This window comes from Phodopus roborovskii, unplaced genomic scaffold (genome assembly GCF_943737965.1).
Source record: "Phodopus roborovskii unplaced genomic scaffold, PHOROB, whole genome shotgun sequence".
Classification (NCBI taxonomy): Eukaryota; Metazoa; Chordata; class Mammalia; order Rodentia; family Cricetidae; genus Phodopus; species Phodopus roborovskii.
The window spans coordinates 30,997,920-31,133,152 of NW_026126571.1; the positions used below are offsets into that span (position 1 = coordinate 30,997,920).

The window sequence follows — 135,233 nt, forward strand, 5'->3', positions numbered from 1 at the left end:
GAGAAATGGCTCAGTAGTTAAAAATACTGTTAAAAATCCTGGCTGCTCTTCCAGAGGACCTGGGTACAATTCCCAGCACTCACATGGTGGTCCACAACCATCTGAACTCTAGTTCCAGGGAATCTGACACCGTCTGCAGGCACCAGGTGCACATGTTGCACAGCCAGACTTAGGCAAAACACACAAATAAAGATAATAAGAATAAAGAGTTGTCCTTAAAGAAAAGCAATGCCAACAAAACACAACAGAGAACTAAATCTGTCAGTGGCTTGCCCAGGTATCTTCTGCACACCGTTGAAATGACTAAGGGAATGCCAACCTGTCCTATCTATATTTTGTTTGTGTCTGCCTGGTCATTTCTCAGCCCTCTATCCTCAACAGTCATGTCTGCATTGGCAAAACATTTGAGGTTTCCATGGCTTCAACCACAGTCCAGTTATATTAACCAAAATGATTAAACTAAAATAACTAAAGAAAATATAAGTAAAGCTGGGTGTTGGTGGCACACGCCTTTAATCCCAGTACTCAGGAGGCTGAGGCAGAGGCAGGTGGATCTCTGTGAGTTCGAAGCCAGCCTGATCTACAGAGTGAGTTCCAGGACAGTCTCCAAAGCAATACAGAGAAACCCTGTTTCAAGGGAAAAAAAAAAAAAAAAAAGATATATAAGTAAAACCTGTCAGCTGGGCATGGTGGTGCACACATGCCTTTATTTCCAGGATTAGGAGGACAGAAGCAAGGGGATCTAACTGAGTTTAAGGCCAGTCTGATCTACAAAGTAAGTTTCAAGACAGCCAGGGCTACACAGAGAAACTGTCTCAAAAATAAATAAATAAATTGTCATGTTATGTCTGAAATAATTATTATGCTCTGCCAGGAGCATAAATGTTTCAAGGTGACTATAACCCTCATCTAACTTTGATGTAAATTATGGTTGGTCTTTGTGCTTTTTAAAAGTTTGTATCCCTGGGCTTGGATAATAAGAAACTTCAGAAACACGTGCCTCCTGATCTTGGTCTACCATCAATAAACATTTAAAACATTTTTTTTTCTGTTTTTGAGACAGGGTTTCTCTGTGCAGCCCTGGCTGTCCTGGAACTCAAGCCTCACATTCACAGAGATCCTCCTGCCTCCCAAGCACTGGAATTAAAGACATTCATTACCACCTGGCCCAAAAGCTTAAAACTTTAAATTAACTTAACATGATTGTCAATAACTGACTCAAGTGGGTCATTTTACCATTGATCCATGCCCTGCCTACCCTTCTTTTTTTGGTCCTAGGGTTGAACTATAGGACCTTATTAAGCATATTAGATAAATGCTCTACTGTAACATGAATTCTACTTGTTCTTGTCTCCTCTTGCCTTATATTGCTTTCTAGAGTTGTTATTAAAGGCATGGGATCCTTTGTTTGAACTCTGTTTCTCTTTTTGATTAAATCAATTTCATGTAGCTCAAGCCTTGAATCAACAGAGATCTGTCTGCCTCTGTCTCCCAAGTGCTGTTATTAAAAGTGTGTACCACCACTGCCTGGTATAAAGCTAGCCACTCTAATGTTTAGACAAGCTTTATTTGTTAGATCATAAAAAAAATATCACCATACTCTACCACTGAACTCCACATGCACATAGCTACACATGTTGTGTGTCCCCGTCCTCCCCCCCCCACAGGATTTGTCTGTGTAGCTTTGTTGACCAGGCTGGCCTCAAACTCACAGAGATCTGCCTGCTTCTGCTTCCCGAGTGCTGGGATGAAAGGCGTGTGCCACCAATGCCTGGCTGTACATTCATTGTCTTTTAAAATATTATTTCACTTATATGTATGGGTATTACCTGTTTGTATAGATGTGCACTATCTGCAGGCAAGCACCTGATTGATGCCTGTGAAGGTCAGGATTCTCTAGAATTGGAGTTACAGATAGTTTTGAGATGCCATCTGGGCACTGAAAAATGGGCCTAGGTCCTTTAAAAGAGCAGCCATGCCTCTGTGCTTAATGGCTGAGCCATCTTTCCAGCCCACATGTCATTATTATTATTATTATTATTATTAATTTCCACTTCTCAGGCCAACCTGGGCTTTTTCTCAAAATGAAATTACCTATTGTTTGACTTTCTACACATCTCTGCTCCTTCCTACATTTCTCTTCCTTCCCAAAGGACCAAGTACAAAGGTATCAACACCAGGACCTCTCAGACTACTGAATGATGTGGGTTTCTATCTGGATGCCTGTAGAAATGTCTTGTAAACTTTACAGTCTTAATAAGAAAAAAAATAAAGTGATTAAACAGAAAATGTAGCTTTTCTTACAAAACATCTAGTTCTTATGCTTTATAGTTCTAAAAGCAATACTAGCATCGCTGACCAGAGGGTAGAGGTGCATACCTTTAATCCCAGAACTCATGAGGCAGAGGCAGGCAATCTCTGTGAGTTTGAGGCAAGCCTGGACTACAAAGTAAGCCTAGCCTACACAAAGAAACCCTATATCAAAAAACAAAACAAAACAAACAAACAAACAAACAAAAGGACTGGCTTGTGTGGGGCTGGAGAGATGGTTCAGGAGATAAGAGTACTTGCTGTATTTGTTAAACTTGCTATTCTTGCAGCTGTAGCAGAGGGCCCTGGTTAGGTTCCCAGCACCCACATGGCCCCTAAAAACAGTCTATAACCCTAGTCTCTGCTTATAACTCCAGTATCAGATGATCCAATGTCCCCTTCTGGCCTCCAGAGGCACCAGGCATGCACATGGTGCACTTATAAATATTCAGGCAAATATCCATAAAATATATAAATATTTTGTAATAATTAGGGACTTGCTCTGCAACATGAGGACCTCATTTTGACTCCATAGAATCCTTGTCAAAAGCCAATCATAGCTTTCAGTGCTTGTAATAGGGGAGCAGAGACAAATAAATCTTGTATGTGTTGTCAACTCACATGCATGCATCACACATATATACACACATACATGTGCAAACTCCCCAGCAAAACCTGATCTATAAAATTCACAATCAAGATGTCTGTGGCTGTTGCAGTCAGAGGAGTAAGGAAAACTCTACAGAGATTAGCTGTCATAGAGCTATCTGGACATCCTCTATGCAGAAAACTTTTTTTTGGGGGGTGAGACAGGGTCTCTGTAGGTGGCCAAAGGTAGTTTCAAACTCTAATTCTTCCCACCTCAGCCTTCTAGTGCTGGGATAATAGGGATATGCCACCATACTCAGTCAATTTCTCAGTTTAGGTCTGGGTGAAGAAAATGCACTAATGCTAGGCATGCGAAATACAGTGACATGTATTTTACATAGTTGTCATACTTATTTAACAAAATATCAAATGTCTTCCTTACAATTGACCTATAAGAATTATACTTGTTCAGAGATTTAATAAGCCACCAGAGAATATGTAGCTGATGAACCTACGTGAGACCTTAGTTAGGATGTGTGCTCTCTTCCAAAGCCTATGCCAACTTTATAATCCTGAAGGGGCAAGGTGGAGGAGCAAAGGAAATGCCTGGTAATGGGGCCGCTGGGGTCAGGTCCTCTCCCTAGCAAGTGATGCAGACAACCTACGCCTTCTTGGATACTCAGTCAATTTAGAAGACCAAGCTGCTTTCTGACGTCTGCTGTGACAGAAGGAGAGGTCCGGGTAGTGGCCACCTGAGCTCCCTAGAGCCTTCATCACTGCATCACCAACGAGGGTGCTCTGACGTGCTGCAAGCTGACGTTGGTGTCGGGAGTGACAGATGCCCCAGCAGCTAGCGGAGGAGCCAGAGGTCCTTATTGCTGACCAAACCCTCTGAGTCGTCCTCGTGGGCCATCAACAACCTGCGGGTACTAGGAACAGCCGGTCCAGCCCAGGACTTGAGTTCCCAGGGCGGAGGGCGGGAACTTAACAGGCCGAACTACAATTCCCACAATGCTCCCGGGCCGCGGCAGCGGGGAAGGAGAGGGACCTCAGGTGTCTGCGACCCTGGTGCCTCCGGCCCGGAAGTGCCTGAGGGGCCGAGATGGAGCTTGAGGAGCTGGGCGGTGAGTCGCCTCACGTGGCCGCGCCCACCTGGTCGCCCTAGGCCACAGCTGGGGCTTGCATGCCCCGCCCCGAGATCTCTGGTGCCCTCTGCAGCTCGGGGTGGGGTGGGGGTGGGGGAGGCGGGCAGATGGGAGGAGTGATGGAGCGGTGGGGGTGGGGAGAGCTAAGTCTAGGTTCTCCCGGAAGGATCTAGGGTCTGGAGGCCTCTGGGTTTGGCGAGGCTGCCCCAGAAGGCGCTGACTCGGGCTGCTTCTGGGTGGGGCTTAGGTGGACTCAAGAAGGGGCCGAGCTGGGTAGGCAACTGAGCTCGCTAAGCTCCAGATTGGCCCAGGGCGGAGTTTGACGTTTGACGTTGTCTGAGAAGCTTTGGGAAGCTGTCTGTGTTGGGGGTGGAGTTTGGTTAGATGGTAAAGAGGAGGGTATAGAGTCTTCTGTAGAGAAACTGAAGTGACAGGACATCAGATTAGCTTTGCTGGGAATAGGTGAATGAGTGAACTTTGAGATGAAGTGGACAGAAGTATAGGTAAGCTTTTGGGTAAAGTTTGATGGAGGCTAAATTTAGGAGAGGGTTGCTTAGAAAAGCAAGACCCTTACTTGGATACAGTGTTTGGGTCAGTTGGGGAACTAAATGAAGTCTTAGAATTCAGACAGCAAAGTTAGGACTTGAAATCTGGTGATGGAAATGGATATAACAAGAAGGCAAATTTGGGACTACAGGATGCTGGACCAGTCTGTATCTTGGGGTAGGTAAGAAGACAGAGTATCTGGGACCGTGGGAGGGCTGTAGTGTAGTGGATTCAAGAACTTGTTAAACGTGGGTGACTCCTTGTCAGGAAGCAGCCTCTTACCAATTCTTTGTGCCTCTCTAGCTCGGTAGCACCGCTGGTCACTCAGGTGCCATGGCCTTGATTGAAGGGGTAGGTGATGAGGTGACTGTCCTTTTTTCGGTGCTTGCCTGTCTTCTGGTGCTGGCCCTTGCCTGGATCTCAACACATACCACCGAGAATACAGACCCCCTGCCACAGCCATCAGGGACCACAGCACCAGCACAGCGCAGTGAAGCCATGGCCACCACAGACAGCATCAGAGAGGAGGCCCCAGAGGCAGAGAGCCCCAGCCTGAGACACAGAGGTCCATCTGCACAGCCAGAGCCTGACACAGGGGTCACAGCAACAACACCACCTCCCGACTCCCTGCAGGAACCCCTAGTGCTTCGATTGAAATTTCTCAATGACTCTGAGCAGGTGGCCAGGGCCTGGCCTCAGGATACCATTGGCTCCTTGAAAAGGTAAGCTGGGAAGAGGGTAAATTACAAAATGCTAAAAATGGGGTGGGTGACTATAAAGGGGCCACTAGAGATATCTGAAGCTCTCGGTTATTTTCTGTCTGAGAAAACTATCTCCTCTACACACTTATGCCCTATACCTGTTAACCTGTTCGAACATGTCGGGGTAGTCTGTAGAGGGCAGGGGTGAAAGTTGGCATCCCTCATCTGAGTGAAGGACCAGGACTTCCTGAGGCCTACTCTCTTACCCAGGTCCCTCTCTCCTCAGGACCCAGTTTCCCGGCCGGGAACAGCAGGTTCGACTTATCTACCAAGGCCAACTTCTAGGAGACGACACCCAGACTCTGGGCAGCCTCCACCTCCCCCCCAACTGCGTTCTCCACTGCCATGTGTCCACGAGAGTCGGTCCGCCACATTCCCCCTGCCCACCGGGGTCAGAGCCCGGCCCCTCAGGGCTGGAAATCGGCAGCCTTCTGTTGCCCCTGCTGCTTCTGCTGCTGCTCCTGCTCTGGTACTGCCAGATCCAGTACCGACCCTTCTTTCCCCTGACAGCCACCCTGGGCCTGGCAGGCTTCACCCTGCTCCTCAGTCTTCTGGCCTTTGCCATGTATCGCCCGTAGTGCCTCCACGGGCTTTTGGCAGTGTAGCCAGCACCTCTGGACCTCACTCCCCAAGGCGCAAAGGGAGCTGCTGTCTGCCCAGGCCCACCTCACCCGCTGCCTGCCTTTTTCCACTACCCTGGAGCCCAGCCTTGCGTTGCGAAGGACTCCAGGGATTAGCGGAGGCTTCTGCCTGTGATCTTCATAGCTCTGGGCCATCTCCTGGGGCTGCTGGCCCTCAGCCTTCCCAAACAGTGGGTTCTTCTGGATCAGGCACTTGCTGTCGCTGCCTTGGCCCGGCGCAAAACCGGGCCACCCCACTGGGCCCATCTTAGTGTGCTGCCAGAGAACCTAGGTACGTCTAGTTCCAAAGAGCTGCCATGGCTGACTTGGGGACAGGTGAACTGGGAGACTGGTAAAGGGGAGTTGAATGGGGCGGAGTTGTTTTCTGGAATTTGTGCAGATTAAAGAAACTGTGAAGTTTTCACTCCCAGTGTGACTGTGTGGGATTTGAGGGTGGGGAGCCCTTGTTGTCGGAGAACGGGGTCTGCCCTAGGTCTTGTGTGCACAAACCACCCGGACAGAACAGCCGACCGTCGCTCGCTCTCGGCTTCTTTCTGGCGGGCTTCGCATAGGCTCTGTGGCACCGCCCCCACGAAGCGCGCGCACTTCCCGGAAGCAGGGGGCGGGGCCTATGCTCCCCCCACCCCCGCTCGCATCGCCTGCCGGGAGCCACGTCTCCGCTGCCTGGCGCTGTCCTGTGATTGGCGTCTGGGGGCGATCCCGGGGCTGCTGGGAAGATGGCGGACTCGGTGGCCCGCTGATGAGGAGGCCACGGGGGGAGCCCGACTCCCGGGCCCCGAGACCAACTGAGAGAGTGACCTACGCGGGGCCCGGGGAGTCATGTAGGGTGGCGTCTGCGGGGCGGGCCGCGAGAGGGTGGCGGGAGCTGGTGTTAGCGGCAGTAGCCACGGGCTGCTGGCCTCCCGGGGCCGGGACAGGGTGTGGGGGCCTCTCCCGCGGACAGCATCGACTCCGCTCCTTGGCAGACGGCGTATTGGGGCTCAGCGCGCGCCCTGCGAGGTTGCGCTGTGTTCTCATTTCACTGGTGAGGAGACTTAGGCAGAGAGGCGAAGACACTAGTCCAAGGTCACGCAGCTGGTAAGTGGGAGCGCCCAGCATGGGGCCCAGCCCTACAGCTGCTTAGCTCGCCTCCCGCCACCCTGCCGCCGCCTCCTGCGTGAGGGGGAGGTGGTCGGCAGGGCGCGTCGCCCAGACCACCGGGGCTCTAGGCTGGGTGCAACCACTAACCCTGTGAATGACCTCGGGCTTCTTCGTCGCTCTGGGCCTTGTTTCTCCACCTGTGAAATGAGGTAATGCCAACCCTGCGACTCCTCATCAGCGTGCACGGAGCATCGAAGGAGATATGTATGTGAAATGTGAATAGAGCTGCACCGAGCACACTTTTTAAAAAAAATTAGCATTTCTTTCGCAAGGAATGGGGGAAGAGGAGCAGGGTGGGGAAGAGTACCAGAGCAGTCAAACTGGTTTGTTTTTACTCCAGGACCTTTTGGATGGGGAATGAGGTAAGGACTAGGTAGCATATTTCCCCTCGGAGGAAACCTCACCCGGTTTTCTGGGCCACCCCTCAGGGTCTCCATCACCCACTTCCATGCTTCGAATCCTGCTCTCTGCCCAGACTTCCCCTGCTCGGCTGTCTGGTCTGCTGCTCATCCCACCAGTACAGCCCTGTTGTTTGGGGCCCAGCAAGTTGGGGGACCGGCCTTTTGGAGGAGGCCCTGTGCAAGGCCTTCAGCGGCTTCTGGAACAGGCACGGAGCCCTGGGGAGCTGCTGCGATGGCTGAGTCAGAACCCCACCAAGGTGCGAGCTCATCACTACCCTGTGGCACTTCGTCGCCTGGGACAGCTCTTGGTGTCTCAACCTAGGCCCTCTCCTGTGGAGCAGTCCACACTGCAGGACTTGAGCCAGCTCATCATCCGCAACTGCCCCTCCTTTGATGTTCACACCATCCATGTGTGTCTACACCTTGCAATCTTACTTGGTGAGGAGGGTGTCGGAAGGTGTGGGTGTTTAGGGAAAAGTAGAGGAAGAAAGAACAGTAGAGGACTCAAGATGTTGATAACTCTCATATTCCCACCTAGTAATGGCACCTCCCCAAGCACACTTGCTGATTCCTCTCCTATCCAAGGTGGATGTCCAAGGCAAACAGCATTATTCTACTTCTGCACGATACTAGGTTCCTTCTAATTCAGTGCTCTAGGAAGCCACAGCAGTTTGTTATACTTGGCACAAGATGACTTTTGTATAAGGTTTTCCCCACATACTGTTGATATATCATGTTCCATGATGCCATATCTCTTCACTGAAGTAAGTATACCTTCCCACTCAAGAAACGAAGAGGAAGTTGGGGACTCAATTCATTCCACTTTGCAAGATAGCACACCCCAGCTTTCTTACCAGGATGGTCTTTGTCCCTCTCCCTCCCAGGCTTTCCATCAGATGGACCACTCCTGTGTGCCCTGGAGCAGGAGCGAAGGTCCCGCCTCCCTCCAAAACCACCCACCCCACATCAGCCTGCCACCCATGGTGGGCAAAGGTTGGAAATGGCCCTGAGCTGCCCCCATTTCCTGCGGTACCCTCGTCAGCATCTGATCAGAAGCTTGGCAGGTGCCGAGGGTTAAAAGCAAAAGGGAGGCAAGGGATGAGATGGAGCCATGGGGTAAACCACCTGGGCTGGAGTGCAGTTCAGCCCACAGGAGTCTTCCTTGAAGGCACAGTATGACAGGTTGTTCTTCACAGAGGCAAGGGCAGAAGATCTGACTCCCCATGTAATGGTGCTTCTGGCTCAGCACTTGGCCCGGCACCGGTTGCGGGAACCCCAGCTTCTGGAAGCCATTGCTCACTTCCTGGTGGTTGAGGAAGCCCAGCTCAACAGCAAGGTGGGCTGGCCTCCCACCCTCTCATTTCCCTGAGTCATCTTCAGTGCCTTAGTCAGGTCCAGGCCCCTATGTAGTTAGTTTGGTTTCTCCTATAGCAAGCATTGCAGCTCAGCTTTGTTCGGTGTCCCTGGATGTCTGTCTGTCTGGAACCCTGAAACTTTCCAAAGCTGCTGCATAGTCACCTAGCTCCATTGGATTCACTTCTACCGACCTTCAGGCCATACCATCCCCCACCCACCCCCAGTTATGCCCCTTCTGTGATGTGGAGCCATGTAGCCAAGAGCCTGCTTATGTTGCAGAACTTGAAGTGTGTGCCGGTATGGAGGACATTCTGCCTTGAAAAGCTAATGACAGAACTAGGCCTCCTTGAGGTTGTGTCTATCAAGCTTGCCATGGTGACATATGCCTTTAATCCTGGCAGAGGCAGGTGGATCTCTGAGTCTGAGGTCAGCTTGGTCTGCATAGGGAGTTCAAGTTAGCCTGAGAGACCCTGTCTTGAGAGAACAAAAGATACCTTAGCAGTGTTTCCTGCTGGATGATGCTGCCTTTTTCTGCAGGTGGTACAGAAGTTGGTCCTGCCCTTTGGGAGGTTGAACTACCTGCCCCAGGAGCAGCAGTTTTTGCCCTGTCTTGAGAGGATCCTGGCTCGGGAAGCAGGGGTGGCACCCTTGGCCACAGTCAACATTTTGATGTCACTATGCCAGCTACAGTGCTTGCCCTTAAGAGCCCTGCAGTTTGTCTTCTCACCCAGTTTCATCAACCACATCAGTGGTATGCAGACAGGACGGCTAGTGGGGCTGAGGGCTGCAGGGCAGGAGCATGCCCAGGTGTCAGCCGCCCAGTGCCCCCCAGTCCCTGCTTCCCCACAGGCACCCCTCCTTCTCTGATTGTGCGACGCTACCTCTCTCTGCTCGACACGGCTGTGGAGCTTGAACTCCCGGGGTACCGAGGCCCTCGCCTTCCCCAAAGACAGCGAGTACCTGTCTTCCCACAGCCCCTCATCACTGACCGTGCCCGCTGCAAATACAGGTGGGCCAGGGGGAAGGCAGCCACAGGAGCACAAAGTAGGAAAGCCAGAACCCATGTCTCCTAACGGAAAATAGCCTTGAGGCAGCAAAGGGACTTTGCAGGGTGGCAGTGCTCAGCAGGAACAGCAGCCTTCCCTCTACCAATGTCCTTTCTCCTCAGTCACAAGGACATAGTAGCTGAGGGGCTGCGCCAGCTGCTAGGGGAAGAAAAATACCGCAGGGACCTGACTGTACCTCCAGGCTATTGCACAGGTGAGGTGTTCATGGGTGTGAGTGGTCAACAGTCTAAAGCTGGAGCAAGGCTAAGTAAGGCTTGTCTGCCCTGCAGACTTCCTGCTCTGTGTTGGTAGCTCTGGTGCTGTGCTACCTGTGAGGACACAAGACCCTTTCCTGCCCTACCCTCCACGGTCCTGCCAACAGGGCCATGCTGACTCTAAGCCCACGACCCAAGATTCTACCCAAAGGTAAGAAAGATGAAACGGCTGGGGAGTCTTGGCTACTGGGCCAACAGCGACCTGAGCCAAGTGCACTCCTCCTCAGGGTGGTGCTGATGCTACGAGAAAGATGGCATTTCTGCCGTGACGGCAGGGTGTTGCTGGGCTCTAGGGCCCTGAGGGAGCGCCACCTGGGCTTGATGGGCTACCAACTGCTGCCGGTGAGAAGTCCTGTCCCACACCACCCATATGTGTACTTAGAGCCAACCCACTGTAACCTTCTACCTTCTCTCTGCAGCTGCCATTTGAAGAACTGGAGTCTCAGAGAGGCCTGCCCCAGCTCAAGAGCTACCTGAGGCAGAAACTCCAGGCCTTAGGCCTCCGCTGGGGACCTGAGGGTGGGTGAGGGAGTACACAGAGGGCTCAGGATGAATCCCCTATTGGGGGCAGGGGGACAATTTGCACTTTCGCTCTCTGGTTTTTTGGTTTTTTTTTTGTTTTTTTGTTTTTTTTTTCATTAAAATCCCTTTCCTTCCCAAGGCGAGTCTCATTTCTGGGACAAGGAAGAGGGCTGGACCCTATTTCTTTCCATTCATGACCCCCACCAACAAAGGAGAGCAGGCCTAGGTTGGGGTTGAAGCACTTTACTGCAGTGTGGGGAGAAGGGGGCTTTAAATTATTCACTTAAATAAAAATGAGGAGGGACAGGAGGAGGGGAGCCCCATACCCCATCCCCGGTCCCCTACCCATTAGTCTCTGCTATGCCTCTGGACAGCAGCTACACTGGCATGGGCATCTCATTGTACTCATCCACACCTTCACGTTCATCAAACACTGGCTCTGCCTCGTTAGCATCCAGCTGTGAGAGGAATGGAAGGGTTGGTCTTTATAGAATCACAGAAGACAGGAGTGGAGGGAGAGAGGAGCAGGGGTACTTACACATTTCATTTCTCGCTCAGTGAAGATGCGGGTAAGTACCACCATGCGCAGTGGCACTGTGAGGATGAGGATGAAGGGGAAGGCCAGGGAGGCAGCTGTGGACATGACTGCCCAGAGCAGGGCCAGGCAGAGCAATTGCAAGGCGGTGAACAGGTGCATCCGCATGGTCCGAACCTGGGACAGAGATGAGGTGAGCCTAGACATACATCCCAGCCAGCCAGAAGGACAAGGCCCTACTTCCTCTCCTGGGAAATGAACTACTATGGGGATTTCTAGAGCCCCTCTATACAGGGAGGAGGCAAATAGTCTGGCCAAGGTGGGGTCCTGTACCCCTTCAGTGCAGGAACTTTATTTCTTTTGTTTTTTGTTTTCCAAGACAGGGTTTCTCTTGTGTAGCTTTGGAGCCTGCCCTGGAACTTGCCCTATAGGCAAGGCTGACCTCAAAATCACAGAGCTCCTTCTGTCCTGTCTCTGCCTCCCGAGTGCTGGGATTAAAGACTTACAGCACATCACCCGGCTAGGAACTTACTTTCTTGACATAAGTAACATCTGGATGGTGTTTGGGCGGCATGAGTAGCAGGTGCAACCGCTCATAGAACTGGATTCCATTAAGGGAAGTAACTCCCATGTACAAGAAAATGCCAAAGAGCACAGCCAGGGGAATCTGACGCAGTAGGTCTCCAATGACCATGGAGAGGCCTGGGAAAGGAGAAACAGTTGGTTCCCTCCAATGAACCTGGGTATCTACAGGGAAGGTAAGGTTCAGAGTAAGGGCAGCATACCCACAAGCAGGGCCACCAACAGCCCTGTCACCCGCTGTTCCTTGACCTCTTGAATCTTGGGTTTGTCCCCAGGTGCCACAGCCTTGCTCATGACAGTGAGTGCATTGGCATGAGTGACAGAGCGGACAGTGGCAGCAGCCAACCAAGGAAGGCCAAAGAGGGCACAGATGCCACCCATGGCTACAATGAGCAGCAGGTCTAGGTGGAAACCAGAGCCTTTCTGCAGCATCCGCTCTTTCTTGGAGATGATCAGCCTGGGAGAGGAGAGGCACTATGAACCCTAGGGCACCCACAACATGGGAGATCATATCATTCCAGCATGCCCCAACTGGTTCTGGTGATCTCTGTCTATACCACTGGGACTGGGCCTCTATCATAGACCTGAACATGTGTCCTTAGCCTGTATCTTGCAGGATTCTTCCTGGCAAGCCCTGCTAGGCTAGCTTTCAATGCCTGTGCCCTGTCCCACCCCAGCTAACATCAGTGACATTTCTGTTGCCTGCAGAAGAAGCTGGCTAATCTGGCATTCAGGGTCCCCTGAGGCCATTGTCCCATGGTGACAGATCCTGTATCCTGAGCTGGCAGGGGGCTCTGGCTCCTTAGCTAGAATGGCTCACGTGGTGATCTGTGTCTCCATGAAGATGAGGATGAACACCAGGACAGCAGGCAGCAGGCTGGCCACCATCATCCACACAGGGAAGGGGCTCTTTTCTCCAAGGGGGTTGATGACCCAGCCCCGCTTGTCTGGGGCTGTCACAGAGAATCCACTGGGCACACTCAGCTTCTACAAGGCAGAGGCACTGTGTTGTTACACAGAGGGGACTAGGTGGAACGCCAGAACCCAAAGTGGTGGAAACAGCCCAGGGCCAGCAGCACCTTTCTGTCACTTGTGCAATGCCTTACCTGGGTATAGGTGTCCTCAATACTATAATCCACAAGCACCATGATGAGGATTGCGATAGGCACTCCAAAGTCCCCAATTACCCGCCGGATCTAAGAGGGCAAGCACCATACTCAGAGGCCTCCTATCCAAATACAACACTCCCATACTTCCAAGTTATCCCCTTCGTGTCCTCAGCTACTCTAGGCTTCAAGCCTACATACCCGGCCAGGGAAGAACCGGCTGTTCTTGAATTTGCGTAGAAAGAAGGCGATGAAGAAGGTGCCAGCCATCAGCACCAGTGACAGCAATGCTGTGTTGGGCTGGCCCCGGAGCCTCTCCTGCCCAGACTGCAGGATTGTGCTGCTGTTGTCTGGCACCAGCAGGGTTGCTGCCCAAGTCATATTGCCACTGCTGCTGTCTGCCTCTGAGTCGTTGGAGACTGAGCAGCCATGGAGGGGATGTTCCTGGAAGATCTGGGGAGAAACCACAGAGGACCATGGGATGAACTGGGGGCCAGCTGGATGTTGGCGAGCTAGAGTGGGAGTTTGGCAAAGGCAAGCCTGCCTTCTAGAAGCTTACCTTACCAGGTTAAGAAAATTAGTTTTAGTATCTTATGCTACTGAAGCAAGCACTAGGTACAGAGAAGATCAGAGTGGCCCAGTGCAAGGATATGTAACATTGCAATATTCCATATTTAAAAAAACTTAACACAGTTTAAGTTAGCACTAAATCATTCAGTGTCTCAAAAAAAAAAAAAAAAAAAAAAAAAAAAAAAAGGCTAGTCACAAATTCACATGCACAGGGTCTGACCACAGAAATACAAAGTGTATGGAAACTTTTACTTAACTTAGTTCTTTGGTTTTTGCACCATATTACATTTGTTTGTTTGTTTGTTTGAGACAGGGTTTCTCTGTGTAGCCCTGGCTGCCCTGGGACTGGCCTCAAACTCAGAGATCTACCTGTCTTTGCCTCCCAGTGCTGAGATTAAAGGCATGCGCCACCGCCACCTGGCCCCAATATTACTTTTTTTCTTTAACTTTACTACATTTATTTAATGTGTGTATTTATGTATGTGTGTGTGAGCGTATATGTACATGTGTGGGCATGAATGCCACTCACAACACCCATGTGCAGGTCAGTATGACTTTAGGGACTCAGTTCTCTTCTACCATTAGGTAGGTCCAAAGAATCAAACTCAAGTTATCAGGCTTAGTGGCAGGTAACTTCACCTATTGGGTCATCTTGTTGGCCCTACCAATATTTCTGTTTTCCTTTTTGAGACTGTCTCACTATGTAATCCTGGCTAGCCTGGAACTCACTATATAGACCAGACTGGTCTCCAACTCACAGAGATCCACCAGCCTCTGCCTCTGCAGCCAGAGTGCTGGGATCAAAAGTGTATGCCATTGTACCCAACCCCAATATTTCTTAATATGCCTCAGCATAGGTTTTGTCAGTTAACTTTTGAGTCCCCACCACCACCACCAAGAATAACCGAAATTACATTTCTTTAAACTCATTTTACTATTACGGCATTTAGACTCTAGCTTATGAATTTTATTTATTTTTGGAGCTGAGGACCAAACAGGGCCTTGCAATGTGCTAAGTAAGCACTTCACTCTTGAGTTAAAACCTCAGCCCTTGTTATGGCATTCTGAGGGAATGATCAGAAACCCACTTCTTCACTAGCCAAAGGTTGCATGGTCATGTTCTAGAGCAACTTTTTAAATGTAGTATCTATGGGTGGCAACGTTCCTGTCATGTAAGTGCCTGTTCAGGGTTTCAGGTTTTTACAAATGCCAAATATTTTCATAGTCATTTGCAGGTATAACTCTAAAGAATATTCAGACTTTGCAAACCAACTGTTCAGTTCACACTGAGCAAGCATGATATATAATAAAGCATTTGAGACTGAAAATGAAGTCAAAGAGAAAGAGACTGGAGAGTCAAGTTAAATATGAGGCCACATGGGGTGGAGAGGGGGCAGGGAGTCACTGGGAGTGGGAGAGCCAGAGCCAAAGCTGGGCTCCAGGGGCTGAGGGAAGAGGAGGAGCCATGGACACAGAGGCTCAAGGATAGTAACTCCCGAGACTTGTGTGTTGGATGTGCAGACTGTGTGTCACCTCTGGGCCCTCATTTTTACATTCCTGGATTCCAATGCAAGTGCATGTTATCCTTACTATTAAAAAGATGTGATTTTGAAAGACTGGTCTGATGTGTGCTGATGACAAGAGGCGATGGAAAGGATAAGGGTGGAGTGGGGAGCACTCAGACTACAGCACTGTATCTCACTCTGCCACACTCCCAGTGGCCTTCCTGCTTACCAAGCTCCTCGAACCCTCTCTTGGTGATCATGAATAGACTCCCAGGGGATGCCAGAATTAGTCTGGCCTGTAGTCCAGAAGAAAGAACCAAGATACAAGACAGAAAAACACGATAAAATGAAGAAAGCCAAGCCTGACAGTCTGAGCTTCATCGAAAGGTGAAAGAAGTGAACCAGCTCCCTGGGTGTCCTCTAACCTCCATGTGGGCACTCTAACTACATGCATGCACATACAAGGAATACATAAAAATGAATTAAAACATTTTTCTAATGACAAGACAGGTCGCTCCAGGCTCCTCTGTACCCCACACATGCCCACCTTAATCAGCTTGTAGAAGGTCTCATAGATGAAGATGAGGGATATGAGGAAGGCAAAGATCTCCTGGGTGAATCGGGAGACAAAGCGGACCAGGAAACTCCCCTCCAGAGCCACCATGAGCAGAGCCAGGAATACCAGCCAGAAGCCAATCCACACTCGGCCCACCAGGTACTCCAACTGGTTGCTGCTGCAGAACTGAGCAGGAAAGGTGGGGAGCCTTTAGGGGTGACAGGAGCCATGCCCAGAAAGGGCAGTAAAGTGGGACAGAAAGCTCTTACCGAGAAGAAGGCCTCCTCAAAGACCAACAGAGGCCCAGAGAAGCCAATCACCAGCAATGGCTGAGCCCCCAGCAGGCAGAAGATCACACCCTGGAGTGCTGTGGACATGATCAACTCTGACACTCCTATCAGATCCTGTGTCTTCTCTCCTGGAGAGGGAAAGGAGCAAGCTCAGTACCTGGTGGCCAGGCCCTGTGCACACCTGCCACCCCCACTAAAGCTCTCCTTACCCAGTAGCCCCCCAAAAGTGATGGCAGGAGACAGTGCAGCAAAGTAGATGAAGATAACCGCTGCCAGGCACTGGGGGTCAAGTGCATCACGGAAGTCACTCAAGTAGTGGGGGTATCGGCGCCGCACATCACGAATCAGCCCCCCAAAGGGGCGGCCCGTCCTCCGAAGGGGATCATCTTCAGCTGCATCTGCCACCTCTACCATCTGCAGGAGCGCTGCAACCCAGGCCTCCGTCAGGGTGCCTGTGGTACCGTCCCTCCCATCCACCCCATCAGGCCCTCTTCCATGAACACAGGCCATGTTAACTATAGGAGCAATGCAGTTGGCCTCCTCTATCAGGTCCCTACAAGCCCTCTACTGCCCTTGGACTTCGTCCTTAAGGTAGCATCGCCTACCCCAGGCCTACGTGGGCGTACCCTTATCTTGGGCAGACTTGGGCTCTAACCCAGCCCCAGGGGGCAGCAGGCGGCCCTGCTCCTCTCTCTTCTTTAGCATCTGGCGTTGGAAATGGGCAACAGAACGCAGTAGCTCCTCGCCCTGCACTTCTGAAGGTGGTAGCACCACACTGCAGTCCAGGAAGGCATTGATAGCAGTCAGCAAGTCGTCCCGTTCATCTGCCAGGTAAGCTGCCTCATGGAATTGCTGCCCAAGCAAACAGGAATCAGGCGGCATACTAGGAGGGCCATGGGCTGGGAAATGGGGCTACACAAGGTTAGTGGCTGAGGCAGGACTGCATAGGGTCAGATACATAAGCTGACCTTGTCAGACATGAGGGTGGAGATGGAGCGGCCAATCTCATGGTAGTCCATGTTGGCACTGCTGGGACCCAGTAACAGGAAGAGGAAACGCACAGGCACAGGCACCTCCAGTACTGCATCCAGCTCCACTGCCTCCCGCAGACGCACGAAGGCCATGGTGGGGCGAGAAAGGAACTCCACACAGCCTAGGGATATGGAGCTTCTATGGGCAAGAGCAGGTGGCAGAACCCCTCTAGTTTCTAAGTCCACGATGGCCCAGCCGCTAATATCTCCTAGCTTTCCCCCACATACCCACAAGGACCACTGTAGCCTCAGCATTCTCAGGGATCTTCTCCAGCAGCTTCAGCTCATGCTTGGACTTGGAGCGGGTAATGCCTGCGGGTGGGGCTGGGGGTGGTAGCTCACGCTGGGGTTGGGATGGGAGGAATAGGACAGAACTCAGTCCAGGCAGCACCCCACGTGCCCTAGCTGCATTTCCACATTAGGCTTGCTCATATCCTCCTGCCAGCCCCTAGGCAGGGTCCATCCCCTTCACCTCTCTATCCACTTCCAGTCGGGTCTCAGGAACACCACCAATGAGAGGTTCAGTGACATGAGGATCACTCTCTGTCCCCTGGGCATGGTGATGCCCCAGCAGAGAGCCTAGAGAACCCGCTGAGATGTTTCGGGGGAAGGAGAACTCTTTCTCATCGCTTGGGTGGCTGGTGGGACAGAGAACAGTAAAGATCAGGAAAGGCAACAGTAAGGAAGACCAGGGAGGCAGGATGTGACTGGGTCTCCCTGCCCTGAAGGGTCATACCTGTGTTTCAGCAGAAGTGCTCGTAGCACATTGGCTCTATCCTCCGCCTTGATCTGGTCAGAGATGACCATCTGCTCTACCACCTGGTGTGCTACCCCAGGCAGGGTCTGCTGATCGAGGTCCAAGAGCACAGCCCCTGCAATAAGGTGGTAGGGAGAACAAGTAGCAATAGTGGGGGCAGATGGGAGGGAGAGGGCACAGGTTGGGGCAGCCAGGTAATGTGGAGCCCGTTCTGCTCCTGAAGTCTCTATCACTCTGCCCTTCTCACCTATTTGTCCCCTTCCTTCTCCCCTCCCAGGAATACTGTAGAAGGCTGATAGAAACTACTAAGATTTAGCTGTCTGATGCCTTATCCAAGGAGCACGCAGCTTATGCCACCCAGGGCACCCACTGTAGCTATGTCCTCTTTGCTGTTAGAAACTCACAGTGCTGCCTCCTCATGGTGCTCCTGGGGTCCTAGCTCTCCCTCAAGTTACAGCTGGTCTATGGCCTTGTCCACATGGCAACCCTGAGGTCAACTGAAAGTTCCCAGACTTCCCCCTTCACTTCTGCAAGCCCAATGGGTGCTTGCTAATAGTTGAAAAACATATAGAAATGAAACTCCCTTCAAAAGCTACCAGGACACTTATCTGGCAAGGTCAACTTTCTAGAACAAAGAACTAAGGAATAAACAGACTCAAATGCTCCCAAGCAGCCAAAACAGCCTAAGAGATAAAGCTCTCCCTCTGGCGTTTTACCCAATGCCCAGAAACCTCACTTGCAGCCTGTTTGCTCTTTGTTAACAATTCCAACAGCAGAGTTCTCTGTCCACAACTGCTTAGAAACAGCCTTTCAAAGAACAACTGGGGGTGATTAAACAACAGGAAGGAGGAAACAAGTCACTGAGTCCTGTCCTGTGGCTATTCAGTGAAGTTTAGACAGCCTGGCAGGTTAGGTAATATTCCCAGATCCTCTAAGACGTTATGAAGGAAGCTGGGTGTGGTGGCACATGCTAGTAATTCCAGCACTCAGGAGGTAGAGGCCAGAGGATAAGGAGTTCAAGGCTAGTATCAGCTACATAGTGAGTTCAAGGCTAGCCTGGGTTACTTGAGACATCTAAAACAAAACATGCTAATAAGGCATGTGAGGAATTTCAGACATTTTTTATCAAAATGTTTTCAAGTCATTTTTAGCTTCAGTTATGGAGGCAGAAGCAAAGGGTTCCTGCAGCAGAAAAATGGAGTTATACCATGGGCCAGTGTTCTGCGAAGCTCCAGGAGGCTCCGGAAGGACAGGGAGGCCACGTGAGGCTTCCCCCAGCGCTCAGTCTCCTCCTCCACATCCTCCTCAAATTTTATCCATCGGGCTGTCTCCCGCCACTGAGGCTCCTGGTTTTTGTCCAACAGCAACTCATTCAGCTCCACAAACACCTTGGGATGAGATGAGAAAATGCTGCAGGGGACAGAGCCAGAGGATGCTGGGATTCACCTCTGGAACAGCAGCTCCAGAAGGGTACATGACCATGGTGGGTGGTGCACAGGCATGTGTGACTGACTAATCAGACGAGTTTCCCTCATCTGTAAAATGTCTATGATGCCCACCTCCATGGCAGGACTGAGTCAAGTCTGTGAACAGGATTCAGAGCCAAGTAGAGTCACCATGCAAGGAAGCCATGGGCTTCTGGAGACCGACACGGGACTGACAAAACTAACGGCAACTGTTATTTCTGTAATCTCAGTCCTCAGGATGCTGAGGCAGAACTGCCTTGAGTTGGAGGACAGCCTGGGCTCTGCAGAGAATTCCAAGCCAGGCTAGACTACAAAATGAGACCCCATCTCTCAAAAAAACAAAACAAACAACAACAACAACAAAAACAGGACATGGTCACCTCTATAGGACACTGCCAGGGCAGTAGCAGGAAAGGATTTGCTGAGGGTGGGAACCGTCTCTAGCTGGGCAGTGGCCATCTGAGTGCTGTGGGTGCAATGTGTCTCTGGAGTGGACACATGGCACAAGTGCAATTTCCTATAGTGCTATTATATCTCAATAAAAACATTAAAAAAAAAAAAAAACCTCATACTATGTCAAAGTTCAGAGCCCTGCAGTCTAAGATGGGCAGTGTCTCTAAATAACTAAGTAACCTTGCCCAAGGAACAGACCTGGTTTATGGCTGATACCACCTGTGCTATCACCTTCACCAGCTGCTGGGAGGGTCACCTGAGCAGGAAGGTTGGGCTTTGAAAATGAACTACTATATGCGGGTAGTCTGAGGGTTCTTCTGTATTGCCTCCTGCAGACCACTTACTACAGCCTGCCAGCAGATGGCCATGACGCATACCTCACTGAAGGCTTTCCTTTCAAAGTACCACACATGACACCATACTGCCTGCCCTAAGGACGCAGTGGGCAGCCTGGGGCGCCATGTCACTACCGGTCTGCCTGATGGGAGGGGAGGCGATATTAGACATGAAGTAGACAGATGTACCTCATGGGGCTTATGGGGGGCCCGTGGCCGTGCTCGAGGAGTGGGGCCAGGCTCTCGACCTTCCCGGGCAGCTTGTGTAGACCCTTTGGCATTCTTCCTCACCAGGTGTCGCCGTACCCCAGGAACATCCTCAAACCGGTGACCTTGGGGCACGCAGAGGGCCAGGATCAGTTTGCTCCTTTTTTTACCCTTTGTCGCACCAACAATGAGATGGGTTATAGGCCCAGCAGCACTCACTTTTCATGAGGTCAAGGTCAGCTGTGGCCAGTGTCTGGGCCTCACTCTCATCAGTAGGGACTCTGGGCAAGAGTGCCTGCTCCACCCCTGTCATACTGCCAATCCGACGTCTCTCCTGAAGGTTGTAACTTCGATGTCCAGGCTGGGCTTTGGTCAGGGGACGCCCTGCAGCACCTCCATCGTCACCTCCAGCTGTGCCGCTGGCCACTGCTACCATCTCCTCCACCAGAGTTCTGCCGAAAGAGCAGCCATGAGCCCCAAAAGCCAGCCTCCTTCCTTAGGCACGAAACTACATGTACCTCACTCCCACTCTTCAAGGTAGGCGTGTGAGAGGACAGAGGATTCTGAAAGCCAACAGCTAGCATCTGAGCCCCTGTGCTAGCCTTTCATGGCTGTGCAATCCCAGCAGTCACCCCAAGGCTCATCTGGACATAAGCCTTCCTCACAGCATGAGCAAAGGCCAGCATTCCTCGCTGTTTTAGAAGGTGAGGTTTTGGGAAAACGGCATTCAGAACCTAGCATTTATCAGTATTAAGTCCCTTGCCCTTCCAACATGGAAATGGGCTTTGAAATTGTAGCCGGATACTTATGTTTATGAAGGACTGAGCCTTGCCCTTCAGACACCAGTTCCTGCCCCTACTCCTAACTCCCCCGATGCCAGCCCCCACCCAGCCCATGCCCTCTCTATGCCACAGCCTTGCCTGTTTCTCCTTTCCTTCCTTAGTGCTACCCTGGCACCCAGTGCACCTATCTATGCACTCACTCTCTAGAGGGGCATCGTGCCCTTTATTCACATAGCACGTCACGCCGCCTGGTACCCAGGAAACAACAGGTCTGTGATAGTCGTAACCTTGAGATTTTGTTCAAAGTCATTTCCTCCTAGAAGCCTTCTCTGGCTAGTGCCCCACACTCCTACCAACTACCTGTACTGACTCTGCCCAAGCCAGGTCACTGGATGTAGTGATGTTCTGCGGCCACATTTGCTTTCTTTCCATCTGGCAGCTCCCAGGAACAAGATGGGGCTCCTGTAAGTGCTCCATCATTGGTCCAGTGCTCAAGTCAGTGCTGGGGATGCGGGCAGCTTAGATTGGTGAACTAACCACTCTGTAATCCTTATCAAGGCCAGTGAGCCCATTCTGTCAGGCTGTCACCTCCCAAGTAGCTGGTGAGAGGCAGGCCTGGCAAGTGCAGGACCCCTGCTTTCTTTCATACCTCCTCCCTGTCTAGTAAGGGGAGTACCTACTTGGGACACTGCTGAGGACTTACCCTGTCTGTGCCCCTTTGGTGGCCCGGGGAGCTACCTCCTGGTGGGGCATCTGTGTAGGGGGAGATGGGCTGGTTCTCTCTGCCTTCCGTTCTGTACCTTCATCTTCTTGGAGAAAGAACTGCAAAGGAATCCACATGGAATGGTAAGGCCAGGCTAGGACCCTGCAGACAGTTCCCAAGGGCGGGGATACCACTTACCTGCACTGAAGAAGGTGTAGAAGCAGGGGATGGCTGCTGTGCAGGAGCCCTGGACCCTTCAGCTTCACTGGCTTCATCCTCATCTTCCTCCCCTTCCTCGATTGTAGGGGTCTCCCCAGTGGGAGAGGCTCCAGGGCGCCTCCGAGGTTTCCGTCCTGGGCCCTGGGGAGTCTTTCGTCGGCGGGCGTCAGGAGGCAGGTGGGTGGACAGTGGGTGGTGGATATGGTGGGAGGACTGGCGGTGGTCTGTAGGGAGGACAGGCTTGGCAGCGGGCAGGCACAGCATCCCTCTTCCCTGTCTTGGCCTCTCCCACTAAAACCCAGCCCATTCTCTGGTGGACAGTCCGACCTGAGCCCTCAGCCTCCCTTCCCTGCTTGCTTCCTCACATTCAAAGTCTTCCTCCCCATAGCTGCGGCCTGGCTCCTCTCCTCCTCGGGACCCAGCCTCCTGGAGGATCTCCTCAAACCGTTCTACACCTAGGGTGCGGAGCTCGTCTTCCTCCTGCTCAGGGAACCCAGGCGTTCCAGGGCCCAGGCTCTCTGGCTCTGGCTGTGAGAAAGATGAGCGGAGAGAACATGGGGTTAGGCCTCACCTGCCCAGGGCTAGAGATCTAGTGACTTCAGCAACCTGTCATCTCCAGTGTGCAGCAACCTAACCCTTCAAACGCAGGGACCTAATCCACATCCCCAACAACTATGGTCTCCAATGCCAGGAACCTAGCTCCCCAGCAGCTTATCCCCCTAAAAAGAGCACAATAAATCCAGGGCAAGCCCACACTAGAGGACTCCACAGCCCTTCTGCAACCAGGCAGAATGTGAACTTCCCTGTTACTGTGGCAGAAGAAATTCCTTTGGCTAGAGAACAATTGCTGAGCTTTAAAAGTAACTTCTGAAGGCATCTAAGCTAACTGCCTCAGAGTAGTTCTGAGTCAAACCTATCCCTGCCTGGGCAGGAATGTGTGCTCCTATGTGGATAGAAAGCCCCCTTGCCCTTCATAGCAGCACACATGCCCACCGAGGCAGCAATACCCTCCCTTTGCAGCCAGTCAGCCAGCCCCGCCCCTCACCCCACCCCCACTCCCCCCCACCTGAGTCATCCTGCGGGGAGTGCAGCAGCTGACAGCAGGGCCAGTGCAGGCCAGACTGCAGGAAAGCTCAGCCTGGCTAAAGGACCAGCAACCTGGCCCAGCAGGCCCAGCAGCATGGTCCAGCCCCTACCCACACCACCCCCAGCAGGTCTCAGCTCCAGGCGCCACCACCAAATATTTGCTCAAGAGCTTCAGGACTTGAAGGGCATCAGGACCTCCAAAGGCCAGGGTATGCCACCCCTTCCATGGCAGTACCAGCTGCTACATAGAGCAAGAGCCGGGGAGGAGGATCAGTCTCTCGGGGAGACTCGCAGAGGTAGAGGTGGGGGATACAGAAAAACATCCAGGGTGGCATGGACAAGGGCCTGGAGAAGGGAGGTCCTGCCCAGCCCCTCTCTCTGCAGCTCCAGCAGACCATCCCAAGCACTCTCCCCATCCCCATCAGAAGCAGCTGGGCAGGAGGAAGCTGGGTCAAGAGAGGAAGCAGCTAGGGAGCAAGCAAGGCATCAGCTCCAGAGCAGCTCGTGGGGAGGGGAATGGGCCATCTCCTCGAACCTGAGGCCGTAGGAGGAAGTCCATGGCGGCAAGGGTAAACCTAGAAGAAGGGGAGGGCACCAGCCAGTGTCCCTTCCCAGTCACGTGCCCCAATGGGCTAAAGTGACCAATATAATGCGGCTGATTGTGCCACCGGAGTTAATCATTAGACTTCTTAGGAAAATCAGAAGAGGGCTATGTGGGGTAGTGGCCACATTGGGGAGGGGGGAGGGCGGGCCTGGATGGCACGTGGGCCAGGGGCGGGGCCAGTCGCTGCCGGCAAGCTCTGACTAGAACTTTGGTGTATAGACCTTCTTGGGGGAGCCTATGCAGTTAAGACCCAGTCAGAGAAGGTAATAGGGCTTAAGAACCAGGGCTCTCAAACTCCTGTCCAACTGCAGCTACACTGGCCCCAACTCCTCAAACAAATGGAGGCCACCTGTCCCGCCCCCCCTTCCCCATTTCAGCATCCTCACACACTCAACAAAGTCTGCATATGGATGGCAGTGCCGGTCAATCCAACACAGCCTCTTTTTTTGTAGTTTCTGCACCCCCCACCCCCACTGGAGCTGGGGCCAGCTCACCTGCAGGTAGTGCTTACCGTGTGCAAAGAATCTGCGCCCAAGGCGGGGCGCCTGGGGGCACTGCTCATGGCCAAACCTTAGCCCTTTTCGCTGTCGCTTCGGCTTTCAGGGCAACAAGGCGGAGGCATAACCTGATTGGGGAAAAGGGCTAGTCACCATCCGTGAAGAGCAGGCCAGCCCCCACTCCAGCTCAGTAAAGGACAGGAGCCTCAGCTGTCATCTGCAACTTAGGATCCTTCTAGGCTATAAAGAACCTCTAAGTGGCCCTTAGAGGTGGCAAGAACAAAGAGTGATGTGTAGAAAGAGAAGACCGAAGACTTGGACTGCAGAAAAGGGTTGGCACTGAAGCAGACGAGGGGACAGGCAGAGAGGGGAGAAGGGAGAAAAAGGAGAGTGAGGGCCCAGCTCTGGAGAGAAAGCAGAAGAGACAGGGAGGGGGCGACAGAGAGCAGGGGCAGGAGTGAAGGGCACAAGAGCAGGGACCAGGGGCCCTGGAGGTGAGCCTGAGACCTGAAAGGGGTGTGGTAGGGAGCGAGACACCCCACCGAGCAGGAGGGGTGTGGAGACCAGGGTGGCCGGCTTCCCAAACAGAAAAGACCAGAAAGGAGTTTGGAGAAAACCCAGAAGGGAAAGCAGAGGGCCTGCAGGTAGGTAGCAGGGTGTGCTCCACAAGGCAGGCAGAGCAGCAGCACCACCAGCCCTTGACAGAGAGCAGGAGCGGGCTTCCCAGTGCAGAAAAGGAACCCAGCTCCACTCACTCAGTAGGAGGAACGAAGGAACTGGACACTGAGACTTATACTGGGGGAGGGGCACGTGACATCGTCAAGGGGGTGGGCACAGAAATCCTGAGGGGCAGTCTCTATCCCTCCCCTCCCTAGCCTTGGGCCAGGAAAATCTGAGTGACAGGGCAGCCCTCCTGACAGTGACTATAGGGTGTGATTGGGGGTGGAGGGAACCCAACCAGTGCAAACGGTGGTGGTGGTGGTGGTGGGGCGCTGTCAATCCCTTCCTAGAGAGGGCAACACCCAAGGCTCCCCAGAGGTAACAGTACTAAACGGCTGCGGAGGTGGGGTTGTCTGATTTATGGTTACCTTGGCTGTGAGACAGGTTAGTATAGGGTCAAAAAATAGAGGTGTTGGGGGGAATCAGCCCAGGGTGGGGAGTCTCAACTACACATTCCTGGCAAGAACTCCAACTCAGCTGACTGATCTTTCCACCTCCCCCCTTAGCCGGCCTTCAGCCAGGGCTGGCTAGTGTGGGGGAGAGTTGTCAGGGAGAGGACCTGGTCTAGAAGGGGTATAGGGAGTCTGTTCTCAGCACCTGAAGGTGCTCACTCCCACCTCCAGGCTTTGCACTCAAAAATGCTCCTCCACCAAGCCCTCCTCCCTTTACCCCTGTGCCCCCACCCCTCCCCCGCTGTCGTAGAATACAAAGCAGCCTCTGTCCAGAGCATCGCTGCCGATAATCCTAGTGGGGGCACATTCCCCGGACCAGCCCCGACGGGCCCGAAGGATTAGCATCTCTCCCCCAGCCCAAGGGGATTAGCACTCCGGACCCCCACTTGGGCATTAACCATTCCCCAAGTGAATTCGTACATTCCACAGCTCTTGGCTTGTGGAGCTGGTGGAGGTGGAGAGTTTAATAAAATGGACCCAGATTTGAGGCAGCACTGCCTCCACACCCAGCTAGGAGCTCCCTACCCAGGGGAGGCAGCCCCCCCACCAAAAAAAAAAAAAGAAAAGAAAAAAAGAAAATCAAACTTCAGGCTCTTCTTTCTCTTCCCCACCCACTTGCTCCCTCTTCTGTCTGACCTCTTGTCCTGACCCGACCCGCCAACCCCCTTTCAGTGCTCCGCCTTCCAATCCTGAGATGGGGGGGTTTGAGGTGTCGGGCAACCCCAAACTGGCAAGTTTCGGTGGCAGGGGGTCGTCTGGAACCCACCCTGGAGTGGGAGAGCAGGCTGAAGGTAGTAGCTCCCTGAGACTACCCCCTCCTGGTGGCAGGGGGCGCGGCACCCTGGCTTTAGGCAACTCTTAAGAGGCGGACCCCGGAATCTCGCTCCGGAGCGGTACTCCCACTCACCTCCCCATCCTTCTCCCTAAGACCTCGCTCCCTGCGCCCCAGTCCCCGCCCTTTCCTCCACTTCCACTCCCTCGGCGCTCAAGTCTCAAGCTCCCCCCCTCTTGCGGCCCTCCCCCTCCCCCACCTATCTGCTTACCCGCTAGCTCTGGATTTCGTGTCCCGGGGGTCTCCGGGTCTCCCCTGATCCTTCGGAACCCTCGCGCGCTCCCGACGACTTCCCGGTGCCCACCCCGGGGCGCGTCCCCGCCGCTCCCAACTTCTCCCAACTCAACTTTCCCCCGCGCCGCGGGCAGGCCAGCCTCCAGCGTGCGCGCCCCCCGCAGAGCGCCGTGCGCGGCCCCGGCGCGGCTAGCTGAGAGGCGGAGAGCGGGCGCTGAGACTCCGCGGCGGGAGCGCGCTCCCAGGCACTGCCCGACACCGCCGGCGCGGCACCCAGCCCGTCTCCTCCACACACACGCCCGGCAAGACTCCGGGGACGTCCTCTTTTGGCTCTAGTGAGCCATCTCTGGGAGAAAAGGAGTCAGCTTCACGTTGGGAATCGAGGGAGTGGAGTATGGCCAGGAAATGGATGTTCAGGGAGTTGAACTACAGATTCTCCGCCGTTAAGGCTCTGCAGGGTTCCCGTTCAAATAACCCCACTGCCTCCAAGAAAGCCCTGGTGTCTGCCTGAGAGAAAGCATGGCACGAGAATGTGAGGGGTAATGACGCTTGGGTGACCGTGACCCTGAACCGATGGAAAACAGGACAACTTGTTGAGGACTCCTGCCTTTCGCTAGAACTACATCCCCGCTGAATGGCAGGCACCCTTACTCGTAGTCGACACTACGAATTTTAAAGACCTTTGCGTGTCATCCTGTTTTCTCAACTAAATCACCAATTATTTCAGATAAAGAATGCACTTTATGCGTCTTTCAGTCTGCCACGTGGGCGAATCACAATGTCGTTTATGCAAAAGCACTCAGATTTAAGTAAGTTAATTAACAAATAGTTAGCGCTACTCTGGTTCCGGCGCGGAGGAATGCTGTTTGGAGCCGTTTTCATCCCTCAAGAATGCAATCATGAGACAATTAGAGAGCAGTGCAAGAAAATCTATAATCAACTCCTTTGCGGGGTGAGGTAAAGGCTGCTTGCTCCAAGTGTAGCATCTGTCTGTGGTCTTGTCTGCTGAGAGGGGTTAACTGACCTGCCAGTCCTCGTGGGCCACACCCTGGCTGACTCCAGTGGGCCTGCTCTGAAGCCTGGGATCTGGGGGGCACCCAGGCTCCAGTCAGCTGGCCTCGGCATGTCAAAGTGGAGCCGCTGGAGTCCGGTGGCTTTCGAGACGATAAAATGGGCCCAGCAGAAAGAGGCTCTGGCGTGTGTCCCTCCACTCAAATCCAGCCTCTAATGGGGGCACACCTGTCTCGATGCCCTGTGGTCAGCTGGTCCCTGTGAGGTCATCAGCAGTAAAGCATCGCTCAGAATCATTCCCCAATCAGTCTTGGGGTCACCAGGTGGCCTAGGGAGAGGTGGAAACTAGTGCTGAAGCTGTCAGGAGGTCGCTGGTGACTCAATACACCCAACCAGGTCAGAGCCGGGACAACAGCGCCAAGGATCTAGGCCGTGAAACGCAAACTTCAAGCATAGAGTACCCCACCCCCACCCTCACTGTATTCTGGAACGCGTAGTCCCGGAGCGGCCTTTTTCTGGAAGGCTGTGAGCACAGAAAAGGAATAATAACAAGAGCGGGGCACACTGGGAGCCTCCGCGCCTTGGCGGAGACGCCCGAAAAGCGGACACGCGATGCTTCCTGGGAGTTGAAGTTTAAGGTTTGCCTCCGCGGTGGAAACGAGTCCCGGGAGTTGATCACTGCATAGAGTCCGAGAGTGGCCTGTTGGACTTTGTAGTCCTCGTGCCCTCCGTTACGGGCATTCTTGGGAAACATGGCCACCCCGGAACTACAAGTCCCAGAAGTCTGTGCGCGGGGGAGTGGGTGGGCGGGGCTGGAGCTGTGGGTGCCACCTCCTCTGCAACGCCGGGGCCGGGAGTCTTAGAACCGAGGGCCCGCAGGGGTCCCCGCGGCCGCTGCGATGCAGAAATACGAGAAACTGGAGAAGATTGGGGAAGGTAATGGAACCACAAGATGTTCCTGAAAGGTCCTTTTCTGAAGACCCTGCTTGCAGTCCCAGCTCCCTTACCGTCAACTATACCTGCAGGCTCCGACCTCAGCACTGGGCAAAAGCCCTGGCCGCTGAGTCCAACACTCGGTGCAGACACCAGCCCTTCTCCCTGTGTTAGCATCTGCGGCAAACTCTTGCTCCTAGCTTTAGTCTCTGTGGACCGGTCTTCCTAGCCGCGGCACTTCCTGCATTTCTCACCCCCTAGCCCAGCATCACTTGCAAATCTCACCTGGAACACCTGCTTCAATTCACTGCAGAATCTCCAACCTTAACATTTTTGCAGGCCTTCACTGCTCTCCTATATGACTCCTTGCTACTTCCCGACCCCACCCCCACCCCCGGGCATGTGGCAGATTCTCCCTGCTGGAGCCTTGAGCTTTTTTAGTCACCTCCACCTCAGCATCCTCGCTCACAAAACTACTCCATACCTAGCCTTCACCTGAAAACTTGCCTTTATACACTAAGATGTTGAGAAGGATCCTCTCCCTCACCCCCGACCTTCCCCTAGGCACCTATGGAACTGTGTTCAAGGCCAAAAACCGGGAAACCCATGAGATTGTGGCTCTGAAGCGTGTCAGGCTGGATGATGACGATGAGGTAGGACTGAGGCATGGGGTGAAAGGGCTATTTTGGGTGGGCCGTGACTATTGTCCCCTTGCATACTATAGGGTGTGCCAAGTTCAGCCCTCCGGGAGATCTGTCTGCTCAAGGAACTGAAGCACAAAAACATTGTCAGGTGAGGTCTGTTGGAGGAGACAGAACCCCATTAGACTGGGCTGGTATTGGGAAGCTGGAGGCCAACTTGGGTATCTGGCTGAGCTTTTCATTCTCTCTAGGCTTCATGATGTCCTGCATAGTGATAAGAAGCTGACTTTGGTTTTTGAGTTCTGTGATCAGGTGAAAGAAGGGCTGGGGTGGGGGAAGTTAGTAATCATGGGAGATTAATGGAGTCCAGACTAAAGTTGAACTCTGTCCTTTTCTCTACACCCCCATCTCTGTTTAGGACCTGAAGAAATATTTCGACAGCTGCAATGGTGACCTGGACCCTGAGATTGTGAAGGTGAGGGAAGAAGTGACTAGGGATTCGTGGAGCTTGGGTGCGCCTACAGTAGCAGCACTCCTTGAGGAACAGGTTGAGCTCCTGGAGTACCAGAGATAATATGTTTCTGCCTTCCAAGGGCTACTAGTTTTAGTGAACATTTTTATGTGGTCTCCTTTGACTTGCACAGTATCTAATTTCAATGATGTTATGTGCACTCGAGAGATGAGACACATGAGAAATATCTCATGGATTCAACAAATACTAGTGTTTTATACATCTAACTTTAGCACTCAGAAATCTGAGGCAGGAGGGTCTCAAGTTCAAAACCAGCCTGAGTGACATAGCAGGGCCTTGCCTCATACACTAGGGCAAAAACAAAACAAAAGGATTAGAGTGATGGCTCAGCAGTTAACACATATTACTCTTGCAGATATGAGTTCAGTTCCCAACACCTACATGAGGTGGCTCACAAACACTTGTAACTCCAGACCCAGGGGACCCAGTACCAACTTTTGACCTCCAAGGACACCTGCACTCTCATGCACACATTCCCCCTGCTCACACACGTACAAAATTTAAAAGTTAAGTAAACCGAGAGAGAGAGAGAGAGAGAAAGAGAGAGAGAGAGAGAGCAAAAAAGAGAGAAAGGCCAACAAAACAAATATTTGCTGTAGGTTTTGCTTTGCATCAGCCATTGTTCTAGGCCCAAGACCAAGTAAGTACCTTGGCCCAGTTGGAATCAGGTCCTGAGTAATACTGTAGCTTTGTATTTGTGTTGATGGTCATGGGGTGTGTGCTAAATTGCAGACAGGTAAGGGAGACCAGCATGGAGATGCAGGAAGGCCCAGCAACCTATCAGTCCAGAAAGGTGTGAGGAGTAAGGAAAACTTGGTTACTGTTGTACCTCTACTACCCAGTACATGCAAAGCAGGTTCTCAAAAGTAACTAGATGAGAGGCTGAAAAGATGCTTCAGTTGTTAAGAGCACTTGCTGCTCTCACAGAGGACTCTGTTCCCAGTATTCGTATTGAGTGGCTCACAACTACCTATAACTTAGTTCCAGGAGACTCTACCCCTTCTTTTGGCTTCCACGGGCACACACGTGTACACACACACTTTTACAGAGTAGTTGGATAGACCTCTTGACTTGCTGCAAGTCATATGGGCTATAGAACACAGTGGGTCTGATTCCCTCTTCCCTGCCTCTCCCCAGTCCTTCCTCTTCCAGCTGCTGAAAGGCCTGGGATTCTGTCACAGCCGAAACGTGCTGCACAGGGATCTGAAGCCCCAGAACCTGCTCATAAACAGGGTATTTTGCTGGGAGTGAGAATGCAGAAGCTGGAGCCAGGGATGGGGAGCATTGAGGGAGCAGGATGGGGAGACGGAAGCTGGAGCCTGTCTTAAATCATTTAAAAGTCTTCTCCATGTCCTCTTTGTGTTATCCCCCCTCAGAATGGGGAGTTGAAATTGGCTGATTTTGGCCTGGCTCGAGCCTTTGGTATCCCAGTCCGCTGTTACTCTGCTGAGGTGAGCCTGGGAGGTGGTATATGAGATTGATGGGAGGGAGGTCCCCAGTGGCTCTCTATACCACATTGTTGCTTCTGCTATCTGAGCCGCCTCCTGGACCTCCTTTGAGCTCTCTAAGTGGGAGGGGGGTCCCTGTGGGTGGGGTCTTCTCCAGGTGGTCACGCTGTGGTACCGCCCACCGGATGTCCTCTTTGGGGCCAAGCTGTACTCCACGTCCATCGACATGTGGTCAGCCGGCTGCATCTTTGCAGGTGACACATTGGGGTTCTGCTGAGATACTTTCTTTCCCAGTTGGGCTAATAAATAGGGTCTGGAGGATTTTTTGTGAGGGGAGGGAGAGGGGCTTCTGGGGCTGGGACTGGAAGGCACAGGGGCACCTTAGAATGACAGGTCCTTTATGTGCTCTATTGTATCCCTGTTTTCTTCTCAGAACTGGCTAATGCTGGGCGGCCTCTCTTCCCTGGCAATGATGTGGATGACCAGCTGAAGAGGATTTTTCGATATCCTTCCAGTGCCCCAAGCCTACTGTCCTTCACTTCTTTGTAGAAAGGGAGTGGGCATAGAGCTTAGAGCAGGGGTGAGAATTAGCCATTGCTTGCCCTCCACATTGTCCTTGCATAGGATCATCACACTGTGGAGAGATGTAGCCTGATGGTAAGGAGGCACACCTGATGAGGTAGTTGGCCTTAGGGTAAACGAGTAGTGGTTCTTGGAGAAAATGGCTGGTCTGTTTGGACTGTAAGCATCAGAGATTGGATTTTCCTAGTCCATTGTAAACACCTAAAAATGGGGTTCATCTCAGGCTGTTCTGGGGGGATAGAGCAAGATAGTGTAAGAGAAGGGTAGGAGGGAGTGAGGAATCCTCCCCCTTGTCCCTAAGGTGTAGGTGCAATCCTCCCCACAAGTGACCCTTGACCACATGGATACACTGCTAGGGACACCGACTGAGGAACAATGGCCCGCCATGACCAAGCTGCCAGACTATAAGGTGTGACTATCTATGGGAGGTCTTGGTTCATTAGAAGCCCCTTTTGTTTTCCAACTCTGCTCCATACCTCTGGCCTGACTCTACCTGGCCCTCCTCTGCAGCCCTACCCAATGTACCCAGCTACGACATCCTTGGTGAACGTCGTACCCAAGCTCAATGCCACAGGGAGAGACCTGTTGCAGGTAGGTGCCTAAGAGTAGAAGCAGATGGGGATATTTGCCTGCCCAGGATTAAAAACTGGGGATTGTGGTGCTTGCCCAGAGGGACAAAATGATGGTGGGCTGTCCTGGTCTGAGTTTGTCTCTGCCTTTCTTCCCACCCGCAGAACCTATTGAAGTGTAACCCTGTGCAGCGCATCTCAGCAGAGGAGGCCTTGCAGCACCCATACTTCTCTGACTTCTGTCCCCCATAGGCTCTCTGACCCCTGGTGGCCAGGCTGGGGCCTGACCTATTTAAGCTTCCCTCACAGAAGGGTGGAAAAGTGGGGTGTGGGATGCTGAGCACCAGCTGTGCTGGGCCCAGCCAGGGTAGAGTTACTCTGGCCCACGGTTTTCACTCCCTCCATGGACTTTATTTAATTTCATAAATTGGCTCCTTTCCCACAGTCTGCTGATGTGGTGGTGGGGTGGCTCTGAGGGTGGCTGGGGACCCCTCTTCTGACTTACCACCCTCTGTGACCCTGCCTACAGTTTGTACAATGAGCTGCTCCCTGTCTGCTCTGCCTCTTTACATGTCCTGAGACTAGGGACAGGAGGGCATGATCTCTAACCTTTTGACTGTATCATGGCAGCCCTGTCTCCACACGCAGGCTTGTATACTCCTGAACACTTTTCTTCTGCTTAGCAGAGCCAAATATAGTTCTGAGGTAGGATGCCACTGGCTTGAGTGCATCTACCAGAATGGGGAGAATGGACCAGGCCTCTCTGTGGGTATCTCCACATTCAGTATAGAGCCTTCCATCTCCATTTTCACACTCAGAATTCTAGGCTGGGGCAGAAGACCCAGAGCTGCGTGGGTCTCTTTCATAAGAACAGCACTTCCCAGTCCCTGTTTGCCAGTTTTCCCGTGGTTGGGGTACAGTAAACGAAGGAAGCTGGAGCTGAGGCAGAGGTCTGCTGGTACCCTCTTGGCAGGAAGGGAAAGGCATCCCACTGTCTCAAGTAGGCTGCCAGCTCCTGTGGAGAGGTTGGAAAGGCAAGAACCTTCCCATAGCATGACTTTTGGAGGCAGGACACCAACTTGTGTTCTTGCACATGGACTAGGTCCTTTAGTTAACCTCCCAGTTCCACCTCTTACTGAGCTAGTTAGAACCTCGTTCTGGCTTACACTGTTGGTGCAGTGAATACCTACTGACCATGCCCACTGTGGGTCATCACATCTGAGCTCTGGGCATGGAGAGACTGCCTTCTTAGATGTTGATAGGTAGGACTGGTGGTACAAGCCTGTATTCCAAGCTACCAGCAAGCCTGAGGCAGAAGAGCTGTAAGGCCAGTGTGGGTAGCGGAGTGTGAGGTCAATCTGGGTAATTTAGTGAGACTCTGTTTCTAAATAAACAAGATACAAAAAGTGCTGGGAAGCCAAATGTGGTGTATGCCTATAATGTCAACATTTGGTAGGTGTGGGCAGAAAGATTAGGTCAAGATCATCCTTGGCTGTTCAGTTCACCCCAACTTGAGTATATGAGACCCTGCCTCAGAAGAACAAAAGTGATGGGGATATATTTCTGTGGGACAACACTTGCATAGCAGGAGTCCTGCAGCCCCTGGACTCAGTCCCCATTACTCCAAAAAAAAAAAAAAAAAAAATTTAAAATGGGTTTGATAAGCTCATCAATACTAAGGTGCAATGATTGATCTTCTAAGATTACCCCCCCCCCAGAGAGTTGTAAAGCCTAACTGGGACCCAGGTCCCAACTGGACAATGGATGGAGACGGGGAGGCTGTCATTGACTGTGCTAGTGTCTGATCTGTAAGGCAAACACCCGAGATACATGCGCTAGAGCTTTATTAGGGTGAAGACAGCAAAGACATGTCCAGGAGGTCACGGTGCAGCCAAGTGGTCACAGCTGCTCTAGAGCCTTGTGACGAGGTAACAGGAACGGTGGGAGGCAGAGGGTGTGTTGGTAACAGCACAGGGAGGGGTAGGAGGCCTGGTGGGAGAAGCCACAGCATTGGGGCAGGGCCCTCCACCTATTCTGCTGTAGACCTGAATGTCCTCCTCGACCTGTCCTGTCCCTTGACCTTATGGGGCGTATCTCATATTACCTGGAGCCCAGGCTGAGGTGAGGAACGTGTGTTCGATGGCCATTCAACCCTTCCTGAAGCTGTGGGCAAAGGGAACGTCAGATGGACACCAGCCAAGGTGGCTGCACATAGGTCCTAGACCAAATGTTTAAGATTTGGGGTGAGGCCTACAATGCTGCTGTGGGGGAAGGCAAGGGGACAGTTACCAGAGTACTGCCAGAGCGTCGTTGAGAGCTCCTTCTGTTCCAGAAATACCCCAGGACTCTGTCTTGGAAAACCTGGGGGCGAGTGGCAGGAGTGGGTGGCCAACATCCACCTCCCTGGGAACTTGTGGCCTGTTCCCTCCCCATTGTGCCTGGGTTTCTATCCCACCTCACAAAGGTAGTCAAGGATCTCGAGGATGGTAAGTAGGCTGGCTCCAATAAACAGTCCCATCTGTCCCCCAATGTCTCCTGTGGAGGCAGAGTGCTGCCATCAACTCACAGTGCCCTGCCCCATCTACACCTCTGCGGACCCAGGCACTCCATACACACCCAACAGCTCCGACACTTCGTAGGCTGCCTTCTGCTCTACTGCCTCATAGTTGAGGGCCTCAAAGAAGATGTCCAAAACCAGGACGTTCTCCCTGGAGGAAAAGAAAGCCAAATTGTTGACTGGACACCACCTGGTATTCTGGCCCCTTTCGAGAACCTTGGGTTATTTCCATCCCCCGAGTCAGAAAGTTTAAGCAGTTTGCCCAGAGTCCCAAAACCAGTTATAATGTGTAGATGAATGCAGCCTGGGCTGTGTGCAGAAGGGCTCTGGTTCAGTTCCCTGCTAGGAGCCCTTTGACTCAGGCGCAGTGCCTCCAGCCTTGCTACCATCCCTCGCTCACGCGATGTAGGTCTCGCTGCGGTTGTATTTCTGGGCCAAGTAGCGAGCTGAAGCTCGGCTAGGAATCCGCACCATGGAGAGCTCCTTGGCGTAGCGCGTGGTGGTGCATGGATTGGGACAGACACACGTGTCCTTTCTCAGCATGGCGTCTGCAGGCAGGCCGCAAAGCAGGGATCAGGGCCACTGTGCCTGAGGATTGGGATCAACGGCCTAGTGGATGGGGTCAGGGACTCCGAAGAGACGTGCCCTTACCCAGAGCTGGGCTGGCACAGTCCTTGTACTGCTGGGGGCTGCACACTGGCGAGTTTCCTAGGATATAAAATGAGAGCGGTCCGGGAGCCCGGGAGCGCCCCCTAGGGTACGCCCATTCCCTGCTCCCAACAGACCCCAGCCACTTACCAGGCATATGCATCATCCTGCATCCACATTTCCGAGCCACATAGCGGGTCTCACAGGCCAGGCGACACCCTATTAAACTATAAGAAGGGCTGGGGCTGAGGCTAGGGGAACCCAGGGGATCAGAGGGTTCGGGATCAAAGTCAGGATCTACAGATGCAGTATTGCAGTCACCCCAGGGTGGTGGCAGGAAGCTCAGCTGTGGAGGGACAAAGTTAAAGTTAAGGAGACTGGATTAATAGAGGTTGCTGGAGTGACAGCCCCAGGGACAAGCTGAGGCCTGTGGTTTGGGGTCTGAGGGTTTTCAGAGAAGAGTAGGAGTTTGGGAAGAGTGGGAGACACAGGCATTTGAACCAACATACTTGCTGCTGCTGGCAGGACACAAAAGTCTGATGGCCTGGCGCTGCCCCAAACCCCAGCTGGTCAATGGCAGGGGGCTCCTCCTGGCTGTGGATCTGCACTCGAATCCCCACTTCGAACGGGGTCTCTTCTGCAAGGAGGGGCCTTTAAGGCCTTAGACACTCGGCTCCCTTGGCAGTCCCTCTTCTCAGGATTTAGAAGAGCCAGCCTTGCCTCCTCTCTCAAGACCTGCTTTGGAACTCCTCCCTACACACCTGTCTCTTCTCCTTCCTTCCCATGGTCCCTGTGATTTCCCAGCCTCATGCATGCCTCCACCCTCATCCCTCCTCACAAGCAAATGACCCTGTGCCCCTCACCCATGTCCTTCCAGATGGGTAGATACTCCTCCTGCTGTACATCCAACATAATCTCCAACCCATTGCCAGCACCCCCCTTCGGCGTGGTGAGCAGCTCTGCCCCATGGGCACCGGAGTTGAAGGTGTAGCACTGCCCCATTCGAGTGAAGATCTGGGGTCAGAAAAGGATAGCCCCTTGCTTACACAAGCCTCGGCCATGGGGACACTCCCCTCCTTGAGTCCCTTCTCTTTGTCTTTGTTGTTTGGGGATTTTTCTTTGTGGGGCAGCATTAGCCTGAGCTCTTCTGGTGCTTGCTATGTAGCTGAGATGACCTCAAATTCCTGGTTATTCTGCCTCCAAATATCAAATGTTGGGATCACAGGCATGAACCACCATACCCAGTGACAAATCCTTGGATGGATTTCCTCCTCTCAATGTGTTATCTAAGTACCTGGTGTGGGGGGTGGGGACTGGACCTAGGTTACTAAATCTAGGTGACCTAGCTGAATTTTTACCCTGCCCTAACCTTCTTGAGTCTTTTTTCTCTTTATGTCTTCTTTTCTTTTCTTCCTTCCTTTCTTTATTTTTTGAGACACATTCTCTCTATGTAGTCCTGAGACTTGCTATGTTGTGTGGACGAGGCTGTCCTGGAACTCAGGGCTCCTCCTGACTCTGCTTCCCAAGTTCTGGGATTAAAAGTTTGCACTACTGTACTTGTCTTTTGTTTTGGACTTTTTGATCCCGGGTCTCATGCAGTTCTCCCACTCTCCCAGAAAGAACCCTGAAGCCCACATCTCAATGCCCTTAGCCTCACATACAGACATGTGGAGTGGGAAACCTCCCTACTCACTCCAACTCCCCTGCCTCTCACCAAAGCCCTGGCTGCAGCCTACAGGGATAATTGGAACAAAAAGAAATGGATCTATTATTGTCCTCCTTTGGGGTGGCAAGATTCACATTAGACAGAGGAAAGTCCTAGCAGATAGGGGTCTTCTGCCCCAGAATATTCCCAGGCTATTTAATTTTACCCTAGGAGCAGTGTATCCACCAGCTAGCCCTGGCCCTGCAGCCTGAGTGGGTCAGTGTCCTTACAGAGAGGCATGGCCAGGTGCACAGATGTCTAATTATGAAATGGAGAGAATCTCCAGAGGTTACTTCCTGGACTAGGCAGAAGGGCTTGGTGGATCGAAAGCCTGTGGCTGGCAGAAAGGAAAGAATACCCAGGCAAGGGGTGTTAAGGTTCCCTGTTTTGGGGGACAAGGCTGAAGATTGTAGATGCCAAGTCTTAGGGCAGCTGGCTCACCACTGTGAAGTTCTCAGGCCCACAGGGCTGGCCACGATAGCGGCAGTCCAGCAACATGTCCTCAAGGGAGTGGCCGGCTCTGGCGTAGAGTTGTGCCATGTCGAAGGTGGGACTGGGCATGAAGCCAGGTGGTGTGGGGGGCTGGCCCAGGGCACGAAGGTAGGCAGCATGTTCAGCAGGGTCCAGGCCTAACAGCGCTGTCCCAGCCCAATGCAAGTCATTGGGTGTGAGGCGTGAGCGGCGCAATGGATTGATATTACACAGAGTGACAGCTGGGAAGGTGAGCTGGCGGCTCTCACGCTCATCTAGGGTGGTCTTATGGTGGAACTCCCCATAGTAGCGCACTCGCTCAGCCACCTGGTAGAGGAAGGCAGCCAGCGACAGGAGCACAGCTGCGGCCCAAAGCCCACGGCGCAGGGTCAGGCCCCCAGGACCAAAGACGTGGCCCAGACCATGCATTGTGCAGCTGCTGGCGAACACTCGGATGTCCGAGGCATGTCGCTGCCGGGCCTCCTCCAGTCCTGATGGGGGTTTCATGGCTAGAGCCAGGGAAGGGCTGCTGACCTGGTACAGGGCTTCCGAGGAGTGGCAGAGGCTGTTTTGTAGGGCTAACGGGGGATTCAGGTGGCTCAGCAAGGAATAGGGTGGAGAGAAAAGGAAAAGGTAGAAAAGGAGAAGGTAGAGAAGGGAGGAACCAAGACTGAGAGGTGAAAGTACTGGCCTGTAGGACTGGATGAGATGAACTTCGGTCTTCGGTCCAACTCTGCCTTCCCCGGCACAGGCGTTGGCTCCGTGGGGCTGGGACTCTGTAGGAAAGACCAGGTAGGGTGCAGGAGGTAGTGGCAGGCAGGGGCTACAGAGCAGGACTGAGCCGAAGCTGCTGCAGAGGATTAGGTTTCAGCATGAGGGGGGCTGGGGGGCCAGCAGAGCAGTCTAGGGGGCAGGGAAGGTCCCTGGGGCCCCAGGCTGAGCCATTAGTGCAGCACGGGGGGAGTCACTGCTGTCAGAGACCAGAGGCGCCAGGAGGAAACCGCGGCGATGCTGGTGCCTAGGGCTTGAAGGAAACCCAGGCATACATTAGGGTTGGGGATGCCTTTGGGGCCCTTTAGGCTCCCAGTCACAGCCCCTGAATGCCAGACCTAAGGGTTAGCTGCTGCTGGTTCTTGGTCCAGCTCCTCTCTCCTTTTGCCTCTCCTTCCCTTCCATGAACTCACCTGGCATCATTTGCTCCTTTGCAGAGTGGATATGGCTCTTGACCAAGCTAGAGAGTGGTGGGAGGTTTGGCACAGGCAGATCTTCTCTTCCTATACCCCCAGCATCCTTGCAACACTGCATGATCAGGGCCCTCTTCAGGCTCCTTATCCAATGGCCTTCTGTGCTCAGTGTCCCTCTCTATGTGGTGACCCAGCCCCACCTCCTCATTCCCAGGCCCTCCTGTTGGTGAGGCTATTTTCCACACAATGACTTTGGACTCTCCTGCTACCCCCAAGGTATCCAGGGTACTCTGTGACTTTACATCTTCCCTTCTCCTTTCACATATTCTAGGGATCATGACCTCCATCACCTGGAAAACTTCCTCATTTCTGAAAGTGGTCCTAGGTCATCATGTGGAGGTGATGTCTTTTAACTGTTTTCTCTTATGACCACCAAGGATTCCAGCTTTTCAATACCAGCTTTGCTGTCAATGTCATAAACTCCCTGTAACCAAGTTTCTGGGTTGAGGGCACTGCCTTGCTAATTTGATAGATGTGACCAGATTCCCCACCCCCCAAAGCAGTTATACCATTTTGTATCCCATTAGTCTTGACCAGGGAGTATGCCTGGAGGGTATTCCAGACCTCTGAGTCATCTCCCTGCACCCAGCCGTAAGGCAAAGGTAGCATGTGATCCAAGGCATAGAGCTACTTCCAGGAATTCAGAAGAGAAAGGGAGGGTAGAGCTGCAGGGGTGCACAGGGGTGCAGTGTGTGCTCCCAGAGCTGGAGGAGTCATGCACAAGCTCAGTGCTTGCTGGCTTGGAGGAGTACAGGGAACTCAGATGAGAGGGGCCAGTAGCCTAAGGGCATCTGAACAGGGGACTGCAAGGCCTGGTTCTTGTCACTATTATGTTCTTTGCTGGGTAAACTCTAATCTATACCCTCATGTATCTGGGAATTGGGTAAAACCTTTGTATGCTCAAGAACAATCAGACCCACTGTTTACAATTTCTCCTAACGTTTTATTGTTTATTTTTTGGGTGTGTAGAGGATAACTTGTGGGAGTTGCTCATCCACCACTTATCTTGGGAAAGCTTAGGTTTGGCAGCAGGCGTTTCTCATTGGCCCCAGAATTATATTTATATTGTGTTTTTCAAAAACACAGCAGAGCAGGTTCATTCTGGTGGCTTCTGGCCTTGACTGGTGGGGACACAGTGAGCTGTGACTCTGTGTACAATGGTCCTCCTAGCAAACACTCAGGGCTGTCTCAGAAACTGTCCCAAGCTTAGTGGCATAGGCTAGGCAAGTAACATCTTAGGAAGGATGGGTGACTTAAAATGGCTTTGTGGCACAGATGTGACCACTTTTTTTCTGGATTACTACACTGTGGTTTTTACCGAAGTCATTACAAAATGTTTCACTTAACCCTTGGAAAAGGCTTTGGAGAGCAAGCCCAGCTAAGCTGTTCTCTACTGTGGGGCTGGCAGAGCCAGGCCAGGGTGAGAAGGTAGGGTAGCCAGCCATTGCCCACAGCCATAGGACTAGGGTCACCAGCCATAGGCCATAGGATCTCATTCCTTGGAAGCAGCCATCCTGTGGCTGCCAGGGGGCTGATAATCACATTGAGTGATGTGCACACTGCCAGCCAGGTGGCTGTGTGCACAATGTTCAGACACTTGGCTGGCTGGCTGCTCTGGGAGGGAGATTTTATGCCCCACCTGGACCAAGGGTAGGGCCAGACAGGGGCATTGGTATGGAAAGCAGAGGCCTTGCCCTGAGCTGCTCTTGGCAGGGGTGGGAGACACTGGGGTCAAGCAACTGAAGCCACCTGGAATTCAGCTTCCAGGGCTGTCACCACAGACACCAAACCAGGGCACTATGGACTAGGGTTCTTGGGTTCCTTGTCCTCACAGCAGTATATGGTCCTAACCACAAGTCCCACCTCAGCTTCTGCACTCACCTGAGCCACTGTGTTTCCTGGCCTCCAACAGCAGCTGTTTCTGCATTCTGCACCCATCACTCCAGAAAGATCATTATCCTTTACCACATGCAAAGTATAGAATGCTTGTCTGGCCATGAAGTTACAGAACCTCTCCCTTGCCCTGGTTTGCTGGTTTACAGAGTCCTACAACCTGGATGTGGTTGGCCAGGGATGGATTCTCAGTGGGAAGTGACCTACAGTACCAAGGCTAGGAGCTATCACCCTTTAGAAGTAAGTGGAGTGGATTGATGCATGTGCAGCAGCATAAGGCAGCCCTGACTGCTCCGGGAGCATCAGTACAGTCTAAGGGTCCTTCCCACATATCCCTTGACACCTGAGAAGCCAATGGAGGCTCCAGTTTGCCTCAATTACACAGGAGAATGTCATCAGGCTGTCTGCTTACACCCTTTCAAAGATGAGACCACCATCATACCACTTCCATGATCCTATGGTTACTCATATGAACCTCATTTTGTATTGTGTATTAACCATGCCTTCCACCTTTGGGGCAGGCTCTCATAAAGGTCATGCTAGCTTCAAACTTACTATGTAGCCAAGGATGATCTCAAACTGATCACCCCACCTCTACCTCCCATCTGCTGGGATTACAGGTGTGCAGCACTATGCCTGCACTAAGCCTGCACTAAGGGCACTATAACTCTATCTGAATGTTCTGGGTACACACAGTCTTAAGTCTCCTCAGTGTGTCTTCGTCAGTTTTACAGTCTTACCAGGTCAGATTTGAAGCAGACAGGGAACAGCCAGGTAGGCTGGGTGCTTCTTATACAATGGACTGCTACCACTTTATCCTGCCAGAGACCAGGACTGTGGTTGTGTGTGGGATGGGCAAAGAGACATGGTGGGGATGCAAAGAAAAGGCTAGCGATGTACAGTCTTACTTAGGGCAAGGTGGAGCCTGTATCTGAGGTCCTGGGTTACTCCCCAGCCCCAGGTTTTATTATTTTATTTACAGTACTAAGGATCAAATCTAGGCCCCTCACATATCCTATGCACTCTGCTACTTAGTTACAGCCTCAGCCTCTTTTAAGATTTTATTTTATTTATTTACTTAGGGTTTTTTGAGATAGTGTCTCACCATGTAGCTCAGGATGGCCTTGAACTCTTTGATCCTCTTACTTCAGTCTCCCAAGTGCCTGGATTACATGCCACTCTACCAGGCCTGGTCAGACCATAAATTTTCAGTCCCTTGGAGTGAGGGCCTGAATAACCTTAGTGTTGGGTAGAACTGGGTCAGAGGGAAAGGGTCCAGCAGAGGTGCCTCAGAGACTCTGCCTCACTGTGTACATCCCAGTAACCACAGAGCTGAGCCAGGACAGTAAAAGCAGGGGAGAGGAAAGCCACCTTTCCACCCCAGCTGCTAGGCCCAGTTCCTTTAAGGGAGCAAGAGTGCAGGCTACATCCCAGCACACTGGCCCTTCAAGGGCTCTGTCCCCAGGAGAGCTCCAGCCCCAGGCTGAGTCTTTGCAGTGACTGGACCCCAGAGGAGTCTCTCAGGCTTTCCACTGGTGGCTCCCGGGGTCTTCAGGCTTCTCTGCAGGTGAGGCCGAGGTCAGTGGGGTGTCCAGGGCTTGTCTCCGGATAAGCTCTGCATACAGCCCACCTTTTTTAAGTAGTTCTTCGTGGGTCCCAGTCTAGAAACAGAAGGAGGGTCATTTCAACAGAGCTAAACTCAAGAGCCCCAGCCTCCATCACCTGTTAGGCTCACCTCCATCACCAGTTAAGCTGATGCCCCTTTTAGAGACACTTGACAACTCTGGGATCATTTTAAACAAAACACCTTAGGTTGACATTGAGAGGTCTGATCCCTCTTGTCTCTCCTTTAGCTTGGGGCTATGAGATTCATATGCATAAGCTCTGAGGTTCTTCCCCTCACTGTTTCCATAAAACTCTCTGACATGAAGCCTGTGGTGGTAGCATACACCTTCAGTTTCAGAAATAGGAGGCAGAGGCAGGCAGATCTCTCTGAGTTTGAGGCTAGTGTGGTCTACACAGGGAATTCCAGGACAGCCAAGGCTATACAGAGAAACCTGTATAGGTTTCTTGAAAAACAAAACACAACAAAAAAAAAAAAAAAAAAAAAAAAAAAAACAAGTCTCTTATGGGGTATCTGAGGCCCTGGGTGGCTAGCTCTGCCTCAGTCTCTTCATGAACACCATATACATCCTCTGGTCCTGGGAGCCTGCAGTTCACCTCTCCCTGAGGTCAGAGCTTATCTGAGGACAGGAAGACCTTGGTCTGTTGGGATGTTGTTCCCAGAACATGACCTCAAGCACCTGGAGCCAAGCCAGGTACTCATATAGCTTAGCTATGCCACCTGAGCCACTGCCCATTCCCAGCCCAACTGACCTCACAGACTTGGCCATTGGCCATGACGACAATGCAGTGGGCTGCTCGGACAGTACTGAGCCGGTGGGCAATGACTAACACGGTGCGACCAGTGCTGGCCCGGTCCAGTGCCTCCTGTACTACCCTTTCAGACTCTGCATCTAGTGCACTGGTGGCCTCATCCAGGATCAACACAGTGGGCTGCTTGATGAGGGCACGTGCAATGGCTAGGCGTTGCTTCTGGCCACCAGACAAGGTTGTGCCCCGTTCACCTAAGGAAAGAGGGGACAGGATCTGATGTGACCCTTAGCTCCACACTTGAAGGTGTTAGGCAATGGGCACTGGATACTTATAAATTTCCACTGAACTCATCTAAGGACCCCATGCCTACCCCATGTGCATACTGGTCAGTCTGAGTGCTTTAGCATGATAATACACACAAATGTCTTGCATTAGTGTCCCTTCCTAGCTGGGTCTCTGAGCTGAGTGGGTAGTTCCCACCAGGTGCCTATAGCAACAATCTTCCTGGATCCTGGTCTCAGCTGTAGTAAGACCATTTGGTAACCAAGCATACATATGCAGTGTAACAAAGATGCTAGTTGCAGAAGCACTTGAAGTCATAGAAGACAGAAGTAGCATCCTTGAAGCCACAAGGGACTACAGAGTGATGGCAGGTTCACAGGTTAGTAAGGGAAGCAGTCCTGAGAAGCCCAATAGTAAAGGACACTGGAGTTAAAAGTACAAGGAAGTATCAACCAGGAGAGATGACAAGGGCCTCCCATCAGAATAGCACAGCCTTGAGCAGGTAGGCACAGCTATGTTAGGACCTGAAGGGACAGCTAGAGATGGGCACAGCCTGAAAGGTCCAGGTCAGTTAGCTGAGAAGCCTCAAGAAGTACTGGAACATTCTGTAGCACAGCCAAGCTGCCCGATAGTACAAACTATTCTCTATATGACACATACAGTCCTGGAGATGGACAGAAGAGCTATGGGGATGAACATCTAAGGCTTAGGCTGTCACAGGCATGAGTTAGTATACCATTACATGGTCAAGTACCCTAATCAGGAAAGGCCTGCACAAGATGCCAGCCTGTTGTACTGAGGGTTGCCACTCAAGTGGAAGAGAACTGGGGTGTTCCAGAAGCCAGAAGAACAGGGACAGCTTTGAGAGGAGCCCTATTTCCTGTCTTGGGCTGTGATAGGCTCTAAAGTGCATGAGTCCCTTGTGTCTGTGGCCAGGGTTCTCACATTTACTGTTGTTATATCCTGTCTCTTCTCAGAGCCCTGTCTAGTCTGTTATGTCTGAGCCACATAGGCTAGAGCTCTTTTGTTGCTACAGAGCAGCCAACTTTGTCCTCTTAGCTACAGTCTGGTCTTTCATGGTCTGACTATCGTTGAGCTGTCCCTCTCAAGAGTCACACTGAGTTGTTCATTGCCCATAAAACACTGGTTCCTAAGTCTCACCGCTGCCCTGCTGACCCAGCAGCTTCCCACTAAGGACCCACCAACCACAGTACAGTAGCCATCAGGGAAGCTGCTGATGAACTCATGGGCATTGGCTTCTCGTGCAGCTTTATACACCTCTTCATCAGAAGCTTCTAGCTTCCCAAATCGGATATTCTCCATGATGGTTGTTCCAAATAGGACTGGCTCCTGCAAGGTTGTGGGGCATGAGAACACAGAGATGACATTTACAGACTAAACTCTGAATTCAGTCTCAGAATTTGGGGACTGCCATGTACGCTAGGGACCAGTTTCAGAGGACCCCAACTGCAGGGAGGGTCCAAAGTTCAAAGCCAGATGCCAATCATGTGAGGACAGGGTGGCTCTAGAGGTCCCCTCCCACAGAGGACACAGATTCCCTCACTAATGGTGATGGCGGACAGGCCCTATAAAGTGATAGGAGGCCATTAGAGTTTTGGTCTCTGCATGTGGGTAGCTGTCCTTCCTACAGTGGTATGCTGGCTTTATCTCTAGCCCACAAAGAAAAGTGGTCCCTTATGGGCTTGGTAGGTGGTGGCCACTAGCAGTCTTAGTACCCTGGAATATGAGGACAGAGCTGTAGCTGTTGGGAGAGGGACATCCTGGACCTAGAAAATGGCTAGGAACCATTTAGACCACAGACATCCTCAGTGGATCAGGGAGATAAGTAGTGGAGAGGAAAGACAGGGCCCAGGCTTGCTGCTCAGACCCTGCCAGCCTCTGCCTTTTACCTGGCTGATGAAACCTATGACCTGGCCCCGGAGCCAGGAGGGGTTGAGAGTACGCAGGTCATGCCCATCCAGTGTCACCATGCCAGTTGTGGGGTCATAGAAGCGCTCCAGCAGAGAAGCCACCGTGGTCTTTCCTGGAGGACGAGGAAGTTGGAGATATGGGGAGAGAACAGAGGGTTTTGGAGCTTCTCCCAGCAAAAGGGATGGACCCTTGTACAATGGAGGACACCCCTTCCCAGGCAGGGGCAAGAACCAATGAGGGCTCGCTACCAACCTTGCTCCAAGTGGCTACAAAGAAATGGAGCTGAGGATGAGAGATGGTGAGGCTCCCCTTACCTCCCCCAGACTGGCCCACAAGGGCTACAATCTTGCCAGGTGGCAGTGTTAGGTTGAAGTCCTTGAGCACCTCGAAGCCAGGGCGGCAGGGGTAGCTGGGGGTGGCCAAGAGAGCCCCAGTCAGACCATGTTCCTGGACCTTATTGCCCTCCTAAGTCCCCCAACGGGCTTGTTTACAGGGAGTATTCAGTCAGAATGCCTCCTGACTTCCCCCTCACCCTCAGTTCAAGTCACCCAATGCTGACCTGAAGCTGACATTCTGGAAGGTGATGGAGCCATGAAGGTCCTTGCTGGGGATGCAGCAGCCTCCTGTCAATGGGATGCAGGGGCTCAGGGCCATGTACTCAAAGACACGGGCACCTGCACTCAGTCCACGTACCACCTGCAAAGGAATCCAGTTTGTGGTAGAGATTAGAAACTGGAGCTTCCATGGAAGGGGACTTCTAGTACTAGATCAGGCTATAGCATGTCCAGAGCTACCACAGTGACACACACACAGACAGACAGACAGACAGACAGACACAGACACAGACACACACACACACACACACGGGACAATTTCACTTACCTGACCAAACAGGACAGAGAGGCTGGCCATAGACCTGCCAGGAAAGAAGGGAAAGGTTGTGGTAGGAGAGACAAGGACATTGGGCTAATACGGAGAAGGCCCCTAATATCTTATGGCTATAGGAGCCCTGTGACCCTGTGATCGCAGATCACTAAGATTCTGTTCCCTCTCCAGTTATAGGATAACAGCTGTCTGCTGCCTAAGCCAGGATCTGGAGGGCTCTCCAGGAGGCAGTGGATGTGGGGTAAATGCCTGGGACTCAAGGGTATGCCTACATGCTTCCCAGGCCTTCAGTATGCAGGATGAAGACCGCCTACAGCATTGGGGAGGACATCAGCCCACTAGAAGGGGTATAACATGACCTCTACCTGACCTGATTATGCAGATGCCTTGACAGAGGTCACAGGGATAGCAATTAGGTCCACAGTGGGAGGACCGATCTAATACTAGACTTCTGGGTAAGCAAGGACTAATTTACAAATTGAGGTGAAAAAAAAGTCAAGCCTTTTCTGAAAAAGAAGAAAAGTAGAGACTGAGGGCTACAAGGGGAAGAGATAGGGGAAGAAATCCTGGAGAGCCCCCAGAGCAAAATGCCCTGATGAAAATTCTCCTGTGGGCTTGCCCTAAAGGTGGGTTTGTGTAGGAGATGGCATGTGTTTATCTGTCTAGACAGTGGGTCACCTGGGGCTGGAGCTGGCCACTTACTATGAGCTAAGGAGGCAGATGAGTCAACGGCCTCAGTCATGGTCCCCAGTGGGCTGGCCAAGCCATGCCTGTATATGCCACTGTTTGCAATGGGTCCTTTCTGAGAAAAGGAAAGACGGCCATTCCAGCAAGCTATGGGCCAAACCCACTTCTTCAGTACTGGGGTAAGCACCCGAAAGCCCTCAAGAAAACAGTGAAGGAAGGCATAGGGCAGTGGACACTTGCCAGGAGTAGAAGGCTGTGGAGGGTGGGGCTAGGTGGGTGAGTTATCTGTGGATATGGATGTGACCAGCTCACAGGAGACCTGGAAGCCACTGGAGCCTGGCATAGGGGCCAACCACAACTGAAACCCAAAACACACATGACTCATGGAAGTGCCCTGACCTTGCCCTGAGAGCTAGCATAGTGGGGCCAGCCATAGACTGATGAGTGAACTGGCCTGGACAAGTCCCCTATCTGGGGACCATCCATTCTCTGCCAAAGGGAACACTTGGCTGGAACTGTGCTGCCCTGCTTATCCCTCCCTTTGGACCTCAGCCCCAACACATGGACCCTTAGATACACACAGCAAGCGCAAGAAAAAAAAAAAAAAAAAAAAAAAAAAAAAACCAAAAAAACCCAAAAACCAAAAAACACAACAGCTTCCTTAAGGAGGCCAATTCCTCCAGGTGGCTGGTGATGGCAACCTGACCTAGGGCCTGAGAAAGTGCAGGGTGCTCCATGGGCTGCCCTGCAGTTGTAAGCACAGTACAGTAAGTACAGCTTAGGGCTGAGTAGTACAGTAGGCAGGTAAGAACATGAAATGGGAGGTATGTGCCTAGGGAGTACAGCAAGTTGTTAAACTGAGTCCACAGGACTAGAAGAATCATGGGGGCTGGAGTCCAGGCTGATCAGGGAATTAGGTCAGCATGAGGAATGCAGAGTTGCAGAGGGGACACGGTAATCTCCACCTTTTCTGCAATCAGAGCACCTAGATCCCAAAGACAGGAAGGAACAGCTGCTGGGCCAGAGGACAGATACGGCTTCTGGGACTAGATAGAGGCTCTGAAGGTCCTTGGTGTGGAGCAGATGTGGAAGCAGGGGCAATGCTCATGCAGCTGGGAACCAGGTGCACTCGGGTCTGCAGCACTCTGGCTACAGTGGGGATGAGACTGTCTTACCATTCTCAGGGTTGGCCTTAACTTCACACTGGGGCTATCAACCAGACACTAAGCCATTCTCTAAGTAACTGTGGAGTTATAGCCATAGCAAGATAGGATTCTGGGCAGGGACAGGGCACCACTGGGATCAAGAGTGTCATCTCTAGCAGGTGGTGGTGATACATACTAATCCCAGCACTTGGGAGGCAGAGGCAAGCAGATCTTTGTGAGTTTGAGGCCAGCCTGGTCTACAAAGTTAGTTCTAGGACAGCCAAGGCTACACAGAGAAATCCTGTCTCAAAAAAACAAAAACAAAACAAAACCCAACCCCCTCAAAAGTGTCATTTCTGTAGGGAAGGACCAGTTTGGGGGGGGCACTTCTTGGTATGGTTGGTGCTAATATGTCTTTAATTATTTATTATAGCATACTCACCCTATATTTATCATAACATATATTTATATTTTTATATTTGCTATGTATGGGGAAAGCAGGTAGAAAACAACAGGAAGTGCTTGAGTTTCATTGAGAAAGAGAAGGGGATTAGATTAGAGGTCTGTGAGGGCAGCCCACTGGGGCCGCCTTATGCCCAGAGTGACGGATGAGCTCCAGGTTGCAGTATAGGGTAAATGGGGCTCAGCTAAGCAAGGAAACAATAGCCACACAAGTGGCATTTGTGGGGCAGGGAGTCTGCATCTCATCCTAAGAAATGGTCTGAAGCCAAGTCAGCCCTTAAAAAAGCCTGCCCAAGGATGGTCTACCTATAGGATACTCAGTCCTGACACAGGACCCAACATGAAGGGAACCCCTCCCCCGCCCCAAGAAAAAAGGGACTGTGCTAGGCGAAGGCAGCCAGGCACATAGGGAAGGATGATGTTTGTCTACACTTTTAGTGTGGTCAGGGTCACAGAAGGAAGAAAGTAGGGTTCCAGAGCTGGGAGAAATGGGGAGTAAAGTCTCACTTTTTTTTTTTTTTTTTTGGTTTTCTGAGAAGGCATATCCCTGTGTAGCTTTGGAGCCTGTCCTGGAACTTGCTCTTGTAGACCAGCCTGGCCTTGAACTCACAGAGATTCACCTGCCTCTGCCTCCTGAGTGCTGGGACTAAAGGTGTGCGCCACCAACGCCCGGCTGAAGTCTCACTTTTGTAGGAAGATAAAGTCAGGTGATGGGTGTCAGTGTGGCTGAAAACCATGGAACAGGCATAACACTACTGAAGTGTACACTTAAAAATGGTTAGGGTGGTACATTTTCCAGTGTCTATTTCACCACAATTTCTTTTGGAAGCTTCTCAAGAATACTCGAGGGTTGCCTGGAAGGCTAATGACACTGACAGCATTACTGAATGCAGGCTCAGTGAAGCTGTACAAGACTCTTGTGGAAGTTTTGGGCATCTTTCCTGTTCACTGTTTCTCTGGGGGACCAGATAGGGTTAGTACGATGCAGTCCTCCCTCCCCCAAGCTTGCTGACACCCCTGTTCTCCTAGTAACAGGGTGATGAAAGGAAGCGGATGGGCGAGCATGATGGGATGGATGATGACAGGACTCCTGAGGGATGAGAATGGTCCCCACTCACCTCTGTACAGTCTGGGAAGCCACCAGGAAGGACATGAGGTCTCCCCCTTTCAGCTGCTGTCCAGCCACAAGGGAGCCCCCGATGAACAGGGTGCCTAAGACCATACCTACAAGGAAAGGGGCCAGGCAGTGAGGCAGCAATTGGCAAGAGATGAGGGCTTGTCCTGAGTCTTATCCCTGCTCTGCCATCAGCTGGTTTTCAGGTCTGAACCCCTCATTTGCAGGCCAGGTTTAGTTATATAGGCCTCTAACACTCGTGAGGGCTGAGGTAGGAGGATCACAAGTTCAAGGCAGCCTGGGGTACAGAAAAAGTCTGAAGTCAGCCTGGGTAACTTAGTGAGGCTCTATGTAAAATTAAAGAGCTGGGGAGATGGCTCAGTAGTTAAGAAAGCATATCACTCATGCTAAGGACCTGAGTTCAGTACCCAACAGCCCCATCAGGCAGCTCACACTACCTCTGTGGATGCCTGCACTCATACACATATCCACATGAACATGTAATTTAAAGACAAAATGAAAACTATAAAAGGCTAGACAGAGACAGCTCACTAGTAGAATGTTTTTCTAACATGCTTGAGGTCCCCAGCAGCACAAAAAAAAAAAAAAAAAAAAAAATTAGGAATGGGGAGGGGCCCTCCTTAAGGGCACCCTGTGGCATTCTCTATAAGCTAAGGGACACCACCCTCTTGTTTCCTACAGTTGTTAGTAGCTGGGGCATCTCATAAATGTACTCAATATGTTAGGAACATCTGGGTAGGTGAAGACTGTCTGTTGCTTACCTTTGCTCTCACCTAGCCAATGCCCACATCCCCTCCCAGGTCAGGCCTCATTAACTCACAGTTGAAAGCAATGTTGGAGAGCCCCTGGAACAAGGCAATGCCCCTGCCCAGCTCTTCTGCCTTACAGCGGCATGACTCCAGCTCTGCTTGATAGCGTCTGGGAAGAAAGGCCAGGTTGGGCACTCAGGAAGCAGCTGGGCAGAGGGTCAAGGCAGGGGAAGGTATATGAGAGAGATGAACCCACTTTGTACTCTGCCTTCCCAGGACTTACTCCTCTTCCCTCTGCTCCATAGCAAAGGCCCGCACGGTCCGAACGTTGCCTAGGGCCTCATCTGCTACTCCTGTTGCCCTGGCAATCTGCACGGAGATAGAAATAGGGAGAAGGTTGTAGACAGGAAGAGGAGAATGAGCCACAGATGCTAGAAGAAACAGGAGGACATGTCCAGTACCTGCTCCTGACACTGGCGAGACAACTTTCGGAGACCTGAACCCATCAGAGTGCCCACTCCCATGAGGGCAGGTGTGGCGACAGCCAGCAGCAGCGTAAGGCGTGGGGACAGCATAGACAGGGACACCAGGCTACCAATCACTTGTGTGCAGCTGCGTAGTCCCTGAGTAGTGAGAGGAAGGCAGGAGGCTTTGGAGCATCAGCACCAGGTGGTGGGTGTTCTACTAAGGGTGGGATGGGTACAGCCATGGAGGTCCTGGGGCAGTCACTGGTTACCAAATGAAACCTTCTTGGCCATCCAAGACCTGATCACCAGTTGTGAAAGGGATAGGTGAGAATATCCACAGGCCATACTCGTTTTACTCTAGACAAATCCATTGCTTATTACTGTTCTGCACACTGAACTGCACAGGGATGCACTGACTGCCAAACCTGGGGCCAGGAGATGGAGGGTACGCATGGTGGGCTGTCAGTATGCAGCAGAGTCACACATGAGTTCAATGTTGACTAGCAATGGGCACAAAGGGGTCAGGCTGGGTCAAGTAAGTTTGGTCCTACCAGAGTGGCTCATAATTGCCAATGAAAGGCTTTCTGGGGGAGTCAAGGTTTTAGAGCGTGGAGCAGCAGCTTGTTCTGACCTTGACACTGTCCTAGTGCCTCCCTTCAGATTCGCTGTTCCCCTCTCTCACACCGTCCTCAGGCAGTAGTAAGCCTTATTTCCTAAGAGCTGGGTAGGGGCACTGCCTTGTTCCAACGCAATTTCAGGATGTCAGAACTGACCTGATTGAATCTGCATAGGGGCCTGACTTACTGACCTGAGAAATGACAAGCTTGAAGGATGACTTGAATTCTTGGACATCGGTAGTCAAGCGGCTCACTAGCTGCCCTGTCTTTTTGGCATCAAAAAAAGCAATGTCTTGCCTGGTAGTAAGACATGATGGTGGCAGGTGGAGGAAGAGAGGGAGATGTTACTTCAGGATTTGGCCTTCCTAGATTTTCTGGGGGCCGTCAGTCACCCTGGTCCCACCCACTACAGCTGGCAGTACCGGAGCAGGGAGCTGAAAAGGGATTTCCGCATGTCCATGGCCATGTGCTCACCAATGCGGGACAGCAGCACTAGGTATCCAAAGGTCATCAGCCCCTGTAGGAGAGGTCTGGTGTTGAGAGGCCCCAGGAAGGCTGCTGTGAGCCCCAGACCCTCTCTCACCTTCATACCTGAACACCGTAGAGTAGAAGCAGCTGTGTACTGAGCCTACGGGACTCAGACATGAAACTCCCCACGCGGTCCCTCATGTACTTGGCCACAATCTCTACCAGCTGGCCCAGGAGCAGGGGGATCTGCACGTTCACTAGTGCTGCACCCAAGGCCAGCTGGAATGGGAACAGAGGGAACAGATACTTGGAGAAGAGGCCACATTCATCCCCTCCCCAGCTCTGACTCTGGCTTTTCCTCTCCCCTTACTAAGCCTTGTCTTGTCCACACTATGGCTGCTCATGTGGTCACAGAAGTGTCTCTCTGAGAGTTAAAGTCTGGGCTTCCAGCCTCTGGGTTCTCATGTTCTGCAAACTCAGTTCCCTTGCATAGGTCATCCTGATACCCCAGCGTTCAGGCAGCCCTTGCTGTTTCCACAAGGCAGGAATGCTGTTCCTGTGCAACTCAGTTTGGAGCTGCCTAGCCCCTTCCTGGCCTGAGCATGGAGGAGAAGGGAAAGAAAGCCTCACCACAATGGCTACCCCCAGGGCCAGCAGGTGGGGGTGAAGGAAATGCCAGAACAGCTTCCAGTTAAACCGCAGCTCCAGGGCACCGTGTGTGGGGTGAGCAGGCGGGGACCCTTCAGCTTCACAGAGTGCGACAAGGCAGAGGCGGGGGTGCTGCCACAGCACTGCAGGAACCACTAAGGTCCCCCCAACCCAGCACCAGGCGGAGGGGTTCCGGCAGGAAGCTGGTGGGGCTTGAGGGAGGTGAGCCCGGAGGTGCGATCGCAGCTGGGCCACCGCCCGGAGGAAGCGTGAGCAGAACCGGTCATCTGAAGACCTGTAGATAGAAAAAGGCATGGACAGCTGTGGTCCTGGCTGTCTTTCAAATGACTAACCACCCCCCTGGGCTCTGGCTGAGCCTTCTGGAACAGCATTTTATCTGCTGCCTCTCCCAGGGACGTTTTTATTTTATTTTATTTTATTTTCTATTGAGATAAGATCTTCCAATATTCCCCAGCCTGGTCTTGAACTTCTGCTCTCCTGGCTCAGCTTCCTGAGTAGCTATGACTATAGGTATGTGCTATCTCACCTAGAATGAATGTCTTAGGTACTTTCTTAAGCAACTTTGGTTTGTAAACACCCGCACACATGTGGAATAGCTGTGGAATGCAATGCTATCAGAGCACAATCTTAAGAGCCTTTCCCCTAGCACTGTCTTCCAGCCAGCATCAGCCAGCAAGGCCCCCAGTTAGCCTCCAGCACCCTGGTCAGTGCAGGCCTCCAGCCTGTCAGATCAAAAGAGACTTGGAGTGGCAGCCTGCCCAAGGCTTCCTTTACAGAAACAGACCAAGACCAAGGCTTCCTAGAATGCTCAGAGAGAATCCTGGGGGTGAGCTTCTCTGTGCTGGGCCATACACATGTGCAAGGTAATCAACACGGCAGACATGACCTAGCAATAGTAAGGTGATGGTCCATAGACCCTGACCCTGGCAGATGTCCTTACTCTCACTTGGTAAGAACAACTGAGAGGTGGTATAATTTGTCCCTAGGGCAAGAAGGAACTTTGTTGCCTGGTTCTAGAATCCAGGCTCACTGTACTGTTCTAATTTGATATAGTCAAGGCTATGTGTGGTAGTCAGGGACCGATGAGGCACTAAGTGCCTGATGCATGAAGACAAAGCGCTGTGTGTTCCTCTCCCACTGGTGACAGAGGAAACAGAAAGAAAAAATGTAAATGACTGATCTCATCATCCTCTTGGATGGCCAAGCCCCTTTCTTTCCTTCAGGTCCTATATGTATACAATGGAAATGTAGATTCAACTGTGAACCTACTGTGTCACAGAGTATGGAGCTGACCAAGCTGGGTGAAGTAAGTTCTTTCTCTCCAGATCATGCTGGTTGGGGCGAGGGTGGGGTGGAGAGGCCTAGAGGTCAGAGCAGGTGCTGCCATGTTTGAGAAAAGCATCACAAAAGGCATTGGTGAAAGGGTGCTGGTCAAATTCAGGCTGGGCAGAGTGGGGAGGGGAGGCAAAGGAAAGCTCTCAGGAGCCTCTGCAGCAAGGTCAGAGTTCCAGCAACAATGTAGCTTTGATAGCGCACAAGGAGAGGGAGCAGAAACAGGTGCCTTAGAAGGGCAGTCATCACAGGCTCTGCAAAGCACCTGGACAAGAGAACCACCACACAGGCTGTTCAGGGCCATCTGTGGTTTTTAGGATAAGGTGTAATAAAATCAGATTTGCACTTTAGAGGTCATAGCAGAGAAGAGCCAGAGGGGAATGACAGGGCAGAGGGAGCCTGTTTGGAGTAGGAGTTATCTGGCCAAAAGTACTCAGACGCATGCTCAAAATAGATTAATGATGAGGAATATACAAGCCAGGTGTGCATTTTTGAAATACCAGCACTTGGGACACTGAGGCTGGAAGATTTCAAGTTCAAAGTCAGCCTGTGTTACAAAGTGAGACCCTATTAACAGTGAAGAACATGCACTGTGCTTATAGAGGACTTGAGGTTGATTCCAGCATGCCTATCAGGAAGCTTATAATTGCTCAAGGGGATTCAATCCCTCTGGCCTCCTCTGAAACCCGCCCCCTCACATAAACATAAAAACAAATAAGAATCCAGACTGAGGCTTTGCATGGTCTTTAGAATAATGGCTTTTCATATTTCCAGACCCTCCTTATTATAGATTTCACTCTCCTTTGCTCTCAGGGAAGTCTGTGCTTAACCCTGTTCCACCTGCCTGGTTCTCCCCCTCCCCCCATTATGCTAAGGCTAAGATAGACTTAAGAGTCAGTCTATCTTCAGTTTTAGACAAAACTCACTTTCTTTTCTTCTTGTACCACTGACCTAATTTTCCATTAGACAGTTTCTTACTGAGGGGGCAGAAGCCATATTTTACACACCAGAGCTTGGGAATTTCTGGGCTATGAGATGCCTACTGAGCAGGTGTTTGTGGAGTTGTGCATGTCCTCATTAGAGATGCAGTACAGGCTGACCTGACTACTGCAATGTTTTGCAAACAAACAGATTCACTATGACTGGAACTGCACATCACATCTTAGTACAATACAATCCAGTTCCAATACAATCCAGTATTGTGTGTATATATGCCAAAGTTGAAAGGTTTCACAAAATACTCCCTCCCCCCTTTTTTTGAAACAGTTTCTCTGCATAGCCCTTGCTGCCTCTGTAGTGATGAGTTCTAGCCTGGCCTTGAACTCACAGAGATTCATCTGCCTCTGCCTCCCAAGTGCTGGGATCAAAGGTGTGCATCACCACCACCCAACTACAAAGTACTTTTTCTGAAACAAGTATTCTCAAACAAGTATTTATATTCCTTTAAAAATGACTGACTGCTAAATTCCTTTCATGAACTGAAATGAAGACATTCATTGTTTTGGTTTTACCTTGTGTCTCTCATGGTTTAAATATTACCAACACCCTCATTCTTTCCTAAAGACTGTTTTCAAACCATTAATAATTTACCATGGCTACTCTCTAGCTACTCTCATGTCCTCCAAACCAAGACTCTAAGAAGGGATGACAATTGCCAACAACTGGTGGACAGCTTCCTGGCACTAGTACTTCTAGCTCAGTCCTTGCTCCCCCTCCATCGAACAGAAGGGCTTTCCATACAGTCACCTACCCTTGGCAATCTTCTCTGGACTCCCTCAGGGAATATTTACAATTAAATTCTAGATTCTGGGTAGCAGGGCATCTCTGCAATCCTAGCACTCAGGAAACAAAGACAGGGATATTGCTGTGAGTTTAAGGTCAAAATGGTCTACATAAAGAGCCACAGCCCAGCCAGAGTTGCATAGTGAAACCTTGTCTTTAAAAACAAACAAATAAATGAAAAAGAAAAGAAATTAAGACTACGGATTCTTGCTTTCAATCTATTTATGTCTCTGGACATAATGTGGGTTGGAATGTTTATTTTCTCTAATCCTACCAAGAACGGGTCAGATTTATTTTTCCACCTAGGGTACTAGGAATCGAGCCTACGGTTCATGAATGACAAGAATATGTTCTACTACTGAGCTATGTCCCTAGCCCTCTTTTTACTCTATTTTTAAAATTTATTACATATTTATTTGTATTTGTAGGTGTGCGCGTATGTGCGTGCCCGAGTGAGTAGAGATCAAAGGACAACTTGCAGGAGTCTGTTCTTGACTCCCACATGTGGGTCCCAGCGATTGACAAACTCAGGGGGTCATGCTGGTAGCACATGTTCACCCACTGAGCCATCTGAATGGCCCTTTTGCTCTTTATTTTGACACAGGGTCTTACAAAGTTGTTCAGTCAGGCCTGGAATTTAGAATGTATATACATCCTATTGTACATTAACTTTAGACTCAATTCCTGACAAAGGAATCTAGTGCTAATAATCACTTCTTGATTTGTTTTGTTCACTCTGTAGCCTAGAGTGACTCAACTCACTCTGTAGCCCATGTTGGCTTCAAATTCCCAGGACTCTTCCGGCTTCAGCCTGAATGCTGATATTTCACTATGTAACGCTGGCTGGCCTGGAGCTCTCTATAGACTAGGCTGCCCTTGAGTTCACAGGGATGCACTAAGCCTAGAGAGAAACTACTTAAAATTTTTTTTTAAAAAATGTATGTGTTTATTTATTTAGTGGGTTTGGGGTTGTGGAAATCAAAGGATAATTTGCCAGACGTGCTCTCTCCGTATATATTATATACATACATACATATTGCATGTACATGTACACACACACCACACACACACACACACACACACACACACACACACACACACACGAGTTCTCAAGACGAACTCTGGTCTTCAGGTTTGGTTAAAGTGCCTTTACCGGCTGAATCATCTCGCCAGCTAAGGAAACTCCTTTGATTATTTAAAATTATTTCGGTGAATCCTGAAGCACTATCAATAGTAAATGTCTATGAACACCAATTACAGATATGTCTAGATCTACAGGTGGAGTACCAGAGAGCGGACACCGGCTGTGAGTGGCGCCCCTTGGCGGGTAATGGTGACCATCGGCCCAGAATCAGCAGCGTCCTGTTGGCTAGTAAGTGCAGACCTGCGGAGCCTCCTGCTGGCACACACACTGCACCATAAATGAGGCCAATTCCTTGGGGAGTGACATTCTACTCCTTCCGAGATAGCCTACAGGTCCCAGAAAGCCACGCGCGATCCCAGAACTCCACCTCCCGACGGGCCCCGCGCGATGCCGGCCAGTCAATGGCCTGCACTGTAAGTACCCCTCGTTCTTTTACCTGGCGGCCGAGAACGTCTGGAAGCGCAGGGATTGCAGCGACCAGCCTGGAAACGGACTACCCCGAATTCCTACCCGAAATAAGTGCACCAACATGATGAGGCAGTAAGGCAGGAGCAACTAGCAACGGCAATCTCACTCTGTTCCTACCGAGGACTCCATGTTAGCTATGGCCGCCATCCCGACAACCCCTTCGCATCCCGGCGGTGATTGGAGAAAAGACACATCAGTCTTGCTGCAAAACTGTGATTGGATTAAGTGTTGGCGGAGGCGGGACAGGGTAGACGCTGCTCTGGCTACTTTTTGTTCAGTGCTCTTAGGGTCGGGTCAGAGAGTGTGCAACGTTCCTTCTCATATTTGGGGCTGTCCTGATGCTTCTGACTTAAGGCCGTTTTCCCTAGGGATATTTCCTGATAGTCCCTACGTCTCCTGACATCTTTAGAGAGTGCAGAGTCCTGGTTCTGGGGGAGGAATGTGGGAAAATTGACTGGGGAGTTTAAAACAAAACAAACAACCTACATGCACGTGACATGTCACCACTTTAGTCTCCAACTCTTGGAGACTTGAGCCACATGCATTAAAAAACACCCTGACTGGTCTTGATAGTGATCCTCAATTATTTTGTATTATTAGTATGCAAGTCATGAACCTGTGCAACCCACCCATGGGTTCTTTCCTCATTTGGGTCTGAATCACTGGCCTACGGTTCGGACTCAAGAGCGAACGGCGTTTGCACCTGTGGGGCACTTATTCTTGCTATAATTATCCCCCATACTATCCCCAACCGAATCTTGTTACGTAGCTCTGGTTAGCCTGAAACTCCCTTTGTAGCCCAGGCTTGTCTTGATCTTGCCGTCCTTCCTTCCCAGCTCTGGAATTACAAGTTTGAGTCACTAAGCCTTCTATGTAATTATTTCCTTAACTGCCTCCTCCACTGGGCTGTAGCTTCTCGGTGGGAGTGGCTCTGACTCCTTCCTGGTCCCGTCAGGGAAAAGCTCTCTGGTCACCAGGGGGCGCTGCTTCCAGCCAGCATCTGCTCTCCGGGAATCCATTTGGACATTTGAACATTGTTATTAGTGTTAATAGAGTCGTTGTCATCAGTGGTGCTTCCGAGATTCAAAATGGCTTGAGCTGAGGGAGGAAAATAGATGCTGTGGATGTGAGAATTTAGGGTGAAACTGGATGGTACAATGAGCCACAATTTGTTTGAGACTGGGCTGAGGAGATCAGGGTATGTGTAGAGGTAATCTTAAGGATGCTGTGTGAGTGATGTCATAGGGAGGTACCAGTTAAAACCTCACTTAACCTCTCTCTCTAGAGATCTCAGAAAGATCATAGGACTCCCCACCTCCGATTCTATTTTGTCACTTGTAAAAAGGTTTTCATAGTTCTTCACCTTGCTCAGCCTCAAAGGCATGGAAGTCATGTACTATTGTGACAATTCCTCAGGCAGAAATGAAGCAGAAAAACAAGAAAATTAAGCATCCTGGGACAAATTTGTGGAAAATTCCATGAATGTCCTCCATGTGTGTCAGGAAACATCCTAGGAAGCACCATGTTCCTTTCCATTTCTGGGATACCGGCCTACGCCCCTAAAGCCCTGACACCTGCTAGTCAAGTCAGCGTCTCAGGCATGGGCTTCAGTTAGGGCACTTGGTGACTCAGGACCTTGGGAATGGCGTTGGGTAAGCCATCAGACCAGCCACCTGGGCCTCCTCCTCCCTGGTGAGGCAACAACAAGGAACTCAACTCATCCAGTCTATCCCTGCGTACCCACATCATCCCCCAAACTTCTTTCTGGACCTCTTTATTACCTTCCTTTGCTGATGCTTCTCAGGAGGCCCCTGGCACCAGGTTAGGGCTTGGAGGAGAGTATACCAGGGTTCACAAGGATAAAGAAGACATAATTGAACTCACAAGGAACCAGGTTTTTCTACTTTAAGCCCCGGAAGTGATTTCTCAAATCCAAGATGGCTAGCGTTCCTTCCTTTATCTTCCTTCCTGTTGTTTCCTCCTAGCTGACTGCCAAGTCAAGTCTCCCCTCTTCCACTCAGAGAAACAAAATATGTAACTTTTTTTTTTTTTTTTTTTTTTTTTGTTAAGATAAGGTCAGATGGCTTCAGACTGCTGATCCTGCTGAATCTGTCTCCTCCCAAGTGCTGGGAAATCTGAGTGGGCAGGTGGTCTTAAGTCATTCTGTATTGATCAGTGCCCATAGGTGTGGCAGGAAAGGAATGCAAGTATAGGGAATGAAAGGGTTAACAACCCACTCCCAAGACTATAACCCTCTGATGGAATTTTGCTTTTTGTGCTTGTTATGTTTGTTGTATCTACCTTCTCTTTACCACTTGTGCCCTCAGGGGCTGACAGCACAGATTACAGGTGTCTTTTCTAGTCCCAAGAGCTCTTGAACCCCTGCCTCCCAAACTGGTGTCCCTCCCAGGTGTGGAGCCTGGGCCTGGCCCCAGGTTGCCCTGCGGGAAGTGTGAGTGATCACACAGATGGCTGAGGGCTGGCATGCCTGAGGCCTGCCCAGCCTGAGTCACCTGTGCTGTTGCTGTCACTGTCCCTGTTGTAGTCTCTGCTTAGCTTCACAGACCTCTGTGGACACAGCAGCAGCCCAGTCCCTTGAGCCTCTCAGGAGAAGCTGTCGCCTGATGGTGAGCCGAATGGGGTGGGGGGGGAGCCGGAGGCAGCGGGGGCGGTGGGAAGACTTGGGGCCCAGCTCAGGGCCTCTGCTGCCTATGGCACTGCCACTGTCTACTTCTCCATGTCGGGGACTTGGGGGAGGGAGGATGTCTGTCTTCTCTCTGTCCCCTGCCCCTCGTACAAGAAGCTGCTCCTCTTCACTGTTTCCTCCTGCCTCAGGGTCCCCTTGCCTGTTGACTCAGGAGGCAGGGGCTTCTCAGCTCCCGTACAATGCCTCACCCATCCCAGCCACACCCCCAACACAGACCCACCCCACAGTGACACCCACCTCTGCTTCCCACTCATGGGGGTCCCACTCCACCCCACCCCTGGCCTCGGTCACTCCCCTTCCCTCCTGCCGGTGCTCCCAGGACCATCCTGGGCTTCGGATAGGTCCTCTGATCCCTGAGCAGGATTATGAACGGCTAGAGGACTGTGACCCTGAGGGGTCCCAAGATTCACCCCTCCATGGGGAGGACCATCAACCCTTGCTTCATGTGCCTGAAGGACTCCGTGGTAAGTGTGGGGCTATTTGGGAGGCTTAGTGGGTTGGAGGTCCAGTCAGGTTTGGGTTTGTGTGGTGATGCCAAGTCCCGTCATGGTTTCTCTGTACCCAGGCTCCTGGCATCACATACAGAACCTGGACAACTTCTTCACCAAGATATCCTTTGTGCCCAGCATGTAGGGGCTCATGGGGGGGGCAACCGTGGATCAGGGGAGAGTGGGGGATGTCTCTTAAGGAAGAGTCCATAGACAGGTGTATTTCTTGACAAACTTATCACATCTACAGCTACCACCAGCGGAATGGTTTTGCCTGTACCCTATTGGAGGATGTCTTCCAGCTGGGGTGAGAAGCCAGTCCTGTTCTCTCTCCTTGTTTTCAGGGTTTTGTTTTGTTTTAGCTGGGGTCTCTTGTATTCCAGGCTAAACATGAATTCCTATTCCTCCTGCCTCTAACTCCCAAGTGCTAAAATTACAGGCATATACTACCATACCCAGTTTATGTGGTGCTGGAGATCAAACCCAGGGCCATGCCTCACCACTCCTTCTCCATTCTAGTCTGGGGCTCTGAAGGGTGAGGGGCCATATAGAGCCTCAGCTTGTCTGGGGCTCTGAAGGGTGAGGGGCCATATAGAGCCTCAGCTTGTCTGGGGCTCTGAAGGGTGAGGGGCCATATAGAGCCTCAGTTTGTCTGGCAGCTGGGTTCAGAGTTCACCTTGCCTTTAGGTCTGATCAGTTTCCTACCCCTGTGTCCCCTTCTCAGACAGTTCATTTTCATTGTGACCTTCACAACTTTCCTCCTTCGTTGTGTGGACTACAGTGTTCTCTTCAACAACCAACCAAAGAACCATACAAGACCTGGACCATTCCATAGCAAAGTGACCTTGTCAGACGCTATTCTACCTTCAGCCCAGTGTGCAGAGAAGTAAGTGACAGTCTGGTGGGTGCCTCTAGGTTACATTCACAAAAGGATGGAAGAAACGAGCCTCCCTACACTGCCCCTTGGTCTAGATCAACTCTCAAAGTCCTTGGCATATTTAAAAACATACCCCAAGTTGATTGAGAATTTCAAGGAGTCTTGTGTTATGAGTCATATTTCTGTTTACCTTATTAGAAATTAATGGTGAGGGCAGTTGTTTATTTTTAATGCCAGGGAGCAAACCTAGGGCTTCTGGCTTGCTGGGCAGCATTGTACCACTCAGCCACGTCCCTGGCCCTGAGGACAACTTTAAAACTTAGGAATGCATGAATGCACATTACATAGGATGTCAGTATGATATGACATTTTCACTTGTCTTGTAGTTTCTGGAAAACTCCATTGTACACTCAGGAGAATGAGAATACAAAAAGCAGACAGCATGAGTGTTGTTTGTGAATTAAGTGTTGACTTTGTAGGCACTTTTGACGTGCTCACTGAGGGTCCCCCACTCCAGACCCACTGAGACCTGCAGGTGTTTGCCACCATTTTCTTTCTGTGGGTTTCCCACCTCCTTGTCACCCTTCCTGTCCAACCTCCTGCAGGATTCATGACAGTCCTCTGTTGGTCTTCCTCCTCATCTTGGCTGCTGGCTTCTGGCTGTTCCAGCTGCTTCGTTCAGTCTGCAACTTCTTCAGCTACTGGGACATCCAGGTGTTTTACAGGGAGGCCCTGCACATTCCCCCAGTAAGCCTGCTGTGACAGCATGGACAGAGGACAGGAGAAAGTGGGGCCATACACATGGAAGGACCAACTTAGAGAGTCAGAAAGATGGAGGCTGAATGACACCTACTCTGGGTCTTGAGTAATGTCAGGAGACACTAGCATTGGCGCTTAGCAAACTTGGCTCTGACGCTTGTGGAACTTCCTTTACTCAGATGGGTCATATACTGTGACTTACAGTCACATGCTGATGATAAAAACAATGGAGGGGTTATCACTGGGCTTTCTAAAGCAGGAGGCACCCTGATTGGGTGAGGAAGGTCAGGCCAACCAAGCCTCTGGGCAGGAAGTGAGGAAAACCCTGTAGGCAGTGGAGATGGGCTTGCTTGACTGAAATTGAGCCTTCTAGGGCACCTTAAACGAAAGCCACTCTCTTGCCCTCTTCACTGTCTCCTGGTCATGTCCCTTCTAACTTTGTCCCCAAGTTTATTGTTATGACATCTTCCTTAGTCCACATTTCTTGCTTCCCCTTGGATGTCGTGCTCCTTTGGAGTAGGGAGGCACCGGGCACAGCCGCCACGGGTGCTGTTCACTCCATCCTCCCCTTTCTCTTTCCTCCAGGGGAGGGGAAGATGCTGGGAGGAGCTGTGGGGGCTAGTCCTGAGAAATAACTGGACTGGGAAGACTGGGATAAAGTGAGGCTTGAGGCTCACATGGGTCCCTCTAAATTAAGTGTGGGAGTGCTGTCTTCCCCTAGACACAGCCACAGGCAGGGTTGTGTGATGCATAGCCAAGTGATTGTACAAAGTGGTCTGGAGGGGGGTGAGTGCAACTGTGGTTCTCAAAGCTTGCTCAGATAGAAAGCACCGAGGAGGGAGAAAAGGTTCCATTTTTTTAATCTATGGGATTGAAGGGGGCTCAAAAAAGGAAGCCAGGTCCCAATCCCTGAAGTTTACTAAATAGATGACATCAGGAAGCATATGACTAATGGTTACACGAGTGGCAGTGATGAGCATAACAACTGATGAGTGGCAGAGGTGCTTCTGTGCACAGAAGGGATAGAAGACAAAACATCAAGGTGGGGAGGGGGAGGGACCACCAGGGTCTGCAGCTCAGTGGTTCATAGAGGTTGTGTGTCTCTGTGGAAGGGAATACAGGTACCTAGGCTTTCCTGTCTCCTCAGGAGGAGCTCAGCTCGGTATCCTGGGCAGAGGTGCAGTCCCGCCTCCTGGAGCTGCAGAGGAGCGGTGGTCTGTGTGTACAGCCGAGGCCGCTGACAGAACTGGACGTCCACCACCGCATCTTGCGTTACACCAACTACCAGGTGGCGCTGGCCAACAAGGGCCTGCTGCCCGCCCGCTGTCCTCTACCCTGGGGGGGCAGTGCAGCCTTCCTTAGCCGTGGCCTGGCACTCAATGTGGACTTGTTGCTCTTCCGCGGTCCCTTTTCGCTCTTCCGCGGGGGCTGGGAGCTTCCCGAAGCTTACAAGCGCAGTGACCTCCGGGGCGTCCTAGCTACACGCTGGCGGCGCACTGTGCTGCTGCTGGCCGCCATGAACTTGGCGCTGAGCCCGCTGGTGCTGGCCTGGCAGGTGCTCTACGCCTTCTACAGCCACGTGGAGCTGCTGCGGCGCGAGCCCGGCGCCTTCGGGGCGCGCCGCTGGTCCCGCCTGGCCCGCCTGCAGCTGCGCCACTTCAACGAGCTACCACACGAACTGCGTGCACGCCTGGCCCGCGCCTACCGGCCTGCGGCCGCCTTCCTCCGCGCCGCCGAGCCTCCTGCGCCACTGCGCGCCCTGCTGGCCCGCCAACTGGTCTTCTTCTCTGGAGCGCTCTTTGCTGCGCTGCTGGTGCTCACCATCTATGATGAGGACGTGCTGGCCGTGGAGCACGTGCTCACTACCATGACAGTGCTTGGGGTCACAGCCACAGTGGCCAGGTTCGATGGCACATAACAGGGAGGAGATATTGGTGGTGGTCTTTCTCTGACTTGGGCGCAGGCTTCTTTTCCCTTAGCGAACCCTTCTGTCACCATCAGCGCCCTTCAGCCCTGCATCCTACCTGCAGGTTTTCCTAACCACATCTCTTACCCCATTCTGCCCTCCCCTCCAGGTCCTTCATTCCAGAGGAACAATGCCAGGGGCGTCCTTCGCAGCTCCTGTTGCAGGCGGCCCTGGCACATATGCATTACCTCCCTGAGGAGCCTGGTGCTGTGGGTGCTCGGGCCAATTCTTACTGGCAGATGGCGCAGCTGCTTCAGTACCGAGCAGTGAGTGCCGGGGCCTGCTGGGAACTGCAGAGTAGGCCTGGTCCAAATGAGCAGTCTGGGAGAAGTTGTGGGCCACATGGGTGTGGGGCTAAGGAGGCTTCGGAGTGAGTGGTTGGAAGCCTTCCACCTTAGAGAGTGTTCCTGGAGGCTCTCTACCCTGATCACTTGTGGGATCCTCTAGATGGTCCCTGCTCAGCCTCACCCTGCTTCCTTAGGTCTCCCTCCTGGAAGAACTCCTGTCTCCACTCCTCACACCGTTGTTTCTGCTCTTCTGGTTCCGTCCCCGTGCTCTGGAGATTATTGACTTTTTTCATCACTTCACCGTGGATGTGGCTGGTGTTGGGGACATCTGTTCTTTTGCCCTAATGGATGTGAAGCGCCATGGGCACCCTCAGGTTAGACCTTGCAAAGTTGTGTTGGACAGGCATTTGCTTTTCTTACCAAAGCACACCAGCTCTATAGAGCCCTTTACAGAGTTGCTGGTACATAAAATAGTAAATAAATAAAATTGATAAAGGAAAACAAAGGCTGCCCCCAGCCTATAAAGGGGGCTAGCCAGTGAGGAGTGGAGCACAGGCTTGTCTTGGGAACTAGGGCTGCACAGCGGGACAAAACATCAAACCTGGATGTATCTGAGACTAAGCACCCAAGTCCTGCTCTAATACCTTACTCCTGGATGACCTTGAACAAGTCCCAGTCACAGCCTGAATTTCCTTCATCTGGAACTTAGGGCAGTATTTCCTGTCCTGCCTACCTGAGTCTTGGTGTCCCTAACACCAGAAGGACTCTTCCTTGCAGTGGCTCTCAGAGGGACAGACAGAAGCTTCACTCGCTCAGCGTGCAGAAGATGGGAAGACTGAGCTCTCCTTAATGCGCTTCTCCCTGGCACATCCACAATGGCAGCCACCAGGGCACAGTTCGAAGTTCCTTGGACACCTTCGGGGTCGGGTACAACAAGATGCAGCTGCCTGGGGTGCTACTGCAACCCGAAGCCCCCCAACCCCAGGGGTGCTCAGTGACTGCTCATCCCCTCTGGTGAGTTCTAGGCCTGCCTGCTCTTGCCCTTCCTACCTTCCATCTCTCCCTGGGCATCCCTGACTTTGTGTGTTACCCTGGTAACCAGATCAGCCTATCTTATCCCTTGCCTTCCTTGAGACTCCTGTTATCCCTTCTTCTACTCTGATGCTTCTGGCTCTTTTGTTCAGCCTGAAGCCTTCCTGGCCAATCTCTTGGTGAATCCCCGCCTGCCCCAGAGGGACCTTAGTCCCACGGCTCCCTGCCCTGCTGCCACAGCCAGCCTCCTTGCCTCTATTTCACGAATGATCCAGGACCCCAGGTGAGAGGTGGAGGCCTAAGATACAGGGGAGTCTGGATTGGACTCTCTGAGAGAGGATGCTAGGGTGCTGAGGGGACTTGGAAAGTGGGGTGCAACCTGGCCCACCTTCCTTTGTGTGGGAGATGTCTCTTGACTGGTAATCTTGTTTTAGCTGTCTGTCCCCAGGAGGCACTGGGAGCCAGAAGCTGACTCAGCTCCCAGAGCTTGTCTCTGCTGAGATGAGCCTCCATGCCATTTACCTACATCAGGTATGTAGCGGGAATATGGAAAGAAGGTTAGTGCAATTCATGCTGGGGAAGGGGCTAGAATCTAAAGGGTACTTAACTGTGACTATGAGCTCTCTCTAGTTAGCTGAGGAGATTGACCTTGCTCCCCACCCCCACATATTCTTCTTCTCCCATCTAGCTTCATCAACAGCAGCAGCATGAACCATGGGGAGAAGCTTCAGCCTCCTCCCCATCCAGGCCTTGGTCCAGCCCTTCACAGCCAGGCTCACCAGATGAGGAGAAACCATCTTGGTCAAGTGATGGTGAGGAGGGTAGGGGATATAGAGGCAAGATTATTGTGCTTCTTTTCTTTCTTTCTTTCTTTCTTTCTTTCTTCCTTTCTTCCTTTCTTTGTTTTGTTTGAGACAGGGTTTCTATGTATTGCTTTGGAGGGTGTCCTGGAACTTGTTCTTTAGACCAGGCTGGCCTTGAACTCATAGAAATCTACCTGCCTCTGCCTCCCGAGTGATGGGACTAAAGGCATGCACCACCAACGCCCGGCGATTATGGTGTTTCTTAAGCATCATGACCTGCCCACCCAATGGCATTGTCCCCAGGCTCTAGTCCTGCTTCCAGCCCGAGACAGCAGTGGGGTATCCAGAGGGCCCGGAATCTGTTTCCAAAGCGCTTTCAGGAGACCACAGACACTCAGAAGGAGCCCCTACCAGGCCCCTTGAACTGACTGATGATACCTCAGGTTAGTATTGCCTGAATGTGGGGTCAAGAAAGCAAGGATAAAGAAACTACTTTGGGGTCAGTTTTGGAGGGATGGGGACACTAGTTGAATCTGGGATGGTGGGGCTATCTCTCCAGAACCTGGGTGCCTGAGATGCTTGCTGACAGCCTTTTCTTCCCACAGGTTCTGGCTTTTCCAGCTGCAGGAAATTAGATGGGGTGGTACGGAAAGACACATGGAGCCGTGTTTTGAGCCCCAACCCCACCCCGGATGACAGGCCCAGAACATTTTAGTTGGTCATGATCTGGGAGTCAAAGAGGAGCTTGCCCCAGAGAACAATGAGTAGGAGATGACTGTGAGATGAATATGGGCCTCACAAGTAAAGATAAGAGGACACTAGCCCCAGCTGGCTCTTGTGGAGTAGTTGCATGGGAAGAAGGACCCCAGTGCCCCCAAGGTTGAGGGCAGGGCCCAGACAGTGGCCAAGCTCAATATTAGTGATCAGTGAGGCACAGAGCCTGAAAAGCAGGGAAGTTCTTCCTGTCCGCCTCCCCTTTGAGTTCCTGTGGGACTGGGGTGGGGGACATGGAGACTTGTGAGTGGAAAAACTAGAGAGGGCTGCTGTTTTTGGATGTCTGTACTGCTGTGATGTCTGAGGAAGTGGGTGGGGCTCCTCATCCTGTGTGATATAAGCCCTAAAGATTGTCCATGGCTGTGCTGCACATCTTTGCTGTGGGAATGTCTGGCATGCCCCACTCCTGGAAGCCGAGGGCTGCACCTGTTTGTTCACTCGATCACAGAACTGTGTGTGGCTGGTTGGAAACTTTTTTCAGAGTCACACAGTCTAAGACTCACTGTCAAAGAATTACTGTCCCCACATCTGTACACATTAAATCATGGAACTTGTCTCCTTTTCAATCACCGTAATCCACAAGATTTGGGTTGGGCATCTCATGATATCTGGCATGATCTTTTATGATAAATCTGCAATAAATACCGGAATGACTTAGACTTTAAAGGTAAGATACTCCAGAGAGGGATAAAGGGAGTCTACAGCCCATCAAAAGCATACCAAGAGGGCACCAGGATGTCCTTAATACCACCACAGCCAGAGGAACCTTCAAGATTTAGACGGAACCCCTCCCTGCCAGGTGAACTGGGGAGTCAAGAGAGCTCTTAAATCCGCAGTCTGGAGACTGATGCTGTAGGCATTCTCAAGAGAGGGTGGCAGACAATACTAGTCAGCCAGCGGAATGAACGGAGTGAGACAATCTCTCTCCGAGAACTGGAAGGGGAAGAAGATTGTCAAGAACCCGGGGTTTCTGGGCCAGGTGGGTCGAAGGACCAGGGCACCGCACCCCGCAGCTGTCGCTCCTGCAAGGAAAAGCTCTGGGTGCGTATGCGGCTTGTCACCTCCTGGGTGCGCAACGTGAGCCCGAAAATGTCCTCGTGGTAGCGTTGCTGATCCTGAGGAGAAGAAAAAAGCTCAGCGGACCAGAACCCTAAGAGGAGATGCCGACGCAGACATGCCCGGGCCCGCCCCTTCGCACCCGCAGCACGCCGATGACGTCACCGGCTTCATCCAGCTCCATGTCGCCCTCTGTCGCCAGAATTCGTTGCACCGTCTGCAGGACGCTGGTTGCCATAGTGACATCGCCGCAGACAAACATGTGTCCTTGCTCGAGGCACAACACGCGGTGAATCTCCGCGGCTAACTCTGTCCTCAGGAGGTCCTGGACGTAGGTCTGGGGGCGGGGCGAGTGGCAGACCTTGCTGTGAGTCCAGGCTGGGGCATATCCGAAGGGGCGTTGGGACTGGGGGTGGAGGTGGCTTGGGGATCACTAAACCTAGTCATACCATCTCTACAACCTGCCCCCTGGTACCTTAGGACTGCCAGGATCCCTGGAAAAGGCAGTGAGAATGTGTCCGAACACCCCGCGTTTCTGGGCATCCAGTACCTCGTCCCGGTAGAGATGGTCGAGTTGGGAGCATCGACAGCCAAATACCAAAGTCATGGGGGCGGGCTGCAGCCCTGTGAGCAACAAGACAGTTTGGGAGGTATCCTTCCTCTGGAGCAATCCTGGCAACACCACCTCTGGGCCACTCTTGCCTAGGGTGCCAGCCAGGCTTTTGGGTCGGAGCAACCATTTATCTTGGCTGTTCAGCTTCCAGGGTGCTTCCACCCAGACCCTGGTACACCTCTGATTTATAGAAGGAAACAGGCATTCAGGTAGAATGCCACTAGACCCTGCTCTATGGTCTGTGCCATGACCTTGTGTGACAGTCCAGGTCCCCTTCCTCACTCCAGGCCCAGCACCTTCCAACCATCGTTTCCCACACAACCTTTTTTGTTTTTTTGAGATAGGGTTTCTCTGTGTAGCTTTGGAGCCTGTCCTTTACACAACCTTCTTTTATTGATATCTCTGTGCCTGAACTGAGCACCTCATCAGTTTTTAGTTTGGATCGCCTTAGATGAGCTCTGGCATGGTTCCAAATCTACTTGGAGCTGTCTGCCTTCTGAATTCCTACCCTATCCCTCCATTCTTTACCCTCAGTGCACTTCAAAACCTATCATATGCAGAGGGGCTACCAGGAAGGCAAATAAACAGGACCCAGCCTTTTCCTCCCCTCCCCTGTCCCTTAAATGTGTCTCTTCACCTTTGGGTCCTAGTTTCTCATGTTCATTTCCTCCAGGCTCACTCCTTTCTTCCTTGGCTCCCTTCTGACTTCCAGGTGCCTCAGCCTTACCTTTGATCTCAATGTCATGCAATCGCTCCTGCCAGAATCCCCGGAAGGGTGCAATGCCAGTCCCTGGACCCACAAGGATGCAGGGCAAGTTGGGATCAGGAGGCAGCCGAAAGGAGGGAGCCCTAACCAGAGAGAATCCATTAAGCCCTCTTTTCTTCATCCATGACCTTATACACACCAACTAACTTTTGACTGTATTGACAGGAAAGCCTAAGGCCCAATGTCAAATTAAGGTTTTTTTTTTTTTTTTTTTTTTTTTTTTTTCTTTTTCCTTTCTTTTAGGCAGGATCTAACTATACAGTTCTGGCTTGTCTGGAGCTTGCTTTGTAGACAAGGTTGGCTTCAAACCCACAGAAATCTGCTTGCCTCTTCCTTCCAAGTGCTGGGATTAAAGGTGTGTAGTACCACTGTGCCTGACAGAAATCTAGTTTTTTTTTTTTTTTTTTTTTTTTTGAGATACGGTCTCTCAGTGTAGCGCTGACTGGCCCAGAACTCCCTCTGTAGATCAGGCTGGCCTCGGAACTCACAAAGATTCTCCTGCCTCTGCCTCTGCTGGGATTAAAGCCATGGGCCACTGCCTGGCTTGAAGTCTAGACTTTGTTTTTTCAAGACAGAGTTTCTGTGGCTTTGGAGACTGCCCTGGAACTAGCTCTTGTAGACCAGGCTGGTCTCAAACTCACAGAGACCTGTCTGCCTCTGCCTCTGGAGTGCTGGGACTAAAGCCATGCTTCACCACTGCACGGGGAAGTCTAGAACGGGGAAGTCTAGACTTTTAACATAGGCTGTAGCCAAGGATACAAGGAGGCATGCAGGGGCTATAGTTTCACAAAGCAGCAGGGCCCCTGGCTAATCCATGTTGTTTCTGATAGTTGATGTTTCTGGGGCAGGACTCTGCACCAAGTTATTGAGGCCCAAAGCTCAGCCATGGTTGTGAAGTGATGTTTTAATAGGCCCTCTATGCTTCCGAGCACCTAATTGCCAGCTAATCCTGTGTGACAGCCCTCTCCCCCATATTCCTCCCTGGTTCCTGTCATGAATGTAGCACTTTCTCATCCCTGCCTGGACACAAATGATCTCCTTCAGTTGCCCTTCCCTACCCCAGGGGCATCACTTACCCCCTGATGAAGCAGGGCACCAGGTCTCCTGCCTTGAGTTGGCTCAGCCATGTGGAACACACGCCATAGTGCAGAGGTCCCAGTCCATCTAAGGATTAGGAGAGGCCATTCAGAGGTCTGTCTTAGTCTTGCCAAGACCAGGCTCTTCCAGATCCCAGCCTCACCCTGGGTTCTGTATGCCAGCACAGCTACGGTGAGATGGATCTCTCCGGGGTGGGTGCTGGGTGCTGAGCTGACAGAGTAGTACCGGGGCTGGAGCAGGGGCAGCTGAGTGAGGATCAGAGCGGCAGGCAGTGGTACTGATGGGAACTGTTCCAGAACCTCCAGCAGTGTGGGGCAGCGGAACCACTTCCACTCTTCATAGTGCCGGGGGTCCTGGGGACAGGTATGCTGAGTTGAGGGCCCCACAGTCTTTCCCAGAGTGACTTTTATCCAGCTGAGCCTTCTTAGCATTCACCCATGCTCAGTTCAGGCCAACACACCCCACTTGAAGACCCAGAGCACCAGAGATGAATTGGTCAGCCTGGAGACAGGCCTTAAAGCACCAGTGCATATTGACCAGGAGAAGCAAGTCCGGAGGACCTGGTATGGACCAGGGATATCATCCTCTAGTCTAGCCCCTGTTCCCCACAGCATGGCCTCACCTGGCTGAGGGCCTCTAGCTCCTGCTGTTCACTGGACTCTTCTGCCAGGGTGCTGAGCAGTCGAAGGAGGCGAGGGCTTGGCGGGGAAGTGATGTCCAGGAAGAAGGTGAGGGCCTGGCGCAGTGTACATGGGGGCAGCCGTGGGTCCCTCACCCAGCCAGGGGGGGGTCCACCTGGGGATGATTCACAGGGAGCTCTGAGGGAGGGGACTACTGAGGCTGAGTGGCCTGAGCTGAAGTTCACTTTGTTCACTTTTGGGGGACTTTTACTGTGTCTTATTGGAAAACTTGCCCTTGAATGGTGGCACGTGCTTGCCTGTGCAGCCCTGGTATGTTTGGGAAGACCCTGGCTGAACTGGGTTGGTGTGATCTCCCCTGTCCCTAACCCCATCATGTTATCTTATTTCCAGGCACTGTTTTGGAAGTAGATAGGTTAGCCACAGAGAATTTAGATTGTGGGGAGGTGGTGGTTGTGGGAGGAGGCATTTAGGGTTCGTGGTGGGCTCTGGGAAAGGAACACATGCAACAAGGCCCCCCTGGCTGGAGTGGCAGCTAGGTCCAGGTAGTACCTAGGTATGAAGCTGGGTGGCAACCCTGTGAATGCTAAGCACCGTGGTACCCTGTGCCAGGGGATGCAGCAGGCCCTTACTGTGCACCCCAGCCCACAATCTTACCAGGGCTGCCCTTCTCCAGTTGCTCCACGGCCACAGGGTCTGTGGACGGCGGAGGGTCCTCCACTCTGCTTAGCAGTGCCTCCACTAGGCCAGGTCGGTTGGGTGGACACACACCTATGTGGTCCCCTGGCTGGTACTGCAGTCCCTCTTGGCCACCAGTGTCCAGACGCACCAGGATTGTGGCTCGGCTAGGAGTATGAAGGAGACAGTTATTGAGGTCAGAGAAGAGCAAGGAGGAAAGAAGGGTGTGGGAGGAGTGGTAGGTAGGTCAGGGTGGGGAGCGATAGAGAGGAGAGTGGGGTGAGCTGAATCCCTCACGTGGATTTGCTGCTCTGTAGGTTTTCCACAGAGAGTACTGTAGCCTGGAACATCTTCCGCCTGTGCACGTGGGTCAGCCCTAGGGAGCAAGAGGGCCAAGGAGCCTGAACAGGTGAGTGGGCCCTGGCCTGTGAGCGAGAATCCTAGGAACCCCCACTCTCAAGGTCAGGTTGAGGTTAGGGTTGTACCTGGTAGTAACTGCAGGCTCTCAGCCTGGGTACTCAGCCGGTACCTCTGGCGCTTCCAGCTGCGTTTGGGGCTGAAGATGTCTCGGGCAGCAGCCTTGGCATCTTCTCCCACACAGAAGGTCTCACAGGCAGCCTGAGGGACCAGTAGGTGAGGACCTAAGGCTGCTTGCCACCGGGGAGCCTCAGTGGGGGAGGTAGGGCTGGGCCTGAAAGCTGTCTAGCATTCTCCTTTCATTTCAGTCAGGGCAGCCGCCGCCGAGGCACCTTATTTTTTAGCTCGTTTGGCCACTGTCATGCTGACTTGTCACACCTGCTCGTCTGAGGAGGACTGGTCGCATGCCCCTGGGAGCACACTGTTAGTCATAATATAGTAGCTCCATGAAGGCAGCTATGAACTCAGATCTGAGTTTGGATTCTCTCGGTACCTAACCTCTCCTGTGTCCCAGTTTCTCATTTGACCCCTCATTAGGTTCCAGAAAAGGGTAAATAACATATTTCCATTTTTAGAGGCAGTTTTCTTTTCTTTTTTGAGACAGGGTTTCTCTGTGGCTTTGGAACTTATCCTGGAACTTCCTGTGTAGACCAGGTTGACCTCAAACTCACAGAGATCAGCATACCTCTGCCTCCTGAGTGCTGGGATTAAAGGCATGCACCACCACCACCTGATGAGGCAGGATCTTTTGTAGGCTAGGCTGCCTTCTAACTTGCTATGTAAAAAAGGTGGCCTTGAACTTCTGATCCTCTTGCCTTCACTTCTCAAGTGCTGGGCTTACAGGAGTGTGCTGACACACTTGGTTTTGTAGTGCCAAGGGTTGAACCTAGGGCTTAGTGCATGCTGGGTAAGCACTTTGCCTCTTTAGCAAAGCCCTTAGCAGACGGCCAGCATTGTCTTGTTGTAGGAGGTGTAGGGAGCCTGCTGTCTGCTTCTGGTCAGGGATAGGTGGACTAGCAGCTTGCTGTTCCAGCCTTGAGATCCAGCGCTCCCTGTGATGGTCTGGGTCCTCTCTCTAGGCTGTTACTGTTTCTTTTCTAGTGTGTACAGCCTTATATCTCTTCCTTCCTCCTCTGGTCCTCTCCCTTCCTTCCAATCCCCACTGTTACCATCCCAGTGAGCCCGTCTTTCTGTTCCTCTGAGGATGCTTTCATTTGTCTGCTTCATCACAATTATAAAACTTCATGTGTGGGCTCACTCTGCTTAGAAACTTTCATCATCTTTGTTTGCCTATCTATATTCTCTGGCTCTTATTTTCTATTTCTGTTTCTCAATCTTGACCTTCCAAACAAACCCTCTGGTTCCCCCACCTCCAAAGAAGGCCCTCTTTTTTTTTTTTTTGCTTTGGGTTCAGACTAGCTAAAACTGAGTCCCAAATGGATGGACAGATGTGGGGGCTCCCTCACTGAGTGAGAAGTATCAGTGTGAGAAAGATGCTCTGAGGAAATCCCTGGGGTGCTTCTGTGTCCAGAACCAGCCCTCCAGGCCAGGCACCAGGGTTGGTCTCCAACTCCCTAGAGTTCCTACTGGCCTCAGCTTCAGCCCTGACCTCTGACTGAGCCTCTTGCCCTGTCTTTCTTCGTCCATCTTGCCTGCCTTGAGTAGGGGTCCTGGTACCCTGAACGTATTCCTTTGTGTACCCACTCTTGGGCCCAGCTTCTGGCTGTCTGAGGAGCCCTTCTGTAGGCCCTGCCCATTTGTTTTTGCTGTGTTTCTAGCTTGGTGTGGCATCACTATTGGTAAGACTATTGTCCACTATGTGGGCTGATCCCAGAAGGGCTGGCTATGGAGTGGAAAAATGAAGGCGAAGTTGGAAAGGAACAAGGCAGGGCCTGAGAACCAGGTTATGAAGTCTGTGAACAGGTTTCAACTACAAGAGCCTGGAGAAAGCATTTCAGGTCAGTCTGAGTCAGACACAGGGCTGACCAGGGTCTAATACAGGGCACCGGGGAGCTCACCTGGAAGGCTGCTTGGGCCCAGCCTCGGAAAGCCTCCTCCTGGCCGCAGAGCTCATCACCTTGGCCCAGCTGCAATAGCCGTTCCCCACCCAGCTCCTCCAGCCTTGTGTCCACTGCCCGAGCAAAGGCACAGAAGTGGGGGTATGCTCGGGAGCCCAGCCCAAACACACAGAACCTGTGGTACAGGGAACTGTTGTTGAAGCCGAGTGAAGCCGGGTGCCAGCCCACGTCTACCCAGGTGGCTTCTCTTTCCCATTCACCCTCTTTAGTGAGGACCCCCAACCTGAGGGTGCCCAAGGCCCCTGCGCTGTCGGTGTTACTAGACTCCTTTCTCTTGCGCCGCCAAGAGGATACCAGTGGATCTGAGCAGGAGACGCTGTTGAACCGGATTTTGTAACTCCTGGCAAGAGAGAATAAAGACAGGGTGTCACAAGGAACTGGAAACATAGCTCAGTTTCAGCCAGGGAATAGTTTGGGGATTCCTACTCCTGGAGGGAGAAGGGTTGAAACACAACCTTGAGGTAGTGGTGGAGGGCTCTGCTGTGCCTCTCCTCCTTCTGGAAGATACTTCAGGAATGTAGGGGAGTCATAGGCCTGGAAGTGATCAGGTCCCCAGTGAGGGAGGGCCCTTGGGGCTGCACTGGTGTCCAGGCCTCATGCTATCTGTTCTCCAGCTTGTTGGGAAATACTTGAGAGATCAGGGTAAGCCTCCTGAGACCTGTGCTTTAGTGTCTCCAGTGTCTCTCACTCTGTTTTCCCACTTTCACTCACTTGTGCTGCTCAGGCCGAGGGGAGCTGTTGTAGGGGCCTGACATCTCCATCAATGCTGCTGCGAAGCTCTGCACGGGAAGTGTTTGCATCACAGTTAGTTTTAGTATTACTATATAGGAACTTAAAACCAGGCTGCTGGCCCTTCTTATTCTTTATTAGTAACTTGTCTTGAAAAGTCAAAAGCTTGACTTTTAAAAAAACTGCACTATAGGGGTGTATAAAGTAAAAGAAAAAGCTTAACCTTATTTTCCCTGTGAGTGCGTGTGTGTCTGTGTGTCTCTCTGTGTGTCTCTGTGTGTGTTTCTCTGTGTGTATGTGTGTGTGTGCTACTGATAGGTGGACACTTCTTAGCCCTATGTCATTAAATATGCATACTTTGGCTCACAGTAGGGTTACATCCCAACACATCCACTGTAAGCATGCAGCATGCCCTTCACCCCTCTCTCTCACATCTAAACTCATCAAGAAATCACACTAGAGTGTTGTTGTTTCCCCTGCAATTGATTGGCTAACTGGGATCTGCCCAGCAACCCAAACATAGTATCCCATTCCAAGTCTCTTTTCTGGGCAAAGACCCAAGTTCAGGATTCCCTCCCTCCCTCCCTCTCTCCCTCCCCCTCTCCCTTCCTTCCTTCCTTTTTTCATGACAGGGTTTCTCTATGCAGTCCTGACTGTCTTGGAACTATCTTTGTAGACCAGGGTCTTCTCAAACTCTCAGAGATCCCTCTGCTCTGCCTCCCAAATGCCAGGATTAAAGGTGTGCGCCACCACCAGTACCCAATGAAATACTTTCTAATGAACTCATATTGCTTTCCCATTGTCATAAAGTAAAAAGTCACATTTGAAACACACACTGCATTGGGGACTTATAGTATACATTGGTACTTATATGGGTGCATATAGTTTTTTTTTTTTTATGAAACTATGTAATTCTTGCTTGTTTTTTATCAGTAACCTATTATGGACATCCTTCTAAGCCAATACCTTAAGCTTGGCCTCATTATCTTTTCTGAGATTTATTCTGTTTTATGCATATAAGTGTTTTGCCTGCATGTATGTTTGTCCACCATGTGCATGCCTGGTATCCATGGAGGCAAGAAGAGGGTGTCAAATCCCCTGGAACTGGAGTTACAGATGGATGGGAGCCATCATGTGGGTTCTAGTAATCAAACCCCTGGAAGAGCAGTTGGTGCTCTCAGTGGCTTAGACATCTCTCCAGCCCCTTGACCTCTTCTTTATGGTGGCTACATCCTATTCCCACGTTTCCCTATGACTGAAGGACATTGGGTAGTCTATGAACAGTTCTCCAACATCCTCACACACCATGCATCTTTGTATGGCTCAGTCAGGTGGTCTTTAGAGGTGGGGTGGCTGAATGAAGGGCTTTAAAAACTGAATGGACATGCCAGGTGTAGTGGTGCATGCTTCTAATTCCAGCAGGTAGATCTGTATTAGTTTGGTACCAGTCTGGTCTACATAGTGAGACCCTACTTCAAGGCTCACCAGGTTAAGATGCTTGCTGCTCTCTCCTTCTACCTAAAAGTGGAAGGAGAGAACCAACTCCATAAAGGTCCTCTGACCTCCACATGATGTGACAATGTACGCACACATGTACACACTAATAGTCAATTTTTGGTGGGGTGGTCAAGTCCTACTTGAGTGGCAGAGAGAAGGCAGCTCATTCTTGTTCACAAGTGGTCATGAGTAGCCCGCAGGACTTTAGCCAGTTTGGGAATGGACAGAGCTTTAGGGCCTGATGCAGTGTCCTGTCTCCAGGGGGATTATTTAAGTGGGCCACCTCAGAAAGCTGTTTCACATTTTGGTGCCACCATGGGAACAAGTTAGAAATTACACAAAACACAGCTTCTAAATACTAACTATAGATCAGCTGGGTGATATTTCTGTGGGGTTACTGTAGTCAGCACATGAAACTTGAACTTCAGTTTTCTTTCTTCCTTCCTTCCTTCCTTCCTTCCTTCCCCTCCCTCCCTCCCTCCCTCCCTCTTTCTTTTTTTTTTATTTTTGATACAGGATCTCATGTATCCCAGGTTAGATTCTAATTTGCACTATAGCTATAGATGACTTTGAACTTCTAATCCTCCTGCCTCCAACTCCTGAGTGCTGATATTACATATGTGCCACCATACCTGATGAATGGCGGTGCCAGGGTTCAAACCCATGGCCTTGAATATGCTAGTCAAGTCCCTACCAATTGTCCTACATCCCCAGCCTTGAACTCAGTTTGTGAATGACTTAGAGTTACATACAGCCATGTAGGTTTTTGCAAACAGGACACGTATTTGATCAGCATCCCTTATGGAATATTGCCAGTACCCTGCAGTCACCTTTGTGCCTCATACTATTCTCCTGATCGAACAAACCTCTGGGTTAGACTTGCCTGGTTTTGAACTTCAGACAAAGGATTCTACCATGTGTATTTACTGCCTGTTTAATTTTTCATCTGTATTTTACGTTGTATTTGTTCACACTGCTGTATCGCATGTAAGGTTATCACTGTTTATCCAATCTATTTTTGATTGACACTTGAATGTTTCCAGGGTTGGTGTTATGAGCAAATGCTGCTATAAATATTCTTGTTCATATCTTTGGTGTATATACTCTGTTTTCTGTGAGACATGTTCCTGCATTTCTTCCTTTAAAAAATTTGGGGGTGAAATTGAAATGCTCACATCTCAAAAGTGTGGTGCTCAATCTGGCCACTTGACAGAAAAAAAAAAAAAAACCCAACAAAACAAAATAAAAATGTTAAACTTACATCTTCCCTATGACCCAATAATTCCACTCCTGGGTATTTATCCAAGAGAAACAAAAACACAAGCCCACAAAAGCCTGCTACAAGAATGTTCTTAACAGTTTTATTCATAATAACCCCAAGCTGGAAGCTATCCAAGTGTCTATCAACAGAAGAATGGATAAATAAGCCAGGACTGTTCACACAGGGAACACCACTCAGCAGGGGAAGAAAGTACTGATCTGTGGACAGGGACAAACCTCCAAAACAGACAGAGTGACTTAACACTTGTACTTCTGAAACCCATCTGTCTATCGCGACAGGAGACTAACTTGGAGAAACCACTGAGGCTTTCTAAGCTGATGAAAGCTGTGTCTTAATAGGATTGTGGGTCACACACACCACTTTTTGATAAATCATGATGCCACTCATGGCTTGGTGTTTATCCCTCCAGTCTTGTGTTAATGAGATTTGGAGGTCAGACTTGTGGAGAGGTCAGAGTTGAAAGGGCTCTGCCTTCATGAGAGGTTTCATCCACTCGTGGATTAATGGATGGATGGGCTGTATTGAGAAGCCCTGCTACAAAAGTGGCCTTCTCTGGAGTGTTCCCACTGTCTCATTGTGTGATACATTCTGCATGTCATAATACACAGGGTGGTCCCTCCAGATGCTGAGTAGATGCTGAGACAGGTGTTTGGGTTTGTTTGTTTGTTTTAAAATTTTTATTGCTTTTATTTTAGCCTGTGTGTATGACATGCATGCAATGGGATGCATATAGAGATCAGAGGACAATTTGCAGGAGTTGGTTTTGTCTTATTATTTGGGTCTTAAGGATGAGACTCAGGGCCTCAGGCATGGCAGCCAGTGCCTTTACCTGCTGAGCCATCCATCTCATTTCACCTGGTTCAGTTTTTATTTGTTTGTTTGTTTATTGTTGTTGAGACAGGGCCTCATTATGTAGATAAGGCTAGCCTGAGCTCTACCTGCCTCTGCCTCCCTAGTACTGGGATTAAAGACATTCCTGTTTTGGGTCTCCTGTAGCTCAGACTAACGTTAAATTCACTTTAGCTGTAGATAACCTGGAACTCTGGATCTTGCTGCCTGTGCTATGATTAAGTATGATACCACACCTGACTCATGGTGTTTCGTTTGTTTTAAACAGACAAACATCACAATTAAGGAAAGGGCTTTTGTGAGAATCCAAGCTTTGCTGTGGGGAATTTAACTTTGGATTCTAGAGGAGGAACACAGCACTCCCAAGGGATCTGACATCTGAAACTGGAGCAGATGATCAGGTAGAAATGCATCAAACCTAGAGTACAGAGCACACTACGGGAAGCTAATGGTTATCCATAAGGCATCTGATGACCTCAGATTTTGTTTAAGACAAATTGAGCAAACAAAGCTATTTAATCTTTGCTGGCACCCAGAGAATGTGCATGCTTCTTTTCAGAAAAAGGAAAGGGAAAGTTGGAATACTGAAGTGAGCAGGGGATCCTGTTTTTCTCATTTGTCAAGACCTGGAGACACTGCAGTCAGCCAGGAAGTGCCTTCCCATATGAAAGAGTTGCACTGATGATAGATGGCTGGGGACAGGAGTCAAGGTTCCAGCAGCCAGTTCACATTCCCACCAGGAAGTGGGGCTACTTCAGCGTATTCATTTTCCATTCTGGTGTGTGTGTGTGTGTGTGGGGGGGGGGGTGTGTGTGCGCGTGTGTGCGCGCGCGCGCCTGCCTGTGTGACTGTTCCTGTTTTAAGCCTTTTCTCATTTTCTCCATCCTGAAAGCCTTACCTCTCCATTCTCCGGGGGATCCCCATTCCCAAATGTGCTGGTCACCACCAACACCAGCGCCTCATGCTCAAGGGACACCACGTCATACTCATCCATGCACAGGACCTGTGGTGAGGAGAAGATGGACTTGGGACTTGTCTTTTTGTTGCCCCTGTCCTCACTTAGTTGGCCTTGGGAAAACAAGGCCTAATTGAATCCTGAATCCTTGTAGATTTTAGCTTTCTTTGTGAAGCCAGACTTTTATTTTTTGAGACAAGGTCTCATGTAGCCCAGGTTAGCCTTGAGCTTACTATGTAGTCAAGGATGACCTTGAACCCTTCATCCTCTTGACTGTACTTCCCAAGTGCTAGGGTTGCAGGGATGCATCACCATGCTGTACTTGACATGAACCCTTACTTTTAACCCTCTTGTCTTCTAGGCACCTCTGAAGAGGTAGAGAGACTCTTTCCTCCTTCCATCCCCTACCTCTCAGGCCTCAGTCCTACCCGGGGATCAAACGCCTTCCGGAAGAGTCTCCCCAGCTGCTGTGCATAGCTCTGGGCCCGGCCAGTCTCAGAACCATACAGAATAGTCGCCTTCACACGCTTCGCCATCACAGTGCCCATGAGTGAGGCAGAGATCTTCACTGCACTGTAGGCAAGGGTGGGGTGAGGGCATCCTATGTGCATAGAGGTCAGACCTCCCAGGTAGGGGTCCAGACCTCCTCACAGCAGTGTGAGGTTCCCACTATTGGGCGTGTTCCCCTAAAGTATGGGGAAGGGATGTAGCCCCAGGGTACTCACTTGGCCACTTCCTTAAAGGTCTTCTTCCTGGTGATACCAGTGCCCTTTGCTCCACTTCCCTTCCAGGGGTCAGGCTGCAGACAAGTGATTGGGTGGGGAGGGGAGGGTCATAGAAGACAAAAGTTAGCAGTTCTTGTGGGCTGCCGAGAGCTGTGCTAGGTGGGCAGGAGCCAGTCAGGTTGAGTACCTGGTAGCGGAAGGCAGGGGACAGGAAATAGTTGACCATTTCTTGATGGAAGACAGGAGTGAGGCTGCCTGAGATGGGGGGCACGATCCAGGCCCAATCAGCAGGGCAGCCTCCCCTGGCCTTCTGCTCATTCTCCAAGTGCTTCATGAAGGAGGCTGTGGCAGCATGGTGGTCCACAATGGTCACTTTGGCCAGCTGAGGTAGGGGTAGGAAGAGGCTGGACTCAGAAATGCCCTAAAGATTCCGCCTTTTCTTTCTCTACCACTGTCAACCCAGCCTATTCTGTGCCTCGGGTCACTGCAAATGACATTTTACAAATGTCCCCATGAATCTCCTGCAGATTGCATAGTCATGCTCCGAGTATAAGCAGTGAGAACAGCTCTGATTTCCAGTGTCCTGTGTCTTGCCACCAGTACTGGGGACAGAGACAGACCTGGGCCTCACACTCTACCCCTGTGCCACACCCTCAGGTCCTTTCTTAACCCTTTCAAACTCCACAGAGGTATTCACCAGGCGTTGGTTTCCTTACCCCCTCCACTGTATTATGACATTCATATACCTAGCATGATTTCTATCCTAGTATTAGAGATTCTAGATGCCAATGGGTCCCACAGTGTGCCCTGAGACAAGTTACCAAGCAAGGTTCCTAGCAGGCACTTGGGTGACACACTGTAGTACTCGGGCAGGTGCCTGTGTGTTCAATGCTGCAGGCACAATGTGCTCCATGATATACGGGCGATAGCACATCTCCACCCTGCTCAGTTGCTGTGTCCCCCTAACCTCACTGCTGGGCCTGTGTACCTGGTAGCTGTGCAGTACAGCCACGTTAATTTCCACAGCTGCCTTGTCTTTCCACAGTGACGAGGTTGTCCTGGTGTCTAGATCCATGCACACAGCCACATCCTGGGACAAGTTGAACAGCAGGCATGGATAGGAAGAGGGGGTGAGAGGGACAGTGGACTGAGTCAGGGGTTTGCCCACAAAGGTACTATGGAGCAGAGAAAGCAAGTTTCTTCTCAGTCCTGGCCCTTCATTTCTTATCTATGAAATGGGCATAAACCTTATCTGAGACAAGGTCCCCTTTGAGCCATGCACGGTGGTCAAGTCTATGCGTCCCGCTCTCAGGTTGCTGAGGTAGGAGGAGTACCATGAGATCAGGGCCAGCCTGGAAACACATACACCAGACACGCCCAGGTGCACGCGCACACACATGCACGCACGCGCACACACATGCACACACGCACACACATGCACGCACATACACGCACACACATACACACACGCACACACACACACTCCCTCACTTACAGTGTTCTTTCTTCCCATCCCAGCTTTTCTGGCTTCAGAGCTCATGCACATCCTTGGACCTGACTCAGCTCATATTTCCCCATGGCCAGCACTCATCAGGGTAGGGGTGGGGGTGGCATACAGCTTCATGTCCCTTTTACTCAGCATCCCCTCACCTCAAGAATATTGTAGCGGTGAGGGTCACACAGGTCCCTCATGCCAATCTCTGAGCTCATGTACCAGCCGCTGAAAGGGGCAGCAGGGAACTCCAGGCCCCCAATTTCCAGCAGCATGTTGGACACAGCTGGGAGGGCATACCAACGCAGGCCAAGGGCAGCAAACCACTCTAGCCTATGGGTATTGGGTTCAAATTAGCCTTTGGGTAGAGTTGCCGGGTGCCCCTCACAGTCCCTCCTCAAAGGACTCTGGGTAGCCCCTTCATGCTCACGTGGGGTGCTCCAGAGGCACCTCGAGGACCAGCTCTGGAGGCAGAGTGAAGAGTTCTGGGGGCTCATCAGGGGCCTGGAGTAGCAGAGGTAGCACATCAAAACGGCCATTTCCTGGGGCCCAGCCATGTTGGATACAGAGCTGTGGAAAGCAGGCAGAGGCGAGTTCAAGAGGACCCTTACCACTAACCATTCCCCATTTTTTACCTCAGGGACACCTCAGTAGCCGGGTCTCTATACCCACTGGAGGACCCCGTTCTTCTGTGCCTTGAACTCCTGACCCTCTTGCTTCAACCTCTCAAGTCAAGAATTATAGGTATTCACCACCATGCCTGGCTTCCCATCTTACAGCCCAAGGAAGGTCCCTTCTTCCTGCTCACTGACTTCTTCTCTGCATTCCCATGCTATTCCATGACTTCCCTATCCTTGCAAGCCTTGGTGCCCACTTGTGATGGCTACTCTTGGTTGTCAACTTGACATGCCTGGGAAGAGGAAACTTCAACTGAGGAATTGCCTCTATCACCAGATGGGCCTGTGGCCATGTCTATGTGGGGCTTTTGTTGATTGCTAATTGATGTAGGGGGCCCAACCCACTGTTGCCAGGGCTATCCCTTGGTAACTAGGCCTGAGGTATATATAGAAGTAGCCGAGAAAGCCAGTTAACAGCATTCCTCCATGGCCTTTCCAGGTTCCTGCCCCCAGTTTCCTATCTTGAGTTCCTGCCCTGGCTTCCTTCAGTAATGGAGTATGACCTATGAATTGTAAGACGAAAGAAACCCTTTCCTCTCCAAATTACTTCTGGTCAATGTTTTATCACAGCAATAGAAAGCAAAGTAGTACACCACCTCTGTGATCTCCACGTTGGCAGGGTCCCCTCGCACAGAGCCATCCTGCTGCCTATAGCCTGCATAGCGCACCAGCTGGCTGTTCCAGATCCGGAAGTCTCCCCTGCCAGGGCAGCGCTGAGGGAACACTGTGATGGCTGAACTGACATGGGGATGAAGCTGGTTAGAGCCCCTTTACTGCTTCCCAGGGTGAGCTTGGGCCTGGGGTGGGGTCACTCACCGAAGATTGCCTCGGTTTGTTGCATACTTAATATGGTTGCAGATGTAGGTGAACATTTCCTGTGCGGTCCTGCAGTCCCGGGCATCAAATACCTGGGCCCAGAGGGGATTGGCCAAGGATGTAGGAAACAGGTGAGGTTTTGAGTGGCTGCTCCAGAGGAGTGCTGGCATGGGTCTTGCTGGGAAGGAGGTGGGGCCTGGAGGAGCTATCCACTGCCCTGCTGACCCTCCTCTGCCTGACAGCCCCTCCTGCCCAGCACAGCTTGATTTTCCCAAGGCACATCTCCCCATTCCCCTCAGGACAGACTTGAAAATCAGCACAGAGGGGCACCTGCTCACTGCTGAGTGGGTGCCTGGGGAAAGTTCCTAATTGATAGGGAACCCACGTAGGGAGGGGTATTGGTTGCTCATTGGCCAGAGTGCTCATGCCAAGGAAGGTAACCATCCAGATCCCTTAAGTCAGCAGTAATGGGAAGAGGTGGCTGTATTAGATGGTTCTAGTGACCCTATCAATGGCATCCTGATACTAGGAGAAGGCTGGGAGCACCTACCCTGCCTGAGGGAGGAGGAAACTTGTAACAGGATAGAGGGTGGCAGTAGTTGACCAGTGGTGTAAGGGAGTCCCTGCTGGGACTGGAGCCTTATGGAAGCCTGATGGGTTCAAAGTTGAACCCTTTGAACCACTTAAAGGGTTGGGCAAGTCATAGACAGGTTGTTCTTATTTTATTGGAGATGCCTTTGGCATCACTGAGCATGTGGCTTTCTTCCACATTCTTTAGCAGCCACTTACAGCTTAGGAGGCCAAGGTCATGGATTTAGTTCCCCTGTAGGTCCCTGGCTTCTCTTAGTGCTGAGGCTGTTCCAGTAACCTCGGCTGGTTCTGTGGTGTGTACTGGTGTGAAGGAGGGTGTGGAAATGGTGCTACAGGGGACCTCAGGGGAGGTGGGTACGAGGTGAAGGCCTCCAGGAGAAGCAAGTTAGCTTTCCAGAAACATTCTTATTCCTCTCTAACAGCTGTGCTCATGACTCAGTGATCCTCAATGCTTTGCTTTGCTTTGGCCACGGCCCGTGGGGCTTGAGCACCATGGGTTACTCAGTAGGCTGAGGACTATCCAGTAATATAAAGGCAGGAGCTGGTCCCCTTAGCTTTTGTCTCAAGAGGCAATGGTCAGGGATCCTTCTACTGCCTGGCAGCCACCCCTCAGGGAAACCTCAGGAGCTTCCTGCATCTCTCCTCTCCATTCAGTCCCCTGGTACCCATTCCGGGCCATTGCCAGCTGGTTATACCTGGAGCTTTCCCCACTGGATCCGGCCCACACAGCGGGGAGCGTTGCGCCAGGCCTGCTTGGCCCCAAATACTAGCTCACTCTCCCGGAGCTGGTAGGTGCCTGCAGCTGCCACCTGAGCTTCCACCTCCTGCAGTCGCTGTTCATGAGCCTGGGAGCCACTCCTGGGGGTGGGGGTGGGGCACAAGCGTTGGTGTCAGGGGAGTGGAAGAGATGGGGACTCAGCTGTGAGTGGGGATCCGGTGGTTTCTCAGCTCAGTGGTGGGGTGCTCCAATGCAGGAGAAACCCACCTTTTGATGGAATTGTAGTACTGATTGATGAAGTCCCGGGCCTGACCCAGTAGCTGCTCAGTGGGTGAAGGGCTCTGGGTAGGCCTGCTCTGTAACTTCCTTGGAAATACCAGTGATCCCAAGCATCGTCTTGGAGTACAGGGCCCATCCTGAGCCAGAGGAACAGAGAACACAAAGGCCAGGATCAGGTCAGAGTGCGGGACGAGCTGTGCTTGGCAAGGGCTGAGGTAGATGCCGAGCAGAGGAAGGGAAGTTTGGGAAAGCGTGGATTAGAGCTAAGACTGGAATAGGGCAAGGCCAGATTGGCTTAGGGAAGCACTTGGGGCTCAGGGTCAAAGGGTTGCTGAAACCCTTGCAATGTCCTTTGACACTTCTAGTCCTTTCCAGTTTTTACTACTTATAGACAAGTCCAAGTCTGTACAAAGTGGATCTTCCTCATCTGGGTCCCCACCCGGGACCAGGCCTCCACCAACTCCTATCCCAGCCCTAGAAACATGAGTAGGGCCTGTCCTTACCTGCTGAGCCTGGGCACTGAGGGTGTCATAGGTGATGCTGCCCACTTCCCAGTTCTTTACTCGAGGAAACTTGGGTCCCTCTGGAGGTCGGGTCAGTGGGGGGCTGTTGGGAACCAGGGATGCATAGAGTCATGGGAGAGAAGCTTATGTCTTTTAGGCCTCCCAGTGGAGCATTATACAGTATCAATAACCCCACAGGATTGTTGCCCACCAACTGCTTCCTAATATTTTGTTAGCTCTCACAATAGCCTTGGGAGGTGGGTAGTGCCTCTGTGCCCCTTCTTACAAAGGCAGCGAAGCTTAGATAAATGAACTCTCTACCCTGAGAGTACACAAAAGGAAGCTGTCCTCTGAGCCACTATCTGGTTCCCAGTGCTTAGCCACCCCTGGCCAATCTGGAGGCCTGCAGTGCTGGCCCAGACTGGTCCTCACTCCATGCGTAGTGCCTATTTTGTCGTCTCTACACCTGAACTTGTTTTAGTATGAATGTATTTCCTAGCTTTATGAGTTGGAAGTCTGGATCCCAGTGAATCAGTGTTGAGAAGTTAGTGATTTGGGAGGCGAGTATAGAGGTACAGACTCCTGCACCGACAGATTGACCACTGAATTCCAGTGGGGTGCCCTTGTCATAAACAAATAAATAAATAATTCTTTGTCCTGCTTGCTTGGTTTAGGTGCTCACCATGGGATGCCCTTCCTACCTGAGATGCCACGTGAGGTCCTCAGCGGAGCACGTGCCTGTGTCATGCTCATAGATGTCTAGTTATGTCCACGAGTGACATAACTTCTTGTACGTGCACACGCAGGCGTGTGTGTGTGTGTGTGTGTGGTGGTGGGGTTGTTGAGACAGGTTTGACTGGCCTCAAACTACATAGCTGAGGATGGCCTAGGGTTTCTGATCCTCCTGTTTCCACTTCCCAGCTGCTGTGATTATAGCCATCCTCCACCATGCGGCTCCTAACCCTCCATTCCTATTTTAAGGATTATAGTATTTTGGCAACTGTTGGACTAGGCGCAGGCCCTGCTTGAGGGGCTTGAGTGGAGCGAAGCCCCCACAGGAGTCTATGCTCTGATTTTGCTCCCTCTCACACCCTCTTGACAGCAGCCATCGTGTGAAGGGAAGCCTCAGAAGCCTTATCACTTCCTCCCAGGACGGCCTGCCTGCGCAGGAGGAAGGGAGGGACTTGGGGCCCTGGTGTCCCTGAGCTACAGCACCAGACCCCCAGGCTTGGCCGGAGCTGCTTGGCCTGGCACCCCACTGAGTGTTTTTGGTCTTTCTTCTCATCAAGGATCTCAGGCCCAGGAGATCCTTTGAAGGCTAGGGCTACAGGATTGTTTGTGGTGAAGGGCTGTGAGGACAGACTCCAAGTGTTTGGAGCTCAGGTCTGTGAAACTTCACTCTTAGAAGGCCCCTCCCCTGCTCCTGTCTTCTCCAGTTAAGGGGCCATCACTACTGTTTGTTGAAGGCTTTCTATGGACTAGTAAGTACTGCCAAGCCCACATTTTATTCACACAGAGGCTCAGAGAGGCTAAGTAACTTGTTTGAGATCAAACAGCTTTTGACAGAGGAGCCCTTTTAAACTCTGGCTCAGTTCTGTAGCAGGGCCCCTTATTTCTCACTTGTACCTACTACCTGCTGGCTGTGTCATGCCGCCTCATCCTGTCCTGTTCACACTAGCAGCTTTTTGCTCAGGTAGCCTGGTCCTTCTGGCTCCTCCCAGCCCTAGGCTTCCATCCTCCATACAACCCCTTTACTCACAGACCTTACCTGCTCATAGCCATATGGCTCTCACCTGTGGTTTGGTGCTGGTTGGGCTGGGGTTGGGGATGCTGGTGCCTGGCTAGGCTCTGGTGCTGGAGGGGCTGGGCCCTGCTTGCTGCATAGCCCTAGGTCCAGCCCAAGCCCTAGGCCACAGGGAGGTCCAGGCTCCTGGCCCACACTCTTCAAGTTGCCCATGCCAGCTGCACCTTGACTCTGCTGGCCGTTCAGCAGAGTTCTGGCCTTTTCCTTAGGAAGCAGGGAGGGGGTGGTGGGAGGGGGCTCTCAGATGCTGGCCCTCGCCCCGCCCCTGTCCCACACACAATGGGACAGGAACAAGGCTGGCGGGGAGGCTCTAAAACCTCGGCTTCATGCCCGCTGGCCCAGAGGGTGGGGGGCCGGACGCCTGGGTTCCGCCTTGAGGGCTAGAACTGATAAGTGGGAACCCAGGTGTCCATTAGAAAGGCCTGGGACCGAGTGAGTGTAGGAAGCTGGGAATTGAGTGTAGGAGCTGGTCTTAGGGAAATGGTGGGCTGGAGTTATTAGAGGGTGGGAAAGATGCTTTGGTGGTGTTAGGACACAGGAGAGGACTTCAAGCACTGGGTCAGTATCAGGGATCTCCAGGTTTATCCTGGCCTTCTTGTTCTTTACCCTTTCTAGCCCATTGTCCTTTGGGGGCTTGGGGACACAGTTTCAGCAAGGATGCAGTGACGTTTCTTTTCCTTGTGGCTGGCATTAGGGTATCTTTCCCCCTCCCATTTCAATTTCCTGAAACCCCCACACCCCATGACTCAAATGGGGGACACAAAAGGGCAGGAAGCTGACATCCAGGGACTCCACCCCCAATCTTGTCATCAAGTGACGCATGTTTCCCTGGGGCAGCAGGTTAGTGGAGAGACCTAACCATCAGGGCTGAGGCAGATGGGCCACAGGGAAAAATTGTGTGTGTGTGTGTGGGGGGGTCACTGAGTGTGGGCTAGGTAAACTACAATTCCCAGAATGCAGGGAAAACATGTATCAGCACCTTTTGGGCACCTTAGGCAGAAATGCATGCTGGAGTTTGTAGTTCTTTGACATCTGAGCGCTGACAGAAAACTAGGAGCTAGATATTTGGGTGCATAGGAGTTGGAGCCTTGTGAATTTGAGACTTCAGAGGCCAAAAAAGAAACTATGAGAAAGAAACAAAACAGAAGCTTAGAGACAGGGAGAGGCAGGGACTGGAAAAGGCAGACAGGCAGACAAACAAACATGGGGATTTGTGTTGGCTGGACTCTTGAAAGCAGTGGAGGATAAGATTGGGGTGGGTCTGGGTGGGGGTGGGGGACTGGCAGGATCAGCAGGAAGGAATGGGCTGTGCTGATCTCTGGGGTCCACCAATCTGGGGTGAAGGGGCCTCACAAATAGGGAGAGGCCTGTGCCTGGGTGTTACTGCTCCGGCTTCCCTGGGTGACTGGTAGGGTGGGAGCAGAGGGTCAGCAGGCAGTCCCTGCTCATCCCGGCTTTCTTTCAGGCCTCTGGCCTTGAGGTCCCTGCCTGTCCCTACTGACTTGCATCGTTGGAGAGGGGCAAGAGATGGGATCAAGCCCCTACTCCTGCACATTTCATTTCAGCAGATGTCACATGGTCCTGATCCACCTGGCTCCCATGTCTAGCTTTGACTTTGACTCCTTGACAACCAAGGACCCCTCTTTCTGAGCATGTATTAAGGAAGCTGCAACTGGCCTCAGTGTCCAGGTTATAGCCACCATCACACACTAACACCTTTGGGGCTTCTTGCCCCTACTACTGGCCATAACCCCTGATACAGGACTTCTGACCCCTGGTGTCCCCATCCCATGTTTCCACCAATGCTAGGTTCTTCTCAGGGTCTGCCTCATACTTTATCTTCACTTGAAACCTTCAACTAAAGCTAGGGCCAAGGCTACACTAACATGCTGGCCTATGCCATCTCTCTAGTTAACTGCTCACACCTATTCTTAAAAAATAGGCTTTCTCAAACACTCCAGGCCTCTGTTTATACTATCCCTCATCCTTGCTTTTCCTCCCAGACCAGAGAAAATCTTCCCAACTCCCCCTGGGCCAGCCTTGGACTTGGAGATGTCATCCCATCTGCCTTGTGGAGATCAGGTACCATCTGCAGCAAGAAGGTGGCTGACATCTTCTGGATGTATTGCATGTGGGATCTGCCTGGTGTTCAGTCCAAAGTTCTGCGTTTTCCCAGAAGCTCCAGATGTCCAGGTATTCCTGGGAAGGTATATGGATTCATTCCTGCCCAACTAGCCACCTGGCTTATTGATGCCAGGATTCCCTGACGGGCAGGCGGAGATCCTCAGAACTCACTGTCTGAGGCCCTTCTCAGCTGCGGTGACTTTACTATTCCCATGTGTCACACTCACATCTTGTTCTAGATTCTTTCCTTGTCCTCTGTTGCTTCTTTTTCTGGTCTCTCTGAGACATCACCCCAATAAGTCTCTTAAACTTCCAATGCCCCAAGTCTGCTTCCTAGAGACCACTATGCAGCCCCAAGGGGCTCCTGCCTTCTCTAGCACCTCTCTGGGGGCTTTTAGTTACCCTGACCTAGGTAGGCTCTGGGAACAACTCTTACTTTGGGGTTGTGGGTTTTATTTTATTGATTTTTCATGTGTAAGAACGTTTGCCTGCATGTGTATGTATGCATGAGAGCATTGAATCACCTAGACCTGGTTGTGCGCCACTCTGTGGGTGCCAAGAACTGATCCTGGGTTCCCTGAAAGAGCAGCAAGCTCTTTTAACCACTGGGCCATCTTTCCAGCCCTTGGGATGTGGGTTCTAAGCAGCCTACTCTTAGAGTACCCTCTGCTCCTTGGGCTCCCCTGATGGGCTTGGACTGCCCCCTTACAGAGTAGGTGCTTCCTAAATTATATAGGCTGCAATGTGTGTAGCCACCAGGCACTCAGAGCTGTGTTTTGGAGGCAAGGGGAGAAGCTCTCAGAGTGGGCGTGGCTAAGGTATCATGGCTGGGAGAAGGACAGGTTCAAGAGGAGCATTTTTCAGCCACAAGGGAAGCAGGTAGACATATGGGGCAGAACACACCAGGCTAGAGAAAAGGAAAAAATATGTACTAAAAAACGTCAGGCAGAACCTCTCCCAGTAGGCAAGGAGACACTTCCAGTCTGTCCTGATTTCTCCATAGAGGCACTTTTGGTGAGGTTAGTGCAGTGGCCACAGGCAAGAGAGACAGGGGAAGGTTGGCCAGGATACAGTTTTCTTTACCTATAAAGAATGATAATGACAATATACCCCACATGTCAACAACTCAAGAAAAAAGGATTTTTCCCCATAAATGATGACAAATGTTTGAGAAGCACAGGCTGGTTTCAAACTTGCTATGTAGCCAAGGGCCTTGAACTTCTGGACTTCCTGCTTCTACTTTCCAAGTGGGATTACAGGCATGCTCAACATGGCACAGGGTATATACATTGCAGCATCACATAGCAGTATCTTGCATGTATATGTATAGTTTTGCTTGTCAATTAACAACCAAACCAAGGTTGAGTGCAGTGGTAGGTGTGGTGGTGCATGCCCTTAATTACAGCACTAGGTAGGCAGGTATATTTCTGATTTCTGTGAGTTCAAGGCCAGCCTGGTCTACATGGAAAGTTCCAGAACAGCTAGAGGTACTCATGAGACTGTCCCAAAACCAAAAAAATTCAAATCAAATCAAAGGCCAGTGACCCCCTCTGCCAGCTACCAATTTTTCCATTCCCAGGACGGGGCCTCTGCCATGTCCCAGGAGTCAGAGGATCTGCTTCTGCTATTTGTCTACAGCCTGGTTGCACTTCACTAATGCTCTATACCTCAGTGACTGGTTGCTTATATGGGCAACTCTAGTGTATTTATTTAATAACTGCTTTTTTAAAAGTTATATTTGGAATGTTTTGAAACTTTCAGAGGTGCATCTCCATTGAAAGGAAATTACAGATTTAAATTGTAAAGTATCAAACTGGATGGGGCTTGACTGATGGTCGGCAGTATTGCAGCTAGTGGGAGGGTTCAGCCAGATCTCAATCATCTGGTTCTGGTTGACAGGGTGGCAGGCTTCTGTGGGTGGACAGGGGTCCCTTCCTGGAAGAGATAGCTCCTTGGTACCTCTTGCACATTCTGCACCTTCCTAGACTCCAATCTTACCCTTTAGTGCAGACCAGAGGTCTGTGTGAATCTGAGTGATTGCTCTGATCTTGGGGTGCCTATGTTGGGAAAAGAAGACCCTAGGTCCATGGTGGATGTGGAGTGGCTCTAGGGGCTAGGGAGGATGGCCGGTGGCGGGAGCCAAAGGCTTTGACTCCTTTTAGCTCAATCCTAAGTTGTTCAGTGTGAGCTGGAAGTGCCCCACCCTCCCCACTATGAGCAACTTCCTTCCTGCCTGCTGGCAAGGACTGGGTGGGGAACAGAGGGAAAGGAGGTAAGGGGGGAGAGTCTGCCAGCCTAGAGGCCTCCCTCATACTCAGGATGTAACTCATACTGTGTGTGGGGAGAGGTCTGCTCTGCTTTCAGTTTCCAAGGTGGGGCTGGGTCTTTGGGAGGACTTTGGGGTAAGAGCCAAGGAGGTGCAGGTGCCAGCTGCCTACAAGGAAAGGGTTTTTGCTGCTCTGAAAAGGGCTGCTTTCTTGGCCTTGGGCGCCCTCTAGCTGCCGTTGCGATTCTTGAAATAGCCACATGAGGGAAGCAGAGAGCCAAAGAGAAATGCTCTGTACTAAAAAGTCTTGACGTTGGACCCCAGTCAGTGACAGACAGGGAACCAGCCAACTGTCTTGGGTTTCTGATTTAATGGTGTGTTCACACGTGGCTGTATGGGGGTCCTAAAGTGACTCATTTGCCCAAAGCTCCAGAGTATCTGCAGCCCTGTCCTAGAGGAAGGGAGCCTTCTGAGGGTAAGCCTCTCTCTGCCCTCCTTCTTGCACAAATCCTCAGTGTCTACCCCAGCTAGGAGAGGGAAGCATCAGATGCCATTAGTCCTGTAAGAAGAGGCAGTTTCTGCATCTCAGGAGGCCAGGGAATGACCCTCAGAGCTACTCCCATTCTGCCAGTGGGCTCACTGGGCAGAGTATTGTGTTCTCACTCTAGAACCACAGTTGTCTACCAGCTTTCAGCCTCATGGGCAAGTCTTGGGGCACGGAGGTGCTTGGAATCTTCCGTGCCTGTCCTGGCAGTAACTACCAGCTCTGGGGCGCCTACATACAATAATTATGCTCATGGCCTAATCACTGCCCAAAGAACCCATTTCCTTTATTCCTTTCTGGGAGACAGAGTTTTATTTTGTAGCTATAGGTTTGCTATAGCAAGGCTGGCCTTGAGCTCAAGATCTTTCTACCTCAACTTCCTGAGTGCCATGGTTATAGGTATGTGCCACTAGTCCCAGCTAAAATTCTACCTCTGAGATTCCACAGTAGGAACCAGGATCTCAGAACAGAAATTTGGTTGTAGTGGTGGAAGACAAAAGTATGTGTGTGCACGCATGAGTGTGTGTATTTGTGTGTGTGAGAGAGAGAGAAAGAGAAAGGGAGAGGAGAGGAAGAGAGAAAGAGACAAAGAGAGAGAGTGTGTTGTATGCAAGCACATATATGTGCCTCTGACCAATATGTCCCAGGGCATTTGCACTGACCAATCTCATCATCTGGTCCCTGTGCTTCCAAAACATGGCTGTGGCTCTGAATGTGAATGTTTTAACATCCACAGGGACTGAAAATGCTCTTCATTTCTGGTATCTGGTGTGAGAATGGGTATTTAGGGTCTGTCTGAGATCTCCTGAATGATAACATCAGGGTCTCTGTCTCAGACCTTGGGGACCCTGCATGGAACTCTTATTGTGTACCAGTGCCTCAGACCTCAGACAGACAGCTGTCAGGGATCTGTCCAATAAACAGCCTGTGCCTTATCCCCTCCTCTCTCTACTCCAGTCCCTCAGGCTGGCCCAGTTTCCTGGTGTGGTTGCTGTGGTGCTTGGTCCCTTGGGAACCAGGGTTTTAAGCATCAAGTATGCCAAGCATGGAAATTCCGTAGCAACCAGCCCTGGAGATCAGCTTGGGGGTGTGCTTCCTTGGCCTCTTGGGTGCCCTGGGGAGGGACTAGACCCCCTGTCCACATGAGGAGGGAAGAGGAGCCCTTAGAGGCCCTGAAGATGTGAAGACAAGGGCATTGTGACCACAAATCTGAAGCAATTTGGATCACCGTGAAGTTGCTGTCTTTTAGTTTTTAGGGGAAAAGTCTATTTTGGCACATGATTTTGGAGGTTCCAGCCCACTACTAGTTGGTTTGTCACTTTATGCTGGTGGCCAGGCAGCAGATCACAGATATGATGGAGCAAAGCTGCTCACTTCATGTAGCTGGGGAACAAAGCACTGTCAGTTTCCACCCCCATCCTTCCAAATAGACTCCCAGTTACCAGCCTAGAACCATCAAGTGAGGCAGTCCTGATATATTTGCTGCTGACAGGCTGAGGTCAGATTCCTGGGATTCCCATTTTGAGCTCTGGTTTCCTAAACCCCAGCCCAGGCTGCTTCAGGTAATGCTGGTCCCTGTTCCCAGAGGAATCAGAAATAAATGAGTGGGGTTGTGCCTCAGAGATCCAGAAGGCAGAGTGCCCTCCATGGGCCCTTTTGTTTTCAGTGTATGATGATTTAGTTCCCATATTGGGATGGGTTTCTACTGTCTCCTTCCCATACTCACAGGCTATGCTCACTGGTGATTTCCAAAAGGAAAGGGCTGGACTCCTGACCCAAGTTCTCAGCCCTACAAGGTGGCTATGCCTTCCCTCCCCTATTGCCCTAACATGGGTCCAGGACACTCATGGAATTTATTATTTTTTGGGGGGGCAGAAGGGGATTGAATCAGGACTATGTAACGTCTCTTGTCAGATGATATTTATGTTTTGGCTTCCACAGTATTATCTTCATATATGAACATCTTTTCTTCTTAATTGACTGCAACTCTTCAAGGTCAAGGGAAGGACATTAGACCTCATGTTTCACTAAGTGACCTGCACAGCATGACACACATGGAAAGTGATAGGTAATTGTGAGTATGTCAGGGGATGACAAGGTCAGAGGTTATCAAATTGGATCTTAAATCTCTTCTGTGGTCCTTAGTATTTGCTGCTTAGTAACCCATGGAGAAGGCAAGGTTCCCTTCAGGACATAGAATTAGGAGTGGGTTTACTATTCTCATCCTCATGATCTTGGAACCCCAAACTGACCCTGAACTTGCCTGGTTTCAGCCACCTCTGATATGTCTATCTCTGTAGTTCATATTCATAGTCTCATTTATTCATTCTTACCTTCAGCTCCATCTTTCCTTGAATTCCGTATTTTTCTAGCTCTTCATATATGTGGCATAGCCACAACCTGCCCTCTGTGGTGGTTGAGTCACTTGACTTTGGACCAGGAGACCTGGCTCCAGGAAGTCTTTGCTACTTTGTGTTTACTTCCTGCTTTGACATTTCCTAAAGGGTCAGCCCCCGCCCTCAGTGGCATCCAGAGAATTTCAGGTATAAACTCCAGGGCAGAGTCACAGTGTTCTGTGGTGTTATTGGGGAGGTTGGGAGTGGCAGCAAAGCTCTGGGTACAAACGAGACCTGTGTTTTCAGCTGTCATGTGTGATATGCTGCCAGGTGGAGCCACTGTATAGTTCTGTATAGTTTGGGGAAGCTGTTGAATACAGAATGTCCAGAAGAGGGCCCTCATCTTGGTCACCTGGGTTGCCCTTCAGGCTTTCTGCAGAATCTGTCACGAAGGACTTTCAGCACCTTGGACAGAGGCAGAGTTCCTTTCATGCTGCTAAGAGGGCTTGGAATCTTTGGCAGATTCCCTAGCAGGGCAGTTCGAGCATGGTGCATCCTTTAATATTTTTCAGTTCTTTAAGGTCACACTCCAATATAAACCCAAGTCAAGTAGAACTTGTTTGCCAAACTCTGATAACAAAAGCTGGTGGCTTGATGCAGATCCCAGCACTTGGGAGGCACTAATTTCAAGGCTAGTGTGGGCTACACAGTGAGATCTGACACAACAAGCAAACCTAACCAAACCAAACCAAGCAACAAATATCTCAAACAAATTATCAAACCGAAGCAGTCAACAGAAACCAACCTATTTTCTAAAATAGTGCAAGGTAGGTATTAGATACTCTGTAAACATAGTTTCATAGGAATACATTAAATGCAGTCTTCAGGCATCCCCCTTTATCCTGAGAACTCCCACCCACCAATGGCTCGGTCAGCCATCCTCACATGCTCATTCCAGCTCAGCTCTATAACACATGGAGCTCTAGAGCCCTCTTCGAGCCCCTTCTGTGTGTGGGAAGCCCAGTCCCTAATTCTAAGGGACAGATTCTCAGCTGTCAGGTTCTCAGCCAGAGGAATCACACTAGCAGCTCCACTTCCTTGTTTGGAACAAGAATAAACTGGTGAGAAGAACCACACCTGGGTCACAATGGCATTTGGCTTTAGAACGCTGTCAACCATCTTTCTGTGTGCCTGGGAGAATCCCTACCAACTGGCAGGACCCAGCTCTCCCTCTTGGCTGCCCACCCATCCAGATCACTCCCTGTTTTGAGCTTCTTTTCCTGCAAATGTAGCCACAAGCACCAGATATCTTCATGACATCTATGACCATGTTAGATGATGAGTCATCTCCTGTGTTTACTTGTTGCACCCACAGTGGTATTCCCCAAGCAGGTGTAGGGGCTGATGCATCTCAGGGGCTTCTCACCTATCCTAAAAGATTTCCCTCCACTTACTTATAATCTGAAACAATTGTATAAAATGGCTTATGGTGTTGTCTGTAGAGTAGCCATTGGCTCCAGGGGCACTCAGGACACAAGAGTAGAGGCAAGAGGTGCAGTGAGGTGGTTACTGAAAGAAAGGAAAGGACTATTTGGGAGTGGTGATTGCAGGATGGTTGTAAGTTTAAAGCCATTCAGGTCTATATGTTATGTAGAATTAAGGACACTCATGGCCAGAGTTGGAAGACCAGCTTGTTTAGTTTAATTTTACAGGTAAGGAAAATGAGATTTAGTGTTGTTTTTAAAGGAACACAACAAATGGGTTCCCGGCCATCACTTGTGACATGTCCTAAGTCTCTCTCTCTTGGACTAATACGTAGCTTCACTTGGCAGGTTATGTTTTTCTGAGGTGGTCATGCCTTTTTTCCTACAGAGCAGTGACATGATTTTATTGAGAATTTGGGTCTGAGCTCTTTCCCTCAATTTGATGAGCCATGCTGATGGCAGGAGTTGTTTGGTGTGACTCTCAAGATTTGGTCATTACAGTTCATTCAGTTCTGGCTGGCCCTTTCTTGAGACATTTATCCTTGCAACCTTGCAACTATGCTGCAAGGAAGTCAGGTAGCTATGTGGAAAGGCTTCATGGGATAGCTGACCTCAGCCTGACCTGAGGTCCTAATGACAGCCAGTCTCCACCAGCAAACATGGTTGCCTTCTGGTCCCTCTTAAGTGTGTGAAGCAGCCATTTGGTCCTGGCTGAACCTGTAGGACCATGAGCAAACCAATGCTGCCTTTTGTTTGGGGCTGGCCGTTAGGCAGCAGCAGCTAGTAGACTTCCCTTATATCTACCTTAGTTTCCCCAAACTATTATACATGTTTATTACTGCAATAACCCTTTAATGGATGCACAGTGTGTGCATTTCAGCTGTTACTACAGTTCCTTTAGTGCATACAGACTGAAGAGCAATCTCAGAGGTCGGTCCCTAGACCTGATCCCCATGATGCAGTCCCTATACCTTGGTTCATGTTCCTTTAATCTGCTACTCTTCCCTATTCACATCAACCTTCAAGGATTTGCTCCAAAGCCTCTTCCCTTCCCCAGACCCTCCTTGTCTCCCCCAGGAGAAATGACTGGCATGTCCCTGTCCCTGTAATCCCACAGCACTCATTACAGACGACAGTTTAGTCTGCCTACTGCCTCTTTCAGACACCACAAGACTGGGAATCCCTGGAGGAGGGAGACTGGCTTAGCTCTCCTGTCCCCCCCCCGCCCCCTAGCATCTGGCACAAGGCCTAGAACATAGGAGGTCCCCAGGAAACATTTGTTGACATGACTGGTAGCACAAGTAGAATCAGAAGCCAGGTGTCCTGAATGCCAGTGTCCAGCACTTTACTTACTTCCTGGGCCACCAAATCAGGAACATACATCTTCAAAGGGAAGTGTCAGGTTGGTAGGAAAAGGTCTTGGAATGGGTTGGGGGTCAGTAGAATTGCAGGGGACAGTGCTTCAGGGAGCCCTGGCTTCAGGGTAGGGGTGAGGTGTGTCCCCTGCCTGCTGATTCAACCATCCATTTTCTCTCTTCTCTTCCTGTCAGTGAGCCCTAAGCACCTGCTCCTGGGGTGGGGGGAGACATATTGCCCCTTGCTTGTCTCCTCCAACTCCAGTTCAATCTGAAAAACATGAGAACCCAGTTGTACAAAAAAGTTCCCAATGCCCCCTCCCCCCACTCAAGCTTGCCCTTGATACTGGGGGATTGCTGTTGCTGTTCTCTCCCCTCTGAGGCTTCCAAAGAGTCCATCCTCTGTCAGCTGTCCCTCTCTTGTTTGTTTGACTGGAACTGCTTGTCAATTCCCTGTGACTGTCACTTACTCTCCTGGGTCTGATCTTGGCTGTCTCCCCTGCCTGACCCTTGGGGGACTACCAGCAAGGCAGCTTCCTTTGTATTCCCTCCCTGGAAGCTCTCACTCCCCTCCCTCAGGCTGAGCAGGAGCAGAGAGTGGGGTGGGTAGGATGCTTTCTGCAGACTTTTCTCCCTAAATTGTCTCTTTCTGGGAGCTGGGTGGAGCCTACATGTGTCTCACTATAAATACTGCCTCTCCCTTCCCTCAGTCACAGGCAAGGTGGGGGAGAGTTCTTCCCAGGAATGACCCTTGAGGCCCAGTGTGGGGGTGGGGCAGAGTGTGGATGCTTTGGGTATTAAATTTGTCTGCATCTGGAAGTGGGAGGTTGGTCTATGAGACCAGAGGGATTTCTCTTTGAGGTGGTCTCTTAAAGCCTGGTACCAGAAACTTCAGAAGTGATGCCTTGAGGAGAACATGTCTAGCTCAAGCTTTCTCCATCCTCAGACACACACCTTTCTCTGTGTGTTGTTTGGTAGGTGTGTGTGTGTGTGTGTATGAGAGAGAGAGAGAGAGAGAGAGAGAGAGAGAGAGAGAGAGAGACTTGGCATTCTTTAGCCTGAGGGAGCAGCTCTCAGTCTTAGGAGAGCTACTCAGTATATTGTCCCCTCTTATTGGCATGATAACGGGTCTCTGTGACTCCTGTGTCTTCCCTCTGGGATAAGACTCAAAGGCTTTCTCCAGCTAGTGGCTGACCAGGGCAGATGAGTCCCTTCCTTCCTTTTGGGGCCTGACTTTTCTGAAGCCTTGGCCTGGAGGGAAGGGGCCTCACAGGCTTCTTCCCTTGCATCATCCTCTCTGAGCCATTTCCAGCCTTTTCTCACTTCCAGTCGCCAGGCTTGGAAAGGAGGACCCTCTGCTCACATAGGCCAGGTGTGTGTGTGTGTGTGTGTGTGTGTGTGTGTGTGCGCGCACACACGACTGTAAAGAGCCAGACCCAGACATGCTGATGCCTCTGGTGCCAAGTTACAAGTTGGGGATGGCCCTGGGCACTCTGGGTGTGAGTGAGGGAGCGGATGGAGGTGGAAAGGGTCTGAGGGATGACTGCAGGCAGGAGCCTCTGGACGTTTTTAGCATCAGCTGGCGGAGCCACCTCCTTCTCTCCCACCGGCTGCCTCCCTGAGTCACTGCCCACCCACTAGCAAATAAAAAAGAATGTCATCTCCTGGCCAGTGGCCCTGTGTGGCCTTAGTGTTTGCAGGTTTTCACTCCTGGACAGAAGGTGAGAGTCTGGCTGGGGTGGTCTCATGGCGACCTTTCTTTCCCCAGCCTCCCTCCTTCCAGCCGGTTTCCATCTTCACCCTTTGTTCCTCCCTTCCCCCCTACATCCCATGACGGTTCTCGCTGGTGACAAGACCCAGCCCCTTGCTCCAAGGACAGAGGCAGCTGCAAGCCCTCAGGAGCCCCCACATGGCCCCATCCATCTAGACAGGCCTCTGATCCGGGTTGCAGGCAGGGGAGGGGATTCAAGGCCTCAACTCCAGCTGCCGGCTCCTCCCCACAGCAGGCCTGGTCAGCTGTCAACACTCGCCTCTCAGCCTTGCCCTGCCCCAGGCGTTGCTTAGCTGCTCCAACCAAGGACACCTCGGCCGGCCAAAGACCCCTACTCAGGCCCCAGCAGGCGGTGGGCAGGCAGTGGGCAGGCGGCGGGCAGACACCCTGCCTGCCCTTGAGCATCCTCAGACCTCCTTGCCTAAATAAGGGAGCTGCAGCTGGAGAGAGCCAGCTGGCAGGGGGAGGGGCCTGCCAGGGTTTTCCGAGGGGATGGGCTGCCCTGGCCGCCCCTGCCGCCTCAGGGCCCCAAGCCCTCCTATTGGACCTACGAGGTTGGTCCCGCACTACAGAGGGAGGGCACGCCTCTAGCACACGGGGATCCCTTGGCTGGGACCTCGAGCTCTGGAACCTTTCTTTGATCTCTCAGCTAGGAGGCCGCAACTCTTGCCAGTGTCCTCCTCCTTTGTGCGTGCCACCCATGAAGAGACTCGAATAACCTCAGAGAGGGCCTTGTCCATCTGTATGCTAGAGATCGGGGCGATCGGGGAGGGTGTGCCTCTCCTCCGGCTCATCCACCCTTGCTTCAAAAAATTTACAGCTTCTATATTCCCCGTTTTTCCTATTTCCCGGGTCTCCCCTGGTCCTGGGGCCCATCTTCTCAGAGCCTAGGCCTCACTCAGCCAAATCACCCACAGCAGATTCTGAGAGTAATCTGTGTGTACTCAACCTGTCTGTCCTAGGCGCAGTAGGGAAGCAGGGGATAGAGGGTTGGCCCTGTCCCATCAAATCAGGTTTCTCAGTCCCGAGTCTGGGAAGGGGCGTTATTTCTATGCCCCTCTCCCTGGCCACTTCTAAACCGACCGTCGCACCTGTCCTCACGGTTCCCCTACCTAAGGGTCCCTTCCCCCTCTCGCAGGAGACGGAGTCCCGGGGGTTCGGTGGCAGAGCGAGGGGTTGGGGCCCGGGGAGCGCTCGGCGCGGCTCAGCCAATGAGAAGGGCGGGCGCTCGGGTGGCGGGGAGAGGGCGGTGCTGCCGGCGCGCGGCGGTAGGAGGGGGCCGGGAGGCGGGGGCCGGAGCCGGAGGGGCGCGCGCCGCATTAACCCTTCAGCCGCCGGACCGAGCCTCAGGCGCTGCCCGAGCCGCGGGCGCTGGAGCGGCTGTCGGCGCGGCGGCGGCGGGCAGGCGCGAGCCGAGAGCCGGGCGCTCGAGCGAGCGGAGCGCAGCGCGGGGACGAAGCGGAGCGGGGCCCGTGGTCCCGCCGGCCCGGGTCGATAGACAGGTGTGCCGGCGCCGCAGCTCCAGCCGCTTCAGGCCCGGCCCGCGGTCCGGAGCCGGTAGCCGCTCGCCGAGCGGGTACCCCGCGCCCTCAGTCCAGTTCCGGCCCCGCCCGCACTCAGCTTGGCAGCGGGGTGCGGAGACCACGGCCCGGCCAGGCCACCCGAAGCCTAGTGCTGGGCCGGGCCGGGCCAGGGTGGGTGGGGGCCCGCCCGGCCCGCCCATGGGCTCAGGATGCCGGTGCGGAGGGGCCACGTCGCGCCGCAGAACACCTTCCTCGACACCATCATCCGCAAGTTTGAGGGCCAGAGTGAGTGGGGGAGGGGGCAAGGCGGGGAGGGGGTTTGAGGAGGTTGGGGGGGTGGGTCCAGTCCTGCTGAGTGTGGATGGGGGGCGTGCCCGGGCTGTGTGCAGTGCAAAATGTGAGTCAGTAGGGGATGGTGGGCCCTGAGACTTATACCAGGAGCCGAGGGGCCAACGCTTAGTGCCAGGCGATAATTACCATGGGACTAAGGGGCCTAGTGTTGCAGCTTGGGGTCGGTGTGTGTGTGTGACATCTGGAATGTGATGGAAAGGGAGGTGGGATGAGATGTGCAGGTGTTTCTACCTCTAAATGTCCAGAGTTTATGAGATGTGCATGTGTGGCCATGAGAAGGTATATGACCTAAGTTGTTGGACCCTAAAAGTACAAAGCATGTTGCAATCTTGACTGTGTTCTATGTGAGAGACAGAAGCTAAGGGTGTAGGATCAGTAACATCTGCTCTTGAGTATGTGGCATGTATATGGCCAAGTCCCTGTGTCACTTATGAATTTGAGTCTACATGGGCTGTCAAGAGGTGTCACCTGAGAGACTGTGGGTTCAGTGGTGAGAGGGTGCCGCAGACCTGAAACTGGCTCCTGTGTGGTGGGTTTTCCTGCTGTGGACAGTACTCCAAAACGCATTTGAGGATTACAGCACCCCTTATGCTGACCTAGCCAGAGACTTCCAGAAGTGTCCTAGACGAGGTGAATGTTTTGGTGTTGGTGTGTCTGTCCTCAAGGCTGCATGTGCCACAGAGGGTGTGACTATGACTGTCAAGGGCCCTGGGAGCCTGGGAGCAGAAGAGTGACATTCCTTGCCGTCACCCTGTGCACATAGGACAACGTGTGCTTGTACTGTGGTAGGAGGGAGGGGTCAATTGGATGGGCAGTATTGTCCCTAGACGAAGAACAAGATGATCCTGAGGGGGTGGATCAGTGACATTGATGCAGGCCTAGGGGCTGGGGGGCAGGTTTTTTCCTACCAGCTGGGTAGGCACAGGCAGAATCTGAGACCTTGGACTGGATCCTAAAGGCCTGGCTTCTGGCCCCATCTCTGCCACTGACTGCCAGATGACCTTGAATGACTCTTCCCCTTCTAAGCCTCAGTTTCCATATCTGTGAATAAGGGGATAAGCCACAGGACTTTTGAGGTTTCTTCTGTATCTGTATTCTAGCATTTCAGTCAAGGGGTGGGGTCGGACGGGGTGGGATAGAACTTGCTCTGCTCTCCACCAGGAGTTTGGGGGTCGATGTTCTCCCACAGGAGGTTGGTACTCTGGACTGTCTTAGGGTGAAGTGGGGATGGAGGCAGTTAGAAGGTCTTTTCATATGATGAGAAGCTCTGACCTGGGTTGATGCTAGCTTGGGAGTTTCAGTAGGCATTGGGAACTGACCTAAAGATGACCCAACTCTCAAAAGTTAACTTCCTTGAGGGCAGGGGAAAGAAGGCTAGATCCTGAGAGCCTGGCCTTGCTGCCGGGAGCCCCTGCTGCACATTGCAGCCTGAGGTTTGCCCTCAGGACTGTGCAGAGCTGCAGTCTGAAGATGGCCTGATGAGGAGGGAAGGAGACAGTTTCAACTTCCATTGCACATCCAGCACTAAAGGCCAAAGTGGCCAGAATTTCTGTTTGTAGAAGGTGCCTATCCTTGGAACATCTCACTTGGGCACAAACTGAGGCTGCTGCTGACTTGCTGCTTATCCACCTGTCTGGCCCTTGGGGCAGGTGTGGGGTGGTGAGCCAAGTCTAGATGAAATGGATCTATTGGATTTCCTTTTTTTTGGTGGGGTCTTGGAGGAAGGCTTCAAATCCCTAGAGGTGGTCATCTTTTCCCAGGATTGTTTTGTCACAGTGGGCCAGTGTCTTGGGCCCTGGGCTCTAGGGAGTTGCAGGATGTGAAGCTGCAGGTTGCTTTCCTTGTTCTGTATGACCTTGGACTTCTGCCTGTGACCCCACCCCCCCCAGCTGTCCTGCCAGACAAGATTCAAAAGCTGGTTTCACTATGAAGGAACCGCTAGACTTGGGTATTGGGCTGACCTTCTCTTGAGTTCATCCATAAAATGATGATAGTAACAACCACTTTGCTGGGTTGTCCAGGTCTACTAGCTAACTCCTTCATCCTTTGGTTCACCCACTCCTCAGCATGATTGCCTGTGGAAAGGGTGTGAAAGTCATAGTAGACACAGGGAGTAGTAGTCATAGAGAGTCTGGGGGTACTTGAGGAATTGATTTTCTAGGCAGCGTCCCCTATGACGAGGAAGAAGCCCGAGGAGCTGGTGCAAAGGGGAGGCAGGCCGCCATCTCCTGCCCTTCCCATGCTCCCTTTCCAGGCTGTGTTTATCCCTCCGCCGCGGCTGCTGACACGCGTTGCTGACACCCGCCCAGGCCGGCCTTTGCCGCTGGCTCTCTGCCCGGGGGAAGCCACGCAGCCAGCCGGCCGGCCGGGGGGTTGGGGGGGGGGCGTGTCGCCAGGCCGCGCCCGGTTAAGGCACCTGTGTCAGGGCACAGCTGCGTGTGGTTGGGGTTGGGCGCCCCCTCCGCGGTGCGGAGGAGTTTCGGGCGGCAGTGTGTGACGAGCGAATGTGGGGAAGGGCCAGGAGCCCCCGAGACTGGTGTCCCCGCTCACGTGCGCGTTCATCCCCGCCTCCCCCCAGGCCGCAAGTTCATCATCGCTAACGCCCGCGTAGAGAACTGCGCCGTCATCTACTGCAACGACGGCTTCTGCGAGCTGTGCGGATACTCTCGGGCCGAGGTGATGCAGCGGCCCTGCACCTGCGACTTCCTGCACGGGCCGCGCACGCAGCGCCGTGCCGCCGCGCAGATCGCGCAGGCCCTGCTGGGCGCTGAGGAGCGCAAAGTGGAGATCGCCTTCTACCGGAAAGATGGTAGGCGGGGCCGGGGCGTGGCTATGGATAGGGGCCGGGCCTCGAGAGAATGAGCGTGGGTGTGTGTGGGGAACGGCGGGGTGGAATCTATGGTTGCGGGAGGCTGGTAAATTGTGCGGATTCCGTGGGGGCGGGACCCAGGCGGGGGCGCGGCCTTAAGTCTCCGGGTGGGTGTGGCCTAGGTCTCAACTCTGGTGGGTTGGCTTTCCGGATGGTCTTGGAGCTGCTAAGAGTGAGCGGATTTGGCACCTTCCGTACTTTCCTCTTTGGCAGGTGTCACTATGTTGAACTAGGTAGGCTGGCACTAGACCAGTCAGGGATGGAAGTTGCGTCTTGGATGGTGGTAATAGGGCAAGCTGGGTGCTGGCGCTGACTCCCAGCTACAGTATTCTAGCTACCTGTAGGGCAGCCTGTGCCAGGTAACTTTCTGGAAGATGTCATGGAGGGAGAGGTGGAAGAGCTGTTTCTGCTGTCACTCACCTCATGCCTTCCTTTCTCTTTTGTGCTTCAACTACACTACTTCCCACAACCTCTGTTCCCTTTGTCTAGTCTACAGAACACCCCGCCCCGCCCCTCAACTCCCTCTTGGCCAGGTGTCTCTGCTCAGCCACCACCTCCCCACCCAGCTGCTTTGTGCATCCGCATCCGGAGAGCAAAGTAGAGAGCGGATAAACATAGTGGGTGGAGCTGCTCTCACACTATGCTTGTGCTGCTGGGTGGGCTCTGCGCTGGGGAGGTCAGTGAAGTGGTGGGGTAGTGGGTATTGGAGGGCTGGGAAGGGGCTCCAGAATTCTGTTGTTCACCAGTGAACATTTCACAAGTTTCATGACAATTCCTGGAACCCAGCTGAGAGCTGGGCTCTTGAACCTAGAACTGCTTATAGGAAAGGCAAAGCCCCTGCCCTTAGGGAGCTTGTTGGCTATCCACAGTGAGCATAACCTGTCTCTTGTTGTGGCAAATGCAACCTGCAAGCCCCAGGCTGCTGCTGTGCGTGCTCCAGGGTGGCTGAGGCTGTCTGTAAATGTTGGCATCTCTAAGGAGCATCTGGTGCACGTGTGTAGTCTGTGATATCCTTGGGCAGCATGTGGGGCATACTCAGTGGCCCTTTGCAGGAGAGTTTGCATTCGAAAATTGGGGCTGTGGCTGGCAGGTGGGAGGGATAAAGTAGTGGAAAGCTTTATAGACATTGGGCTATGTGTTATCTTGTGTTATCCTCATAGTATCCCTGATCTGCAGATACCATTTCTTCTTCTAAGGATGATGAAACTGAAGTTCAGAGAAATTAAGACTATATCCCAAGTCACATAGATAAAGCATTGGCTCTTGGAGTGGAACTCATGTTTGTCTGACCAGAGCCATATCATGCTGTTCTACTGTGTGCCATGTATTGACGGTGACACCAGAAAACTAGAGGGCTCCATACAGTGAAAACTTGAGTTTCCAAACCTTAGGTGTACACATATGGACACATAAGTTCTGGAGTCAGATGTAATGTGGGAAATCTCCTACCAGGCACATTGATTGATATCCACATATTTGTTTCAATGCTTACTTGGGATGCTGGGGTTTCTTTCTTTCTTTTTTCTTCAGAACTGGGATCAAAGCCAGAGCCATGTGTGCACGTGTGTGTGTGTGTGTGTGTGTGTGTGTGTGTGTGTGAGAGAGAGAGAGAGAGAGAGAGAGAGAGAGGTAGGGATGAGTGCTACCGTATGTGTGTTTGGAGTCAGAGGATAATTTCACCGAGTTGTTTCTTTCCTTCAACATTTTTTTTTCCCTTCGAGACAGGGTTTCTCTGCGTTGCTTTGGAGCCTGTCCTGGCTCTCACTCTGTAGACCAGGCTGGCCTGGAACTCACAGAGATCTGCCTGCCTCTGCCTCTCCAGTGCTGGGATTAAAGGCAAGCGCCACCAATGGCAGGCTTCTTCAACCTTTATATGAGTTTCAGGGATCAAAGTCAGCTTGTCAGGTTTGTGTGGGAAGCACCTTTACCTGCTGATCTGTTTTGCTGGAGTTAGTTAGCTCTTTCTCCCTCTCCCTCTCTTTGTTTTTTAAGTGGGGTCTCACTATGTAGCTATAGCTGGCATTGACTCAGTGTGACCTGACAGCCTCTGCCTCCCAAGTGCTGGGATTAAAGGTATGCACCACTACACCTGGGCCTACATTTGTTTGGAGATAGTATCTCACTAAGTTGTCCAGGCTGGCCTTGAACTCACCCTTAGTGTAGATGGGCCTTGAATCTTTTCAGCCTCTAAAGTAGCTGGGATGATAGTTCTGTATCACTAGGCTTGGCAAGAGTGCTGAACTTTGGAGATAATGCTCTCGTTACAGGGTCTTCCACAGTGAGCCACACTCCAGCCCCATGGTGGACATTGCTGTGTTTGTGGATTTGACCCCTTGCCAGCAGAGTGGTGGGACTGATTTTGCCTTTGGCTATAGCATGGATGTAGCCTTCTCAAGTAGCATGGACCATTTTGGCCCATGCAGACTTCTTTGGGAGAATCTTGAAGGCCTAATCCAGCCATTTGGGTAGCAGATAGAGAAGTCACCTGGTGTAGGTCTCATGTCCAGTGTATCCATGGAGGGAAGGGGCCTAGAGTCCAAGTCTCTGTGCAAGTCTACGCTCTTGCCTTCTCCAAGTTACAACTCCAAATGGGGGAAGTGACCCAGGAAACCTTATGCCATCTGCTGCCTCTGCCCCTTCTTTGTTCTCACCTAGTTTCCATGGGGATCAGATAACTCCCAGTGGCCCTCAGCTACCCGAGGCCCCACTTACTTTGGCATTCTGAGCTGAGGGCAATGCAGACAGATTCTTCAACCTCTCTATCCTCTCTGCTCTGTGATACAAAGTCCCTTGTGCCATCCATCCTTCTTGCCTGACCTGGGCTCCCCCCCCCCCATTGACATGTGGAACATGTACAAAGAAATGCCACCCCCTGTTTTTGTGCAAGCTTTTCTCAGGATGTCTGCCTAGGCCAGCCCTGGGGAAGTAGGTCCTTGGGCTGTAGCCCTAGGGAGGGGGAATGGCTAGGGAGGAGGCAGGGCCTTTTGCTGGCAGGCGCCCCTAAGGACAGCTGTGCTGTGTCGGAGACTCTAACTCAGCTCTGTGCAGTCTCAGGGTCTGGAGCCAGACAGCCCCATTATTTAGTTGCTGAGGCTGCTGAGGGGTGGGGAGGCTAGACTGGGGGAGTGTGGGTGGGGGAGGAGACAGAGTGCCCGGTTCACTGGCCTTATGCTGATGCCCTCTAAGTCAGGCCCCAGGTCATAGTGGAATTGTGAACAGAGCCCCTGTGGTGCAGGTCTGCAGGATGTGACATTTGTCCAGCACCCCAGACAGCAGGTGCTGGCTGGGGACACACCTTGCCCTGCACTGCCGTAGTGGGGGTAGGGGAGATGTGGTTTTTCCTCTGTCTGTTCCTTCTATTGTCTTTGCCCTTTGTTCCCACCTCTCTGCTGCCTCTCCTCCCCACTGCAGTGCCCGGCCTGCCCACTGTGCCCCATCCCTTGGTACTTCTCCCTCCCCGTGCTCAGGCGTCCCTGCCTTTGTCTCCCACCTGCCTGCCTGCTCTGGCCCTTCCATTTTGCCTCCTTCCCCTTTTGTCTGTTTATTCTGTTCCTTCAGCACCCTGGAGCCTTCTTCTTGCTTCTTTCCTTGTCTCCTGTGTCCTGTTTACTCACTCCCAATTCCCCAGGCTGTTGTCTGAAAGGCTTTATCTGTCTTACCATACCTCTGACTATCCTGTCCCTGTCTCTATGTCCCTGTGTCCCTAGGAGCCTGTGTGTGGGTGGAAATGGGGGTGTCTCTGGAGAAGAGTCTATTGGCTTCTTCACTCCAGCAGGCCAGTTGCCACGGCAACAAGGTCAGAGGGTCCCCACTGCTACAGCTGATGCTGTGGCTGAGGGGGAGGGTGGGGACCTTTGGTCCAGGCCAGCTCCCCATTGTGCTGTCTCCACACTTGCTGTACTGCTGCACCGGATGGACTCACATGCTGGTTTCCCAGGTGCTCAGCAGGCCCTGCTGGTACCAGCTGCCAACCCCTGGGCATTGCATTGCCCTCCTATAATCCAGACCGTTAGTCTTGGTTTTCTCTCTTCCCTGCTATCCCTGTTCACATAAATCAGAGGTCCTACTCTGCTGCTGCTGTGGCCCTCCTCTCTCAGACACCTTCCCCACTTCCATACCCCCGTCATGTGGTGTCTGAGTTGGTAAAAAGATGCCTTCTGTGAAGTGGGAGGTTTTGAGGGGAAGGCAGAGTTCAGAGGTCAGTGCCTAGTGTTTCTGTGCGCTGTGCATGGAAATCAACCTGGAGCCTTCCTAGGAGAAGCCAAAGGCTTAAACTTAGGCCTTTTGTCATGGGGCCAAAGCCATTAGAGTGTTTGCCAGCTCCTTTTTGTTTTACTTTCTATGTAGTCCTAGCTATACTGGAACTTGCTATGTAAATCAGGCTGGCCTTGAACTGGAAAGAGATCCACCTGCTTCTGCTAGGATTAAAGATGTGCTCCCTTCTTGGGAGCACAGGTGTTTTTGTCATTCTGGTGAGGATTTGGTATAGTCTGGAGCCTGAGGTAGGTAATAGTTTCTTTGGTGGGCTGCCTTGGGCTGCTGGGGGCTTCTGGTGTATGAGGATAGAGTGATGCTGTCTCCTTAGAGCCCCTCGGCCTGCACAACATCTCCAGGGTACCTCCTGCTCCTGTGTGTGTGGTGTCTCCAAAGCCCCAGAGGAACTATGTAAATATTTGTGCAGAGCTGTCTAGGTAGAAGCGGATTTGACAGTGGCCTTGGGCTCTGGGGAGGAGGACTGGGACAGAAGGAGAGCCAGTTCAGTGATGTGAGGTGGGGTGAGCTTGGGTGGCTTCCTGTGCAGTGTGATCTGAGTGCTCTAAGGAAGCCCTTTCCTACTCAGCATCCCTGAGAACATCCCTCTCCTAGAGAACATTTGCTGGCCTGAGAATTGCCCCTCTCCTCCAAAACCTACCCTCCCACTTTGTGTACAGGCAGGAGAGCAGTGGTATCTGGCCCCATAGGTGAGGGAATGACAAACTTCTCTATCTGACATGCAGGGAGATCTGGGGTCAGGGTCAGAGAATTGTTGGGAGGGTTGCTGGAATAGGTTCCAGCTCAGGAAGGTCCCAGTGGCTGTTGATGCCTCTTATGCGCCACAAAGACCTCTGGGCTGTGTGCTGGGGCTGGGTACTTTTAGGATGGCCTAGTATTACCCGGGGCTGGGTACTTGTAGGCTGGCCTCATATTACCCAGCTGGCTGGGCAATATCTTGCCTTTACTTGTATTTACCTCAGTCTGTCCCTGGTTGAGTTTGTGGAGCCCATCATCTCCACTAGGCTAAGTGTTACTTGTTTTGATGTTTTCTTGTATCTACATGGCTAGCACATCGTAGGAGCTCAATATCTGCATGTTTTTGCTAAAGAATGAACAAACCAGCCAATACTATGTGACAGAAGCCTTATTCTTGGTGGTAGATGATTTGGAGGCAATTTCTGTGTGGCCTTGTGAAAATCACTTCTTATCTCTCTGGCCCTTAGTGTCCCACTCTGTGAAAAGCCTTGGGATATAGAAGCTAGGCTAGAAGAGGTGGTGGAGGCCACAGGAGCGGTTGGTGCCCTCCTGCTTTGCTGAACGTGGGAGGTGTCACAGAGTGCAGGGAGGGCATGCTGGCCTCAGAGCCTCTTCACTCAGAGGGTATGAGAGGAGTCCTGAGTGGGAGAACAAAGCTTTGGCAAAGTCAGCTGGGAGCTGGTGGCTTTTGGTAGTACATTCAGGTGGCTTCATTTTATAGTGTGTAAGTGGTGGTCCTTGCACCTTCTGCTGGTAAAGTTTCTCAGTCGTTTTCCAGGAGGGGAAGCTCTTGTTTGCAGAGGCTAAGGGACTTACCTAGCAAGTGGGGACTGAATGGGACCTCTGGCCCAGTTTCTCTCTACTGTAGAGCCCTGTGTGGACCACCTTGCATAAGTTTCTTCTTCTGGGGATGGATGAGCTTGGGGCCTCAGGAGGCCTAGATTTGGCTGGAATTTGAGAGCTTCAATGGCCTTGGTTTCTCAAGTGGATCAAAGCACTTGTCCCCTGCATGGTGGGTCGAGGGCATCCTGTGAACAAGTACCAAACACAGCATGCTATGCCAGAGCTGTCTGCTTGTCACTCAGCAGGCATCACCTCATGGTCACAGTTGTCTGTTGTGTGGCCCTCACAGCACCTCTGCCCGTCTTTCTTCTCCCTGTCTAAGTTCCTGTGGGCTCAGCTCCTCAAATCAGTGAGGCCCCAAATACTCATGTTAGTGTTTTTCTCTTTTCTTTCATTTCCTTTTCTGCCTTTTCTTTTATGTCATTTCTCAGTTCCGTGACATTCCGTATAGGCAGCCATTCAAATATACTCCCTATGAATATGCTGTTCGCATATGTTCTTGCAAATGTGTATTTTGACTGGATAGATGCATGTGGATTTAATTTAGGCAAATGGTATTGTGGTGTGTATTGTATTCTAGCATTCACTTTTCTTATCCAGGAACGTGACTTTATATACAGGTGAGCTGCCACTGAGTGCCCGGTCTGTGGTGTCTCCCCCTGGAGCATGTTTTACTTGCTCACTGTCCCAGTGAAGAACCCCAGGTAGTCTTTACCTCTCTGCCACCAGAGGTAATGCCACATTGAACATTCTCTTACACAGTCCTTCCCAGACTCATGTGAGGGTGTCTGTGGGCTGCATGCCTAGAAGTGAAATTGCTGGAATCCAGGATATGGGGATTCTTAGCTAACTGTTGCCCCACTGTGTGCCTGACCTGCCAACCTTGTTGTCTGACTCCTGAATGGAGACTTTCATACTCTCCCACCTCTGCCACACTTGGCATCATTTCCCATTCTAATTTTGCCAGTTTTGTGGGTTTGTTTCTTTAATTTGAGTTTCTTTGACTTTTTTTTTTTTTTTTTTTTTTTTGTAGGACAGAGTATCTCTTTTAGGCTTGATAGCTGTTTGAGCTTTCATTCCTGTCAATTGCTTGATTGTATCCTTTGCTTATCTTTCTATGAGACTGCTCTCTTTTGTTCCTGAATTTTCAGGGGTTGCTTGTGTGTTCTAGAAATACAAATGAATACAGTGTGTATTCGTATGTCAATTCCTTGTTTGAACTGTGAATACCTTCTCCCTCTTAGTCTTTGTTCAGTTAATAAAACGAAGATTCTTAGTTTGGATACAAATGAATCATCGACTTTCAGTTTTGTTTGAGCTCTTGAAGTCCCATTGGGGATGATGCGTCCATTCTATGCAAGGCTGAGAGGTCCCCACGGGCCCACTTCTGCTCTCTGGCTCCTTGGACTCACCTTCCTCAGGGTGTTGGATCCACCCTGAGCCCTCCCTGGATGTAGTGTCAAGTAAGGATCAAGTTGTACTTTTTTCCATGTAAGGAGCCAACTTTCCCAACACACCTAGTCTGTTTTTTCCATTGCTTTGTGGGGCACCTTTAGCATAGGTAATTTTTTACTGTGCAACCATGGATCTGCCTCTGAACATTGATTCTGCCCCAAAAATTTGTCAGTTTGTGTAAAACAGCACCAAGTACAACACTATAGTGTTTACTGTGTCTCAGTAATCAAAAAGGTGAAGTCTCCCAATTTTAAATTTAAAAGATGGTTTGTTTATTTATTAGATAAGATCTTACTCTGTAGCTTGGGACTCACTATGTATGCAGGTATTCAGACTTGTTTTGAACTGTAGCAATCCCACTGCCTCAGCCTCCCAGGGGTTTGGATAACAGCAAGCCATACCTGGACTTTTTCCTCTTCTTTACTTTCATTACCTCTCTCTACATCCTAGGCTGGCTAGTGAGTTCCAAGCCAGCCTAGGATGTAAACTCACTATCCTGCCTCTGCCTTGTGCATGTTCAGATAACAAGTGTGTACTACATGGTGGCTTCTCCAGAGCCTCGATCACAATTGGGTTTGGTCTTGTAGGTTAGTTAGAAGAAGTAACAGTTTTGTAAGCTTCAGTAAGCCCTGGACCACCTCTCCCTGGGCCGCCTCAGCCCATGCACTTTACTGCTCTAAAGTTTGTTTTCTCACCTGTGCTTCTTGGCCATCCTCAGCTGCTCCGCAGTCATTACTACTGAAAGAGAGATTATGTGGCTGGGGAGATGGCTCTGGATAAAGAGCTTGCTGGAAAAGTGTGAGGACTTGAGTTTGAATCTCCTTATCCACATGAAAGCTGGGTACAGTAGCATGTGACTGTAACCCCTCACTTTAGGTAAAATAGAAAGTGGAGACAGAAGAATCCTGGGACTCTCATGAACCAGCTAGCATGGTGTGTGCAGTGGCAAAACAATACCCAAGGCTGTCTCCTGACTTCAACATGCACATTATGACACACATGTATCCACATACACAGATATGCATATACACACACACATACACAGAAGTAAGGGACAAAAGGGAAAAGACTTTAAAAAATAATTTATGTGTGTGATTGTGATTGTGTTTGACAACACTTGGTGCTTGTGTAGAAGCCAGCAGACAACTTGGGGAGTTGGCTGTCTTTCCACTGTTGGTTCTGGGGATCAAACTCAGCTCATCCTGCTTGCACAGCAAGTGCTTTTACCCATGAGCTCTTTTGCTGGCTCTTCCCTATTTCTGAAGCCTCAAACTCACTGTGAAGCCAAGGTCAACTTTTAGTGCTAGAGTAACAGGTGTGAACTACTATGCTAGTGCCACCTTGTTTCCTGACTCTACTAATTGTTTGAAGTGGTGTGCTTTGTGCTTGGTCTATCTGCTGGAGCTCTTTTCTTAGTTCTTGGTGTTCATCTGTTAACTTCATTGGTTCTCTGGGGAGATGACTCTGTACCTTGCACATAATGCCAGTTTTCATGTTTGTTCGTGTCATGGTCGTGTGTTTCTATACTTGAATCTGCCAGTTGACTTTTTAGGAGACCTTTACTGACAAATGTATTTGCTCTGGGTATTTCACAGTGTCTTGTGAGAAAGCAGGCCAGGAGGAATCGTCCTCTCAACTTAATTATCAAACAGCTGTGCCTGCTCAGAGACCAATGGCAGAGCCTTCTTACAGCTCCCTCGGCCCTTACTGGAGTTTAGGGAGCCAAGATGGAGGACAAATGCAGGCGCTTACAGAACCCCAGGATTGTCCCTCTGATGAACAGTGACAGATTTGTGCCCCTGATGCCCTGTGACAGCTGCAAATATAGGGGTCATGGTCGCAGTGAAGAGGGCAGAAAGGGGCAAGGCTCAGAAATTGCACAGCTAACATAGTTCACTTAGGTTCCAAGTGCCATCTTGTTTGATAGTAACTGGTGACCAAATATAATGTTGCTTTGGGAAAAAACACCTGAATTCCCTTGGTGGCTCTGTCTGTTCACACTCAGGATGGGAGTGGGGGATCCTGTACTGAAAGAGTGGCCAGTGCCTTTGCATCTAGAAGGGAGTTGAGAGGTAGGGACCACAGTGTGTCCACACTGGCCCAAACCTCAGGTCATTAGGAGTCCTCCCAAAGCTATGCACTCAACATCTGCTGTGAAGGCAGTCTCTTTGGTGCATGTCTGGATACTAGGGTTGGGGATACTTACCCCTCAAGCCAGCTTGTCGAATACCCTCTTCAAAGGGTGTGGTATTGAATGAGCTTCCAGAGAGAAGCATCCATGTGGGCTGATTCAGTAAACCAGGAGGATTCTGGGAGGAAGGAGAATGGGAGGAAGTGGGAGGGTGTTCTGTGCGTGTGCAGTGTGTGTGTGTGTGTGTGTGTATGAGAGTGTGTGTGTGTGAGTGTGCCAGTGAGAGAGTGTGTGAGAATGTATGTGTAAGTGTGTGAGACAGTGTGTGTGAGTGTATGTATGAGAGAGAGTGTGTGTGTGTGTGTAAGAGAGAGAGAGAGAGAGAGAGAGAGTGTGTGTGTGTGTGTGTGTAGGTCAGAGAACAACTTGAAGGAGTCAGTTTTCTCCTTTCATTCTGTTGGGTCCCAGGGATGAAGCTCATGTTGTCAGACTTGGTGGCAGGAACCTTACTTACTGAGTTCTCTCTCAGGGACTTGTCTTACCTTCTTAAGGCAGAGGGTATCACTTTCACTTATAAGCCAAGAGTTGGCATAGGCCCTACGATCCTGCAGTGCAGCCAACTTGAGCTTTCCTGGGTGAGGGTTGTCTTTTGAGGAGTTGTAGTCTGAGGAGATAGCTTAACCATGCTATAGGCTGTTGATTTTAGCAGGAAGTTAGGTCCTGGCCCTACACAAAGATTATTGGAAGGTTCTGATTGCAAGAGTGGAGAAGTGCATTTGGAACAGATGTTTCTTTGAGATTTGAGTCTGGCTTGTGGCTTCGCAAACCTGCCTGTCAGGGACCCCTAGGACCCTGTATAGCTCAGTCCCTGTATTCAGGAGCCTAGGATTGGTCTCTCTGTCTGATGCACACAAACTCATTGACTGGCTGGCCTCTCAGACTCCCCCATCATTTCCCTTAAGCCTACAACATCCCTGGCCTTCCCTAGCCCCCCTGGCTGTCCATGAGAGTGGTGTTAGTGACACGGTGGCCCTTGGCCAGAAGCGGTTCCTGCTGCATCTTCCTGTCGCCGCCACCAGGCTAAATATAACCTGACACTGCACAGCCCTGGGCTGCTCCTCTGGAGACAGCCTCTGCCTGGGGGGCGGACAGGGCCAACTGCAGCCTTAGCCTCCCTGCCCTCAGTGTGACTTTGGGCTCATTTTGGCACAGCTCCTTCTGCTTGGAGTAGGGGGAGGCGACCAGGATGAGGGTGCTAGAGGTCACCTTCCCTGCAGAGACCTGCTACTCTACCTCATTATAGCTCCAGATGCTTCTATAAGGCCATCTGTCACCTCATCTGGCACTAAGAGCAGGAATCACTTGTCCCTGTGGTACCCATAGAGAGCCTAAGCTCAGAGAGGTGGGTTTGCCAGCAGCCACACAGCAAATGTAAGGGAAGGCAAGGATTCAGGTCTCCTGATTGTTTCCTGTTAGTTTCCCAGGGCTTCACCCATTGTGTTATTTGTTTTATCTTTATCTTGCCCAGATGCCAAATTAGGGTCTCATCGAACACCTGGCCCAGTCAGAGTAGGCACAAGTGACATTTTCTTGGTCATGTTGTCCCAGATGCTTCATGTGTATTGGCATGCACAGTGAGACCATGGGATGATGGGGAAGCCACAAAGCCTGCTATTGTACAGGTGTGGCAGGTGAGATTCTGACCTGGCCAACTGGCCCAAGGCTGCTCAGGTCATCTGCAGGCCTCCTTTCCCCAACCTTCCATAGCTTCAGCTAAGGCAGGGCTGGGCCAGTGGTACCCATAGTTGGGAAATTAGATTTTGGTGCACAGAATGGGTGTCTGACCTAGGTGAGTGAGGATATCAGTCAGGGTAGTGTCACCCCAAAGTGGGTCCTTTATTGTGACCTGGCACCAACAGCAAGCCAGGATTTGTAGTCTGAATGGGACATTTTCTGCTGTCAGAATGAGTTGAACCTGCTGTACCGGGGTCCCTTCCATTGCCTCCTCTCTCAGTGACCTACAGTGAGCAGTACGACCTCTGAAGGCTGCTGGCCTGGGTCATCAAGACAAGACTCTACCAGTTTCTATAGGTATATAATTTACAGCATGCCTGCCAACACTGTATTTCTATCCAGAGGGGACAAGGACAGGCATAGATTGAGCAGGGAGGCTTGTCACCCAAAATGGGGGCTCTAAAGCCTGGCTGGAGCTGGGGGGGGTGGATAAAGGTATATTTCAGTATTAGTCATTAAAATCAGACTAAGCCAGGGGCCAATTGCTAAGGTTTATTTATCTGTCTTCCCAGTATGCAGAGCTCTCCTTAGGCCAGGCTCCAAGCCTGTCATATACTATGCCATTTCATCCAGACTTTGGCCCTGTGGAGTAGATGTGATCAGCCTTGTATGACAGACAAGCACTTTAAAAGGCTCATAGCTTGTGCCGCCTCCTCCTTGAGAAAGAGGATGAGCCAGACTCCCTGCTTGTCCCCTTCAGCATCCCTGGTCCCGTCCTTCCTGGAGTGTTCCCAGAGTTGTCTGCCTCTTGAATATGGGCAGTGCCTGCCACAGAGTGGTGCTGGGTGGAATTGCAGTCTTGCCTAGCTCTGCCCCAGGGGCCCAACCTTGAGGCTGCCTCTTCCTTGGAGGCTGGATCACTGGTGGGGTCCTAAGTAGAGTGGGAGGGAGGGGGGAACAGAGTAGTGTCTGGGGTCCTGAGGTTGCACAGAAGCTAGGTAGATAGGTAGTACCCCACTCTCCCTGGGGACAGCTCAGCTACTTGCTCACAACTTCTCTTCCGGGAAGCTAACCACAGGCTATCTGTTCTGTGTAGGACTTAGCTTCAGTTACTTTTGGGCCTTGGCCACAACCTGGCTAGCCCTTTCTTACCCTCAGGAACTCCCTCCATACATCTAGCCAATTTCAGGATGGAGTCCTATGGGCAGGCATGGACAAAGAGTTGGGATGGAGATATGTTAAGTCATGTAAGACTTTGCCAACTTGGCAAGTGAGATGGTACCTCAGGAGTCCAGGGCATGCTTGGTCTTCAGCTTTCTTTGTATCCATGTATGGTACCTCCAATCTCTGTTGGATAGGGCTGGGGGTGGGGAGGGTGTCACATTTTTTTTTGGAACAATTAGGCCTTTGACAGGATATTTGAAAAGAAAAATTTCTTGAATGTCAACAAAGGAGGAGGGAAGTGGGAAGCTGGCTTGTACTGCGAGAGGGGAGCATATCTTGAATTGTTTTGAGATGCAGGGACCTGGGATCATCATCTGAGATGCCATGGTCTGCAGTAGCCATCTGAGAAGTAGGCTGTGCAGTGCTGAAGACTCCAGGTCACAGTTTCTTGGCCCCTTTTGGGTCAGAGTCCCTAAGTCATCTGGAAGAGCCAGATTCATTTTGGTTCTAGACTCAAGCTTCTTTGATACATGTCCCAGTGAGCATAGTAGCTTGGAGCCTAGATCTCTGAGACTCTTGGGGGTAGGTGCTGGGGTCTCCCAGGCCTTGGTATCTTGGTCTCCTGCCTCTCCATAGTCCCGAGGAGGCTAGTTCCTGCTCAGGCCGCTGCTGGCCATCACCATATTAGGGCATAAACTCCAGGCTGTCTGTCTGGGTGCCAAACGGCCTCCAGCTGGGCCCAGGCTACCCCCCCCCCCAACCCCCACTGCTGCTCCAACACCACAGCTGTGTATCAGAGGCCAGAGGTTAGAGGACAAGAGCAGCTGCTAAAGGGACACCCAGGCAGCTCAGGGCCCTTGGGTAGGGGCAGGAGGGCCCTGGCTATGGTGAGTGCGGGGGTCTTGGGTGGGGTAGAGATCTCCTGAAGGGCTCCTCCTGAGTTTTGCCCTCAACTTTGCACCAGTTTGTATGAGTGGGTTTTGGAGGCTCTCGTTTCATGGGAGAACCCACAGTTGCTAGAATCACTTGTCTGCTGTGGTCTCAGTCACCTACTCAGCATGTCGGCACTGTGGTTGGCCAGTGTCTCCAAGAACCTGGCCTTTCACAGCTGCCAGGCTTTACCGCAGCTTTCACTCCCCTGCAGCTTTAGTGCTCACACCTCCAGCGTGGCTGTCAGGCATCAATTGAGCTCCAGGTCCCATTCTTCCCTTGACTCTGGCCACCACCCCTCCTGCACACCTGGGCCAGGGATCAGAGTAATGGGAGGGATGGAGAGCAGAGAGAACAATCTAGGGAGGGTCTAGGACGCAGAGGTAAGGGAGGCAGAAGCTGGTTTGATAGGGTTCTCCTGAGACCATGTGACTCTTCACTTCATTCCCAGCCTCCTCCTCTCTCCTCATCCATGCCCTGTTGCTGTACCTCAGACACCACAGTCCATCTCTGATTTCCAGGGCATTATAGTTTTCCAGGTGTCCGGCCGGTCAGAAGGGATGTGACCACTGGGAAGCAGAGAAGCTAGATGATCAGAGGGAAGCTTGGATGATGATAGGCAGGAGATGATGACCTGTCTGGGTCCCTGTGAGAGGGTCAGGGTGGCGTTGTGCCCTTTTGATTCATCAAGGAGGACTTCCTTCAGGTGGGACTCTTAGCTTGGCTCTGGCGGGAGCACTCACTCTGAGTCTACCTCGGTTCAGAAATCATCCTGGAGGGCACTGGACTGTGTGTTCCTCAGAGAGCCCAAGGGAACTGGCAGGCTGGTCTGGCTTGCTCCAGGGACTCTGGGGGAAGGAGAGGAGGAGTCAACAAGAAGGTGAAGAAAGATCTCATATCAGTGTGTTTCTCAGACTCTGCTGTATCTCACCCCAGTACTTCCATGGAGACTTGGCAACTGTGGTAGTCCCAAAATGCTGTCAAGTTGTTGAAACTCTTGATTTTAAGTTGCCTTCTTATCTTGTGGATCTGCACAATGTCTGGGAACTAACCTAAAGAGAACAGAGGCAAGGCGGATACAGTAACCAACCTGTTCACAGGCCAGGACTTGCTCATACAAGTTTAAGAGTGACTACTGTTCCATTCTATAGGTGAGGAAAATGAGGTACAGGGATATTTAAAAAATGTATATATCATTTAGCAGCCGAGCTGGGACTGGAGCCCAGTGCTTCTGGACTAAAACCATGGAGCCATGGCTCTTGAAGGAGGGAAAAGCAAGGGTACATTGAAAAGATGGAGATATAGATGAAAATGTGGAGGGAGAAAGGGTCACAATGGAGAGAGAAGGTGAACAGGAGGAGAGAGGGCCGAGAAATGAGGTGGGCAGTGAGTTGAACACATGGAGTGAGGGAAGACATGCAGACTGTCTTGGAGTCTGGCACAGACATCTAGGTGTAGGATCAGGCTGGGTCAGGAATTGCAGGTGTGGGCTGTGGGGATGCAGTAGAAGTAGATGGGCCCTTTGGGTTAGGAGGTCCTTCCTTTGTGTCCTACCCATGTGGAGGAGGATCTAGTGTCACCATGGCCCCTGCCCTCCCTACTCTGCAGGAAGCTGCTTCCTGTGTCTGGTGGATGTGGTGCCTGTGAAGAACGAGGATGGGGCTGTCATCATGTTCATCCTCAACTTTGAAGTAGTGATGGAAAAGGACATGGTAGGGTCCCCAGCTCGTGACACCAATCACAGGGGGGCCCCCACCGGCTGGCTGGCCTCTGGTAAGTGCAGCCAAACTCCTCCTGAGCCAGCTCAGGAATATATAGTCTTGTTTCCCTGAGCTGTCTATGACCCTTGTTCTGTGGGAAGGGAAGTAGTCTGCACCCTTGTGAGGTTGCAAGGAACAAGGAATGACCTGGTCAGTTCCACCTGGACCAAGATGGACAAACACCTGTACAGCAGCAGGGCCCAAAGTCACAGGTCCTTCCAATAGAACACATGATTTCTAGCCTTGCCTTGCCATCTGGTTACCCACCCAACACCCTGGAGGAATAATAAGTGCTTGCTTAAGCTGCACTAGCCATGGGCTCTTTCGAAAGCTCTGTCTCATGGACTCAGCTCTTCTGTGGTCTGGCCAAGTCCCAAGAGTGGAAGTTAATGGAGGAGAGGATGGGAAGACATGTTGGCCTTGGCTGTAAACATTCCCCCTGGTTAGCCCAAAGGTTCAGAGCCTCTGATTTCCCCAGGTGGTAATTTTTGGGTTTAATTAAAACAACAAAGCTCACCTCTTGGGTTTTAGTGATACTAGCCCCATGGATGCCAGCTGATAGGTGGCATGCAGGTGTGGGAGAGAGCTTTTTGGCATCACTCCCCATTTACTGTGTGCCCTTTAGTGACCCACTCAAGGCAAAGATCAATCTCTGAATGTGTTACTGTCCCAACCAGCACATTTGTGGAATCATGGAGAATTCATGGAATCTGCTTTACTGTGGTGGGAAAGGGCAGTTGATGACTAGTTTTGGATAGAATTGTCTGGGTTTTGGGAATCAATTTTTGTGCGTGGAATGGAGTAAGGGTCTCCCCCTATCAGGGTCCCCAGCTCTTTTTGGTCAACCCTCATTCAGTTGTCCTCCCTTTCTCCACAGGTCGAGCCAAGACTTTCCGCCTGAAGCTGCCTGCCTTGTTGGCACTGACTGCCAGGGAATCATCGGTGCGGACAGGAAGCATAGGCAGAGCTGGAGCCCCTGGGGCAGTGGTGGTGGATGTGGACCTAACACCTGCAGCACCCAGCAGTGAGGCCCTGGCCCTGGGCGAGGTGTCTGCCATGGACAACCATGTGACAGGGCTCGGGCCTGCCGAAGAGAGGCGTGCTCTGGTGGGCCCAGGGTCTGCTTCTCCAGTGGCCAGTGTCCGAGGCCCTCACCCATCACCAAGAGCTCAAAGCCTCAATCCTGATGCCTCAGGTTCCAGCTGCAGCCTGGCCCGGACACGCTCCCGGGAGAGCTGTGCTAGTGTGCGCCGGGCATCCTCAGCGGATGACATCGAGGCAATGCGCGCTGGGGCGCTGCCCCCTCCACCCCGTCATGCTAGCACTGGTGAGGGCACAGGACTGGGAGACCCTACTCCAGCCCCTTATTTCCTGCCTGTCTGGCAAGCCTTCCCTGACCCAGGCCCACCATTTCCTCTCTCTCCTACCTCTTAGGTGCCTGGGAGTCTGGGAGATGGAAATCCCATTAAGTACTTATTTAATCTCATTAAGTGGCCTTTTACTCTATTAAATATCCATTCATCCCATTACATTCTTCCACTCACAGAACCCTTGCTGGCCCAAGGGGCTGGCTGTCCCAGGACACCTTGGAGCAGGGACAGCCAGCCATGGAGCTGGAAAGAGACAAGAGAGATTTAGAGGCCCCTCTTTACTCCTTTCTTCTGTCTTCCCCTCATGGTGGCACACTTCCTTAAAACTCAGAGGGGGCTTCTTTCCATGGGTCTCCTGAGCTAACCCGTTGTTTACTATCCCACCCCCTCGGTCCTTGCCAGGTAGAGTAGGTCTCATTGTAGTCTTTGTGTCAATGGCCTGGCTTCCCATCATCCCCTGGCCTGCCTGTCCATCTGACCAAGCTCTGTCTCTCCATCACAGGGGCCATGCACCCCCTGCGCAGTGGCCTGCTTAACTCCACCTCAGACTCGGACCTCGTGCGCTACCGCACCATTAGCAAGATCCCCCAAATCACCCTCAATTTTGTGGACCTCAAAGGTGACCCTTTCCTGGCTTCACCCACCAGTGACCGGGAAATTATAGCTCCCAAGATCAAAGAGCGAACTCACAATGTCACCGAGAAGGTCACCCAGGTAGGTGTCCAAGTGCATGGTTCTCTGCTCATCTTGGAGGAGTTGGAGTTGGTGAGCAGGGCCAAGGATGTGGTCAGTGTGTGTGTTGAAGGGCTAGTCAGTAAGGGAGGCTAGGCTTTTCTGGGGGCTGGTAGGGAAAATGCCTGAACTGGGATACAAGAAGGAAGAGTTTGTAGAGAGAGAAGCTGGTGGAGAGGGAGGAGGCTTTTAGGATGGACAGGTGTGGATGACCAGTAGATGGGATGTGTGATTCCAGGGTACAAGGTGAAGATGAGGTACTTGAAACTGGGACACTGGGGAGGCCATGGTGGGTGAGAGAAGGCAGCCAGAGGGATGGGAAGGATGTATTTGAGGGGGTTACTGGGGCAACAGGAGAAAGGCCTCAGTCAGAAAGGACCACATAAGCCAAGGTGGTCTACCAGGTGGCCTACCCTGTCCCCCTAAAGTGTGAGGGAGTAGGATTTCTTTCTTGTGATGGTCAGCAAGTGCTGCTGATGGGTATAAAACTGTCAAGGGACCCAGTCCCCGTACCCTTGCCCAGGACACACCAGCTTTTGCTTTCTGTGCTTAGGGCTCCTCTGTTCTTGTCCCTCCTAGCAGTGAGGTGGGCTGCAGCATCTCCACTGCCTGCTCAGCCACAGCTCCTTCTTTCCATCTTGGCAGTGAGAATCCCAGGAGAGGAGGGTACTGTTGTTCTAAGCAGTGCTTCCCCTGTGAGGGAGCTGCCCAGCTCTGGACTCCCTTGGCCAGCCTTCTGGCTGTACTCCCATGCCTCTGGCTCTCTGGGTTCATGCCAGGTCTCCAGCCCCTTTGCCCTGCCTCCAGAACATACCCCTCACCCATAGCCTTTATCTGGCTCATCCTTCCTACTCTCTGGTTCCTACTCTGTCTCCCCACCTGGGTGCCTGGGATCTGCCCTGTTCCTGGACTCTTAAGTGCGACAGCCTGTGTGGCTCTCTATGTGACTGCGTGTGGTGCCCCTGCCAGTCACCTGGCATCTCTCCATCTCTGGGTGTCTCTGCTTGACTCTGGCTGACTAGGCACTGGACTGGCGGGGCGGGGGTGTTGGGGAGACCATTAATCTGCGGTGACAGGCCAGGCTGCCGGGTGGAGGGGGAGGGGCTAGGGCTGCGGGAGAGGCTGCAGCAGGAGCCTAGAGCGGGCTGCGAGGGAGGGGGCCGCTGGCCGGGCACGGGGCAGAGGGCGGGCACGGGCAGGGCGGGGGTGGGGTGGGGGGCAGGGTGGCGGAGTGGGGGTGGGAACCTGAAAGGAGGAGGGGCCGGCCGGCAGAGGAGCTGCGGTTCCCACCGCGGCTGCTGGGCTGGCGGCAGGCGGGCAGAGCACAGCACCCTAGTAGTGGGGGCCCACACCAAGGGGCCATGTGCAGCAAGAGCCAAGCAGGCAGCTGTCCATACCTACTGCTCAGGTGACCCCAGCCCCAGGGTCTAGCTCAGCCATTCTGGCTTCATGCCAGAGGCGGTCCTGGCTGCCAGTCGGCCAGCCTTGGGCTGGCAGTCTGGGCTGGGACTGCTGCTGGGGCACAAGTGAGGCACTGGCCGGGCCCTGGGACCCTAGGGCAGTCAGGCTGGGGGGAGCCAAGTCCTCCATGGCGGTCCCAGCAGGGAAGGAGAGCAGGACAGGGGCTCTGCAGCCCAGGGCCCAGAAAGGCCGGGTGAGGCGGGCAGTGCGCATCTCCAGCCTGGTGGCCCAGGAGGTAGGTGACCCCCTCAGCACCCTATCCTTTCCTTGGGCTGGGACACTGAGGCAGGTGGGGTGTGGCCCCGGGGGATCTGGCTGCGGTTGGGGAGAGGCTTCTGAGAAGCAGGACAGATGGGGAGTCTGTGCTCTTCAGTGTGGCCCAGCGCTGAGCTCCTCATTGCCCCCCTTCTTGGCCACTGGCTAGGCTCCCAGGGTTTCCCTTGCCTTGGCAACCCCTTTCCTGTGGCTTCTGTGGCCTACAGTCGTCTAGTTCATAATATAAAGGGAAGAGAGAGATACCAGGAAGCAGAAAGGTGTCCAGAGAGGATGGTGGGAGATGGAGGGAGACAGGGAGCTATCAGGCCTCAGCCAGACCTGACACAGGTGTTGGGACCCTCATTCTGGGACTCTGTTGTGTGCATCGGAGCTTGGCTTACTCCTGGGGGTCTGGAGGCTGCAGTGTCAGGAGAGTAGCGGTCACAGGTTGTTTGATGGGCAGCGGGGCACCCTGAACTGAGGCATTGGCTCACCTCTTTAGGGCACCCTGAGCCTGCCCCACTGGCTCTCCTGCTTTAGAACCCGGAGGCAGCTCTGGGTGACTCTGAGAACCCACCCCTGCCACTGTCACTGCTGTCCCGGCTGTGTCCCTCCCCCTGGGGAGCAGGCGCAGGTGAGGGTTTCCCTCCCAAGGTCGAGTCAGTTTTCCATAGGGCAGTGCATCACAGGGTTACAGCCCTGCCCTGAGGCCACGTGGTATACCAGTGATGGCAGAGATAGACTGGCCCTTGGGTAGATTATGTTAGCAGCTTTGGGCCTTGTACTCCAGACTTATTGTGTATAAATGAATGCAAGTGTGCACTGGAATTGTGGGTAGACCTGGGGGACAGGGTCAACTGTGTCTGGAGTGGTCCAGCATAGCTCCCCAGGCCTGACGACTCAAGCACAGAGAGGGGTCCTATGGAGTGACAGCTACCTCCTTTTGTCCCTTGTCTGTGGGGTCCTAGCCTGCTCTTTTTTGATGCCTGAAAGGTCACTAACCTCATGTACATTAACCTTCTGTTTTAATGAACAAGCTCTCAGGATGAAGAAAGGGCAGACCCAAGAGTCTCCTCTGACCAGGGCTCTGGTGCTCATGCCTGCCCAATCTGGCCAAACCCCTCCCCAAGACCCACCTTTCTTACTAGCTCCTTTCCCTAAGATGTTCTCTAAATAGCCCATCTATGCAGATGGGCTTAGAGGATTCAAGCTTAGAGGCCTGAGGCAGTGGGATTCAGTGCTTCTGGGACAGGGCTAAAAGCTCAGTTTGGGGAAAGCCTAGGGTCAGGTTGCAGGGATAGCAGGGTCCAAGGCTAGAGGGATTCTGGCTGAGTCAGATGTCTACTAAAGGAGTCTAAGGAATGGGTGGGCATGGGTGCTCCTGACACCTGGGAAAGATAGTTCTCCTTAGCTTGGTTTGGGAGCAAGAGCCCTAGAAGTGCTTGTTGTCCCTTGCGCCTATGGTGGGCCACCTCTGCCTGCCTGTCGAGGAGTATGTGTCCCCTTATCTGAAAATAGGGTTCTACCCAGGTCAAGTGTGTACTTCTGGGCCAACTCAGGCATACATCTTCTGTATACTTGAGGTGCCAGGTTCTCAGGATTGGGCTCTGTCCCCTGGGTCCCTTTGTAAGAGTGTGGGAGGCTTTTCTGGGGTGGGGTGGAGAGGGACCTGAGAGACAAAGAGCAGCAGCAGGGAAAGGATTTTCCCCTCAGGGAGGCCAAGGGGCCTGAGAATGGTGGCTGGCAGGCGTCCTTGGACAAGTGGTATGAAGTGAGGCCAGTCGGGAACTGCAATGACTATTTTATGTGTTGGGACTCTGGCTCCTGGGCTCACTGCCCAGCTGGGAACTGCAGTCCTTGGAACATATTCTGGACTGAGACAGGGGAGAGAGAGAGAGAGAGAGAGAGAGAGAGAGAGAGAGAGAGAGAGAGAGAGAGAGAGAGAGAGAGAGAGAGTTGGTTTTGGGGCTGTGGGGCAAGATTGTATGGTGCAGATTGCATGGTCTGAGGATCTGGCCTGTTTTGCTGGTGGGAAACAATATTTGGACTTCCTGCAAGATGACTTAAGTTCAAGTAAGAACTGTGTGGAGCCATCCAGGATGTCCCCCTGCTGGTTGGCATTCTGGGAACTATAGTGCCTAGGTCCTAGGATAGTCAGTTGCTATAGCTACTTGGCTGAAGGACAAGCATTCTGATAGAAATGTGCTCTACTTGGCCACAGCAAGGATGACACCAGCTTCTGCTGTGTAATTCATGACCCTCCTTCATGATCCACCCCTTTCCTCCCTGCCTAGGTCCTGTCCTTGGGAGCTGATGTGTTGCCTGAGTATAAGCTGCAGGCCCCAAGAATCCACCGCTGGACCATCCTGCACTATAGCCCCTTCAAGGCTGTGTGGGACTGGCTCATTCTGCTGCTGGTCATCTACACGGCTGTCTTCACACCCTACTCAGCCGCCTTCCTGCTGAAGGAGACTGAAGATGGGTCTCAAGCCCCTGACTGTGGCTATGCCTGCCAGCCTTTGGCGGTGGTGGACCTCATCGTGGATATCATGTTCATTGTGGACATCCTCATCAATTTCCGCACTACCTATGTCAACGCCAATGAAGAGGTGGTCAGCCATCCTGGCCGCATTGCTGTCCACTACTTTAAGGGCTGGTTCCTCATTGACATGGTGGCTGCCATCCCCTTCGACCTGCTCATCTTTGGCTCTGGCTCTGAGGAGGTGGGCTTAACAGGGGACAGGCAGGAGAAAAGAGCCAGGATGGGGTAGGGTGAAGGTGAAGGGTAATGGGGGGTATACCACACAGGAAAGGAGGGTCCCTAACAAATCCATGAGCGTTCACAGGGTCACAAGGAGCTGGAGGGGGCTCTTTTTTCCCCCTAATTTTTCTACCAAAGTGGGGGATGTAATTTATTAACTTACACAAAAGCTAGTGAAAATTCTGGCCTAGCACCTTGGGGTAACTGCTGGGCCTTTTGGAGCTTCTGTTTCCTCATTCTCACCATGGGGACTCTTACCACTTTGTGTTAAAGCTGGCACACAGAATAAGGACACATGTGCTGGGAGCAGCGTGGGAGGCACTTTATACCAGGTGGCTTTCATTATCAGGGAGAGCTTCCAGGAAGAAGTCTTTTATGGCGTCACCTCTGTGCCCTCTGCTACAGTGCGCCTTACTCATGTGCCCTCACACTGAACATGCCCCCTCCTCTAGCTGATCGGGCTGCTGAAAACTGCGAGGCTGCTGCGGCTGGTGCGTGTGGCTCGGAAGCTGGACCGCTACTCGGAGTATGGGGCAGCGGTGCTCTTCCTGCTCATGTGCACCTTCGCGCTCATTGCACACTGGTTGGCCTGCATCTGGTACGCCATTGGCAACATGGAACAGCCTCACATGGACTCGCGCATTGGCTGGCTGCACAATTTGGGCGACCAGATCGGCAAGCCCTACAACAGCAGCGGCCTGGGCGGCCCCTCCATCAAGGACAAGTATGTTACAGCACTCTACTTCACCTTCAGTAGCCTCACCAGCGTGGGCTTCGGCAATGTCTCCCCCAACACCAACTCAGAGAAGATCTTCTCCATCTGCGTCATGCTCATTGGCTGTGAGTGCGTCCTGGAGGCGGGTGGGGGAGGAGCCATGACTGGGTAGAAAAGATAGTGAAAGCCCTAGGATGGAGCAAAAGGCCATCAGAGAGCTCCCTGCCCCCTCCTCTTCCCCTCCTAGAGTCCTGGGCTCACAATATAGTTTGGAGGCTGGGACACCAGGGTAGGAAATGCTGAAGGTTGGCGTGTGTTTGAGCATGTGTATGTCCACTCTCAGACTGAGACGTGACCGGACCGCGAGTGTCGTTGACCTGGTGCGGGGCCTGAGCAGAGGGTCCCCGTGGGCGGGCGGGGTCCCTGCGGATGCTGATGGCCCCACTCACCCACGCCCTCAGCCCTCATGTATGCCAGCATCTTCGGCAACGTGTCCGCCATCATCCAGCGGCTGTACTCGGGCACGGCCCGCTACCACACACAGATGCTCCGGGTGCGGGAGTTTATCCGCTTCCACCAGATTCCCAATCCACTACGCCAGCGCCTCGAGGAGTACTTCCAGCACGCCTGGTCCTATACCAATGGCATCGACATGAATGCGGTGAGGCACCAATGCGTGCAGTGTGGTGCATCCAGCATGCCTCAAATGGCTGCAGTTAGTACTGAGGAACCTTAGAATTACGTGGGCTACTGATCTGTGAAACTCCTTCACCTGGAGAGAGGCCAGGTCCTTCACATACCCCACTACAGCTGGAGGTGGGGAGTCAATCACTGGGCTGCACTTCCAGAAAAGAATTTGGTCAAGAGTGGGAACCCAGGTACTGAGGGGGTTCTGGGCTCCCAAGGTTCTGCAGTGCATCCTCTGCAGATGGAATTGGGAGGAGCAGGTTTTCCCTGAGCCAGAGGCGTGAGTCAGGGGACTGGAGTTTGGGCTGAGTCCCAAAAAGGAGTGTCCTGAACCACACCCATCTGTAGGTGCTGAAGGGCTTCCCTGAGTGCCTGCAGGCTGACATCTGCTTACATCTCAACCGCTCGCTGCTGCAACACTGCAAACCCTTCCGAGGGGCCACGAAAGGCTGCCTGCGGGCACTGGCCATGAAGTTCAAGACCACGCATGCACCACCAGGGGACACATTGGTGCACGCCGGGGACCTGCTTACTGCTCTGTACTTCATCTCCAGGGGCTCCATCGAGATCCTGCGGGGTGATGTCGTGGTGGCCATCTTAGGTATGGGGTCGGGATGCCCACTGCAACCCAGAGAGACCTGAACCCTTTGAATACACTGTGGGTGTGGGATTGCTAGCCAGATTCTTGGGTTCCTTTAAATCACATGAGGGTGGGCCTTCAAGGCTGGCAACAGGGAGGAGCCCTGCAGGACATGGGGCTCTTGGACTGAGAGACTCCCGGGTGTCCCCTGAACTTGAGGGATCTTTAGGATCTACCTATAGGCAGGCATCTACTGTTTCCTCAAAGCTGAATATTGTCTGGTAGTGGAGTGACATACTCAGCCGGACACTGTGCATCCTGATTACTAAGAACATGCAGCATAACATGTCTGGAGGGAGCTTTGTTCCCATCCTGCCCCCCACCTATGGCCACTGCACTCGAACACTGCAGACTTCTTGTCTTCCCATGCTCTTTATGTGGTCCTGCAAACATCAGCCTCTTGGCCATGTCGTAGTAGGACATTCCAGATTTTTATTTCAGGGCAGCCCAAACATGTATACCATTCCACAAGCTAAATCAAGTGTTCCTAGGCACATGTGTACAATTTGTTTTTTTCTGTGCTTGGTGGTGCTAAGCTCTCCTGTTTTCATTCAGTTAAACAGTTCTGGTTTTGATTAATTACTGTGTTGTCATTTATGGTTTATAGGGCACTGCAGTTGGTTAGGATGGTATTTGAGGGTAGAAGTAGGGTTATCCCCAGGAAGTCATGGCTTTAGGCAGAGGTGGAACATTCTGGGTGGTTCCTTCTGGTTGGATAGTTGCTGAGAGACTCTAAGTCCCTGGTCCCTTCTGCTATCACCTCTGACTGGTGCTGCCCCCATCTACTGAGAACCCTGGGAACTTGGGCTGGCTCATGCTTCCTTGACTGTGTGGCTGGAAGCTGGATGATCGGAGTTGCTTCTGTCTAGGGTGGAAATGACCCAAAGGAGGGTACCCACTACTCTCAATGCTGGTGCCATGGCTGAAGTCTCTGTCTTCTCCATGGCCTCCAGGGAAGAATGACATCTTTGGAGAACCTCTGAACCTGTATGCGCGTCCTGGAAAGTCCAATGGGGATGTGAGGGCCCTTACCTACTGCGACCTGCACAAGATCCATCGTGATGACCTTCTGGAGGTGTTGGACATGTACCCCGAGTTCTCCGATCATTTTTGGTCTAGCCTGGAGATCACATTCAACCTTCGAGATGTGAGTGGGCCATGCTGAGCTGGCTTCATCCCCAGGACAGCGGCTTTCTTGTTGGAGGCTGCCCCTCCACGGTGTGACCCTGAATACAAAGCTCCTCTCTCTGCCTGGCACCACAGTCACATCAGGCCGGAAAAGTCCCAGCTTCAGCTTGTTTAGAGATACCCACAGAGGGGGAAAGATTCTTCCCTCCAGCCCCAAAGGCCCACCCCTGATTTTCTATGTCAGTAAAGGGGTGTAGCTGTTACCTCCCTCCCCCAGTCAGCAGGTAGGTTGCACCAAAGGGCCCTGACTCTGATCTTGGTTGCAGACCAACATGATTCCAGGCTCCCCTGGCAGCGCGGAAATAGAGAGTGGCTTTAACAGGCAACGCAAGCGCAAGCTGTCATTCCGCAGGCGCACCGACAAGGGTGAGGTGGCCAAAGGGAGGGCAGAGGGGAGGGAGGGCAAGGTCATGCAGCAGGCTCCACTCCCGTCCACGCCTCCCTTCCGCTGTGCAAATGCTTCCAGCTCCTTTGGAAAGACCTCTCTTACCTTCTAGGACAAAGGCTGGGCTTTTGGTCTTCATTAGGCCTAAATGTTGCCTGGCAGGCCTTGACCCCTTCAAGAGAGGAGGGAGGAAGTGGGCGGGGTCCACTAACAGAGGGGCACGAGGGGCAGGCTGATCAGCCAGGGCGCCGAAGGGGCATTCTTTGGCAGGTTAAGAGCAGGAGAAAGATGAAACAACCGGAGATGTTCCCTGCTTTTTTTCCAGGCTAGCTCAGCTCCCCTGGTCCCTTCTCTGTTCTCCTCTCTCTCTGAGGTATGTTCTCTGTTTTTCACAGACACGGAGCAGCCGGGGGAGGTGTCAGCCTTGGGGCAAGGCCCTGCCCAAGTTGGGGCAGGACCAAGTTGCCAGGGGCAGCCGGGAGGGCCATGGGGGGAGAGCCCATCCAGTGGCCCCTCCAGCCCAGAGAGCAGTGAGGATGAGGGGCCAGGTCGCAGCTCTAGCCCCCTCCGCCTGGTGCCCTTCTCCAGCCCCAGGCCCCCTGGAGACTCCCCAGGTGGGGAGCCTTTGACGGAGGAGGGGGACAAAAGCAGTGACACCTGTAACCCCTTGTCAGGTAGGCGCGGGCTTGGGGGAGGGTGAGTGGGGGAGGAGCAGGGCCTTGTGTTTCTTCCTGGGTCTCACGCCTCCTTTCTGGCTCCAGGTGCCTTCTCTGGGGTGTCCAATATTTTCAGCTTTTGGGGGGACAGTCGGGGGCGCCAATACCAGGAGCTGCCTCGATGCCCTGCCCCAGCCCCTAGCCTCCTCAACATCCCCTTGTCTAGCCCTGGCCGTCGCTCCCGGGGTGACGTGGAGAGCAGGCTGGATGCACTCCAGAGGCAGCTGAACAGGTGAAGGGGGTGGCTCAGGGAAGTGGGTGCAGGGCAGGCGGCACTGTGGGAGAACTTGGGTCTTCGCGTTTCTGGTAATGTGTGAGGGCTGCTCTGTGGGCAGCTGGAGCCTCACGTCCCTCAGCTGCCTCCACTTCCTGAGTGCTCTCCTTCCTTTTCACCCCAGGCTGGAAACACGGCTAAGTGCAGACATGGCCACTGTCCTACAGCTGCTCCAGAGGCAAATGACACTGGTCCCTCCTGCCTACAGTGCCGTGACCACTCCTGGGCCTGGCCCCACATCCACATCCCCATTGCTGCCTGTGGGCCCCATCCCTACTCTCACCCTGGACTCGCTTTCTCAGGTACTTTCTGGAGCTCACACCCAGCCCCCAGCCCTGCCCCTTCTGCCCTAGCATCACCCCAGCAATCGCTCAGCTGCAGGAAATGTGGCCTCTTCACCCTCCCCTACCCTCATGTACCTGGTCCCTGCTGTCATCCTACCCTTGTGCTTGGGAGCAGTGCATGAGGACTGGGATCAGGGAACCTCCAGATGTGAACTTGGTGTCAGCCTGGGACTCGGGTCTGGATGCTTTGCTAGTGTGCCTTAGGATAGCATCCTGGGACTCGGGTCTGGATGCTCTGCTAATGTGCCTCAGGGTAGCATCCTGGGACTCGGGTCTGGATGCTACCTGCTAGTGTGCCTCAGGGTAGCATCCTAGGACTCGGGTCTGGATGCTCTGCTAGTGTGCCTCAGGGTAGCATCCTGGTCCCTGCTGTGGTTGCACTCCCCTGGTCTTGCTGCCTCTCATCTTGGCTCTTACTCTAGCAGTGTTACAGCACTGTCTTGAAGGCTGCTGGCATTTCCAGGGTGCCAAAGTCAAGACTCTGAGATATGACCTCCTTTGAGAACCATCCTGAGGGACAGCTGAAGCTGGGTCTCTTATGCCAGCTCCAGCTCTGAGGGGCCCTTGAAGGGGATTTCTATGGCTCCCAGAGGGGGCCTGGGATCTAATCCCTGTCCCCCCCCCACTGCCCCTCCCATATGCTGCTTGTTTCTGTTTGCAGACAACCAGGGCCCACGTCAGCAAATGTGCCAGTCTCCCTTCACAGCCTCCCACGCAGGGATCTCACCAGTAGACACGGCAGCACCCACAACCCCCCCCCCCCCGCCGCCTGCCCTGGCGCTCTCCCTCGCCTCAGATGCCTGGCTGCTGGCCCACTGCTGTTTCCAGGGCCCTAGAGGTCTTTGGAGAATTGCAAGAAGGCACCTTGCCTCTCTTTGTCCTAGCTCCCATTATTCCATTTGGGGCTTGTCTCTAGCTGCTCTTCCACATTCCCTGGGGAAGGGGGAGGCGAGGCTTTGGGCTCTTCCCTGGATCCAGAGCAAGGTTCCTTTGTCAGGGGTGTCTCTACAATGGTTCCCATTTCTTTCATTTGGCTCCTGACCCAAAGGTGAATTTCTTTACTTCAGCTGCATCCTTATTGTCCCCTCAGGTCCCTGCTCTGCCCATCTAACCCTCCTCATTGACTTCAGCCTTCCTATGTTTGGTTTCTCCACACCTTTTCTCCTCCCCCATAGTTTTTCCTGTTTACCTATGCTTGATGTTCTTTGCAGGTTTCCCAGTTCATGGCGTTTGAGGAGCTTCCTGCAGGAGCCCCAGAGCTCCCACAAGATGGTCCCATTCGACGCCTCTCCCTGCCTGGCCAGCTGGGGGCCCTCACTTCCCAGCCTCTGCACAGACATGGCTCAGACCCAGGCAGTTAGTGACGCTGCTCAGTGTGGACATATGGCTCACCCGGGGTTCAGGACATTACCTGACCTCTTGGAGACCCTGGTTTGGAGGGGAGAACAGTGCAGGAGCAGCTTCTCCTCTGCCCTTGGGACTAGAGTCTCGTCCTGCAATACCCTAGGCCCCACTGGGAGGGGTAGGGGCAGAGCTGGGCAGTGGACAGGGGGTCTGTGGTCCCCCCACTGCCCTGGGGGCATTAGCTGGTCTAACTGCCCGGAGGCACCCGGCCCTGGGCCTTAGGCACCTCAAGGACTTTTCTGCTATTTACTGCTCTTATTGTTAAGGATAATAATTAAGGATCATATGAATAATTAATGAAGATGCTGATGACTATGAATAATAAATAATTATCCTGAGAAGACTCCAGTATGCTGGTTTACTTCAGCCGGCACCTGCTGTATCTAATGTTTATGATCTGAATGTACTTGAGTGGGAGTGCAGGAACTTCAGTGCAGGGATCCTGGTTTGTCTACGTCCAGGGCCTGCAGTCTGACCAGACATCCTCCCCTCCACCCTGTGTGTGTGTGTGCGTGTATGCCCAAGTACATGCATGTACATGAAAGCTGGAGGGCACTTCCTGGAGGCAGACAATATAGCGCTGGATTTGGGACAACAGAGCCATGTGGATTACTTTGAGTCTAATAGGAACTTCTACCCTGAGTTCAAGCCTTCACAATCATGTGGATTTACTTTGTGGCACACTGACTCCTAAAGTCAGGCTCACACTGATAAAGCCATATACTTGCCCCTGTCAAATAGTTCACAAGTCCGGCTTCACACTCATGCTGACCTGGGGTTCTCTTTGGTCTAAGTCCATCCTCCCTTCTTCTAATGGACTTTATATTAACTGTATAATTGGACCTCACATGGGTCTAGCTTTGGTTTGGATACACTGGCTTCCTCCTGATTACTTTTGCCCCTTGGGACTGTTGGTCACAGAGGAGTTGCTAAAGAAGGTGGAAGTTGCAAGGTGGATTATTCTATTGGGAGTAAGTCAAAGCAGATTTCTTGAGGACAGTGAAAATTTCCCTATGCTTATGTATGCAAATTGTTATGCATTTGTGTTGCTGGGCTATGAGCACATACTCCAGAGATGCTGCCTGCCAAATGGCAGCCAAAATGGTGGCAGTGGTGGGTCCTGCCTGGTCAGGCTAGCACATTGGTAACCAGAGCCCAGATAGGGTTTCTAGACTTCTTACTTCCTCTGTCCCTTTAAGGTGGGTATGCTAACTCTGAAGACAAGCATGATTTTTCTCCCTGCCAAGACATGGTGGGTATTGGTCTCTGAGCAGTCTGGAGACTTTCCCAATACCCAGATAGGGGAGAGAAGAGGGGTGTCTCACCTTAATCTGAGTCTGGTGATGTTGGGAAGAGATAAAAAGAGGAGACATGATTCTAAGATTGAGAGAGGGAACAGAGAGGCGGGCTAGGTCAAAAGGTAAATTTTGGGCATCACGTTGGCACACCTGTACATGTCCAGACACTTACTGGAGTGGACAGGCTTCTGGTTGGAGGTTAAGTTCCATAAAGGCCTTCCTGGAGGGTTGGTATATGAGTTTAGGAGGGGTCTAGCTGTGGGAAGCCTGAATTGGATGTCAGTAGGATGTTGTTCTCTTTATGGACTATGTAGGTGAGCCAGTGCCTTTCCAAGGGCAAAGGAAAGGCAGTGGGGATGGGGATCACAGATTCACATAAAGCCCTAAGACCTTCGGTATGCTGGGCTTCCTGTGAATCCCACTGGAGAGTGATGGTCCCTGGAGAAATGGGAGGAAGACCTTTCGGCCTGCCTCAGGGCTTTGTTGCTGGTTATTTCTTTGGGGGCAGCATCTGAGCACAAGAGTCACTTGTCTGCCACCAGGTGAGGACCCTGCCTGGTATGGACATAAGTGCTTGTGCGGGGTGACATGAGTGTGTGTGCACACGTGTCTGTGCTTAGGAAGGGACTGGCAGAGGGAACCATAGCACTTGTGTGTTGATCCACATGGATATCCCAGGGCTAACTGTTTTGTCTGATGAGAGAGTTGCAGGGCAGCCTGGGCTTCCCTTCCAAGAACTGCCTACATACATGTACTATACAAATGTGTGTGTGTGTGTGTGTGTGTGTGTGTGTGTGTGTGTGTGTGTGTATATATATATATATATAAATATTACTTTTGGCATATTATTTTCCATTATCCTCTCTTATCCCCCCCCCCCACCTTCTACTTCCATGTTTTTGTTTTGGAGGTGTGTATCTCCCAGCATTTAATTAGGATTTCTTACATGAGTGTCTGTGTTATTATTAAGCAAGCATAACTTACAGGTGGCTACATCTCTGACAAATATGATCACCCCTTCCTGGATAAATATTAGTTGCCTACAGTTCTGGAGGGAGGGGTGGGTCTCAGAAGCTCCTCGCCCATGTGTGATGGAGTGTTGATACAGCCTTGGACAGGTCTAGTGCAGGTGGCTGTTGCTATCATGAATTCATGGGCAATAGCTGTGTCCAGAAGAAAGTGTTTCCCAGCATTCCTCCCTACTCTCTGGGTCTTACATTCTTTTTTTCTTCCTTTCTGCAATGTTCTGAGTCTTGAAGGGCATGACATAGCTGCTGCATTTAGGGCTGGCTCTCAACACTTTGATCACTCAGGCGTCTTTACATTAATCCTTGTCTACTGCAAACAGAAACGGATCAAGCCTGAGAATAGCACTAATCTATAGTATAAACATAAATATTTAGAAGGCACTTTAAGTCTATTAAAGAGGGCAACACTACTAGTAGAGTCCTATAACCTCCCCAGCCATGGGATTTTGACCTGGTTTACAGCACTAAGTACAAATTCTTCCTGTGGAGTAGATTTAAAGTTGAATACAAAAATGCAGTTGAGCTGTAGAGTGGTAGCACATACCTTTCATTCCAGCACTTGGGAGGTAGAGGCAGGTGAATATCCTGGTTCAAGGCCAGCCTGGTCTACAGAGTGAGTTCCAGGACAGCCGAAGCTACACAGAAAATAAAAAAACCAACAAAACCAACCAACCAAGAAGCAGTTGATTACTCCCATAATTTCATGCCAAGTCCCTTCAGCAGGCAGGCTTACCTGGTATGTTGCTAGTGTATCTTTTAGGGTTCGGGTTCGGGTTAGGGTTCATAGTTAGGTAAGACTTGATGTCTTTTCTCCCCCGTAGCCTGCATAGCACCTTCCAGCATAGCAGGAGAGTCCAGACTAGTTTTAGTTTGATTTCTCTGTCCAAGGTGTGTGGTGTCTTTGGCAGCATGGTCTTATCATCTAATTCTGGAGATCAGCCAAGAAAAATGACAATAGCCTGTATAATTTTGGAATCTTCTGGGTCCTCCCTGACCAAAAACTCATAAGGTGTTCTATACCTGGCACTTGGATTTTTATTTAAAAACTCATGGCCTCTAGGATTGGAGAAATGGCTTAGTGGTTAAGAACATGGACCACTCTTCCAGAGGACTTGAGTTCAATTTCCAGTATCTACTTCATGCTGCTCATAACTATCTGTAATTCCAGTTCCAGGGTATCTGATAACCTATTCTGAGGTCTGTGGGCTCCAGGCGTGCATGTGGTATACAGAATATATTCAGGCACTTGAACAGACAGATACAATAAATGTTAAAGAAAAATAA

General features: G+C 51.9%; 9 protein-coding genes across 20 annotated transcripts; 5 read left to right on the forward strand and 4 right to left on the reverse strand.

Moving 5' to 3' along the window:
• The first annotated feature begins 3,894 nt into the window (after nt 1–3,894).
• Tmub1 (transmembrane and ubiquitin like domain containing 1) lies at nt 3,895–6,394 on the forward strand. 3 transcript variants are annotated; one of them, XM_051202939.1, is made up of 3 exons: nt 3,895–4,022; nt 4,893–5,311; nt 5,577–6,394. In XM_051202939.1, exons 2-3 carry the CDS (start codon nt 4,923–4,925, stop codon nt 5,926–5,928), a joined length of 741 nt encoding a protein of 246 aa, XP_051058896.1. In that variant the 5' UTR covers nt 3,895–4,022; nt 4,893–4,922; the 3' UTR covers nt 5,929–6,394. The 3 variants fall into 3 exon arrangements, with proteins under 3 accessions (XP_051058896.1, XP_051058897.1, XP_051058895.1); XM_051202940.1 differs by lacking the exon at nt 3,895–4,022 and adding an exon at nt 4,553–4,770; XM_051202938.1 differs by lacking the exon at nt 3,895–4,022 and adding an exon at nt 4,553–4,766.
• A 246-nt stretch (nt 6,395–6,640) lies between these two features.
• On the forward strand, nt 6,641–10,911 carry Fastk (Fas activated serine/threonine kinase). 6 transcript variants are annotated; one of them, XM_051203026.1, is made up of 10 exons: nt 6,643–6,812; nt 7,560–7,970; nt 8,417–8,596; nt 8,729–8,868; nt 9,426–9,639; nt 9,738–9,897; nt 10,057–10,148; nt 10,225–10,360; nt 10,437–10,551; nt 10,629–10,911. In XM_051203026.1, exons 1-10 carry the CDS (start codon nt 6,731–6,733, stop codon nt 10,734–10,736), a joined length of 1,638 nt encoding a protein of 545 aa, XP_051058983.1. In that variant the 5' UTR covers nt 6,643–6,730; the 3' UTR covers nt 10,737–10,911. The 6 variants fall into 6 exon arrangements, with proteins under 6 accessions (XP_051058988.1, XP_051058983.1, XP_051058986.1 ...); XM_051203029.1 differs by having other exon boundaries at nt 6,671–7,068; XM_051203028.1 differs by having other exon boundaries at nt 6,681–6,812; nt 7,472–7,970.
• A 47-nt stretch (nt 10,912–10,958) lies between these two features.
• Slc4a2 (solute carrier family 4 member 2) lies at nt 10,959–27,435 on the reverse strand. 3 transcript variants are annotated; one of them, XM_051203016.1, is made up of 23 exons: nt 27,278–27,435; nt 24,030–24,143; nt 22,194–22,356; nt 21,808–22,052; nt 21,610–21,728; nt 20,344–20,576; nt 20,107–20,249; nt 18,871–19,051; nt 17,643–17,778; nt 17,379–17,544; nt 17,135–17,249; nt 16,844–17,028; nt 16,502–16,727; nt 16,085–16,300; nt 15,855–16,003; nt 15,577–15,771; nt 13,156–13,407; nt 12,955–13,044; nt 12,669–12,835; nt 12,052–12,305; nt 11,799–11,968; nt 11,270–11,443; nt 10,959–11,189 (listed from the first exon to the last, which is right to left on the reverse strand). In XM_051203016.1, the coding sequence occupies exons 2-23, from the start codon at nt 24,078–24,080 to the stop codon at nt 11,109–11,111; spliced, it is 3,711 nt and encodes a 1,236-aa protein (XP_051058973.1). In that variant the 5' UTR covers nt 24,081–24,143; nt 27,278–27,435; the 3' UTR covers nt 10,959–11,108. The 3 variants fall into 3 exon arrangements, with proteins under 3 accessions (XP_051058973.1, XP_051058971.1, XP_051058972.1); XM_051203014.1 differs by lacking the exon at nt 27,278–27,435 and adding an exon at nt 26,231–26,398; XM_051203015.1 differs by lacking the exon at nt 27,278–27,435 and adding an exon at nt 25,824–25,842.
• A 633-nt stretch (nt 27,436–28,068) lies between these two features.
• Cdk5 (cyclin dependent kinase 5) lies at nt 28,069–32,413 on the forward strand. Its single transcript, XM_051203043.1, has 12 exons — nt 28,069–28,200; nt 28,762–28,850; nt 28,922–28,989; nt 29,090–29,150; nt 29,257–29,313; nt 30,508–30,603; nt 30,747–30,821; nt 30,976–31,072; nt 31,252–31,321; nt 31,749–31,809; nt 31,911–31,991; nt 32,135–32,413. The coding sequence occupies exons 1-12, from the start codon at nt 28,164–28,166 to the stop codon at nt 32,219–32,221; spliced, it is 879 nt and encodes a 292-aa protein (XP_051059000.1). The 5' UTR covers nt 28,069–28,163; the 3' UTR covers nt 32,222–32,413.
• A 1,428-nt stretch (nt 32,414–33,841) lies between these two features.
• On the reverse strand, nt 33,842–37,942 carry Asic3 (acid sensing ion channel subunit 3). The gene is made up of 11 exons (XM_051203042.1): nt 37,321–37,942; nt 36,038–36,188; nt 35,684–35,811; nt 35,325–35,520; nt 35,178–35,234; nt 34,927–35,074; nt 34,586–34,677; nt 34,425–34,504; nt 34,259–34,330; nt 34,074–34,132; nt 33,842–33,958 (listed from the first exon to the last, which is right to left on the reverse strand). The coding sequence occupies exons 1-11, from the start codon at nt 37,855–37,857 to the stop codon at nt 33,880–33,882; spliced, it is 1,599 nt and encodes a 532-aa protein (XP_051058999.1). The 5' UTR covers nt 37,858–37,942; the 3' UTR covers nt 33,842–33,879.
• Nucleotides 37,943–41,518: 3,576 nt separating this feature from the next.
• Nucleotides 41,519–57,216, reverse strand: Abcb8 (ATP binding cassette subfamily B member 8). The gene is made up of 16 exons (XM_051203022.1): nt 57,056–57,216; nt 52,323–52,635; nt 51,816–51,971; nt 51,647–51,741; nt 51,416–51,521; nt 50,602–50,763; nt 50,424–50,509; nt 50,212–50,309; nt 49,375–49,480; nt 45,960–45,993; nt 45,637–45,773; nt 45,392–45,486; nt 45,056–45,189; nt 44,348–44,495; nt 42,864–43,114; nt 41,519–42,148 (listed from the first exon to the last, which is right to left on the reverse strand). The coding sequence occupies exons 1-16, from the start codon at nt 57,148–57,150 to the stop codon at nt 42,008–42,010; spliced, it is 2,157 nt and encodes a 718-aa protein (XP_051058979.1). The 5' UTR covers nt 57,151–57,216; the 3' UTR covers nt 41,519–42,007.
• Nucleotides 57,217–59,370: 2,154 nt separating this feature from the next.
• Atg9b (autophagy related 9B) lies at nt 59,371–67,334 on the forward strand. The gene is made up of 14 exons (XM_051203020.1): nt 59,371–60,258; nt 60,360–60,403; nt 60,525–60,589; nt 61,007–61,168; nt 61,765–61,906; nt 63,066–63,820; nt 63,994–64,150; nt 64,366–64,545; nt 64,949–65,185; nt 65,356–65,486; nt 65,638–65,734; nt 65,892–66,015; nt 66,310–66,449; nt 66,612–67,334. The coding sequence occupies exons 1-13, from the start codon at nt 59,712–59,714 to the stop codon at nt 66,432–66,434; spliced, it is 2,766 nt and encodes a 921-aa protein (XP_051058977.1). The 5' UTR covers nt 59,371–59,711; the 3' UTR covers nt 66,435–66,449; nt 66,612–67,334.
• An 18-nt stretch (nt 67,335–67,352) lies between these two features.
• Nos3 (nitric oxide synthase 3) lies at nt 67,353–87,226 on the reverse strand. The gene is made up of 26 exons (XM_051203041.1): nt 87,031–87,226; nt 85,238–85,340; nt 84,723–84,871; nt 84,433–84,595; nt 83,147–83,238; nt 82,927–83,068; nt 82,084–82,223; nt 81,812–81,986; nt 81,150–81,251; nt 80,349–80,543; nt 80,162–80,235; nt 79,865–80,009; nt 79,380–79,484; nt 74,836–74,903; nt 74,348–74,464; nt 74,065–74,239; nt 72,115–72,247; nt 71,927–72,005; nt 71,609–71,796; nt 70,936–71,108; nt 70,456–70,666; nt 70,292–70,379; nt 69,177–69,298; nt 68,312–68,460; nt 67,979–68,173; nt 67,353–67,895 (listed from the first exon to the last, which is right to left on the reverse strand). The coding sequence occupies exons 1-26, from the start codon at nt 87,192–87,194 to the stop codon at nt 67,734–67,736; spliced, it is 3,609 nt and encodes a 1,202-aa protein (XP_051058998.1). The 5' UTR covers nt 87,195–87,226; the 3' UTR covers nt 67,353–67,733.
• A 13,050-nt stretch (nt 87,227–100,276) lies between these two features.
• On the forward strand, nt 100,277–131,966 carry Kcnh2 (potassium voltage-gated channel subfamily H member 2). 3 transcript variants are annotated; one of them, XM_051203018.1, is made up of 15 exons: nt 100,277–100,423; nt 103,374–103,604; nt 118,540–118,704; nt 119,569–120,018; nt 120,564–120,775; nt 124,804–125,232; nt 125,723–126,110; nt 126,447–126,646; nt 127,021–127,273; nt 128,266–128,459; nt 128,767–128,866; nt 129,281–129,559; nt 129,647–129,833; nt 130,000–130,177; nt 131,431–131,966. In XM_051203018.1, exons 2-15 carry the CDS (start codon nt 103,475–103,477, stop codon nt 131,578–131,580), a joined length of 3,315 nt encoding a protein of 1,104 aa, XP_051058975.1. In that variant the 5' UTR covers nt 100,277–100,423; nt 103,374–103,474; the 3' UTR covers nt 131,581–131,966. The 3 variants fall into 3 exon arrangements, with proteins under 3 accessions (XP_051058975.1, XP_051058974.1, XP_051058976.1); XM_051203017.1 differs by lacking the exon at nt 100,277–100,423 and adding an exon at nt 100,583–100,729; XM_051203019.1 differs by lacking the exons at nt 100,277–100,423; nt 103,374–103,604 and adding an exon at nt 115,179–115,194.
• The last annotated feature ends 3,267 nt before the right edge of the window (nt 131,967–135,233 follow it).

What these genes read in the sequence shown, in the direction of transcription:
- Tmub1 (XM_051202939.1), top strand. Translation starts at nt 4,923, where the DNA reads ATGGCCTTGATTGAAGGGGTAGGTGATGAGGTGACTGTCCTTTTTTCG. An exon ending in ACCATTGGCTCCTTGAAAAG is followed by an intron (nt 5,312 to 5,576) that starts GTAAGCTGGGAA and finishes CTCTCTCCTCAG; the next exon opens with GACCCAGTTTCCCGGCCGGG.
- Fastk (XM_051203026.1), top strand. Translation starts at nt 6,731, where the DNA reads ATGAGGAGGCCACGGGGGGAGCCCGACTCCCGGGCCCCGAGACCAACT. An exon ending in AAGCCCAGCTCAACAGCAAG is followed by an intron (nt 8,869 to 9,425) that starts GTGGGCTGGCCT and finishes CTTTTTCTGCAG; the next exon opens with GTGGTACAGAAGTTGGTCCT. An exon ending in CGTGCCCGCTGCAAATACAG is followed by an intron (nt 9,898 to 10,056) that starts GTGGGCCAGGGG and finishes CTTTCTCCTCAG; the next exon opens with TCACAAGGACATAGTAGCTG.
- Slc4a2 (XM_051203016.1), bottom strand. Translation starts at nt 24,080, where the DNA reads ATGAGCAGTGCCCCCAGGCGCCCCGCCTTGGGCGCAGATTCTTTGCAC. An exon ending in CCACCCTCATGTCTGACAAG is followed by an intron (nt 16,728 to 16,843) that starts GTCAGCTTATGT and finishes TTGCTTGGGCAG; the next exon opens with CAATTCCATGAGGCAGCTTA. An exon ending in TTGAGGACACCTATACCCAG is followed by an intron (nt 12,836 to 12,954) that starts GTAAGGCATTGC and finishes TCTGCCTTGTAG; the next exon opens with AAGCTGAGTGTGCCCAGTGG.
- Cdk5 (XM_051203043.1), top strand. Translation starts at nt 28,164, where the DNA reads ATGCAGAAATACGAGAAACTGGAGAAGATTGGGGAAG. An exon ending in AGCCGGCTGCATCTTTGCAG is followed by an intron (nt 31,073 to 31,251) that starts GTGACACATTGG and finishes TTTTCTTCTCAG; the next exon opens with AACTGGCTAATGCTGGGCGG. An exon ending in CAGCTGAAGAGGATTTTTCG is followed by an intron (nt 31,322 to 31,748) that starts ATATCCTTCCAG and finishes CCACATGGATAC; the next exon opens with ACTGCTAGGGACACCGACTG.
- Asic3 (XM_051203042.1), bottom strand. Translation starts at nt 37,857, where the DNA reads ATGAAACCCCCATCAGGACTGGAGGAGGCCCGGCAGCGACATGCCTCG. An exon ending in ACCCATCTGGAAGGACATGG is followed by an intron (nt 35,812 to 36,037) that starts GTGAGGGGCACA and finishes CCCTCCTTGCAG; the next exon opens with AAGAGACCCCGTTCGAAGTG. An exon ending in CAGGATGATGCATATGCCTG is followed by an intron (nt 35,235 to 35,324) that starts GTAAGTGGCTGG and finishes TTTATATCCTAG; the next exon opens with GAAACTCGCCAGTGTGCAGC.
- Abcb8 (XM_051203022.1), bottom strand. Translation starts at nt 57,150, where the DNA reads ATGTTGGTGCACTTATTTCGGGTAGGAATTCGGGGTAGTCCGTTTCCA. An exon ending in CTTTTCAGCTCCCTGCTCCG is followed by an intron (nt 51,522 to 51,646) that starts GTACTGCCAGCT and finishes TCTTACTACCAG; the next exon opens with GCAAGACATTGCTTTTTTTG. An exon ending in CCAATGGCCAAGTCTGTGAG is followed by an intron (nt 42,149 to 42,863) that starts GTCAGTTGGGCT and finishes TTCTGTTTCTAG; the next exon opens with ACTGGGACCCACGAAGAACT.
- Atg9b (XM_051203020.1), top strand. Translation starts at nt 59,712, where the DNA reads ATGGTGAGCCGAATGGGGTGGGGGGGGAGCCGGAGGCAGCGGGGGCGG. An exon ending in TGTGCCTGAAGGACTCCGTG is followed by an intron (nt 60,259 to 60,359) that starts GTAAGTGTGGGG and finishes CTCTGTACCCAG; the next exon opens with GCTCCTGGCATCACATACAG. An exon ending in GTGACTGCTCATCCCCTCTG is followed by an intron (nt 65,186 to 65,355) that starts GTGAGTTCTAGG and finishes TCTTTTGTTCAG; the next exon opens with CCTGAAGCCTTCCTGGCCAA.
- Nos3 (XM_051203041.1), bottom strand. Translation starts at nt 87,194, where the DNA reads ATGGGCAACTTGAAGAGTGTGGGCCAGGAGCCTGGACCTCCCTGTGGC. An exon ending in GGGGCCTTGGGCACCCTCAG is followed by an intron (nt 74,240 to 74,347) that starts GTTGGGGGTCCT and finishes CCTGTACCACAG; the next exon opens with GTTCTGTGTGTTTGGGCTGG. An exon ending in ACTGGAGAAGGGCAGCCCTG is followed by an intron (nt 71,109 to 71,608) that starts GTAAGATTGTGG and finishes AATCATCCCCAG; the next exon opens with GTGGACCCCCCCCTGGCTGG.
- Kcnh2 (XM_051203017.1), top strand. Translation starts at nt 100,654, where the DNA reads ATGCCGGTGCGGAGGGGCCACGTCGCGCCGCAGAACACCTTCCTCGAC. An exon ending in CACCGGCTGGCTGGCCTCTG is followed by an intron (nt 118,705 to 119,568) that starts GTAAGTGCAGCC and finishes CTTTCTCCACAG; the next exon opens with GTCGAGCCAAGACTTTCCGC. An exon ending in TTGGCTCTGGCTCTGAGGAG is followed by an intron (nt 125,233 to 125,722) that starts GTGGGCTTAACA and finishes CCCCTCCTCTAG; the next exon opens with CTGATCGGGCTGCTGAAAAC.